The sequence below is a fragment of the Lathyrus oleraceus genome, chromosome 3 (genome assembly GCF_024323335.1).
Source record: "Lathyrus oleraceus cultivar Zhongwan6 chromosome 3, CAAS_Psat_ZW6_1.0, whole genome shotgun sequence".
Classification (NCBI taxonomy): domain Eukaryota; kingdom Viridiplantae; phylum Streptophyta; class Magnoliopsida; order Fabales; family Fabaceae; genus Lathyrus; species Lathyrus oleraceus.
Genome location: NC_066581.1, coordinates 144,421,280 through 144,565,458, shown reverse-complemented (window position 1 = coordinate 144,565,458; position 144,179 = coordinate 144,421,280). Strand labels below are relative to the sequence as shown.

At 36.1% G+C, this 144,179-nt stretch overlaps 5 protein-coding genes across 6 annotated transcripts; 1 reads left to right on the top strand and 4 right to left on the bottom strand.

Annotated features, from left to right (window-relative positions):
• Positions 1-43,931: 43,931 nt before the first annotated feature.
• Positions 43,932-44,701, bottom strand: LOC127130099 (uncharacterized). Its single transcript, XM_051059168.1, has 3 exons — positions 44,444-44,701; positions 44,245-44,302; positions 43,932-44,161 (listed from the first exon to the last, which is right to left on the bottom strand). Exons 1-3 carry the CDS (start codon positions 44,699-44,701, stop codon positions 43,932-43,934), a joined length of 546 nt encoding a protein of 181 aa, XP_050915125.1.
• Positions 44,702-72,326: 27,625 nt separating this feature from the next.
• On the top strand, positions 72,327-75,794 carry LOC127130098 (rRNA (cytosine-C(5))-methyltransferase NOP2C; the record flags this gene model as incomplete). Its single annotated transcript, XM_051059167.1, has 5 exons — positions 72,327-72,414; positions 73,346-73,543; positions 73,655-73,884; positions 73,975-74,106; positions 75,717-75,794. Coding segments are annotated over 5 exons (726 nt in total), but the record flags the coding sequence as incomplete, so codon positions are not given.
• Positions 75,795-82,798: 7,004 nt separating this feature from the next.
• Positions 82,799-83,739, bottom strand: LOC127130097 (uncharacterized). Its single transcript, XM_051059166.1, has 2 exons — positions 83,050-83,739; positions 82,799-82,810 (listed from the first exon to the last, which is right to left on the bottom strand). Exons 1-2 carry the CDS (start codon positions 83,737-83,739, stop codon positions 82,799-82,801), a joined length of 702 nt encoding a protein of 233 aa, XP_050915123.1.
• Positions 83,740-98,226: 14,487 nt separating this feature from the next.
• Positions 98,227-101,933, bottom strand: LOC127125864 (WRKY transcription factor 44). The gene is made up of 6 exons (XM_051054716.1): positions 101,768-101,933; positions 101,161-101,403; positions 100,902-101,033; positions 99,823-100,472; positions 99,568-99,726; positions 98,227-99,448 (listed from the first exon to the last, which is right to left on the bottom strand). The coding sequence occupies exons 2-6, from the start codon at positions 101,365-101,367 to the stop codon at positions 99,265-99,267; spliced, it is 1,332 nt and encodes a 443-aa protein (XP_050910673.1). The 5' UTR covers positions 101,368-101,403; positions 101,768-101,933; the 3' UTR covers positions 98,227-99,264.
• Positions 101,934-110,092: 8,159 nt separating this feature from the next.
• Positions 110,093-112,162, bottom strand: LOC127125863 (adenylate kinase 1, chloroplastic). Of its 2 annotated transcripts, XR_007804824.1 has the most exons (5): positions 111,812-112,162; positions 111,212-111,352; positions 110,855-111,127; positions 110,385-110,620; positions 110,093-110,275 (listed from the first exon to the last, which is right to left on the bottom strand). XR_007804824.1 is itself a non-coding variant. In XM_051054713.1 (4 exons), exons 1-4 carry the CDS (start codon positions 112,058-112,060, stop codon positions 110,477-110,479), a joined length of 807 nt encoding a protein of 268 aa, XP_050910670.1. In that variant the 5' UTR covers positions 112,061-112,162; the 3' UTR covers positions 110,093-110,476. The 2 variants fall into 2 exon arrangements, 1 of the variants encoding a protein (XP_050910670.1); XM_051054713.1 differs by having other exon boundaries at positions 110,093-110,620.
• Positions 112,163-144,179: the final 32,017 nt, after the last annotated feature.

Genomic DNA, 144,179 nt, shown 5'->3' with positions numbered 1-144,179 from the left:
ACATTCTGATGGATTTTGTCATTTGTTCTAGCTTAGATGTCAGCAGTGATATCTCACCATTTAGACCATCTATGACTGTCAGATGCTTCTGTTTCTCAGCTTTCAGCTCCTTGATGAGTTTCTTCTGCTTTTCTCCTTGGATACACACTTCTGCACTTTTGACACATAGCTCTTTATATGAAGCAGCAAGTTCATCAAAGGTAAGTTCATCTCCACTTGAGTCATTATCAGAGGCACAGACACTAGTTAGTGTAGTGACATGTTTAGCTGATTCTTCTTCAGATTCACTCTCAGAATCTCCTTCAGACTAGGTGACAGATAGCCCCTTCTTTTGCATCTTGAGGAAGGTAGGGCATTCATCTCTAATGTGACCAAAACCTTCACATCCATGGCACTGGATTCCCTTGCCTTGGGTGACCTTTTCTTCATAATTTGATCATCTACTGATGTCAGATGAAGAGTTCTTGACATTGGGTCTGCCCTTTTGATCAACCTTCTTTATGAACTTGTTGAACTGTCTTCCAAGCATGGCTATAGCTTCTGAAATGCTTTCATCACATCCAATATTTCCTTCTTCTGAATCCTCTTCAATATTTGATACAAAAGTTATGCTTTTGTTCTTCTTTTCAACATCCTCACATAAGCCCATTTCAAAGGTTTGGAGAGAACCAATAAGCTCATCAACCTTCATATTGCAGATATCTTGAGCCTCTTCTATAGCAGTGACCTTCATGGCAAATCTCTTTGGCAATGATCTGAGTATCTTTCTCTCCTAAACCACCAGAAGTGTTGGCAATTTCAAGAATATTCATGTGGAAGTCATGAATAGTCTCATCCTCTTTCATCCTCAGATTTTCAAACTTGGTGTTCAGCATCTGAAGTTTAGACATCCTTACCTTGGAGGTACCTTCATGAGTTGTTTTGAGGGTATACCAAACTTCTTTGGCCAGTTCACAGTGATGCACCAGTCTGAAAATGTTCTTATTTATTCCATTGAACAATGCATTCAAGGCCTTAGAATTTCCAAGGGCTAGTGTTTCTTGCTCCTTGTCCCATTCTTCTTCAGGGATTTGCAAAATGATTCCATCTTTACCTGTCTTCGTTGGACGTTCCCATCCTTTGTTGACAGCTCTCCAGACCTTGCTATCTAGAGACCTCAAGAAGGCTATCATACGAGGTTTCCAGTCATCATAGTTAGAACCATCCAGCATGGGTGGTCTATTTGAGAATCCTACATCCTTGTCCATGGTACTAGAAAGTAACGTCCCTAGATCTCACCCAGAAATTAACAGGCAGGGTGCCTGCTCTGATGCCAATTGAAATTCTAGTTAACAGACTTTCGATGTCACACGGGATGTTATGACATCCAATTCTGCGCAAACAAGAATTATACAGAACTTAAAAATAAAGTGCAGTAAATAACACAAGTAATTGTTTACCCAGTTCGGTGTCACACACACCTACGTCTGGGGGCTACCAAGCCAGGGAGGAAATCCACTATTAGCAGTATTAATTCAGGCCTTAAACCACCTGTTTAATCCTATCACTTACTACCCACCCAATGTAATTTCAATCTTAAACTAAGACCAGAGTTCCTACTCACTCCCCCTCAATCACCTCAGTGATTACAACCTTTAATTCGTTTAAAGTTAAATGGTGAAGTTTATACTTCAAACAACTCTTAATTGTGCTTAACAGCTTTAATCAAGAAACACAACACTCACGCTTAAAAGCTTAGAGTGACACAATAATTACAACTCAATGAACACCCTAGTCCAATGCAATCATCTAGGTGATAATTTCTTGGCTCACAAGTTACACCTAATACAAGACACACATAAAAATACAGCAGTGAAGAAGGATGGTACAATGAATGCTTCACGCTTAAAACCCCTGGTTTGCTGAAAGTAGGATTGCCATCCTTTTATATTGCAGCACTTGGGCCTTGTACTTGTATTCCCTACAATTAAGGTTAAGCAAGTTAACCTAATTTCCACATATTAGGGTGCTAACAAATAGGCTATTTGTTAGGTTCATTAAATGTAGCTCAGTTGTTAGTTTCCTGGATTTTAGCTCAGCTGTTGGATTCCTGAAAAATAGCCTGAGAAAAATACTGAAACAGAAAAACTAACCATCCTACAATTTAGCATATGCTGTCAGGAATGAATGTCATAACATTCAGTTTGACGTCCAGAACATAAACCATATGCTAGGTCTGTTATTCTCCTGAAAAACACACTGAACTAAATGCTGAACTGTAACAGAGAGACCAACCAGTCTATACTTTAGTATTAGCTGTCAGAGATAAATGTCATAACATTCAGTTTGACATTTACACAATAGGCCATATGCCAGGTCTGTTATCCTCCTGTAAAACAGACTGAAATAAATACTGATTATAGCAGAGAAACCAGCTGTCGCATTGCGCGAAAAACCGGCGGGAAAACGAAGAACAACAGAGCCGCCACCGTGCGTTATTTATCCCAAAAGAGGGAAAGGAAACGCTCAGAGTAAACCTGGAAAAGACGTGGTCTCGCGACCAAAGAGAATGGGATCGGGAGTCGGTTATGCGAAGGGAAGGTATTAGCACCCCTACGCATCCGTCGTACTCGACGGGATCCACGCACAAAAGAAAGGAAAATGGTTGCTAAAACACTGCTCAAACACACACTCACTGGCTGAAAGAGACACAAGAAAAAACTGACTGAAACTGACTCGGCAGGATACCGCATCCTAGGCCTACTTAGTCTATCAGGCATAGACATCAGAGTCGAAGTAGTTCGGACTGGGGAAACGACACATGCTCGCTAGGATATCGCATCCTATGCATACGTATCTCCTTGGACGAAGGAGAATCAGAGCATTCGTAGCTCGGTTGACACGCACACAAACAAACACAGGCAAAGGCAAACGTGGAGCCTGAATGCCAATCACTGGACTCACATCAGCATCCGAACCGAACAAAACCACACTGGAACCCGAATGCCACTCGATGGACTTACATCAGCTTCCAAGCACACAACAACACACACGGAGGGGTTGAAGACGAAGGGGTTGAAAAAGAAAAAGGGCGCCCGGAGAGATCAGCTCATCTCCTGCCTACGTACCTCATCTGGTATGAGGATCAGGGCGACGTAGTTCCCCTACGCAGGGAAAAAGGACTAGCCTAACCAGATAACAGAGGGAGACACAACTCTAGGGAGACTACGACTCGAGCCTAGATGTTGTCATGCAAAGTCGTCCCTAAGTTAAGGTTTCTAGCTAACTTGCACAGGAAGCAAGCCTATCCTAAACATGACTTGCACAGGAAGAAGAAGGGTCTCGATTGCAACTAGGGCAAGAGAAAGGGGAGGTCTCAATCGCAACGAGGGCGAGAGAAAAGAATTAGTGTTAGTTGTTAGTCAAACTCGACAAGACATCGCATCTCGTGCCTACGTATCTCATCTGGACATGAGAATCAGAGTTGCCGTAGTTCGGCTAAACTATTCCTGTTGGTTTGTGTTTTTTAAGTGGACAACGTCACTACGCAATCTACCTGATGCTCGACCTTTGGAGACTTACTCACCTGTAGTAGAAGGAGTTAACGTATCCTTAAGAGGGAATAATGTTTGTTTGTGTTTTAGGAAAGCTCAAGCAAGAAAGGAAGTCCTATACGAAGGAACCGTGCTACCTTAATTGACATGCAAACGAGACTACGCGGAGTCTAGCAAACCTAGGGGATACAATCACACCATACAAGCACATACAGCATGAAATAAACACACCAACAAGGGGCTCAAACATCAAGGCTAGGTTTTAGTCGAGGGGTCATATCAACCTCAACAAACAAACCTCTGGAACTGGGTAGTGTTAGCTCTTAACCTTGCCATTGAGGGGCTAAGGTGAAGCAAATGAAAGGTGAGTGAAGATAAGACTTCACAGCTCTTATCCCTGGCCTGGGAGAGCTTAAGACAAGAATGTGTGGGTTCAGAAAGTGGGAACCCTTCTACACATTTGAAACTGACTCAACTGTACAATTGTACAAGATCTTGGGTTTGTATCTGCAATGCTTCAACATAGTGGTGTGAGCAAAGCAGATGACACACAGAATAGCAGGGGATAGGTTGCATATCCCTTGGGTTCTGCCAATTGCCTCTTCACTTAGGAGGTCTTTGACTCTATACAAGGACAAATGTAAATAGTCACAAACATTGCCTCTTAAGGAGGACTTCAGACAGTTGCCTGGCCAAGTAACAGGCCAGGTCTTCCAGACTACATGAAGATAGAAAGGTATACCTCAATGCAAATTGCTTATCAAGCAAAGCAAAGCAAAAAGTTCACAAGGAACTGAGCAACTAAAAGCACCTGAAATAGTCAAGCAGACATTAGTATACAACTTCAAAATTAAAGCAAAAGGAAACAGAAGTCAACAGTCAATCATAAGCAAGTGAATGTGCAAGGCACAAGGCTCTAGGCATGTGAGCCAAGCAACCTACAAAACAAAACATGTTAATCATGATAAACAAGCAAACACAACCAATTTGTATTGGTCTCATTGGACAATTGTTGGTTAACCTGAAAAAATGAGCTCAAATGTGAGTAACAGGACCACTAGGACAAGCCTAGGGTCAAAAGAGAATGAGAAAATCAAAACAGCAAATGGCAAGTGTCCAAAATCATGTTCAAACAATCAAGAAACAAAACCAATTGGTTTCACATTCATATCAATCATCATCATCATTTCATAAGCAAAAGAAGTCAAAGCATGGTATTTAGAAGCTCATGGAAGTCAACAACATGACTTGAATCAAAACCAATCTCAAACATTTCCAAAAATCATCAAATAAATCATGATCAATCACAACCCACATCAAGGTAAGCATGTCAAATTTCATCTCATTTGGACAAGTAGAAGATAGTCAATGAAAATCAGAAAGGCAATGCAATTTTTGAACATGCTCAAAGAAGTCAACCAAACATGCATCAACTTGCAAAAATCATAAATCAGGTATGGCATATGATAAATGAATGGGACTAAAACCATGTCAAAGATTAAGATGTCTAGTAATCACATATAAAATTTCATGTCCATCTAATAAAGTATGAGAATTTCACAAATGAAATGGGAACATGTATCACACAAAGTCAACATTTTGGTCAAACAGGGGAGAAAAATCTCAATCAATTGGAAAATGCCACAAATAAATCCAAGAAAAATCATATGTAAACTAGACATACTCAAGCTCAATCATGCAAAAAAATCAATCCATTTTGAGGTCAATAGGCATGGCTATGAAAATCAACAAGTTGCACATCAATGGTGTGACACAAATTGTCACACCTTACTTCAAAAATTCATAACTCACAAACCAGATAAGATAAATTCATGATCTCTACATCAAAATCACCATGAATGTGTCTAGTTTGTGCACAAAAAATTTCAAGTCCATAGGATAAAGCATGACTATTTCAAAAATGATTTGGTGGAATGTGCAAAATGTGGATACATGTTACAAACCAATATGCCAAATAAAATCCATTCATCACAAAACTCTGGAAAAAATATGAAAATTAGGTAGAGATCATGATGAAAAGAATGCAAAAAATCCCATTCAAATTGGATTTAAATTGATGAACTTATGATTTTTCAAAGTTGGAGATCAAAAATGAAATTAAAATTTGAGAAAACAACATAATTCAATGTGTCACATGCCACGGATGGCATTTTTGTAATTCCCAGGGTCACTAATTGAAACACGGTCGTTTAGGCACGGCAAAGGGAATGTTTTCATTGGCCAGTATGGGCTACAGTGGCCATGCAACGCACGTGGGAAAGAAAAATCTGGGAAAAGCTCAAGAACAACCTAGGGTTTATGTACAGTGCAGCAACATTCATCACTTCAAATCGCAAAATTTCAAAATGCCCAGAAACACAAATTGAAGATACCAACATGACCAGCAAGCAATGTACATGCATAATCCAAGCATCATTTTCATTGAATCAAAACAACACGCAAACAATAGCCAAGAACAAGTTTGTACATGAATTTTAAAATCCAGATTTCTCTCAAAATATTCAATCATTTTTGATGGTTCAAAGCTCATAATGACCAGGGTAATGAGATCTACACATTGCATATCATGAATTAGAGAAAAAAAGAGATCGAGTTTTTACTTGATTCTGAAGAAATTCGAGAAGCAGTGGTTGTTTGGTGCTGCAAGCTTGAAACAGATGTCCTATAACCCTCCAAGTGATGAATGATGAAGATGGTTTGGCTTGAAACAACTTGAAATAGCTTTAACCAAACTTTGCCATTGATGGAGCTTAGCAAACACAGTCCACGAAATGGTCCTCCAGTTGGTATGTGATGGTTGCAATAGGCTCACAATGATGGTTATATGATGAAACAACAATGGCCAGCTCGAGTTCTCTTGAGGTTTTGGCAGAAAAGTTCAAAATACCAAGAATGGAGATTTGAGAGAGTGAGAGAATTCTGTTCTTTCTGTGGCTGCTAGGGTTCTCAAAAATGTCAGAAAATGAGTATTTGTATGTTGTTTAAGGTCTGCTCAATGAATGCGAATCACCAATTAACTTAATGAAGCATTTTGCTAAAATGAGCACTTTGGTCCAAATGGTGAGGTGTGATGGTTAGTGCACGAATTGGGCTTGCAAACATGACCAAAACATGATTTCAGAACTATTTTGAATAGCCAAAATGATTGGAAATGCATAAATCAAAAGTTCATTTTTATACCTCTCTTAAAATAATTCAAGTAAGTGAAAAAATGCCATTTTGATCCATAAGGTTTTGGTACATGAGGGTCACATTTTTGGAAAGAGGAGGTTAAATATGACTTGTTGGAAAAAACCTCACCAAATTTGGCCAAATGGTTTGAGAGATATGGCCTTTTGAAGTTCAAGAATTTTTGAAAATGAATCGATCATATCTTGCCAACCATACATGGGAATTGAGTGTTCTTGGACTTTTTGGAAATGGGAGAACAAGATCTTCAACTTTCATGTTGGGCAAAAATTCATTTGAAGCTTGTATCATGATGTAAGTTTGGGATCAAGAAGTTTCCATTTTTGGCAGTTAAAATTACAGGTCCAGTTTCTATTTTTGGAAATTTCTGATTTGGCTTCAAATTCTTCAATGATGATGTTTGCCATGATATATGAGGCCTATTTGGACATGAATAAGCTCTCTCAAACCAAATCCCTCCATCAAAACCATAAAATCAAACCCAGTTGACCAATTTTGACTTTTTAGGGTTTCTGACAAACTGTGCATTGACTGATGACTTTTGAACATCCAATCCTTGACCAAAACACTTCAAATGGATCCCCAAGTCATGTGAACATGTTGGACCAACCCTAGGGCCTTGGCTCCTTGGAAATTGTGCTTGCTTGACTGATTGACTGATCTCCTGACCAGTTTGACCTAATTCTAACTGATGATCATTCACTTGAGGCAGAGGGACAATGCAATGCTATGCAGTGGACCATGTTATGTTATGACCTAATATGAGAATGTATGTACAATGATAGGTGCAAATTTGAGGTGCTACAGCTGCCCCTATTCAATCAGCTGGGAACCCGAATGGATGAGAGCAACGGCTGTCAGACTTTCAGGGTAAACAGGGATTGAATACTAAGAACCGTAAAAATTTGCACCCTGCTGGGGAAATAATCAACAATGCCTGTCAGGATCGGCAAAGAAACAGTCTTGAAAGAAAAATCCGTCTGGAACGGAAAAAAGAAATCGGCCTAAATACCGAAACAGAAACGTCGACCTGGACACCAAAATAAATGGTAACACAGGGATAACTATGGCCTGAGCGCTGCAAGTACATCGACCTGATCGTCGGAAACTTCTTCGGTCTGAATACCGGAAAAAACATAAGTACATCGACCTGATCGTCGGAAACTTCTTCGGTCTGAATACCGGAAAATTTGGCCTGAGTGCCAAAGCGTGAATTGGTTTGGTGTTCCATCAGGAATACGAATCTTACTCGACTGGGGAGGACGTCTTCGACCCAAGAGCGCATGAGACATATTATCTATAGCCGTCAGAACGTAGATAATACACTTGCATGGAAGATTATCCATAACCGGGTTGTAGGTTGTTAAATGGATAAACGACCGAAAACATCCTGAAGAGAGCGAAAGCAAACTCGTTAAAGGATGAACATCCGATTCCACAAGGAATACGAATCTTACTCTGCTGGAGATAACAATCAAAAGATTGACCAAAGAGTGCATGAGATATATTATCTATAGCCGTCAAAACGTAGATAATAAACTCGCATGGAAGATTATCCATAACCGGGTTGTAGGTTGTTAAATGAATAAGCGACCGACATCATCCTGAAGAGAGCGAAAGCAAACTTGTTAAAGGATGGACATTCGATTCCACAAGGAATACGAATCTTACTCTGCTGGAGTTAACAATCGAAGGATTGACCAAAGAGTGCATGAGATATATTATCTATAGCCGTCAAAACGTAGATAATAACCTCGCATGGAAGATTATCCATAACCGGGTTGCAGGTTGTTAAATGAATAATCGACCGACATCATCCTGAAGAGAGCGAAAGCAAACTTGTTAAAGGATGAACATTCGATTCCACAAGGAATACGAATCTTACTCTGCTGGTGATAACAATCGAAAGATTGACCAAAGAGTGCATGAGATATATTATCTATAGCCGTCAAAACGTAGATAATAACCTCGCATGGAAGATTATCCATAACCGGGTTGCAGGTTGTTAAATGAATAATCGACCGAAAAGAAAGGCATCAGGGTACCAGGACTAGGTATGCAAAAGATGACCAATCAAAAGAGGATAAAGTTGCTAACTCGGAGCAAATATCCAAAAGGAAGGGAAAGACCCAATGGGGACAATACTGCTTGATCAAGGCAAGTATCCAGAGGGGAAAGAATATCAATATCACAAACCGGATACTAATAACTGCAAAGAGGGGATTACATCTACCGGTTAGTAGGCAGAAAACCACGGAAAAGTAACCAGTCATCGATAGGATGAGCAAAAAGGGTTAACTCCAACAAGGGGAGGAATGTGGGATTTTACAACTACCAGCTAGTAGGTAGAAAACCACAAAGATAGGACTTACAGCTATCGGTTTGTAGGTAGAAGCCAACAAACGGTCTGCTGAGAGACAAAGTGAGAAAAAGGATTTACAACTACCGGGTAGTGGGTAGAAGACCGTAAAGGAAGGACTTACAGCTACCGGTTCGTAGGTAGAGGCCACCAAATTCCGCTGAGGATAGGATGAATGAGTGTCGGTTAGTGAGCGACTATTCATTTATGCCCCAGGGAAGCACAGGAGACAACAGAAAGCCAATTTAGGATTGATCCAAAAAGGCAGACTAAAACAAGACTCATCCTAATGAGGAAAGAACTCAATAGGGAAAACCCATCCCGTGTAGGGAGGGAACGGAAACAACCGTCATCCACGAGGATGTATCTCAGTGGGGAAATGGCAAGAAAGGATAGACACTTTCTGCTTAAGGGGTTGGCTCTACATGGAGAGATCAGACACACCCATATTTGTTTAAGGAAAAATCTACTGGAGAGATCTGTATTACCAAATAGCAGAAGGCAAACATCAACGGATACACTGCAACAGCTGCAACATTAGTACCTGAATGTTATGATTATGCATGTATGCTTTATACCTAAAATGTATGATGAATGTTGACAAACGGACATGCTCATCACATAGGTCCAGGAATCAACCATCCGGAGAGAAAACCAAAGTCATCATCCTGCAGGGGAGGAAGAGCCACAAGAGGCTTCCGGAGGGATCGTCAGTCATAACCGGAGAACATAATTCAACATACAGGTGGACGCGCCACAACAACTTGTGCTGGAAATCAGAGATACCAAGGAGCAACCAGATCTCTGATGAGGATAGATAGGCATTGAGAAAGCTCATCATGCCAACAACTCCGCTCGGGGATCTATCTGAGGACATGATGGAGCACTGGGATGTCAATCCACCAAATACCGAATTTTTGCAGAAAAGCACCCATGCTGGTGGAGAGGAGAAGACTGCTCTGCTGGAGAGGCGAACGTTGAAGTCTTCAGTAAACACTCTGCTTGGGGAACTGCCCCACAAAAGTATTTCAACAGCAACCTTGTTGGGAATGCCCCACGGTAGGGCTCGAACAATCCTCTACTGGAGATGCCCCACAACAGGGCTAACAGGAACCTGGAGGAAGAATGTTGTACTGCCGGGAACATGAAGGTGAACAACTTCAACCAACACTGCACTGAGCAACTTTGCTGAGGAGAAACCAAAAGAGGTTCGACAGGAAAAATATACAGTTATGCTCGAGATACGAACAAATGTCTTACCTGTTGGTAATCATACCACCCTCGGGAGAGCACTGCGGATCTCCTAAGTATCCTTCCATCATTATGAACGTTCACTTTGTTTAAGAACAATTTTTTGAAAAATTTGTTTATTTTGAAAACAATGATACCTTATCAATTAAAACATGCAAAACATTTGTTGAGTTGAAACAAATAAGAGTGCAAATAATTGGATAAAAGCTCAAATTGATGTGATGGAATGGTAGTCTGCAAAGGGCAAGACTCCATAGATCTGTACAAGTTTGAAACCGGTGATATATATTGGAGAGGGCTACATTGAACATAATGACCTTTCCTCTACCATTCTGAATTTCGATGTATTCGGAGCTTCGGTCGACGACGCATCGAGAATTCCTGGCGGATGACAAATGTAGAACACAGTCTTGTCAAGACGCAGTTACTTGCCAAATCCCTAATTTTTGCCTAGATTGCCCCAGTGTGAGGTGTCCAATCTAGCGGGATGTAAATTCTTTTTTTTTTCAATGTCTCTAATTTTTGCCTGGATCGCCCTTTCGGGTTTTCAATCCACCGAGACGCTCCTTTTTGCCTAAGTCGCCCTTTGGGGTGTTCGACTTAGCGAGCTATTCTGTTTTTTTTCTTTTAGGCGAAGTATTTCTTGACTGCATCGGAATTCACAGGACGAGTGAACTTCTCCATCCATTGTTGTAAGTGTCAAAACATTGCCTGAAAAGGCTCTCTTGACAACATATGGACTTTCAGCTTGGGGGGTTCACTTGCCCCTGGAACCGGGCACGAAAGACAAGACTTTCTTGAGCACAAGGTCCCTCGGAACACACAAGGCTTGACCTTCTTATCGCGTGCTTTCTTCACTCTCTGCTGATATAACTGACCATGGCATCATGGCAGTTGATCTCTTCTTTTCGATTGAATTCAGCATCAGTCAACTTGGGACTTTGAGGGTGCTATTTTCTTTTGTTTTTCTTTCTTTTTCTTTCTTTTGATTTTGCTTTTGATTTCTTTTGATTTTGCACCCTCCTTTTTTCTCCTTTTTTTTTCTCTTTTTTTTTTTTTTTTTTTTTTGATTAATGCCCCAGTTGGCTGTTTTGCTGATTCTCGAGATGCAGCTGAGTGATCTTCTTTTTTGCTCAAGAAGTCGGGAAATCTCGTCAGGAATCCCTTCAACATCATCTTCTTCCGCTTCGAATACAGGGAATTCAAAATTGGGAGATGACGTCCGATCATTATGTTCAATGGGTTCGAGAATCAACCTGCATAATGATTTTGAGTATAAAAAGCACTTTGAAAATCAAACAAGACAATCGTTATGCAGATGAAAAGATTGCTTTTATTCCTGTTTCTAGGGTTTTTTGTGATCACCAATTTCATGTAAAAAGCGAAAAGGGAAAACAATTGGAAAAAACAAATGTTTAACATGCATTTATTTGAATGAAAATATCATTGCACAAAATATTGCCAACAATGTCATCACTTCTCCTTTTGGCATGGGAGAAGGGTTTTTAAACAAAGTGATTACTACTCTGACTTATGAACACTATAGGAAAGCCCACAGTGACCCAATTGTGATAGATCCCACCGGGGATGACAACTGTCAGTATTTCTTGCATCAGCAACTTCTGTTTTCTGAACAATCCTCCTGAAGAAAAGTCGGCACCAGCCCAGGGCCTGTTATCTTCAAGCTTGATTAACACGGGGACCTAAATCCTCCAAGATCAGAATACCTGACCTCACAAGGTCTTGAACCTTCATCTTCAGCTGGAAACAACTATCCACATCATGACCAGGAGCACCCAAATGATACACACAATGCTGTTCAGGCCTATACCACCACCGAGGGTTGACGGGTATGGGCGACGGGTCTCTGGGAGTAATCAAGTTCCGCTCTAACAGAGAGGGATACAATTCGGCGTAGGACATGGGGATTGGATCAAAAATGATCTTCTTCCTCTCATTACTTGTATTGGCTTGATTATCAATGGGAGGCTGGTAAGCCTGCTGTTGCGGACGATGTTGCTGATGTTGATACTGCTGAGTTGGTCATCTCTGTTGCTGTGGAGCTTGAGTTGCTGGGATAGTCACAGCAGCCACTTGACGATATGGTCCTCTGTTTGCACTCTTCCGACGGTGCACAGCATTTGTTTCACCCTCTCCCCTTCTGGGTGCCCCAGAGGATGGCTTCTTAGTACTCGAGGAACTTGAAGAGCCAGGATCTTGTATCCTTCCTGCTTTGATAAGGCTCTCAGTTCTTTCCCCACAGACAACAACATCCGAAAAGCTACTGAACGGGCAACTTCCCAAGCGATCCATGAACACACCTTGCAAGGTTCCAATGAACATGTCAGTCAGCTCTCTCTCCAACATCGGAGGTTGCACTCTTGCGGCTAGCTCACGCCATCTCTGAGCATACTCTTTGAAGCTCTCCTTATCTTTCTGATACAAGCTCTGCAATTGGGTTCGGCTCGGCGCCATGTCCATGTTGTGCTTGTACTGCCTCAGAAAGGCTTCACCCAAATCTTTCCAGCTCCTGACTGATTCTCGCTTCAGATCCATGTACCAGTCCAAAGATGCCCCAGATAGACTATCTTGGAAAAAGTACATCCACATCTTTTCATCATCAGTGTAGGCAGAGATCTTCCTGAAGTACGCCTGCACGTGGGTGCGAGGACAAGAAGTGCCATTGTACTTGTCGAAAGAGGGTGCTTTGAACTTGTAGGGGATCTTCAACCCTTCCACCAGACCCATGTCGGTCACATCAAACCCAAGGGAGTTCTGACATTCCATGACTCGGATTTTTTCAGCAAGAGCATCCATTTTTCTATCCCTCTCTTCGGTTTTCACAACGTCATCGTCCTCACTGAGGAGAGTAAACATGTCCTCTTGTCTGTCAACAATCGGAGCAGGATGACGAAACGGAGCCCGGGTAGCTCTGGCATCGACCTCTGTAGCAAGAGGCTGACCATTGATTCTAATACCCCTGAGTTCATCCCCGATGGCATAGTCGTTAGTGGGAGTAGCAACATGGATAGTCTCATGAGCCTGGGCAGGTGCAACAACAGGCGAAGCACGGTTGGATGTCTGAAGCACGGTTTCTTGTTTCTGAACCAAGGCTCTAAGCTCTTCCTGACCTTGAGCAACCCCTTGCATCATATTCATGAACTGGGCCATGTTCGTCCTCATCTCAGCTAGCTCAGCTTGAACCTGGTCCATACTCCTCTGTTGATTTAGTCTGGTTGCGGTGCGGACGATGATCAACAATCCTGTCTCAGTCAAAACCCAAAGTGAGAAGTCACTCCCAAGCATGTCTGCAATGCAAGGATGATATGTGCATGATATGTGTATGATGCGGATGCTATTTTATCATGAATGATCCTGAAAAGGATACGCGTATGCGAGTTAACTTTTTTTTTTCATTTTCATGCATTACTATTTTTTTGGAAAATAAACATGCTATGATGCAAATGATGGAGCCAAGACTGGCAGGAACTGGCATCTGAGGAACCATCTGAAACCCCAAAGTCATCTAAGGAGCTGGCATCTGAACCCAAGTCTGGAGAACTGAGTCACCATCTGAGCGAGTACCCTCAAATTCAGTCCAGGGATCCGAAATAAACGGAACCCTCTGATCAATACCAGGGTCAAACCTCCGGCGTCCAGGAATATAACTCGTAGTCACCATCAGTACCAGGAGTCACCAACTGTACCTGTTAAAATGATCAAACTCTTCCCCACTCACGGGTGTCGTCTAGGCCAGGGTAAGGTCGAGAGAAACGCAGGATAAACAACCCTTTCAAGAATATCATCCTGTGCACACCCGATGTATGCACCGATAATACCCCATCAGAGTCTGAACTGCTCGTGATATCAATGTTCCGCTAAGTGGCGTACACCACCCGCTTCCCATGAATCACTCTATTCCTAGGTTTCCTAGATTCCACTCATAGCCTGGGTATTGGGCCTTTTACCTCGAGTAACTCCCACCCCAAACAGAGAAACACAACACAGCCAGCAAATGAATATGAATGAATGCAAACATTAATGCAAACAATAAATGCAAACAGTAAATGCAAATATATACAAATGAATGCAATAAATAAAGCAGCACAAAGAAACCAAAACCCTAACCTAGAGAGCGCTAGGAGAGACTCGCTTAGGGAAGATGGACCAGCAAGAGGTCAACTTCTCTAATACTTCCCCAGCAGAGTCGCCAGCTGTCGCATTGCGCGAAAAACCGGCGGGAAAACGAAGAACAACAGAGCCGCCACCGTGCGTTATTTATCCCAAAAGAGGGAAAGGAAACGCTCAGAGTAAACCTGGAAAAGACGTGGTCTCGCGACCAAAGAGAATGGGATCGGAAGTCGGTTATGCGAAGGGAAGGTATTAGCACCCCTACGCATCCGTCGTACTCGACGGGATCCACGCACAAAAGAAAGGAAAATGGTTGCTAAAACACTGCTCAAACACACACTCACTGGCTGAAAGAGACACAAGAAAAAACTGACTGAAACTGACTCGGCAGGATACCGCATCCTGGGCCTACTTAGTCTATCAGGCATAGACATCAGAGTCGAAGTAGTTCGGACTGGGGAAACGACACATGCTCGCTAGGATATCGCATCCTATGCATACGTATCTCCTTGGACGAAGGAGAATCAGAGCATTCGTAGCTCGGTTGACACGCACACAAACAAACACAGGCAAAGGCAAACGTGGAGCCTGAATGCCAATCACTGGACTCACATCAGCATCTGAACCGAACAAAACCACACTGGAACCCGAATGCCACTCGATGGACTTACATCAGCTTCCAAGCACACAACAACACACACGGAGGGGTTGAAGACGAAAGGGTTGAAAAAGAAAAAGGGCGCCCGGAGAGATCAGCTCATCTCCTGCCTACGTACCTCATCTGGTATGAGGATCAGGGCGACGTAGTTCCCCTACGCAGGGAAAAAGGACTAGCCTAACCAGATAACAGAGGGAGACACAACTCTAGGGAGACTACGACTCGAGCCTAGATGTTGTCATGCAAAGTCGTCCCTAAGTTAAGGTTTCTAGCTAACTTGCACAGGAAGCAAGCCTATCCTAAACATGACTTGCACAGGAAGAAGAAGGGTCTCGATTGCAACTAGGGCAAGAGAAAGGGGAGGTCTCAATCGCAACGAGGGCGAGAGAAAAGAATTAGTGTTAGTTGTTAGTCAAACTCGACAAGACATCGCATCTCGTGCCTACGTATCTCATCTGGACATGAGAATCAGAGTTGCCGTAGTTCGGCTAAACTATTCCCGTTGGTTTGTGTTTTTTAAGTGGACAACGTCACTACGCAATCTACCTGATGCTCGACCTTTGGAGACTTACTCACCTGTAGTAGAAGGAGTTAACGTATCCTTAAGAGGGAATAATGTTTGTTTGTGTTTTAGGAAAGCTCAAGCAAGAAAGGAAGTCCGATACGAAGGAACCGTGCTACCTTAATTGACATGCAAACGAGACTACGCGGAGTCTAGCAAACCTAGGGGATACAATCACACCATACAAGCACATACAGCATGAAATAAACACACCAACAAGGGGCTCAAACATCAAGGCTAGGTTTTAGTCGAGGGGTCATATCAACCTCAACAAACAAACCTCTGGAACTGGGTAGTGTTAGCTCTTAACCTTGCCATTGAGGGGCTAAGGTGAAGCAGATGAAAGGTGAGTGAAGATAAGACTTCACAGCTCTTATCCCTGGCCTGGGAGAGCTTAAGACAAGAATGTGTGGGTTCAGAAAGTGGGAACCCTTCTACACATTTGAAACTGACTCAACTGTACAATTGTACAAGATCTTGGGTTTGTATCTGCAATGCTTCAACACAGTGGTGTGAGCAAAGCAGATGACACACAGAATAGCAGGGGATAGGTTGCATATCCCTTGGGTTCTGCCAATTGCCTCTTCACTTAGGAGGTCTTTGACTCTATACAAGGACAAATGTAAATAGTCACAAACATTGCCTCTTAAGGAGGACTTCAGACAGTTGCCTGGCCAAGTAACAGGCCAGGTCTTCCAGACTACATGAAGATAGAAAGGTATACCTCAATGCAAATTGCTTATCAAGCAAAGCAAAGCAAAAAGTTCACAAGGAACTGAGCAACTAAAAGCACCTGAAATAGTCAAGCAGACATTAGTATACAACTTCAAAATTAAAGCAAAAGGAAACAGAAGTCAACAGTCAATCATAAGCAAGTGAATGTGCAAGGCACAAGGCTCTAGGCATGTGAGCCAAGCAACCTACAAAACAAAACATGTTAATCATGATAAACAAGCAAACACAACCAATTTGTATTGGTCTCATTGGACAATTGTTGGTTAACCTGAAAAAATGAGCTCAAATGTGAGTAACAGGACCACTAGGACAAGCCTAGGGTCAAAAGAGAATGAGAAAATCAAAACAGCAAATGGAAAGTGTCCAAAATCATGTTCAAACAATCAAGAAACAAAACCAATTGGTTTCACATTCATATCAATCATCATCATCATTTCATAAGCAAAAGAAGTCAAAGCATGGTATTTAGAAGCTCATGGAAGTCAACAGCATGACTTGAATCAAAACCAATCTCAAACATTTCCAAAAATCATCAAATAAATCAAGATCAATCACAACCCACAGCAAGGTAAGCATGTCAAATTTCATCTCATTTGGACAAGTAGAAGATAGTCAATGAAAATCAGAAAGGCAAGGCAATTTTTGAACATGCTCAAAGAAGTCAACCAAACATGCATCAACTTGCAAAAATCATAAATCATGTATGGCATATGATAAATGAATGGGACTAAAACCATGTCAAAGATTAAGATGTCTAGTAATCACATATAAAATTTCATGTCCATCTAATAAAGTATGAGAATTTCACAAATGAAATGGGAACATGTATCACACAAAGTCAACATTTTGGTCAAACAGGGGAGAAAAATCTCAATCAATTGGAAAATGCCACAAATAAATCCAAGAAAAATCATATGTAAACTAGACATACTCAAGCTCAATCATGCAAAAAAATCAATCCATTTTGAGGTCAATAGGCATGGCTATGAAAATCAAGAAGTTGCACATCAATGGTGTGACACAAATTGTCACACCTTACTTCAAAAACTCATAACTCACAAACCAGATAAGATAAATTCATGATCTCTATATCAAAATCACCATGAATGTGTCTAGTTTGTGCACAAAAAATTTCAAGTCCATAGGATAAAGCATGACTATTTCACAAATGATTTGGTGGAATGTGCAAAATGTGGATACATGTTACAAACCAATATGCCAAATAAAATCCATTCATCACAAAAATCTGGAAAAAATATGAAAATTAGGTAGAGATCATGATGAAAAGAATGCAAAAAATCCCATTCAAATTGGACTTAAAATGATGAACTTATGATTTTTCAAAGTTGGAGATCAAAAATGAAATTAAAATTTGAGAAAACAACATAATTCAATGTGTCACATGCCACGGATGGCATTTTTGTAATTCCCAGGGTCACTAATTGAAACACGGTCGTTTAGGCACGGCAAAGGGAATGTTTTCATTGGCCAGTATGGGCTACAGTGGCCATGCAACGCACATGGGAAAGAAAAATCTGGGAAAAGCTCAAGCACAACCTAGGGTTTATGTACAGTGCAGCAACATTCATCACTTCAAATCGCAAAATTTCAAAATGCCCAGAAACACAAATTGAAGATACCAACATGACCAGCAAGCAATGTACATGCATAATCCAAGCATCATTTTCATTGAATCAAAACAACACGCAAGCAATAGCCAAGAACAAGTTTGTACATGAATTTTAAAATCCAGATTTCTCTCAAAATATTCAATCATTTTTGATGGTTCAAAGCTCATAATGACCAGGGTAATGAGATCTACACATTGCATATCATGAATTAGAGAAAAAAAGAGATCGAGTTTTTACTTGATTTTGAAGAAATTCGAGAAGCAGTGGTTGTTTGGTGCTGCAAGCTTGAAACAGATGTCCTATAACCCTCCAAGTGATGAATGATGAAGATGGTTTGGCTTGAAACAACTTGAAATAGCTTTAACCAAACTTTGCCATTGATGGAGCTTAGCAAACACAGTCCACGAAATGGTCCTCCAGTTGGTATGTGATGGTTGCAATAGGCTCACAATGATGGTTATATGATGAAACAACAATGGCCAGCTCGAGTTCTCTTGAGGTTTTGGCAGAAAAGTTCAAAATACCAAGAATGGAGATTTGAGAGAGTGAGAGAATTCTGTTCTTTCTGTGGCTGCTAGGGTTCTCAAAAATGTCAGAAAATGAGTATTTGTATGCTGTTTAAGGTCTGCTCAATGAATGCTAATCACCAATTAACTTAATGAAGCATTTTGCTAAAATGAGCACTTTGGTCCAAATGGTGAGGTGTGATGGTTAGTGCACGAATTGGGCTTGCAAACATGACCAAAACATGATTTCAGAACTATTTTGAATAGCCAAAATGATTGGAAATGCATAAATCAAAAGTTCATTTTTATACCTCTCTTAAAATAATTCAAGTAAGTGAAAAAATGCCATTTTGATCCATAAGGTTTTGGTACATGAGGGTCACATTTTTGGAAAGAGGAGGTTAAATATGACTTGTTGGAAAAAACCTCACCAAATTTGGCCAAATGGTTTGAGAGATATGGCCTTTTGAAGTTCAAGAATTTTTGAAAATGAATCGATCATATCTTGCCAACCATACATCGGAATTGAGTGTTCTTGGACTTTTTGGAAATGGGAGAACAAGATCTTCAACTTTCATGTTGGGAAAAAATTCATTTGAAGCTTGTATCATGATGTAAGTTTGGGATCAAGAAGTTTCCATTTTTGGCAGTTAAAATTACAGGTCCAGTTTCTATTTTTGGAAATTTCTGATTTGGCTTCAAATTCTTCAATGATGATGTTTGCCATGATATATGAGGCCTATTTGGACATGAATAAGCTCTCTCAAACCAAATCCATCCATCAAAACCATAAAATCAAACCCAGTTGACCAATTTTGACTTTTTAGGGTTTCTGACAAACTGTGCATTGACTGATGACTTTTGAACATCCAATCCTTGACCAAAACACTTCAAATGGATCCCCAAGTCATGTGAACATGTTGGACCAACCCTAGGGCCTTGGCTCCTTGGAAATTGTGCTTGCTTGACTGATTGACTGATCTCCTGACCAGTTTGACCTAATTCTGACTGATGATCTTGCACTTGAGGCAGAGGGACAATGCAATGCTATGCAGTGGACCATGTTATGTTATGACCTAATATGAGAATGTATGTACAATGATAGGTGCAAATTTGAGGTGCTACAGCAACATGCCTATTATTCAGTATATGTTGTCAATGATGAATGTCATAACATTCAGTTTGACATTCAGACAGTAGGCTATGTGCCAGGTCTGCTACTCTCCTGAAAAACAGACTGAACTCAATACTGAGCCATAACAGAAAACCAACTGTTCTATAGTTCAGTATCTACTGTCATGGATGAATGTTATAACATCCAGTTTGACATTCAGTAAATCGTGTATTAGCTAATCCTGCAGCATGCTACTTAAGCATGTCATGACATCAGTCAAGACATCAGAGTACAGTTAGTGTTTTAACACAAAATACAGCCAATCAAACATCTCCAAGGCATATCATGACATCAGTCAAGACATCAGAGTACAGTTATTGTTTTAACACAAAATGCAGCCAATCAAACATCTACATATTTCACGAAGATGGTGAACATGGGGATGCGTTTGGAGGAAGGAGTCAGGGAAGGGCGCCTGACTAGAGAAGAAGGCTCTTCTGCCAAACGATATGGGGCGTTTGGAAAGAAGAAAGATGGCGAGGCACATGCTGTGACCTCCCATGTTAAACCCAGAAGACCCTTAGTAAGGAGGAAGATCGTGCGTCCTGCCGGTAATCAGCATCAGGTGGCTCATATAGCACCTATTTTCAGGGAAAATCAGCATTATCAGCATAACAATAACCAGCAACAGCAACATCAACAATATCAACAACAACAGCACCGTCCTCAACAGTAGGCCTACCAGCCTCGAAACAACAATCAAACTAGTACCAGCTATGAGAGGAAGAGGGTCACCTTTGATCCTATTCCAATGACCTACGTAGAGCTCTATCCCTCTTTGATAGAGAGGAAGCTGATTACTCCACGCGACCCACCGGCTATACCTACCAACCCTCAGTGTTTGTATAAGCCCGAGCTACATTGTGTTTATCATTCTGGTGCCCCCGGACATGACGTGGAAAACCGTTACCCGCTGAATACCAAGGTTCAAGACCTTGTGAGAAGTGGTATCTTGTGTTTCGAGGACGCAGGTCCCAACGTTAAGAAGAACTCATTTCCTGAGCATGGGAAATCCTCTGTCAACATGGTCCAGGGTTGCCCTGGTAAATACAAGGTCAAATATGTCAGCCATATTCGACAATCTTTGGTCGAGATGCACAGACTGTTGTGTGAATACAATCATTACGAGCACGACCATGACAGATGCCGAGTTTGCACTATCAATCAGAGGGGATGTCGCCAAGTCCGTAAAGACATCCAAGAAATGCTGGATGAAGGTGTAATTGAAATACTTTAGAACCGCGATGCTGATGATGAAGTCAATATGATATCACCAGTATTTCGGATCCCAGAGCCTGTTGTCATCCGGTATGATGGCAGCAAACAGAAGGTTTCTCCCTCTTTGATAATTAAACCAGCTGGCCCTGTGCCATATTCTTCTAATAAAGCTATCCCTTATGGTTACAATGTTGTGGCATTGGAAGATGGGAAGGAGGTGCCCCTTCCCTCTACTTCTGTTGTTAATATTGCTGATGTTAGCGGCCTGACCCGCAGTGGTCGTGTTTTCTCGGCTCCGCCGAAACCCCGGGCTGACGTCCGAAGGGCTGATGTTGCTGATTGTGTTGTGCGCCCGGTTGGAAATGCTGTTATTGCTCCGAATCCGGCACTTGTTGCTAGTAAACCTGCCACTGTTATAAGAACTCTTGTCTCTGCTGGCCAGAATGGCACCATGAAAGAAGACTGTGATGAGATGTTGAGGCTCATCAAGAGGAGTGAATACAACGTTGTAGATCAGCTTCTACAAACGCCATCAAAGATCTCTGTGCTGTCTTTGCTTATGAATTCAGAACCACACCGTGAAGCTCTACAGAAGGTGTTGGATGTGGCGTATGTAGACCATGACGTCACAATAGAACAATTTGATAGTATTGTTGCAAACATTACCGCTTGTAACAATCTGATTTTTTGTGATGCTGATCTCCCTAAGGAGGGAAGAGACCACAATTTGGCACTTCACATATATATGAGCTGCAAGGATGATGCCATGTCTAATGTGTTGGTAGACACTGGATCATCATTGAATGTGTTGCCAAAGTCCACTCTGGCTAGACTGTCATACCAGGGGCCTCCCATGAGGCAGAGTGGAGTAGTGGTAAAAGCTTTTGATGGATCCCGCAAAACAGTGATTGGTGAGGTTGAACTCCCAGTCAAGATTGGACCATGTGATTTCCAGATCACTTTTCAGGTCATGGATATCCACCCATCATATAGTTGTCTGTTGGGCAGACCATGGATTCACGAGGTAGGCACTGTGACATCCACCCTACACCAGAAATTGAAATTTGTCAAGAACAAAAAGCTGGTGGTGGTAGGGGGAGAGAAGGCTCTCCTGGTTAGTCATTTGTCTTCCTTTTCTTACATGGATGCTGAGGATGAAGTTGGGACGCCGTTCCAAGCTTTATCTATTGCGGAGCCTACTAAGAAAGGAACTTCTTCATTTGCGTCCTACAATGATGCTAAGTTGGCCATTGAGCATGGCACAACTACTGGTTTAGGACAAATGATCAAGATGGAAGACAACAAATCCCGGGCTAGCATAGGGTATTCTTCTGGAACTTTCAACAAGCATGGGTTGTTATAGAGTGGTGGGTTCATCCACGCCGTCCAAAACGAGGAAGCTGCTGCTATTGTGGAAGAGGATGCAGAGGTAGATTCTGGCAACTTTGTCATCCCTGGAAGGGTCTGCAATAACTGGGTCGCTGTTGATGTTCTAACAGTTGTCTATAAGTCAACGTAATGTTCATTTTGTTTAAAAACCATTCTCCCATGCCAAAAGGAGGAGTGATGACATTGTTGCCTCATAAATATAATGATATTTTCATTCAATAAATTCATGTTAAATGTTTGTTTTTCCAATTATTTTCATTTTTCGCTTTTTTGCATGAAATTGGTGATCACATAAAACCTTAAAAATAGAATAAAATCAATCTTTTCATCTGCATAATGATTTGCCTTGTTTGAATTCTAAAATCTCTTTTACATCCAAAATCATTATGCAGGTTGATCAAACCCATTGAACATAATGATCTAACAACATCTCCCAACTTTGAGTTCCCTGTATTTGAGGCCGAAGAAGATGATGTTGAAGAGATTCCTGATGAGATTACCCGTCTTCTTGAGCACGAAGAGAAGGTCATTCAGCCCCATCTTGAGAATCTGGAAACAGTCAACTCGGGGTCTGAAGATTGTGTGCGAGAAGTGAAGATTGGGGCACTTCTGGTAGAATCTGTTAAGAAGGGGTTGATTGAGTTGCTACGAGAATACGTCGACGTCTTTTCCTGGTCATATGAAGACATGCCTGGTCTGGATACTGATATCATGCAACATTTCCTTCCTTTGAAGCCTGAGTGTGCGCCTGTGAAGCAGAAGCTCAGAAGAACTCATCCCGATATGGCAGTGAAGATTAAAGAAGAAGTTCAGAAGCAAATTGATGCAGGGTTTTTGGTGACTTCTACATATCCTCAATGGGTGGCCAATATTGTGTCCGTGCCTAAGAAATATGGAAAAGTCCGAATGTGTGTGGACTATAGAGACTTGAATAAAGCTAGTCCGAAAGATGATTTCCCTCTACCACATATTGATATGTTGGTAGATAATACAGCTAAATTCAATGTCTTCTCGTTTATGGACGGGTTTTCCGGATATAACTAGATTAAGATGGCACCCGAGGATATGGAGAAGACAACATTCATCACACCTTGGGGAACATTCTGTTATCGGGTGATGCCCTTCGGTTTGAAGAACGCCGTAGCCACGTATCAACGAGCTATGACTACCTTGTTTCATGATATGATGCATAAGGAGATCGAGGTGTATGTTGATGATATGATTGCAAAGTCAAGAACGGAAGTTGAACATGTAGAACACTTGTTGAAGCTTTTCCAGCGTTTGAGGAAGTATAAACTTCGTCTGAGAGAGGTATTGAGGTTGATCCTTCCAAGGTCAAAGCAATATAAGAGATGCCTGCATCCAAAACTGAGAAGCAAGTCCGAGGTTTTCTTGGCCACTTGAATTATATCTCCAGATTTATATCCCACATGACTGCCACATGTGCGCCGATATTCAAGCTCCTCCGGAAATATCAGCGTCATGATTGGACCGAGGATTGCCAAAAGGCCTTTGACAGTATTAAAGAGTATCTGTCCGAGCCTCCGATTCTGTCTCCGCCTGTGGAAGGGAGACCATTGATTATGTATCTGACTGTTCTTGAAGACTCAATGGGTTGTGTCCTTGGTCAGCAAGACGAATCAGGGAAGAAAAAGTATGTTATATACTACCTGAGTAAGAAGTTCACTGATTGTGAGTCGCGATACTCGATGCTTGAAAAGACGTGTTGTGCTTTGGCTTGGGCTGCCAAGCACTTACGCCAGTACATGTTGAATCATACGACTTGGCTGATATCCAAAATGGATCCAATCAAGTATATCTTTGAGAAGCCTGCTTTAACTGGGAGGATTTCCCGTTGGCAGATGTTGTTATCTAAGTATGATATTGAGTATCGAGCTCAGAAGGCTATTAAAGGTAGTATCTTGGCTGATCACTTGGCACATCAACGAATCGAGGATTATTAGTCAATTCAGTATGACTTCCCAGAAGAGGAGATTCTGTATTTGAAAATGAAAGATTGCGATGAGCCTACGCTCGATGAAGGGCCAGAGCCTGGTTCTCGATGGAGCATGGTGTTTGATGGCGTTGTAAATCAATATGGAAATGGTATTGGGGCAGTGATTATTACTCCTCATGGCACACATTTTCCTTTTACAACAAGGTTAACTTTCAAATGCACGAATAATATGGCGGAGTATGAGGTCTGTATTATGGGTTTAGAAGAATGTATTGATCTTAGGATCAAACATCTTGATATTTATGGTGATTCGGCCCTTGTTGTTAATCAGATTAAGGGTGAATGGGAGACGAATCAGCCTGGCCTCGTCCCATATAGAGATTATGCGAGGAGGATTTTAACATTATTTACTGAGGCTGACTTCCATCATATTCCTCGAGATGAGAATCAGATGGTAGATGCACTTGCTACACTTGCTTCAACGATCGTGGTGAGACTCTGGAATGAAGTTCCCAATATCACCGTGATGCGCTTGGACAGACCAGCTCATGTATTTGCAGTAGAAGAAGTGAAGGATGATAAGCCATGGTATTATGACATCAAGTGTTTTCTTCAAAGTCATATTTACCCGCCTGGGGCATCTGTGAAAGATAGGAAGACTTTGAGGAGATTATCAGGCAGTTTCTACCTCAAAGGCGATGTGCTTTATAAAAGGAATTTTGACATGGTTCTGCTCAGATGCGTGGATAGACACGAAGCAGACCTGTTAATGACTGAGGTCCATGAGGGTTCATTTGGTACTCATTCCAATGGACATGCCATGGCTAGGAAGATGTTGAGAGCAGGCTACTATTGGCTGACAATGGAGTCTGACTGCTACAAATACGTGAAGAAATGCCATAAGTGTCAAATTTATGCGGACAAGATTCATATTCCCCTAACACTTCTGAGTGTGATTTCATCACCATGGCCTTTCTCCATGTGGGGAATTGACATGATTGGCAGGATAGAGCCGAAAGGGTCCAACGGTCACAGATTCATTCTCGTAGCAATTGATTACTTCACCAAGTGGGTTGAAGCGGCGTCATACGCAAATGTGACCAGGCAGGTGGTTGTGAAGTTTATCAAGAATCAACTCACATGCCATTATGGTGTGCCAAATAAGATCATTACTAATAATGGATCTAACTTGAACAACAAGATGATGAAAGAGCTGTGTAGCGAGTTCAAGATTACACATCATAATTCTTCTCCTCATAGACCCAAGATGAATGGGGATGTTGAAGCTGCTAATAAGAATATCAAGAAGATTGTCTAGAAGATGGTTGTTACGTACAAAGATTGGCATGAGATGCTGCCATTTGCTTTGTATGGTTATCGTACATCTGTCCGCACTTCAACAGAGGCAACCCCTTTCTCCCTTGTATATGGCATGGAGGTTGCGCTCCAAGTAGAGGTGGAGATCCCATCAATGAGAGTCTTGATGGAAGCCAAGTTGACTGATGCTGAATGGGTTCAGAGTCGTTATGACCAGCTGAATCTGATTGAAGAGAAGAGATTGACTGCCATGTGCCATGGTCAGTTATATCAGTAGAGGATGAAGAAAGCCTTTGATAATAAGGTCAAACCTCGTGTGTTTCGAGAAGGTGACCTCGTGCTCAAGAAAGTCTTGTCTTTCGCGCCCGATTCCAGGGGCAAGTGGACTCCAAACTATGAAGGTCCCTATGTTGTTAAGAGAGCCTTTTTCAGGCGGTGCTTTGATACTTACAACTATGGATGGGGAGGATTTCACTCGTCCTGTGAATTCAGATGCAGACAAGAAATACTTCGCCTAAAATAAAAATAGAATAGCTCGCTAAGTTGAAAACCTGAAAGGGCGGCTTAGGCAAAAATGAGCGTCTCGGTGGATTGAAAACTCGAAAAGGCGATCCAAGCAAAAGTTAGAGACATAAAAAAAATGAATATGTATCCCGCTAGATTGAGTACCTCACCCTGAGGAAATCTAGGCAAAAATTATGGATTTGGCAAGTAACTGCATCCTGACAAGACTTTGTTCTACAACTGTCATCTGTCAAAGATTCTCGCTCAGTCATCGTCAACTAAAGCTTCAAATACATTGGATTCAGAGTTGGTGGAGAAGTGGTCATTATGTTCAATGTATCCCTTTTCCAATATATATCACCAATTTCAAATTTGTAAAGATCCATGGAGTCTTGCCATTTGCAGACTACCATTCCATCAAATAAATTTGAGCCTTTATCCAATTCTTTGCACTCTTATTTGTTTCTGTTTAACAAATATTTTGCATGTTTTAATTGATAAATATCATTGTTTTAAAATAAAATTTTCATAAATTATTTTTAAACAAAGTGAACATTCACAATGACAAAAAAGGACACTTGGGACGTCTTCAGTGCTCTCCCAAGAATGGTATGATCCCCAAAAGGGTAAGACATTTGTTCATATTCCCAGCATACTTGTATCCTCTTCATTATCTTTCAGGTGGTCTCCTCCGCGAGTGTAGAAGAAGATTATGCATCACCAAATCCCCAGAGAGTTTGGGAGTCTGGTCCTAATCTTCTAGCTCCCCAGTGAGGCTGAATTTAGCATTTGTGTTATCAATTATATGGTTGTCATCCCTTGTGTGGATTGACCTAAAATCCCTTATAGATTGATAAATTGAATATGCTAATCTTTCCGAAGAAGTTGGTTTTCCCTCACTTCAAGTTAGAAATCTCTCCGCTAGAGTGAGCGGGAAATCCCCAGCATAAGCGGAATTATTATCAAGTTTGGTTTGTAGCTTTTCCCTTGCGGACTTGTCTACTTTGATCTCCAGCAGATTTGCTCCTCGACCATCCTCAACAGGGTTGATCCCACTTTTACTCCCCAGTATGGTCACCAGCAGGGTATCCCCAGTAGATTACCTATAGGTAATCCCCAGTTCAGTCGTCAGCAGTGTTTCCACAGTGGAATTGTCTGATCAAAGCCTGTTTGTGGTTTCCTCCCGAGCAGAATGGGTGATCAAAAGGTCTTATCTTTCCATCCCCAGCGGAGTAATGTTCTCTTCTCCTCGGCAGGAATGATTTATCCAGCAGTGCAAGGAAATTTGTAGGTTTTGGAACTTTTGATTGGTGGTCATTCCCCACAGAGTTTCATTTCTCTCTTTGATAATTTCCCCAGTAAAGTTGCTTCTACGACGTATTTTATTAGTGGTTAGATTCCCCAGCCAAAACTTTGCCTGATTGCAGTTAGGCGTTGGAACTTCTAAGGAAGATGTGTTGATCCCTTCCCCAGCGGGAGTGACTGGTTCTCCTTTCCCTGCAAAGATCTTTGTTCCCGGTATTTGTCGCCCCCATCAGATTGGATGTTCTCCAGTGGGCCTGGCTTCCTCCTTTTGAGATGTAGTATCAGACGTTTTTCCATCGATCCTTGAACCTGGTTGTGTTAGATATGTCTGTTTGTCAGCATTCATCATACATAAACCATGCATATACATGCATATATTTTGACATTCAGATATTCATGTTGCATTTTTTGCCATATATATCTTTGATTGTTGTCTCCTGCTATTTGGTGATACATATTTCCCCAAGCAGATGTTTGTGTCTGATCTCTCCATATAGAAGTCAGCCCCATAGGCAGAAAGTGTCTATCCTTTCTTCCATATTCCCCACTGAGTTGTGTCCTCGTGGATGATTGTTATTTCTGTTTCCTCCCAAAATATGTACTGGGATGAAATTTCTCCCCTGAGTTATATCCTCATTGGGTTGAGTCTCGTTTCTTTGTGTTTCTCTAGCTTGTTCCTAGATTGACTCCTCTTGTTATTTCCCCTGCACTTCCCTGCAGTTTAGATGAATGATTGATCAGTAACCAGTAATTGTCCATCTTTTCCCCGACGGAGTCTGTGGCCTTCTACCCAGTAATCGGTAGTCGTAAGTCCTATCTTTGTGGTTTTCTACCCTCATACCGGTAGTTGTAAACCCCAGCTTTATCCCATTGCAGAGTTAACCTTATTTTGTTCATCCTAACCGATGGCGGTTACTCTTCTGTGGTTTTCTACCTAGTATCTGATAGATGTAATCCCCTCCTTGTTGATTATCTTTATCCAATATTCGGTATTGGTATTCCTTCACTTTTTGAGTATATCTCCTAGTAACCGGTGATATATCTCTTGGATAATTGCTCTAATAAAGCAATTTATCCCCGCTGATTCATCTTTCATTTACCTTTGATTGGTAACGATTGTTTCTCCCTTGGATTGGTCATCATTTTATACCTAGTATTCGGTATCCCGGTGTCCTTTCCTTTCGGTTGATTTATCCTTTATTAACCCAGTAACCAGTTGTGGATAATCTTCCATGCGACTATGTTATCTACATTTTGACGGTAATAGATAATATATCTCATGCGCTCTTTGGTCGAAGTATTTCGTTCTTCCCCAGTCGAGTAAGATTCGTATTTCCTTATGGAACCGAATGTCCATCTTGTAATCGAGTTTGCTTTTTTAGCCCTCCTTTCGGATGATGAGTGTATTGGAAATATTCCCCAATTCACGCTTTGTTGGTCACCTATTATATGCCCAGTAACCGATATCCCTGGTGTTCATTCCCTTCTGCTTCCTATTATGACTTTTTGTCCCCTATGGAGTCATATTTCCTGAGTCGAAGTATACCTTTTTAGGTCTTCCTCGGATAGTTTTGGATGTTTGATATCTCTCACACTTATACCGGTCTTAGATATTCATTCTCCCCGAGCGTGTTGTTCTCTCACCCTCATAACGGTGTTTTGACCACATGTCTCCTTGAGCTTCTTACCCAGTAACCGATAATACCTCCTTCTGTTGTTTCCTCAGCTGAGTCCTCTTTGGACATTCCCCAGCGAGGTCCCTTAGTGGATTTTCCCCATTTGAGTCCGGATTTTATCCGAAGTATCCTTTATGGATAGTTTTGGCTATATTAGCATATTCCCCAATACATGCACCTTTGCGTCAGCTCGAGTCTTTCCATTGATTTATTTTCACGGAATTCCCCTCGTGTCTCTCAGCAAGTTTTAAGTCGTGACCTGCTCACGCATTTTATTCCCTTTACTCCCCAGTGAGTTCCCAGAGTCTCTGTCCCATTGAGTGTATTACTCATATGGATTTCCAGTTTCTCCTTATTTCTTTTTCCTTTGTGGACACGTATCCCCACAAAGTATCACCCTTTTACATACATACATTTGCATCATGAGGTCTCTTAGGGACCAAAATTCGTCTCTTTGTTAATATTTAAGTCCATTATACCTCGTCGAGACGAAGATTTTAACCTTCACTTCTCCGGCTAGAATGACCTTAAATAGGGGCATCTGTAAGACCCCAATTTTGACCCTAATATCCCTCATGGCATCATAACATTGCATTTGCATCTTGCCTCAAGGATCATAGCATCTTGGCTCCTTACTTTTGGATGAGATCTCTTCAGAGTTGGCTTGAGATCACCAAGCATGCTTGAATTGTATATTATTGCTTTTCTCATTTTATTTACTAACCAAAAGCGCAAAAAAAATGTCACCAACTTTGCTTTTGTTTGTAGCTTGAGCAGTCACAAGATTCAAGGCTCCTAGAGGGCCCTATGCTCATAGATAGGGCTAGGTGAAGATGAAAGCAAGCATGACAATGGTTCCCAAAGCTCTCATTCACCAAATATTCCTCCCAAGTATCTCAATTCTTCATTTTTGATCAAATCAAACCAAAGGGTTTGAGGCTTGTTTCCCAAGGAAACCCTAATTCATATGTTCATCAATTGTGCCTTACTCATGAAGCAACCTCAACCTATGATCAAATGCAATCAAGGGAAGTTCTTTAATTCATCATTTCATGCAAATTTGAGCTTATTTTAGTGTCCTCAATCATCAATTCATCAAGATATGAGGTTTGGACTTGAGAAGTTGATTAGTCAATTCATCTGACTATTTTGAAGTACACTGAGACCTAACTTTTAATATGTTTGTCAAATGAAGATGACCCCAAGAACAAAACTGTTCTTAAAAACCTTATGAACAACTTTAATGTTCATCAAAAATTGATTTGAAGCTTGTAAGGTCATCATCCATTTCAAAACATTATAGGTCATTTTGATTGAAACCCTAATTTTAGGTCAACTTCCCAAGGACATAACTCCTTCATTTTTAGTGATTTTTAGGTGGGATAAAATGCGTTGGAAATTTTAAGATGTCTAATTAAATTGTTATGTTGAACAAATTTTCAAAATCCTAAAAGAAATACATGTGATAATGCAAAACATTATAGGTCACTTTGGACCAAAAGCATTGAAATGTGAAAAGGTACAACTTCAAGTGACCATAACTTCTTCATCCAAAATACAAATAATGCAAAATGTAAGTCCAAATTTATTCTCTTGAAAAGATCTACAACTTTTATGTTGAAGATTTTGTAATTTGGAGCTTGCATAATTGAAACAGAAGGGCTTGAAGTTTGGCCATTTTTGAAATTTTCACATGTACATGTTTTGCACCCTACACTTCATGATCAATTTTCACCAATTTCTAAATTGCAAATGAATTTTTAGTCAACATAACAATTAATCCTCATGCAAAAAGATTTCCAACCATTACCCATAAGGTTATGTTTCAGTTTTGGAAATGCCATTTTCGAAGGGATGAACATATTGGTGCATTTTTGGAAATCAATTGAAATTGCATTGCATGAGCTCAGCACACATAATCTGCACGTCCATTCTGATTCTATTTGGCATCAGCTTGCAAATCCAAGTGGAATTGGGCCTTCCATGCGCCTGTACAGGCCCATGCATGGAGGCCCTTTCCATCCATGCACATGCTTTTGATCATGCATTCAACCATCTCTTGCTATAAATAAGTGCCTCATGCTTCTCATTTACACAACCTAAGGGCGCCTTACATGTTGCACGAATCATTCCTCAACCATACTCAAAGGAACTCACCTTTTCTTTCAAATTTTTCAGATCTAAATTTCAATTTCCTTGATTGATTTTTAGATCTACAGTTCCTAAGCCTTGCTCACCTTGATCCATAGAACACACTGCAAGCATAAGCATCAAGAGATTGTGCTCTCAAGCTCTTCATTTCAGAGGTTTACTTCAGAATTCGTTTTCTGCAAATCTACTTATATATTCCATATTTCTTGTTGTTGTTGGGTTGTCTGAAGTCCTCTTCATAGAGGCAATCATTTTGTGCTTTGAATTGTTGAATTCCAACAAGTTTCAGTTGAACACCACAAAATTCAAGCTCTGATTCCTCTTTCTATGGAAGCCTAGAGTAGAATTGGTTGGTATAGGGGTGATGTACATCACCCCAACTTTCATTTGATACCAGGATCGTGTCATTTGGTGGAGTTTTAATCTCTACAACTTTTGGCCGACGCCGAAAGTTGGCCGGAGAAGACGGTGGTGTACACCACCGTCTGGTCTCCAGATTGAATCTGGACCGTGCATCCTTGTTTCCAGATTTGATCCAAGCCGTCCCACGTTATGACTTTTTAATAGGCAAGGTGTGATGCATTGACTGAAGCGCATGGTGGATGTGCGCATGTGATCCACATGATTTGCCAACTCAATTAATGAGCTTCATCCAACGCTCCATGTTTTTCCATATTTTTATTTTCTGATTTCATTTTCTTTTATTTCTTTAATTCCATTCCATTTTCAAAAAATCATATCTCCTTTATTATTGGTCCAAAAAATGTGAGACCAATTGCATTCTTCTTCTTTTAATTTCTAGTTTCTAAAAATGATTTTTAATATTTTTTATTTTATCATTTGATATTTTTTAGGAATTTTCTCTTTTCTGGTTATTTTTAATTCATTAAAAATAGTTTTTGATATTCAAAAAATACAAAAATATTTTTCCAACCTCTTTGAATGATGATAGATCTATGAAAAATATTCTCATCAATTTATTAATTGATTTGAGATTTATTTGAGATTTTAATTCAATTAGGTTATTTTTATGCATTTTTAATTGATTAAAAATAGTTTCTGACTTCTAAAAATGCTGGAATTTTTTGTCAAACTTTGTTTGATCTTGTTGAACTTAGGATAATCCACTTGGACTTTTCAAAGTTGATTTGAAGTGAATTTGAAGTTTGACCTTTCTTTATTATTTTAATTCAAGTATTATTTTACTTTTGAAAAATACCAAAAATATTTTATTTGTTTCTTGACTTCTAATCTTCATTTTGCTTCTGTTTACTATGGTTTGACCTTGATCTCATATATCTTTGGTCAATGCTTGTTGATTACCTCATTTCCTTTTCCATTAATGCACTTTATTATTCATCATCTTCTTCTTCTTCTTTTTCTTTTTTGATCAATGAGTTAAAGATTGGTGGTTAGCCTTGATGTATGGGAGGTTTAACCTTCTTTGATTCAAATCTAATTCATCTTCATCATGGATCAAGTGAATGGCTTTGCGTTAAGGATAGGTTGCTTCCTAATCAAGTAAAGAACCAAAATCAATACAAGATCATTTCTCATCTTCCTTTTGGCATGGCAAGTTGTAGGAGCTTGATTCACTAATCAAGATCTCTAACTTGTGTTGTTGCCTACATTATTATTGACCGGCCTCAGATAGTTGTGACTTCTACATAAGTCCAATTACGATTGTTTAACGTAGCACTAAATTGCCTAATGGCACAATAATACTAACACTAACCATTAACCATTAACATTTAATTCTTGCACTTTACATGCAATTTACTATTCTTGTACATATTATTCAATTGCTTTTGCTCTTTGCTCATTTGAGCACATGTTTATGTTAATGCAGTTTGCCTTTTACTCACTTGAGCACATAATTGTGTATATATTATTGTGCTTGTGCTTTTGTTTTGATTGTTGTGGACCAAAATGTAAAAAATGGACAAAAAGGACTTAGATTCTAGGACATTCCCTATGCAAAAATGGAGTAAAAAGGCCTTAATGTTGAAGATGGATTAGAAGGACCAAATCTCTAAACTCACTCTTGTCCATTCTTGATTTACTTCATGGAACTTTTTTGATGTGTGTGCTTTTGTGCTAGGGGGTTCCTATTTGAGCCAAATTGAAGAACCATTGTCATGTGCTTCTAAAGTGAGAGATACAAGAGCCATTGAAAGATTCCTAAGAGCTTTGCTTGCTTGATTGATTGCTTGAGTATACACTTATTTGCTTGCTTATTCTAAAGGATGGGAGCTACTTGGATCATCAATATGATCTCAAGAAAGGAACTCCATTTGTGGTCTTGTTTCTTATCCTTCATCTCTTGTATGATTAAGACTTTAGTCATTCTTCTTCTTCCCTCCACTCTAACCCAAGCCAAAACTTTTGTGCAAACATTAACACTTGTTTTCAAACATTAGAAACCTAAGCATTATGCTTTTGATTTTCAAACTTTCTTTTCATAACACTTATTTTGAATTAAATCTTTAAGTCAACTTTGACCATATTTTGTAAATACTTTTCATTGGTAAATATGACTCATTCAAATGCTTTTGTGGTTTCAATGGCCACTTTCTTATCAAAAACTTTTCATAACCTTTAGCTATTAGGTTTGAGTTATCCTTGAGGTAGGTGTAATACTCACCTATATCCTTAGTGATGGACAATGAGTCTTCCATGCTTATTATAGGGTTAACCCCTCACTAGCATGTTGAAGCTATCCTCACATGGTGGATTTGTGGTTTTTAGGTTGAGTTTTCTCCCTTGGATAACAAAAGACCTTAAGGCTTTTGGACCAAATCAATTCACCAACTTGTTTTGAGATTTTTACCCCGAACTACGAAGTTTGGATCCTAATCTTTTTTAAGATGGTACGTAGGCAATGGGTTTATCCATTCAAACACAAAATTGTAAATAACTTGCATATTCTCTTCTCATCTCCCCAATCATGTTTGCACAAACAAATTTTCACAAAAAATACCAACCTTACAACAAGTATGAAAAGGGCTCCCTAGGAGTACCTAGGATGTTTTGGGTGCTTAAAACCTTCCCATTGCATAACCAAACCCCTTACCCCGATCTCTGACATTTTTATTAGTTTTTGATTCGATAAAACTTCTCGATTTTTGTTCGCTTTCTAACCTTTCCTTTGGATAAATAGAAGTGCGGTGGCGACTCGACTTGTATGGTTTACTTTTGATTTAGTCAATAAATCTAAAGGTAACGAATACCTCGCTACAATATGTCATCAAAAACATTTAATCAAGTTCTAAGCATCAGAGGTTAAGATGCTTCAGAGGCTTCCACACATCAGAAGCTGCTTCAGAGCTTCTGATCATGTCAGTCTCTGATCCTCTATTCAGAAGCAAACACTAATCTTCCATAAAATGCATGTTCAGATTCTTTTTAATGAAATCAAATCTTTCTATTGTTAGATATTTGGTAAATATATCAACGCATTGATGATCTGTATCAATAAATTGTATATCTATTACATCTTTCTGAACATAGTCTATAATAAAATGATGTTTTATTTCTATGTGCTTGGTTCTAGAATGTTGAACTCGATTTTTAGTTAAACAAATGACAACAGTATTATCACAGAAGATGGAAATATTGTTTCCACAAATCTGATAATCTTCCAACTGATATTTCATCCAGAGAAGTTGTGTGCAACATTTTGCAGCTGAGATGTATTCTGCTTCTGCTATGGACAAAGAAATAGTTTCCTGTCTTTTACTAGTCAGAGATATTAGGTTTTCACCTATGAATTGACAGTTTCCACTGATGGATTGCCTTTCAATTCTATCCCTAACATAGTCAGCATCATAAAATCCAACTAGCTTGTATTCTAGAGATATTTTATAAAGCAACTCTAGATTAGTTATTCCCTTCAGATACCTAAATATTCTCTTAACATTAGTTAAGTGAGTCTCCCTAGTATCTGATTGGAATCTTGCACACATACACACACTGAACAAAATATTTGGCCTAAAAGTTGTTAAGTAGAGTAAAGAACCAATCATACCTATATATAGTTTCTGACAGACTTTGGAGCTTTCTTCTTCTTTGTTCATTGCATGTTAGATGCATAAGAGTGTTCATAACTTTGCAGTCTTCAAGCTTGAACTTCTTCAGAAGTTCTTTAGTATATTTAAACTGATGAACATAGACTTCACCTTTGCTTTGGTTAATCTAAATTCCAAGAAAGAACTTCAATTCCCCATTCATGCTATCTCCAGTTCAGTCTGCATAGTATTAGAAAATTCTTTGCAAAGAGATGCATTAGTAGAACCACAAAATATGTCATCAACGTAAACTTGGACAATCAAGATTTCCTTGTTCAGAGTCTTTCTGAATAGTGTAGTGTCAACTTGACCTTTTTGAAAGTCATTTTCTAATAGGAAATTACTTAGTCTCTCATAGCAAGCTCTTGGAGCTTGTTTGAATCCATAAAGTGATTTTTTATGTTTAAAAATAAAATATGGGTGTACCGAGTCCTCAAACCGAGGGGGTTATTTGACATACACTTCTTCAAAAGTGACTTCATTTAAGAAAGCACTATTGACATCCATTTGATATAGAACAATATCATGATTAATAGCATAAGAGAGAAGAAATCGGATCGCCTCTAACCTTGCAACTGGTGCAAAGGTTTCAAAGAAATCTATAATTTCTTGCTGACTGTAGCCTTGAGCTACCAATCTAGCATTATGTCTTACCACCTCTCCTTACTCATTCAACTTGTTTTTAAACACCCATTTTGTTCCAATGATGTTCTTCTGATGAGGTATATGAACCAAATCCCACATATCATTCCTTTAAAACTGGTTCATATCTTCTTGCATGACTACAATCCATTCATCATCTGATAAGGCTTCATCAACATAAGTTGGTTCAATCATGGAGATAAGTCTCATCATTGATTGCTCCTCTTTGAATGCAGATCTTGTTGTCAAAGGACTGTTTTTATTTCCAATGATCAACTCTTCTAGATGAGAAGACTTGTACTTGAAGGTCTTTTTAGATTGTGCAGCTTCTTGAGAATTACAGAGAGCTTCTTCAGAACTTGCTTCCTCTGGTTGTGTTTCATAAGTTGGACTTAGTTCAGCACACCAACTTCTGAACATCTGGCTTATGAACCCCTGGGGTATGTTTGTTTCATGGATTTAAATTTTATTCCCAGGAATGTGTGAGGTTGGAGATCATATTCCCATGTTTATTTCAAGTTTTATTAAATTATACTCAGGTATCTTTTATTCCTGGGAATATAATTTACTCATGAATTTGTTTTTTTTATTCCCAAGTAAAATGGTGAGAATTTTATATTTCCATAGGAATAAGAGATAACCACCCATAACCTCTTATTTTAAATTAATTTAACTCTTTTATATTTTTTTTAAATCAAATTAAATATATTTTCTATATATTCCAAGAAACTTCAATTACTTACCAAACACATAATTATGAATAAAATTTATAGTATTATTATTCCAAGGAATAACATTCCAAGGATTATAAATATAATCCTTCATACAAACACACCCCTAACTTCGAACGTCTAGCTTCTGAAAGGGTTACAACTACTTATCCACTAGTTTCAAGAGAGTCTTTTGATATGTGAAACTCTGAAAAAAAATTCATTCAAATTTTTTTGTTCAAGGATTATTGCTCTAATACCATATTGTAATGTCTCATATTTTCATCCAAGACATGACTAAGAATTTATCAAAATACGTGTTTAAATTTTTTTTGAAAATTTAATCAATCCAAAGTAAACCCAAATTCCTAAGCAGAAAATCACCGCATTTTTAATTTAATTGAAAGATACTAAATAGATAAACTCAAAATGTAATGATCGATTTATTACTACATGATACTGTTTTAAAATCCCTTATTCCCCCGGATAACACATCAAACAAAACATCAATCACTTTGAAATTCCACAGTTGTACCTAAAATATTGTTTTAAAGGGTTAATTTCCATTAACCACAATACATATCAAAATAAACTAAACGAGAATAGAAATTAAAAAAATACAATATATCATATCATGTCCATGAGAATTAAATAAAAAGTGCTCACCATATTTATTAATCATAGAATGTAAGTTAAAAAAAGAAAGAAAAACACATAAAAGTGTTAAATCAAAGTTATTAGCAATAAATCTTACTTAATTTATATGAAAGAATATGTATGCTCTTAAAGCAATATAATCCCGCCACTAAAGGACCACAATAATTCATTTCATATCAATGGAGAAAATGACTCACCATTAAGACACCACCAGAAATACATATGTCATATTATAATGATGCAAATACAAATACGTTATTGAGACAAATCCCACCATTAAGGCAACCACAAAATGAATATGTCAAGTATGATGATCAGCTAAAATATAATCCCTATCATTTAAACAACCATTAACCAAAAATTTAGTAATTTAATTTCAGAATTTGCAAATGAAATTTATATCTTATTTAATTACTTAAAAAAAAATATATATATATATATATATATATATATATATATATATATATATATATATTATATATATATATATATATATTATATATATATATATATATATATATAGTTAAAGGCTAGTTTAGTTTTTTTGTCTTTGCTTTAGGGATATAAATTCTAGTTTATTAATAACTGTTAAATGTATATTTCCATTCTTGTACGGAAGCCACAGACTACACATTCATGCATTTAAGATATTCCATTTCTTGCAATTGGGTAGCAACATGTATATATAATATATTGAAAGCTATATCACTGGCTTATATATGCACCCACATTCACATACTAAAAATTGTTACAAACTATGCATATAATTTTTTGTTTTCGGCTTTACAGTGTTTCCATAATAGCAATGTATAAATGTAGTAACCGTGTACCCCAACATTACACACAAATATATAATTTTGCATTTCACGTAAACATACATATATTTGGAAGCACACAAAATATAATCTTTATAACTTTATTATTTTCGGAGTTTGATTTTTTTTCTCTCAAAGACGTTGAAATATGAATACAATCATTTGAGAGACTCCTAACTCAAGTATAGTTTAGAATTACATATGAAAAAGTCTTTAAAAAAAATATATTTTTCTTTGAATCGAAAGAGACTCTACGATATGATTACACGGACTAAGATGAACCGTATAACTCCAAGGATCTCCTATGTTGATTCATATAACTCTTCTATCTGCTCTGAGTGTTTTCACTCTTTCCCGAATCAACTTGACCTTCTCAGTCGTATGTTGTATCAGATCAGATCCTTTAATCGAGTTTTCTCCATCCTTGTATCAACCTAAAGTCAAACAATCAACACTATTTCCATAAGTATCGATTTTAAATACCTAACATTGATGATATGTTAGATCAATTACATGACGCCAATTTATTTTATAAGGCTGATTTTCGTAGTTATTATTAGGGGTGGCAAAATGGATGGATTGGATGGATATGGATTGGATCGTTAATGGATGGATTGGATCGTTAATGGATGGATCAAAACAATCTATTAGTCCATTAACAATCCATTAAAAATTTCTTAAAAATATTCAATCCAATCCATCCATTAATAATAAAATCCATCCAATCCATCCATTATCATATTTTTAGCGGATGGATATCCATCCATCCATTTTTTTTTTGAAAAAATATTTTTTTAAAATATATTAATTTTTATATTTTTGAAAAATTCAATTTTTTTACTTTTGAAAAAAATCACTTACTTTTTTGTAAAAATTATATTCTTTAGAAAAAAAATACTTTTTTGTATTTGAATGAAAAAAGTTCAATTTTTTTCTAAAAAAATCAAATTTTTTTATATTTGTAAAAAAAAATAACTTTTTCGAAAGTAAAATCGAATTTTGGTATTTTCCAAAAACATAATTTTAAAATTTTTGGAAAAAAATCAATTTTGTATTTTTAAAAAAAATCATTTTTTTTTCGGAAAAAAATTAATTTTTTATTTTTTAAAATATTTTTTTTAATATTTGAAAAAATTCATTTTTTTAAAATTAGATAAAAAAAATCAATTGGATCATTAAAATGTGTTGGATGGATTGAGTCAATCCATGCTTATAAATGGATGGATTTAATCCAATCCATTAACTTAATTTTTATGTAGTGGATGGATTAGATGGATTTTTTGGTGGATGGATTGGATGGATTTTGTCTAAATGGATCCAATTGTCACCCCTATTTATTATCATCGAATCAAATTTTTTTTTTTTTTTTTTGAGATTAATGGAAGATAAATTTCAAAAGACATTTTGGCCTGTAAAATATTTCAAGTACATTTATACGTGTAATGAATTAAGTATTTAGACTATTTATTAGTAAGTTTGTTGTTGTGTAGTTTAATGGTATCTTGATTTATAACAAAGGTAAGCAAGAACATTTATGCCATATCCGACAAGTGCTCCAAACACTTTTTGAGAAAAAGTTTTATGGTAACCTTAGGATTTGTGAGCGATGAGGTAAACTTTCTTGAATATATCATCAATTCTGAAGCAATAAGAGTTTGCCAAATCCAAAATTTGTTCATGAATTAGCTTCACTTTAAAAAAGGTTCATTAAAATATATCGTTCCCAAACTATAAGAACTTAATTTTTTTTATAAAAACATAACAAAAATATCTAATGTAAACTAGTAATATATAACATTACTGAATAAAATAATAAAAACCAACAGAGACACGAAAAAACTTAAAATAATAGAGAAAAACTGCTATTATTAAGTACAGTGATATTGATTAAGATCAAAGTAACGAATCATCATCTTTTTCATGGGACATCTTTGCTATTGCTAGTGGTAGTGACATCCTTAGGAGAAGAAAGTGGAGGTGTTAATGGCTTGCATTCATTGGGTGATGTCCGAGGTGGTGATGAAGATGGTAGTGAGAGTGTAAGCCATGATGCTTCACATGAAAATGCAGCAGGACCATTATGATTCATCATCTTTGAATGAAAGAATGTTTCTGGGGGTGTTAATGGTGATGATGGTGGTGATGAAGATGGTGGTGAGAGTGTAAGCCATGATGCATCTATATATTGTTCTTCATCTTCATCACATGAAAGTGCAGCAGCAGCAGCACCATCATCGTTCATCATCTTTGAATGAAAGAATGTATGTGTGGTAGTAGGGAGGCGGGTTGGGGGTGTCAATGGTGTGTATTCGAATGGTAAAGGCTTAGATGGTGATGAATCCATAACATCATCATCATCATCAACATAGTTCTTCATCTCTGAGTTTCTTCTTTCTCTAACTAGGGTTTGGATAACTATCTTATATATGTATAATTTTCCTTCTGTTTAGGAGGGGGTTTATTAATTACTTTTAGATAACAGATTTAAATTCAAATAAAATATTTTAAATTTGAATCATATTATCTTCAAGAATAAAAATTAAAAAAATTAAAAAATAAAAAATAAAAAAAAAGAGAAGTCCTGAGAAAGAATAGGGATAGTGGTTAGTATTAAAGAGTAATAGTTAATAACAAATAAAAATAAGATATTAATCAAGCTTTTGTAAAGTGAAGCCAATCCGTAAAAACTCCTTATGTAATGTACTAGTACAAAGTTTGGATTTGGCAAACTTTAGTTACTGCTCTAGCAGTGATGATATATTCAAGAAAGTTTATTTATTTGGTCACTAATCATGAGGTTACCGTAAAGCTTTTTCTCACGAGGTGTTTGGAGCACTCGTTAGATACTTACACACCTTATTACAATACATAAAAGATTTTACAAAGGTTTATATCCCAAACCAAAGAGAACTTTTGATGGGAGCATGCAAACCAAACAAAAAATTTTATTAATTAATCTTAAGAACCAAACAAATATTTTATCTAGATAATTCGAAAAAACAAATAGAGATTTTATTAGAATAATCTCAATAATCAAACAAATATATTAAACAAGAGAATCACACTCTTGATGAAGAACACTTAAGCACGAACACAAGTACAACCAAACTATCACATGTATTTTTTACTCGCATTGCACTAAGGCAACAGAAGTAGAAAGTCATAAAGAAGAAATACAAAATGAATTCTAGTGTATTTTAGAATGAGGAGAAATCTTTTATTTATAGGAGAAAATATGTCTCAAAAAGGAAAATGATACATGTACATTTAATGCATCTAATCGATTATGATCTATGGTTAATTAATTAAATAGACCAAATAAGAAAGGTTTTCAAATTCACCGTCACTAATTTATTAAAAACTTATGCAAATGAATAGGATGACTTACAAAAGAGTTAATCGATTAATCATAGTACGTTAATCGAGTATCTAGTGTAAAAAAATTGGGGGAGTTTTTCAGTAGGGAGCATTGAACATTGTGAGACTTCCTTTAGAGCAACATCTTTGTGAGAGACACACCACATATTCACCCAAAACCTTAAGGTGATAGGTGAGTGGATTCTCTCACTTATAAATGCTCAAGTCTCTATATTTTCAATCAATGTGGGACTATTATCCACACTACTCACACTTGATACATTCTCAACAAAAAATACTCCTAAAGGTTTAATCAGGCCATTAATCAACTATGTACTCATATAAAATATTTCCAAGTGTTATCTTAAAAAAAAAAAAAAGAGCTTTCAAAAACATTTGAGTATGTATGTGAGAGAGTTTCTTTAGTACTTAGATGATATTCTTATACTTTTACAACACATTGATCACTAGACATAGGAAAATGCGAGTTTTTACACTTACTCTCTTTCACGTCCTTGAAGTTTCAAGATCTCTTGCTAGATTCATAATTGATTCAACACTTCATCTGGAACTTAACTTCTTCTATCGAATAAGACTTTATATAGCTTCTTTAACATACACCATCATCAAAAGTTTCTTGACTAGAGATCTTCGGGAACTCCATTGAATGCCACTTGAAATTAGGTGTTGTCATCGTCAAAACTACTAGAATTATCTCCTACCAAGTGTTGGTGTAAGCCCTAGAGGCCAATACTTTTGGTACTTGTATCGAATTATTTATTAATAATAAAAGGCTTTTTCTTTATTATGTTTGTCTAATAAAATCCCTAGAATAGATAGCCCGTTTAATGTATCAAGTGTGACTTAATCATGAGATCACGTTAAACATAAGGACAATATTCTTAAAGTATCCATAGTCGAGCTTTATTGTGAAGTGAGATAACATTAAAGCATTAAGACTATTATGTATATAGACTGATGATCACATCTCATGGATCATGGATAATGAGTTATCAAATCTTAAACATAGGTATGAATATTAAGAGTAATATTTATACTGGATTGACCCGCTATGAGAATACTATATAGAATGTTATGCAAAGTGTCATAAGTTATTCTCATGGTGATAACGGTGTATACCACCCTTCGACGTGAAACCACTATGGACCCTAGTTGTAGGGTCGAGTACCTTATTGTTGATCAAACATTGTCCGTAACTGGACGACCATAAAGACAGATGATGGGTACTCCATGAAGCATGCTAAGGGATATGAGTGACCTATAGGGAATTTTCCCATCCTGCGTAACAGGATAAATGTCTATGGTCCCAATATTGAACTGGACAAGGATGACACGGTGTATGCCTTGTGTTCAATATAGACATAAGGGCAAAAGGGTAATTTTACATATAAGTATTATCACAAAAGGATTTGTCAGATCACATCACATTTTAGTGTCTTGGGTAGCAGTGATGTGTTGCTAGATACCGCTCACTGTTTATTATGTTAAATACGTGATTTAATATAATTGTCAATGCCGCGAAAACCTACAGGGTCACACACAAAAGGACGGATTGATGAGAGATAGAGTAACTAAGGAATACCGTAATGTACGGTGCACTTAAGTGAATTGTAGAACATCGTAAGGTACGATGTACTTAAGTAGAATACGAAATATGGTAAAGTACCACGCGCTTAAGTGATTTTGGCATATTATAAGATATGGGCCAGATACACTTGAGTGGACTTTTTTAGCTTGTAGCCCACACAAGTGGTTCTATAAATAGAACCCTTGTGTAGAAGCATTTATGCAATTGCAATTTTATTTCTCTCTCTCTCTCTCACTCAAAGCCTTCATTCGTAGCAGCTAGCACTGAGATTGAAGGATTCCGTTCGTGTGGACTGAGTAGAGGCGTTGTCATCGTTCAACGTTCATGATCGCTCCGTAGATCTGCATCAAAGGTTACAATCTCCACAAGAGGTAACGATTCTATCACTGATCATGCCCATTCGTAAGGATCACTAAAGGAGAAATTTTTAATTCCGCTGCGTTTTGGATCGCTCTTCTCCTTCACCAAGATCATCTGAAGATATTTGTAGTTACTGTTGATGCACAATTATGTTACACGTTTGGTTTATATACATAAACAAAAAATATCACTTAGGCAAAATGCTAACTTACACTAGCTAGGTTAAGCTTAACAAAACTAATATTACAACTAAAAGCTAAAAACCGCTTCTGGAACTGCCACATCATAAGCTTCTACTTCTGATTAACAATATTACTTCTGAATATGGATTACTTCTAATTCCACCCCTTAATTCATATTCAGATAACTAAACTCTACAACATCAATTCCATCCCTCAGGTGGATAAAGTGTTCAGTCTTCACAGCTTTAGTCAGCACATCTGCAAGTTACTTCAGAGTGCTACAATGCACAACTTCTAGCACTCCATTCTGGACATGATTCCTTAGAAAATGAAACTTCGTGTCAATATGCTTGCTTCTTCCATGTAGTACTAGATTTTTGGCAAGGCTTATGGCTGATTTGTTGTCAATCGTCAGCTTCACAGGCTTGCTCACTATAATCTTTAGATCCTGCCACAAATTCATAAGCCAAATAGATTGACGCGCAGACAAAGCACCTACAATGTACTCAATTTCACAACTTGACAATGCAACCATTGGTTTCTTCTTGGAGAACCAAGAGATATGACCTCTTAAATACTTGAAAAAATATCCATAAGTACTTCTTCTGTCAACTCTGTCTCCACACCAATCAGGATCTGAATAGCACATCAGTTTTATTCAGACTTAACACCAGAAGGGAATAACACTCCATACTTCAGAGTCCCCTTAAAATACCTCAAAATCCTAACAACAGCTTGGTAACGTGACCATTTTGGTTTATTCATAAACCTACTTACCATTCCAACTGCATAACAAATGTTAGGTCTGGTGTTACATAAAGATCTCAATGAGCCAACCAACTGTTTAAAAGTTATAGAATCTACATCCTCACCCTCAACATCAAAATCTAACTTGTGATTCGTTTCAGCAGGTGTGATTGCAATCTTATAATTTATCAGCTCAAATATCTTTAGAAGTTCAAGTTCATACTTCAGGTGATGCAAAATGATACCCTTCTTAGAGTACATAATCTTCATCCTTAGAAAATATACCATATTTCTTAGATCAGTCATCTCAAACTCATTCATCAGCACCTTTCTGAACTTCATTATCTCATATGAACAACTTCATGTCAGCAATATGTCATCAACATAGAGACACACCAGAATCATATTACTTTCAGAAGTATGTTGAACATAAATTCCATACTCCATATCACACTTTCCAAATCCTTGAGCTTGAAAAATTAATCAATTTTTAGATTCCAAGCTCTAGGAGTTTGTTTCAGACCATACAACGCTTTATGTAACCTGTACACCATCCCTTCCCGATTCTTTTTCATAAATCCAGAATGTTTTTACATGTATACCTCTTTTTGCAATTGACCATTCAGAAATGCAGATTTCACATCCAGGTGTATCAGAGGCCAATTTCTATTAGGAACTATAACAATCACCAATCTGATTGTTTCATGTCTAGCTACAGGCGCAAACACTTTAAAGTAATCTAATCCATGTTTATGTAGAAATACTCTTGCTACTATAACCTTGTTTTGTGTTTTCCAATTGATCTATCTGGCTTTAACTTCACCTTGAAAACCCATCTAACGTTGATGGTTTTCTTCTCCTTTGGAAGCTCAGTTAACTCTCAAGTCTTGTTTCTTTCTATAGCCTCAAGTTCTTCTTCCATGGCCTTCAGCAACACTTTCTTCTTGAAAACTTCTTTAGTGCTAACTGATTCAGAGTCTACTAACAAGGCACACTAAATTACTGTTGGTGTAAGCCCTAGAGGCCGATACTTTTGGTACTTGTATCGAATTATTTATTAATATTAAAAGGCTTTTTCTTTATTATGTTTGATTAATAAAGTCCCTGGAATAGATAGTTCGTTTAATGTATTAAGTGTGACTTAATCATGAGAGCACATTAAACATAAGGACACTATTCTTAAAGTATCCGTAGTCGAGCTTTATTGTGAAGTGGGATAACATTAAAGCATTAAGACTATTATGTTTGTAGACTGATGATCACATCTCATGGATCATGGATAAAGAGTTATCAAGTCTTAAACATAGGTATGAATATTAAGAGTAATATTTATACCGGATTGACCCGCTATGAGAATACTATATAGAAAGTTATGCAAAGTGTCATAAGTTATTCTCATGGTGATAATGGTGTATACCACTCTTCGACCTGAAACCACTATGGGCCCTAGATGTAGAGTCGAGTGCTTTATTGCTGATCAAACGTTGTTCGTAACTGGATAACCATAATGATAGTTGATGGGTACTCCACGAAGCATGCTGAGGGACATGAGTGTCCTAGATGGAATTTGCCCATCCTGCGTAACAGGATAAATGTCTATGGGCCCAATATTGAACTGGACAAGGATGACACGGTCTATGCCTTGTGTTCAATATAGACATAAGGGCAAAAGGGTAATTATACATATAAGTATTATCACAGAAGGTTTTGTCAGATCACATGACATTTTCGTGTCTTGGGTAGCAGTGATGTGTTGCTAGATACCGCTCACTGTTTATTATGTTAAATGCGTGATTTAATATAATTGTCAACGTCACGAAAACCTATAGGGTCACACACAAAGGACGGATTGATGAGAGATAGAGTAACTAAGGAATACCGTAAGGTACGGTGCCCTTAAGTGAATTATAGAACATCGTAAGGTACGGTGTACTTGAGTAGAATACGAAATATGGTAAGGTACCATGGGCTTAAGTGATTTTGGGCATATTATAAGATATGGGCCAAAATACACTTAAGTGGGCTTTACACTCAAAGCCTTCATTCGTACCAGCTAGCACTGAGATTGAAGGAATCTGTTCGTGTGGACTGAGTAGAGACGTTGTCATCATTCAACGTTCGTGATTGCTCCGTGGATCTGCATCAAAGGTTTTGATCGTCACAAGAGATCTGCACGAAAGGTTTCAATCGTCACAAGAGGTAAATATTCTATCACTGATCATGACCATTCGTAAGGATCTCTAAAGGAGAAAATTTTAATTTCCGCTGCGTTTTGGATCGCAATTCTCCTTCAGTGGTATCAGAGCCACTTACGAAACCATGAATCGGATAGTTGTTTAATTTCTGTATTAATATGATTAAAAGACATAATGAATCAATTAATTAAATGGGTAATTAAATTTGGCATCATGAGTGTACGAGTTGGATGATTGATGTTGACTATGCTTCGGAATCGACATTAGTATGGTGAAGCAGCGATACATCGATCGTCCATATGTTACGCAATTGAGACCGATCAACTTATATATGATATAAGTAATCCTAATGCAAAGTACGGTGTATATGATATACTGTTTCTGTTTCGTTCATTCAAACACTAAATGGTTGTTTTCCTTTGAGCGATCAATGGTCATTTGCTTCGGAATCCGACATTAGTATGGTGAAGCAATGACCTGTTGATAAATCATACTGAATCAACAATCGAGGTGTGTTTGACGGTCTGAAATTGGCGCATTAGGGTTGGTGACAGCGCAAGGGTTGTGCCGTCAAAGAGTTGTGAATTTAGGGCTTTTTGGAACACGTCTGTTGACTGTTTCAAAGTTCTGTTATTTTGGCCGCGTGACGATCGTCATGGACTTGTGACGATCGTAACAAGCTGGACGTGACGGTCGTCACATGCTTTGTGACGGTCGTCACATTCACAGATCCAGAATTCTAGGCATTTCTGTTTTTGGCCGCGTGACGTTCGTCATGGGCCTGTGACGGTCGTAACAAGCTGGGCATGACGTTCGTCATGGGCTTGGTGACGGTCGTCACATTCACAAAGTCAGAATTCTCGGGGTTTCTGTTTTGTGACTGCGCAAGAGTTGTGTTGATGCAAAACGATGTCCATTTCAAATGAATTAATTAAAAGAATTAAAATTAATAATATGATCGGTCGCTGAAATTTAATTTTGTTTTAATTAATTAAAAGAATTAAAATTAATAATAATAATGTGTTTATTATTATTGCCTTGTGGTGATCAGTTATGGCCTTAGTTGTCCTTTATTTTGTTTTTGGTTTTTAATACGACCTGCGTGTCGTGCCTCTCCTTTTAATCTCTTAATGTAATTTCTTTTCTCATCTCACTCCCTCGTATGTAAAATGAGTTTCTTCTGTAATGTAATATTATGAAGAAAGAAAAGAATTCAATATCAAAGGAGGACAAGGTTATGAAGAAAGAGAAGAATCCAATGTCAAAGGAGGACAATGTTATGAAGAAAGAGAAGAATTCAATATCAAAGGAGGACAACCTTGATCTTGCTTGGAGAAGCTTAGATCGTTATTAGGTTAACTTAGGTTCTCTCATTGGCTTGGGAGAACAATTGCGCTAGGGGCCATAACTGTTTCATTATGTATGTTGATGCATGTGTATGTATGTTGATGCATGTGAATATATGTTGATGCATGTGAGAGACGATTTATATGATAAATAAGCCGGTGAGATCAGAACAATTGCAATTCCCTCAAATTAAATATTGAGTTTATGCTTTCCAAGTTTTAACACTCATCAAGACTAGTAATGGATAATGTAGGTTTCGCCTACGCGAGGTGCATGATCTATATATTAGTAAGGTGCGATGGGATAATTGTAATATCCAACTGTTAAAACAATGGGTCAAACTTAACTAAACAAATTATAATAAGATTATATATATGTTTAGAAGCAAGAGTTGGGAATGATCCATATGATGGATTGGAATAAGGAGTTATTCACCCAACTGAAATTTTCGAGAGTTGTATGAGATACAATTGGAAGGAGTTCTTACCTAAATAACCTAGTTTTGTGTAATCCGCCTACGCGGACTTAGAACGAAGTGAAATAAGGATCTCGACCCACTAGAAAATCTTCCAACGGGATTTTCCGAATCAAATGATGAGGGTCATTTGTTTTGAATAAAATAGTGGGAGCATATTTAATTAAAGGCCTAATTAAATATGTCAGTGATACTTATATTTTCATTAATCCTTATGTAGATTACCATGACAACAAACACCTCAAACAACATTTTGCGATCAATCCTTGACAAGGAAAAATTGTCTGGGACAAATTTTCTGGATTGACACCGAAACCTGAGGATTGTCCTCAAACATGATAAAAAGATGTATGTCTTGGAGAAACTTGTTCCTGAAGAGGAACCTCCTAGTTCTGCACCTAAGGCAGAAAGAGATGCTTATAAGAAGCATGTCGATGATGCCAATGAAACTGCTTGTCTCATGCTAGCTACCATGAACTCAGAATTGTAAAAGCAACATGAGAACATGACAGCGTTCGATATGATCGAACACCTGAAGATGCTCTATCAAGAGCAAGAAAGGCATGAGAGGTTTGAAGTTTCAAAAGCCCTTTTTCAAAGCAAGTTAGCTGAGGGAGCCCCTGTAAGTCCCCATGTGCTCAAGATGATTGGGTATGTGGAAAACCTTGAAAGGTTGGGTTTTCCCCTCGGAAACGAACTTGCGACTGATGTGATCTTGCAATCGTTGCCAGATGGATTCAGTCAATTTGTCCTAAATTTCAATATGAATGATATGGACAATTCTCTTCCTGAACTGCTAGCCATGTTAAGAACAGATGAGCAGAATCTGAAGACAAAAGGGAAGTCCATTATGATGATCGGGAATGGAAAGAGACAGAACAAAAGGCCCACCAAGCAGTGTGATAAAGGGAAAGGCAAGGAAGTTTCCAAACCCAGACCCATTGTTGCTGCTTTGAAGCCTAGTGGAGGCATAGCAAAGGCAGGCACCTGCTTCCATTGCGGTAAGACCGGATACTGGAAGAGAAACTGCCCAAAGTACCTGGAAGATACAAAGAATGGAGTAGAGACTTCAACTTCAGGTATTTTTGTTATTAAATAAATTTATCTACTTCTACATCATGGGTATTAGATACTGGATGCAGTTCTCACATTTGTACAAATGTGCAGGGGCTGAAAAGGAGTAGAGATTTGGCAAAAGGTGAAGTTGACCTACGAGTTGGCAATGGAGCAAAGGTTGCTACTTTAGCCGTAGTGTAACACCCCGATAAAATAAGATAATTATTTAATTTAAGTTAATAATATATTTATTAATTTAATTAAATAATTGGATTATTATTATTGGAATTATTATTATTGGATTATTATTTTATTGGAATAAAAGTTGGAATTAGAAAAGGTCCCATTTGGTAAAAAGGGTTATTTTCACGTGAAAAAGGAAAAGAGACAGAAAAGTGGAAAAAGAGCCAGAGAACAAGGGTTGAAGAGAGGAAGAGCTCGAAGCTAAAGGATTGCCGGATTAACTCAGGTAAGGGGGGTTTATCGTCGATTAATGGGTATTATGGGATAACATGTAGTGGGTAGTGATAAACCATTGTTTTGACTCTGATTAGAATGATGTATGCTGAAAAATTGTGAAATATTGGACGAACGAAATATGGGTTTTAATTGGAGAAATTCGTAAGAATTAGATGGAAAAATGTTAGAATTGGTGAAATTGAATAGGGTATGATTCGTGTTAGATGACATGAACGATTATTGTGTAAAATTGGACTGTGGGAGGTTGGATCTGAGGAATCTCGTGGTAGAGAAAACCATAGCAGATCTGGAAATCTGGTCTCTGGTCATACGCGTATGGCACTAGGCAATACGCGTATGAGATGGTCTGGTACGCGTATGGCACTAGGCAATACGCGTATGGATGAGGAAGATGAGGTTTTGAACGTGGTTTGGTCTCTGTTGGTACGCGTATGGGGAAGTGGTACGCGTAGCATACGCGTATGAGATAGGTGGTACGCGTATGGGATTGGCTGAGAATTGGGCCATACGCGTATGGGACTAGGCAGTACGCGTATGGGCAGGATTGTGATTTTTCTGTGCTGTTGTTGTGCAGTTTTTGGTTGTTCAGCTGAGTAATATAATTTAGCTGATGTATGATAGAGTAGGGATCATTTCCCGTTGTTTTGAGCAGTATAGGTATTAGTAGAGTGTGCTAATGCTGTGATTGATTATGTGGTATGACATGATATGATTATGTGGTGAATATGTTGATGATGTATGATGATATGCATGATGTTGTGAATGTATCTATCATGTATGAAATTATGAATGGACTGTTTATGGCTTAGAGTGTGAGCATATGTCCATTGTGGAGGATTGTTGATGTTTGCATGACTAAGTGATTTAGCTTGCATATTGTGGCCTTTATGGTGGTAGCTAATTCCCATGGTGAGGAATTAGTGAGTGAGTACCGTGAATTGTTGTTGATGTTTGCATGCTAGGTGATTAGCGTGCATATCATAGCCCTTGGGGTGGTAGCTAATTCCCATGGTGAGGAATTAGTGAGTGAGTCACTAGGTCTCAAATGAGTGGGACTAGTGAGCTTGGTAGCCGTATCTGGATTTGATCGGTGAGGTTGAACTATATGTTCACGAATAGTCGGTACCGCATGCATGGAGTCTCATTGCATAATGTATGTATGTATGGCGTATAATATGAATGGATGTATTCCAATATTATACGTGTTGTTTTGGTGATTGTGTTGAGTATGATTTTGGAGTTGATATTGCCGTTACTGATTGTGTGATCTGATTAGGGTGATTGAATGCGTTAATTACTTAACATTTCATGATATTTTATAATGCTTATTATATCGATTGAGGAACTCACCCTTACAACTATGTTTTCAGGTAACGAGCAGTGATTGAGTAGAAGCTAGTCCTTGGAGTCTAGTGTAGTTCCTTAGTGGGTCATGCTCTGGTAGATGTAACATCGGGACGGGATGTTTTACCTTATTTTCATTGTTGGTTGTTGAATGATCTTACCTGTAATGTGTTACATGGTTTGCAGGTTGTTGTTAATTCTATCCGCTGCGTATTATGCAAATGTTTTATTTTGATTAAATAAATGAGCATGACCAGATATTTTGGAATATGGTGTGAAGTGTCAAGTGTGACACCCTTAATTGCATATTTACTCTGATTTATGTTTGGTTGTTTTAAATATTTATTGGGGGTATTTTAGAAGGGTATTGTAACACCCTTCTACCCAATCGACATATTTAAATAAGTTATCAGAGTACCACATGTAGAAGAGTTTACATTTCTTACAACATACACTTATCGCATCACAACACATAACACATTATTTATTATATTTAAAACTTCGCAGCGGACGACAACATAATTATTATTTTTCATCATATAATAATTCATAAAAATGTTTCAACATTGTCTCGACAAAACATCTCGACATTTTAATCCTCATGAACAACGTAAATAAAATATAATTATCTATCGAATCCCATAACCCCGGTGTCACATGACCAGAGCATTTGACTCGACTCCGTAGAATAGCTCTACATTTATTCTTCAAACCTCAACGAAAGCTACTCCTCTTTATCTGCACATTGCTCATCATAGATGAACATAAACACATGCAGAAGGGGTGAGAATTACATTATTAAATAATAATATAACGACATAAATATAAACATAATTATTATTTCTCACATGCCAACACAGCTCATCATCATCATCATAATCAACAAACTCATGAACATCAACGAAACAACATATCAAATGCAATGCACACACCCATGCATGACTCAACACGACTCGGTATACCCATCTTGTGACCACTACAGGATCACCACTCCCAGATTCATCACCATAGAATCCGAGTTCCCCGTAAGGAACCAAGCCTCTCAACAAGCCCGGAGTCAACAACATCATTGGAACTCAGTCCGTTCATCACTAGGCATCGGCCTTTCATGAATGCATGCACACCAAACATGCACCATAATCAACATCGCAAAACATCGCAACAACAACATCATATGATCATGTTATCTTCATCATTATAGCATGACATACAACTCAACAAAACAACAACAACATTACATCTTAACACATGGATTCATCACAATCAACCACAATAGGCCAATTCACCATTTCAACATAAAAATTAGTCATTTTTCAATACTGGAACAGTGTTAACCGGTTAACGCCACAGGTTAACCGGTTAACGCAGGCAAAACTCACTTCTGGGCAAAACGCAACAGTGTTAACCGGTTAACGCTATAGGTTAACCGGTTAACGCAGGCAAAACGCAACATTTTCACAATATACAACAGCGTTAACCGGTTAACACCCTGGGTTAACCGGTTAACGCAGACAAAACAGCAGTTCCTGCGCTAACACAAGGCAGAATGCAGAGTTCTCCGCATTTTCCGCCGTCGGAGGACTTCCGGACCTCCGATTCAACTTCCGTAAAAGGCTACGCGTTCGGGAAAACGCGACTCACACAACTACGGATTCAATTTCAGCTTAATTCGACTTATTCATCATAGTACTAAACGACGGTAAACCCCAACTTCCCCAATCTTCCTAATTCCCCAAAATCCATCAACAATCCTACATAAATCATGAAAATGCTCGCATATTATCATTTAATAAGGTTCAGACCCCTTACCTGAGATAATTCGGCAACTCAACGCTTCCGCTTTTCCGCTCTTCAGCCTTTGCTCTACAGCTTCTCCCTTCTCTGCAGCTTCTCAACTTCCACGTAAAACTCTTCTGTTCCAAATGAGAAACTTTTTCTCTTATCCTAACTTATATATTTTCTAATTATTATTATTCCAAATAATAATAATAACAATAATAATAATAATAACCCAATTTATTTAATTAAATAATAAAATAATATTATCAACTTAATTAAATAATTCTTTTACTTTATTTGGGGTGTTACAACTCTCCCCCACTTTAGAAGTTTTCGTCCTCGAAAACATACCTCAAGCAAATAGAGCCGGATACGACTCCTTCATCTGATCTTCACGCTCCCAAGTCAAGCTCTCACCAGCTGGACCTCCCCAAACAACTTTCACCAGAGCAATCTTCTTACCTCTCAGGGTCTTCTCTTCTCGGCCATCTACCCGAATTGGCAACACCTCAACGGTCAAATTATCCCTCACCCGGATATCATCCAACTGAACAACATGCGAAGGATCCGCAATATATTTTCTCAACTGAGATACATGAAACACATCATGCAGATTAGAAAGCGACGGCGGTAAAGCTATCCGATACGCCACTTCCCCAACTCTCTTCAAAATCTGATACGGACCCACAAACCTCGGAGTAAGCTTTTTAGACTTTAAGGCTCTTCCCACACCTGTCGTCGGAGTAACCCTCAAGAACACATGATCTCCCTCTTGGAACTCAAGCGCCTTTCTCCTATTATCATGATAACTCTTCTGACGACTCTGAGAAATCTTCATTTTCTCCTGAATCATCCTAACCCTTTCAGTCGTCTGCTGCACAATCTCAGGTCCGAGTACAATACTCTCACCTGATTCATACCAACACAATGGAGTTCTACACCGCCTACCATACAATGCTTCATATGGAGCCATACCGATACTAGCATGAAAACTATTATTATAAGTAAACTCCACCAACGGCAAATAACTATCCCAAGGACCACTCTGCTCCAACACACAAGCTCTCAACAAATCCTCCAAGGATTGGATAGTTCTTTCAGTCTGACCATCAGTCTGAGGATGATAAGCTGAACTCAACCTCAACTTGGTCCCCAACGCTTTCTGCAAACTTTCCCAAAATCTAGAAGTAAATCTGGGATCTCTATCAGACACAATACTGGATGGAATACCATGCAGCCTCACTATCTCCTCAATATACAACTCTGCCAACTTCTCTAAAGAGTGATTAATCTTCATCGGCAAGAAATGCGCCGACTTAGTCAACCGATCCACAATCACCCAAATAGAATCATTACCTTTCACCGTCCTCGGCAATCCCGTCACAAAATCCATGGAAATGCTATCCCACTTCCATTCAGGAATCTTCAAAGGTTGCATCATACCTGCCGGTTTCTGATGTTCAATCTTTGACTTCTGAGAAGTCAAACAGGCATACACAAACTTAGCAACATCTCTTTTCATACCAGCCCACCAAAACAACTTCTTCAAATCCTGATACATTTTAGTTGCACCTGGATGGATACTCAATCCACTCCTATGGCCCTCTTCAAGAATACTCTTTCTCAATTCAGACACCTCAGGAACACAAACTCTACCTTTAAATCGCAGGATGCCACTCTCATCAATCTCAAAATTACCACCATTACCCTGGTTAACCATAGTAATATGATCAACTAGAGCGACATCAACTTGCTGACCATTCCGAATATCTTCCAGAATTCCACTAGTCAACTTCAGCATACCCAACTTTACACTATCAGCGGAAACTTCACAACCCAAACTCATATCACGGAACTGTTCAATTAACTCAAGTTCCCGAACCATCATCATAGACATATGTAGAGACTTTCTACTCAGCGCATCTGCAACTACATTAGCCTTACCGGGATGATAACTCAATTCAAAGTCAAAATCCTTCAGTAATTCTAACCACCTTCTCTGCCTCATATTTAACTCTTTCTGATCAAACAGATACTTCAGACTCTTGTGATCACTGAACACTTCGAATCTGGAACCACACAGATAATGCCTCCACATTTTCAACACAAATACAACAGCTGCAAGTTCTAGATCATGCGTAGGATAATTCCTCTCATGAACTCTCAACTGTCTAGAAGCATAAGCTACAACTTTACCATTCTGCATCAAAACACCACCAAGACCCATCAAAGAAGCATCACAATAAACAACGAAGGACTCACCAGGATTAGGCAAGATCAACACTGGAGCACTGGTCAACCGCCTCTTCAACTCAACAAAACTCGCTTCACAAGCTGCATCCCACACATACACTTGACCCTTCTTAGTCAACTGCGTCAACGGCAATGCCAACTTAGAGAAGCCTTCAATAAATCTGCGATAATAACCAGCTAACCCCAGAAAACTGCGTATCTCAGTAGCAGACTTCGGAGTCTCCCACTGTAATACAGCATCAACTTTAGCAGGATCAACAGAAATTCCACCACTCGAAATCACATGGCCAAGGAAACTCACTTCCTTCAACCAGAACTCACATTTAGATAATTTTGCATACAATTTCTTTTCTCTTAACACCTGCAAAACAACTCTCAGATGTCCTGCATGCTCTTCTTCCGTCTTAGAATATATCAATATATCATCTATGAACACCACAACAAAATCATCAAGGTACGGATGAAATATACGATTCATATATTCCATAAACACACCTGGAGCATTAGACACACCGAACGGCATCACAGTGTATTCATAATGACCATACCTCGTACGGAAAGCAGTCTTCGCAATATCATCTGACTTCACTCGGATCTGATGATAACCCGACCGCAAATCAATCTTACTGAAAACATGAGCTCCAACCAACTGGTCCATCAAATCATCAATCCTCGGTAATGGATACCGATTCTTGATAGTCACCTTATTCAACTGCCGATAATCGACACACAACCTCATCGTACCTTCTTTCTTCTTCACTAACAATACTGGTGCACCCCAAGGAGAAACACTTGGACGCACAAACTTCTTCTCAAGCAATTCTTCAAGTTGCTTCTTCAATTCAACTAATTCAGTTGCCGACATTCTATACGGAGACATCGACACTGGACTCGTACCTGGTACTAAGTCAATGGCAAATTCGACTTCACGTTCTGGAGGTAAGTCACTTACATCCTCCGGAAACACATCCTGAAATTCACAAACAACAGGCAAATCTACACTCACCACTTTCTTATTCGCTTGCAGAGACGCAAATAAAGCGAATATCTGAGCTTCATCTTTCACAAATTCCCCCACCTGCCTAGCAGATAGAAATCTTGCCTCATCATTCTCACCAACTTCAGAAAACCGCACCGTCTTACTATAGCAGTTGATAAACACGCCATAGAATTCTAGCCAATTCATTCCCAGAATAATATCAATTTGGTGCAAGGGTAAGCACACCAAATCAACTACGAACTCTCTCTCAAAGATCGTCAAACGACAACCTCGACAGACAACAGAAGTCTTCACAGAACCATTAGCAGGAGTATCTATCACCATACTTCCGCCTAGGGACGACATAATCACACCAATCCTGGTCGCACACTCATATGAAATAAACGAATGAGTAGCACCAGTGTCAACAATAGCAAGCAATTCGACATTATTAATCAAGCAAGTACCTTTAATCAGATTATCTTCTTTAGGAGCTTCAGTCCCACTCAGAGCAAACACCCTACCAGTAGTATGAGCTGCAGTAGCCGCCTTCTTCGGTTTCGAGCACTGCGAACTGATATGACCTTTCTCGCCACAATTAAAACATGTCGGACCAGCATCCTTACATTCCGTAACTCTATGACCGGTCTGACCGCATCGGAAACATCTCAGCACTTTCTTGGTACAGCTATCAGCACGGTGGCCTGGCTCGCCACACTTGAAACATTTACCAGCTATGGAAGATCCTCCCCCACTTGGCTTCTTCTCATCTACCATTTTCTGCTTACCTTTACCATTCGGAGATGCATAAGGACTACCACGATCCTTATTCTTCTTCTCACTAAGACTTTTGTAATGAGCAGTCCTAGCCTTGCTATCTTCCTCAAATATCCTGCACTTATTAACCAATGTAGGAAACCTACGAATCTCCTGGTAACCAATGCCTTGTTTGATCTCGGGACGCAACCCGTTCTCAAACTTGACACACTTGGATCCCTCAGCATCAGCATTATTATAGTGAGGACAATACTGCACCAGCTCCTCAAACTTCGAAGCGTAGTCAGCAACAGACAGGTTACCCTGCTTCAGTTCTAGAAATTCCATCTCCTTCTTACATCGCACATCAGCAGGAAAATATTTCTCCAGAAAGGCCGTCTTGAACCTTTCCCAAGTCATCTCAGCACCTGGTACTTCAATTCTCTGGCGAGTGTTATCCCACCAGTTTTCAGCCTCTTCAGATAACATATGCGTACCAAACTGCACCTTCTGTGCTTCAGTACACGTCATCACCCGGAAAATCTTCTCAATCTCCTTCAGCCAAATCTGAGCACCATCTGGATCATAGCGCCCTTTGAATGTAGGAGGGTTATTCTTCAGAAACCTTCCCAAATTCTTAAACTCGTCGACCGGCGGATTCTGCTGCGCCTGCATAGCCTGCGCCATAGCAGCCAAAGCCTCAGCAATCGCACGGTCATTTTCTCCAGCCATACTCTGCACAACACAACCACAACCGTTAAATATCGACAGTGTCATTTACACTAATCGACCAACAGGGAAAACATCACATTATGACTCGACTGGACTGACAATGCTCTGATACCACTAATGTAACACCCTTCTACCCAATCGACATATTTAAATAAGTTATCAGAGTACCACATGTAGAAGAGTTTACATTTCTTACAACATACACTTATCGCATCACAACACATAACACATTATTTATTATATTTAAAACTTCGCAGCGGACGACAACATAATTATTATTTTTCATCATATAATAATTCATAAAAATGTTTCAACATTGTCTCGACAAAACATCTCGACATTTTAATCCTCATGAACAACGTAAATAAAATATAATTATCTATCGAATCCCATAACCCCGGTGTCACATGACCAGAGCATTTGACTCGACTCCGTAGAATAGCTCTACATTTATTCTTCAAACCTCAACGAAAGCTACTCCTCTTTATCTGCACATTGCTCATCATAGATGAACATAAACACATGCAGAAGGGGTGAGAATTACATTATTAAATAATAATATAACGACATAAATATAAACATAATTATTATTTCTCACATGCCAACACAGCTCATCATCATCATCATAATCAACAAACTCATGAACATCAACGAAACAACATATCAAATGCAATGCACACACCCATGCATGACTCAACACGACTCGGTATACCCATCTTGTGACCACTACAGGATCACCACTCCCAGATTCATCACCATAGAATCCGAGTTCCCCGTAAGGAACCAAGCCTCTCAACAAGCCCGGAGTCAACAACATCATTGGAACTCAGTCCGTTCATCACTAGGCATCGGCCTTTCATGAATGCATGCACACCAAACATGCACCATAATCAACATCGCAAAACATCGCAACAACAACATCATATGATCATGTTATCTTCATCATTAATAGCATGACATACAACTCAACAAAACAACAACAACATTACATCTTAACACATGGATTCATCACAATCAACCACAATAGGCCAATTCACCATTTCAACATAAAAATTAGTCATTTTTCAATACTGGAACAGTGTTAACCGGTTAACGCCACAGGTTAACTGGTTAACGCAGGCAAAACTCACTTCTGGGCAAAACGCAACAGTGTTAACCGGTTAACGCTATAGGTTAACCGGTTAACGCAGGCAAAACGCAACATTTTCACAATATACAACAGCGTTAACCGGTTAACACCCTGGGTTAACCGGTTAACGCAGACAAAACAGCAGTTCCTGCGCTAACACAAGGCAGAATGCAGAGTTCTCCGCATTTTCCGCCGTCGGAGGACTTCCGGACCTCCGATTCAACTTCCGTAAAAGGCTACGCGTTCGGGAAAACGCGACTCACACAACTACGGATTCAATTTCAGCTTAATTCGACTTATTCATCATAGTACTAAACGACGGTAAACCCCAACTTCCCCAATCTTCCTAATTCCCCAAAATCCATCAACAATCCTACATAAATCATGAAAATGCTCGCATATTATCATTTAATAAGGTTCAGACCCCTTACCTGAGATAATTCGGCAACTCAACGCTTCCGCTTTTCCGCTCTTCAGCCTTTGCTCTACAGCTTCTCCCTTCTCTGCAGCTTCTCAACTTCCACGTAAAACTCTTCTGTTCCAAATGAGAAACTTTTTCTCTTATCCCAACTTATATATTTTCTAATTATTATTATTCCAAATAATAATAATAACAATAATAATAATAATAATAATAACCCAATTTATTTAATTAAATTAATAAAATAATATTATCAACTTAATTAAATAATTCTTTTACTTTATTTGGGGTGTTACAGGTATTACATTAGTGGTATCAGAGCCTGGTTGGTCGAGTCGAGTCGTAATTATTCTGCTCCCCTGTACGGGATAGGTGTTGTGTAACCCTATCAGTACTTATTGTTTTAGCTTGTTGGGTTTTCAGAATAGAGATGGCTGGAAGAGGTAGAGACGATGCTGCGATTGCTGAGGCCCTGGGTATGCTAGCTGGAGTACTTGGAGGAAATCCGAATGTTGTGGGAATGGGAGCTGCTCGTCAACTGAGTGAGTTCCAGAAGAATAATCCTCCAATGTTCAAGGGAGCATACGATCCAGAGGGTGCTCAGAAGTGGTTGAAGGAGATTGAGAGGATCTTCCGAGTGACTGAGTGTGCCGATAACCAGAAGGTCAGGTTCGGTACGCATATGCTGTCAGAGGAAGCAGATGATTGGTGGGTTGCTACCCGCACTGAGTTGGAAACTGCTGGGAATACTGAGATCACTTGGGCGGTGTTTAGGGAGAGATTCCTGAGGAAGTACTTTCCAGAAGATGTCAGAGGAAAGAAAGAGATAGAGTTCTTGGAATTGAAGCAGGGCAACCGGTCTGTTACTGAGTATGCTGCTAAGTTCACAGAGCTGTCGAAGTATTACACTCCCTATAATGAGGCTACTGGGGAATTTTCAAAGTGTGTGAAGTTTGAGAACGGGTTACGTCCCGAGATCAAGCAGGCTATTGGGTACCAGCGGATTAGAGTGTTTTCTGACTTGGTGGACTGTTGCAGGATTTTTGAACAGGATACCAAGGCCAGAGCAGAGAGCTATCAGCTAAGGGTTGATAGAAAAGGCAAGAATCAGAATGATCGTGGGAAACCGTATGCAATTGGCAAAGGTTTCCAGAGACAGAGTGGGATAAGGAGACCTAGTGGGGGAGACTCCAGTGCCCCTGCTAAGTGTTTCAGATGTGGTCAAGCTGGACATCGTATCCATGAGTGTACCAGTAATGAGAAGAAGTGTTTCAAGTGTGGAAAAGGTGGTCACTTGGCCGCAGATTGCCGGTTGAAGACTGTGACTTGTTTCAACTGTGGAGAGGTGGGTCATATCAGTCCACAGTGTCCTAAGCCGAAGAGAGAGAACCAGTCGGGAGGCAAGGTTTTTGCTTTATCGGGTTCTGAGACTTTTGCAGATGATCGTTTGATCCGAGGTACGTGTTATATTAATGGCTTTCCTCTTGTAGCTATTATTGACACAGGTGCGACTCATTCCTTTATATCTTTGGATTGTGCTGTGAAACTTAAATTAGAGATATCTGAGATGCATGGGGGTATGGTGATTGATACTCCTGCGAAGGGTTCAGTGACTACTACTTCCGTTTGTTTAAATTGTCCTTTGAGTATTTTTGGTAGAGACTTTGGGATGGACCTCGTGTGTCTTCCACTAGTGCAGATTGATGTTATCCTGGGTATGAACTGGTTGGTGTTTAACCGAGTTTATATCAACTGTTTTGATAAGACTGTGATTTTTCCTGAGATTGAGGAAGGAAAGAGTTTGTTTCTATCAGCAAGGCAGGTGAATGAGGCAGTAGCAGATGGGGCGGAGTTGTTTATGCTGTTAGCGACTTTGGAGGCTAAAGATAAACTGGTGATTTGCGATCTAGCCGTGGTGTGTGATTTTCCTGATGTGTTTCCCGAAGAAGTGAATGAATTGCCGCCAGAGCGTGAAGTTGAGTTCTCGATTGATTTAGTACCTGGTACTAGGCCGATATCGATGGCTCCGTACCGTATGTCTGCTGTTGAGTTAACTGAATTGAAGACTCAGTTGGAAGATCTGTTGGATAAGAAATTTATTCGTCCGAGTGTGTCCCCGTGGGGTGCACCAATGTTGTTGGTTAAGAAGAAAGAAGGTACTATGAGGTTGTGTGTGGACTACAGGCAACTGAATAAAGTGACGATCAAGAATCGGTATCCTTTGCCGAGTATTGATGATTTGATGGATCAGTTGGTTGGTGCGAGTGTGTTCAGCAAAATAGATTTGAGATCTGGGTATCATCAGATACGTGTGAAAACTGAGGATATTCAGAAGACTGCTTTCAGGACAAGGTATGAACATTATGAGTACTCTGTAATGCCTTTTGGTGTGACTAATGCGCCTGGAGTATTTATGGAGTATATGAATAGGATTTTCCATCCGTACCTAGACAAGTTTGTTGTGGTGTTTATTGACGATATTTTGGTGTATTCGAAATCTGAAGAAGAGCATGCTGAGCATTTGAGAGTGGTTTTAGGAGTTCTACGAGAAAAGAAGTTATTTGCTAAACTGTCTAAGTGTGAATTTTGGTTAGAAGAGGTTAGTTTCCTTGGTCATGTGATTTCAAAAGGTGGTGTTGCTGTTGATCCTTCTAAGATAGAAGCGGTATCTAAGTGGGAAGCTCCGAAGTCAGTTTCTGAGATAAGGAGTTTTCTTGGACTTGCAGGTTATTATCGGAAATTCATTGAGGGATTTTCTAAGTTGGCGTTACCGTTGACGATGTTGACTAGAAAGGGGCAAGCGTTTGTTTGGGACTCAAAATGTGAAGAAGGTTTCCAAGACTTAAAGAGAAGGTTAACTACTGCTCCTATTCTGATATTACCAAGTCCATCGGAACCATTTGAGGTTTACTGTGATGCTTCATTGTTGGGTTTGGGTGGTGTTTTGATGCAGAATAAGCAGGTTGTAGCTTATGCTTCGAGACAACTGAAGGTTCATGAGAGGAACTATCCGACATACGATTTAGAGTTGGCAGCTGTGGTGTTCGTTCTGAAGTTATGGAGGCATTACTTGTACGGGTCAAGATTTGAGGTTTTCAGTGACCATAAAAGTTTAAAGTATTTGTTTGACCAGAAAGAGCTGAATATGAGACAGAGGAGAGGGTTAGAGTTTCTGAAGGATTATGACTTTGGTTTGAATTACCATCCGGGTAAAGCAAACGTAGTGGCTGATGCATTGAGTCGGAAATCATTGCATATGTCTATGTTAATGATTAAGGAATTGGATTTAATTGAACAGTTTAGAGACTTGAGTTTGGTGTGTGAGAGTACTCACAATAGTGTTAAATTGGGAATGTTGAAGTTAACGAGTGGTATTCTGGATGAGATTAGAGAGGGTCAGAAATCCGATGTGCTTTTGGTGGATAAGTTGACTTTAGTGAATCAAGGTCAAGGTGGTGAATTCAGAGTTGATGAGAATGGTGTTTTGAAATTTGGTAATCGGGTGTGTATTCCGGATGTTACCGAACTTAAGAAGAGTATTCTTGAAGAGGGACATCGTAGTGGCCTGAGTATTCATCCTGGAGCTACGAAGATGTATCATGATTTGAAAAAGTTATTTTGGTGGCCGGGAATGAAAAGAGAAATTGCAGTTTTGTTTATTCTTGTTTGACTTGTCAGAAGTCAAAGATTGAGCATCAGAAGCCGTCTGGGCTAATGCAACCGTTGGCTATTCCAGAGTGGAAGTGGGATAGTATCAGTATGGATTTTGTTTCTGGTTTACCGAGGACAATTAAGAATTTTGAAGTTATTTGGGTGATTGTTGACAGATTGACAAAATCGGCTCATTTCATTCCGATCAGAATGGATTATCCGTTAGAGAGATTAGTTGAGTTGTATATTGAGAAAATTGTAAGTTTGCATGGTATTCCGTCGAGTATTGTTTCGGACAGAGATCCTAGATTTACATCGAAGTTCTGGGAAGGTTTGCAGAGGGCTTTGGGAACTAAGCTGAGATTGAGTTTTGCATATCATCCGCAGACTGATGGTCAGACTGAGAGGACGATTCAGTCACTGGAGGATCTTTTGAGGGCTTGTGTTTTGGAAAAGGGAGGTGCTTGGGATTGTTATTTACCTTTGATTGAGTTTACCTACAACAATAGTTTTCATTCGAGCATTGGTATGGCACCGTTTGAAGCTTTGTATGGTAGGAGATGTCGGACACCTTTATGTTGGTATGAGTCCGGTGAGAGTGCTGTGGTTGGACCGGAGATTGTGCAACAAACTACGGAAAAGATTAAGATGATTCAGGAGAAGATGAGGATTGCTCAGAGTCGTCAGAAGAGTTATCACGATAAGAGGAGGAAGTCACTTGAGTTTCAAGAGGGAGATCATGTGTTTCTTCGTGTTACTCCGATAACTGGGGTTGGTCGAGCTTTGAAGTCGAAGAAGTTGACACCTCGATTTATTGGTCCTTATCAGATTTTAGAGAGGATAGGGGAGGTAGCCTATCGTGTCGCTTTACCGCCGTCACTTGCGAATTTGCATGAGGTTTTTCATGTGTCTCAGTTGAGGAGGTACATTCATGATCCGTCGCATGTGGTCCAAGTAGATGATGTACAGGTGAGAGATAACCTGACTGTTGAAACATCACCTATGAGGATCGAGGATCGAGAGTTAAAGCAGTTGCGGGGTAAAGAGATTGCTTTGGTAAAGGTAGCTTGGGGAGGACCAGCAGGTGGCAATGTGACTTGGGAACTTGAGAGTCAGATGAAGGAGTCTTATCCAGAGTTATTCGCTTGAGGTATGTTTTCGAGGACGAAAACTCTTTTAGTGGGGGAGAGTTGTAACACCCCGATAAAATAAGATAATTATTTAATTTAAGTTAATAATACATTTATTAATTTAATTAAATAATTGGATTATTATTATTGGAATTATTATTATTGGATTATTATTTTATTGGAATAAAAGTTGGAATTAGAAAAGGTCCCATTTGGTAAAAAGGGTTATTTTCACGTGAAAAAGGAAAAGAGACAGAAAAGTGGAAAAAGAGCCAGAGAACAAGGGTTGAAGAGAGGAAGAGCTCGAAGCTAAAGGATTGCCGGATTAACTCAGGTAAGGGGGGTTTATCGTCGATTAATGGGTATTATGGGATAACATGTAGTGGGTAGTGATAAACCATTATTTTGACTCTGATTAGAATGATGTATGCTGAAAAATTGTGAAATATTGGACGAACGAAATATGGGTTTTAATTGGAGAAATTTGTAAGAATTAGATGGAAAAATGTTAGAATTGGTGAAATTGAATAGGGTATGATTCGTGTTAGATGACATGAACGATTATTGTGTAAAATTGGACTGTGGGAGGTTGGATCTGAGGAATCTCGTGGTAGAGAAAACCATAGCAGATCTGGAAATCTGGTCTCTGGTCATACGCGTATGGCACTAGGCAATACGCGTATGAGATGGTCTGGTACGCGTATGGCACTAGGCAATACGCGTATGGATGAGGAAGATGATGTTTTGAACGTGGTTTGGTCTCTGTTGGTATGCGTATGGGGAAGTGGTACGCGTAGCATACGCGTATGAGATAGGTGGTACGCGTATGGGATTGGCTGAGAATTGGGCCATACGCGTATGGGACTAGGCAGTACGCGTATGGGCAGGATTGTGATTTTTCTGTGCTGTTGTTGTGCAGTTTTTGGTTGTTCAGCTGAGTAATGTAATTTAGCTGATGTATGATAGAGTAGGGATCATTTCCCGTTGTTTTGAGCAGTATAGGTATTAGTAGAGTGTGCTAATGCTGTGATTGATTATGTGGTATGACATGATATGATTATGTGGTGAATATGTTGATGATGTATGATGATATGCATGATGTTGTGAATGTATCTATCATGTATGAAATTATGAATGGACTGTTTATGGCTTAGAGTGTGAGCATATGTCCATTGTGGAGGATTGTTGATGTTTGCATGACTAAGTGATTTAGCTTGCATATTGTGGCCTTTATGGTGGTAGCTAATTCCCATGATGAGGAATTAGTGAGTGAGTACCGTGAATTGTTGTTGATGTTTGCATGCTAGGTGATTAGCGTGCATATCATAGCCCTTGGGGTGGTAGCTAATTCCCATGGTGAGGAATTAGTGAGTGAGTCACTAGGTCTCAAATGAGTGGGACTAGTGAGCTTGGTAGCCGTATCTGGATTTGATCGGTGGGGTTGAACTATATGTTCACGAATAGTCGGTACCGCATGCATGGAGTCTCATTGCATAATGTATGTATGTATGGCGTATAATATGAATGGATGTATTCCAATATTATACGTGTTGTTTTGGTGATTGTGTTGAGTATGATTTTGGAGTTGATATTGTCGTTACTGATTGTGTGATCTGATTAGGGTGATTGAATGCGTTAATTACTTAACATTTCATGATATTTTATAATGCTTATTATATCGATTGAGGAACTCACCCTTACAACTATGTTTTCAGGTAACGAGCAGTGATTGAGTAGAAGCTAGTCCTTGGAGTCTAGTGTAGTTCCTTAGTGGGTCATGCTCTGGTAGATGTAACAACGGGACGGGATGTTTTACCTTATTTTCATTGTTGGTTGTTGAATGATCTTACCTGTAATGTGTTACATGGTTTGCAGGTTGTTGTTAATTCTATCCGCTGCGTATTATGCAAATGTTTTATTTTGATTAAATAAATGAGCATGACCAGATATTTTGGAATATGGTGTGAAGTGTCAAGTGTGACACCCTTAATTGCATATTTACTCTGATTTATGTTTGGTTGTTTTAAATATTTATTGAGGGTATTTTAGAAGGGTGTTACACGTAGGATCTTCTGTATTGACTTTACCTAGTGGTTTTATGATTCAGTTAGAGAACTATTATTATGTACCTGCAATTAGCAGGAATATTATTTCCATTTCTTGTTTGGACAAGTTTGGTTTTTCATTTATAATAAAGAACAATTGTTGCTCAATTTATTTGAATGATATATTATATGCTACTGCACAAATGAGCAATGGACTATATGTCCTTGATCTCGAAATGCCTATTAATAACATTAATACTAAAAGGGTGAAACCTAACGAGTTAAAACCAACTAGGTAAGAATATTAAAACTCTTCGATCAGATCAAGGTGGTGAGTATTTAAGCCTAGAGTTTGATGACCATCTGAGGCAAAATGTTTGTCGCTCTAACTGGAGTTTTCCTAGAAAAGGATTTTATTTCCAAAGGAACCAGTGGGAGGAAAGTAGAGCTTGAAGAAATTCAAGAATCACAAAGCATTGATACACCTATGGAGGAATTAGAGCAGGAAACACAAGTAGTTGTGTAAGAGCAACCTGCTCAAGTAGAACAAGACCAGCGTAGGTCAGGCAGGATACGTCACCTACCTGAGAGATATGGATATCTCATAACTAATCAAGGTGATGTATCACTCATGGATCAAGAACCAATATGAGCCTTGTGTCTACAAGAAGGTTAGTGGGAGCATGATCATTTTCCTGGTATTATATGTAGATGACATATTACTCATTGGAAACGATGTCCCTATCCTGCAACAAGTAAAGTCTTGGTTGGGGAAATGCTTTTCTATGAAGGACCTAGGTGAAACAGCCTATATATTAGGAATCAGAATCTATAGAGATAGATCACAAAACTGCTTGACCTAAGTCAAAGTACATACATAGACAAAGTGCTGAGACACTTTAATATGCATGATTCCAATGGTTATGTGTTTTGCTTAAATGGTGGCGCTGTGAGCTAGAAAAGTTCAAAGCAAGATACAGTTGCTGATTTCACAATCGAGGCCGAGTTTATTGCTACCTCAAGTGCAGCAAAGGAAGCTGTTTGGATCAAAAAGTTCATTAGTGAACTTGGCGTGGTTCCTAGCATTGTGGATCCCATTGGTCTCTATTATGATAACAATGGTGCTATCGCACAAGCTAAGGAGCCTATATATCACCAACGATCCACTACGCCAAATAAGGGAAAAGAGGACGCTTATTTTGGCCTATAACAGCGCTTTTAAGCGCCCTCTAATCTGGCGCTGGCATAGGTAAAGACAGCGCTTTGTTTTCCTGGAGAAAGCGCTGTCTAAAGTGGCCACATTATAGTGCGCTTTAAGAAAAAAGCGCCCTCTGGAGTGGTCCATAAAGGGATACCTTAGAGGGCGCTTTCTGGAAAAAGCGCCCTCTAAAGTTGTCAATGTAAAGTGTTTAGAGGGCGCTTTCAGGAAAAAGCGCCCTCTAAAATTGTCAATGTAAAGTGTTTAGAGGGCGCTTTCAGGAAAAAGCGCCCTCTAAAGTTGTCAATGTAAAGTGTTTAGAGGGCGCTTTCAGGAAAAAGCGCCCTCTAAAGTTGTCAATGTAAAGTGTTTAGAGGGCGCTTTCTAGACAAAGCGCCCTCTAAAGTGTTAGTTATTTTAAAAAAAATTGTTTGAAAAACAGTGGATATATATTTAATTGGTAACCTGTTCGCATGCTGCAAAAGTGTAAAATTCATATTGATTTCATCCTTTAATCCAATGTTATACACCATTAATCCATTGATATATACAACATGAATCCATTTATATACAACATTAATCCTCCATATATACAACATTAATATATGATTCTTTGATCAACAATATACAACAACATATTCTCAAAGTACTACAATTAAGAGAATAAAACATAGCAACCAACACCCAGTGACCACTGTATCCAAAAGCTGTCTAGTAGTTCTAACCAATACTAAACATAAACGCCCATCCACCCATGGTGGCAAACATGTTCTGTATATCCAAAAGCTGTCTAGTAGTTCTATCGCACATCCATACAAAATAAGGCTCAACCAAAACAACAGATGGCAGCATAAGTAGTCCCCTGCAAAAAGAACACGTCCAAATGCAAATAACACAGAACTGTCAAAAGGCGATTGAGCAACAAATAGTAAACAATGGCATAAAGTTAAATGACATAGCTAATATTACCTGAATTCCTGCATTGCTGTTAAGGTAAAAATCAAATTCCCTAGGGTGACAAATGTTGGTGTCTACCACGGTTCCTTTGACAATTTAGAACAACAAAATCAGCAAAAAGTGATAAATTCAAATGATAATATATACCAGCTGCGTTGAGAAATATATTGAAAAAACCTGGCATAATATTTCCACTTCTATCGGTCTCTTTGGGGTTGACAGGAAAGAGACGGGTGTGATGTCTCTTTTGGACCACTACAAAAGTAACTTTAGGTAGATACCCATCCTCTATTGAGACACAAGCCTGATGAAAAAAAATTAAAAATTAAACGCAGACAATTTAGTGGTGTATTTTATGAACGACAAAGTAACAAGAAATGAACAACTAGATGTACAACTGTGTCTCTTTCACAAGATGAACAACTAGATGTACCATTATGTCAAAAAATGATGGAGGAAAAAACATTTCAAGCTCACACAAAGTAATAACGATTTCTTTTTGCAACATTGGTAAGATCGCAGGATTGATCACCTTACTGCAAATTGACTTGAAGAAAGAACACAACTTAGTTATAGAGCTTCTTACTTTTTCTGGAAGAATAGAACGTATACCTATTGGGAGAAAATGTTCCATTATAACATGGCAATCATGGGTCTTTAAACTCTTTAACTTGAGGTCTTTCATAGACACAAGTCTTCTAATATCTGAAGAGTACCCTTCTGGAACTTTAACTTCACTTAGAAACTTACACAATGTTTTTTTCTCCTTTCTAGATAGAGTATAAGCAGCAGGCGGTAGATATGTTCGTTTTCCTTTCTTCAAGGGTCCTAATTCAGTTCTTATTCCCATCGCTATCAAGTCCTTTCTTGCCTTAAGGCCATCCTTAGACTTTCCTTGTATATTGAGTAACGTGCCAATAACACTTTCAAATACATTTTTTTCAATATGCATAACATCAAGAAAATGTCTCACATACAAGGACTTCCAATACGGCAATTCAAAAAAAACTGACCTCTTCTTCCACCCACTTTTGACAAGTGTGTGGGCAAAAGGCTTGCCAAACTGAGTATCCAAATCTTTCACCTTTTCAAAAATTTGATCACCCGTCAATATAGGTGGAGCTCTGCCTTGTTCTGTCTCTCCATTGAACGCCTTTCTCCATCCACGGTAGTGATGATTTGAATTTAAGAATCTCCGATGACCGAGAAAGACATTCTTCTGACCAAACTCCAAGCGCTTCCAATCTGTTTTATCTTCACAAATAGGACACGCACATTGACCTTTTATGCTATACCCTGATAGATTTCCGTATGCTGGAAAATCATTAATTGTGCCAAACAACATCGCCCTCAAGTTGAAACTTTCTTTCCTATATCCATCATAAACCTCCACACCGGTCTCCCACAAAATCTTTAAATCTTCGATTAAGGGCTTCAAGTACACGTCTATGTCATTCCCTGGTTGTTTAGGTCCAGAAATCAACATAGACAACATCATGTACTTACGCTTCATACATAGCCATGGAGGTAGGTTATAAATCATAATAATCACAGGCCATGTACTGTGTGAGATACTCTGGATACCGTGTGGGTTCATTCCATCAGTAGATAATGCCAAGCGAAGGTTTCTTGATTCTTCTCCAAATTCAGGATAATCATTATCAATTTTCAACCACTGTGGTGAATCTGCCGGATGTCGATACTTTCCATCTATAATTCTTTCATCTGCATGCCAGGTCAAGTGTCTTGAATCGGTTTCACTACGAAACATGCGTCTAAATCTCGGAATAACAGCGCATCTTAGACAGCGCTTTTAAAAGAAAGCGCTGTCTAAGGTTAAAATTAAAATAAAACACGGAAAATGTTCCAAAAAAATAATGAAAGCGCTGTCTAAGGGGGGGTCTTAGACAGCGCTTTCTAAAAGCGCTGTCTAAGACCCCCCCTTAGACAGCGCTTTTAGAAAGCGCTTTTAAATATAGACCTTAGTCAGCGCTTTTGATAAAGCGCTGTCTAAAGTCTTTAAATTAAAAAAAAAATTAAAACCAAAAGCGCTGTCTAAAGTCTTTATTCCCTCCATGTCACGAAAAAAAAGTTATTCCCTCCCAAATTCTAAAAATCCTACATTCTTCTCCCAAACCCTCAATCAGAGCTTGCTTCTCTTTCTCCCAAATCCACTCCCCCTTCTTCCAACCCTCAATCAGAGCTTGTTTATCCTGTGTGAAAGATTCTTCCCCTAAACCCTAACCCTTTCCCCCATTATATGTATGATTCTTATCCTGTGTGGTTTTTCACTACTGATTGGATCCGTGCAGGCTCGCTTCATAAACATGCTTCCTTCTATTACGAGCTCTCCTTCCCCTGACGAGCTTCCTTCAACTTGTAAAAACTCTCCTTCAACTTTATTTGTTCTCTCTGTATGAATCTAACCCTTTCTTTTTCGCAGGTCTTAAACCCTAACTATTAAAGACTTTGTTTGTTCAAAATTTCTCAAACCTCAAAGAATTTTTGAACCTTTCATTACTAGTAAGTTATTTTTTTCCATTCGGTAATGTTATTCCTAACAAAAAATGGTTATTTCTACTCTAGTTTCTTATTTAATAAATTTTTCTTCTTCTATTTTAAATTTTGCTCTACCTTGCTAATTGGTATTACTTTCCCTATTCTTTCCATGATATTTTCGTTTTGAATGCAGGGGATGAAACATAAAATGAGTGTTAAATTGGTTTTAAATTTGGGTGGTTAGAGGTTTTCATTATATAGAATGCCAAGATGAGAAGCTTTTGGTATTTCTTATGACATGATACTAATCTGTGTGTTCGACAAGGATCAAAATGGTTTCATCACTGCAGCTGAGCTCTGTCATGTTATGACAAATCTCAGCTAAAAGCTGAAATATGAAGAGGTTGACGAGATGATTCGCGAAGTTGATGTTGACGGTGATGGTCAGATCAACTATGAGGAGTTCGTTAGAGTCATGATGGCTTATTTGTTTTTAAAATAATGTGTTTCAAATATTGTGTATAATTAAATTTTGATTTTTAATGTCAATAACGGCTGAATGCTTGCCCTTGGTCTTATAGGAATAAATAAATTTGGGACTGCTCTAGTTTTATTGTGTAAGTGTCATGCTACTATCACTTCCCTCAGCGTGGTTGATACCCATAAGAGGTCTTTGGTACTAAGTACATGGTAGTGCATTTTTTAGATTCTATTTATTGATCACATGTTCTTGGGTTTACTATTCTATTCTAATTATGTGTATTTTTATTGTGTTAGTCGGAAGAGTTTAATTTTGAGTACATGGCAGTGCATGTCCCCAAGAGCAACACTGCAACTTTTCATTTCTTCACAAAGAAATTACGGTACAACAATGATGCTGAGGAGGAGAATGCTTATGTCATAAGGAAGCAACTTAAGGTATATGATCCTATAATCCAATTCACTATTTACTTGATGGTTGGTCACTAGTCTGTAGGGAATGATAATTTGCTTTTCAACTAGCTAAATTCCTTTTGATGCAATGTGTTACTCTTATATGGATGAATGTTCTTAGTATGTATTTGGTAACCGTTATGCCTGTTGTATTGGAAGACATATTCAACTTCAACTCTAGTATATTATTCTATTAGAAAGCTCAAAAGAACTAAGTAAGAAATATCCTATGGTGCTAGTTCTCATATAGATATGTTATAATTTCGTAGGACTTTGTCAAAAAGACACTTTCATACCTATTAACTTGGTCCACAATTACGTAAGCAGAACTTGAAAAATAATGTTATAATTTCGTAGCAAAAAAGCAGAACTTTGTCAGTATTGTTTTTCTTCCGGGTTAATGGAAAGTGCCCACTAATGCATACCGAGAAGGAAAGGTTAGTGAGTTTCTTTGCATTGGAATTTGAATTCTTTTTATATTTCCGTTATTTTTTGCTTTGATATTTTTGATTTTTTTGTGTTATTGATTATGGTTGATTGTTTTGTATCAGATATATGGTATTGATGCATCTTCTGGAGCTGCTGTTATGGCTTTAGGCATATCACCGGGGGATCATGTGTTGGACCTATGTGCCGCACCTGGTAGATATTTCTTTGCTTAATCATGTTTATAGTATCTGTCCTCTAAGAAGCTTGGATACATAGCACGCAGATGATAGTATGATTCAAATACATGAATTCTAGTAATTTTAAGAAATTAAGATTCGATATGGCCAAGATAGGTTAACAAGTCTGTGAAGAGACGTTCACATTGTTAATTCTTTATAAGTACATAAATAAACATATCATTAGTCAACATATGATGATCATAATCTACAAAAAGGTATTTGTGAGCATACAAGTTGGGATAGTTTGTATTTGTTTTCAAGTTTGCGACCTTTTCAATTTCACTACATGTTGTTAACATGATGCTTCAAATAGTACTTTCACAATGGCTGCGTGTTCAAAGTCCTATTGGATACGGTTCCAAACATACTTATAGCTACCTCGCCTATATAAACGTTATTCTTTCTACTATGAATGTGACATAAAAAACACAATTTTGTGTTTGTAGTTAATATGATGTAACCAAGATATACATATTGCAAAGATGTATCGTATCAACACAACATGTGTATATTGTTGGGAGGAATTATCGATGTCGTATCTTAGACGTATTGGTGGAATTTTTTAAAAGTGAATTAATAAAATTATTGGATACTTTTTGGGTACGTATCGGGAAAGTATCAAACACATTAGTTTTGGATACATGTTGGACACTGATACTTTGACATATTTGAAGTATACATGCTTCATAGTCTGTCCTGTTATTGTTTATAATGATGTTATAAAAATTGTTTTTGAGATTAAGACTTGATTTATTTCAGGGAAAACATATAGAAAACTTTTTATTCTAAATAAGAACATTTTTCAGGGATGCTTTTAGTTCAAAGAGCAGCTTTCTATATAATTATTTCAGTTTGCTAAACAAATCACATGATTATAATGGTTTTCTTTCAAATGTAATGTTTAGGTGATAAACTTTGTATGATATTAGACCTTCTTGGTGATTCGGGCTCTGTAACTGGAGTTGATGCTGCAAGGCATCGGTTGGCAGCGTGTAGAACAATGCTGCAGAAGTATAAACTGGGTGATAGATGCCGGCTTTTTGTTGCTGATGGAACAACATTTTCAGTTATTCCTGAGGGGTTTCGTTCTGATTCTGAATCATGTTAGTGATGTTTAATCTTGGAATGTAATATTGAAATTTTAATATCATGCTTATTCATTAATCATTATTACCCAATTTTGAAATGTTTTCATTCTATCAAGTATTAAACAGACGAGTCTAGATCGGAAGAAAGAATGGACGTGTTCAAGGAGTGGACATCTAGAAGACCATGGAAAGAAAGGAAAAAAGCAAAGAAGTGTGCCACTCCACAAGTGGTGTCTAAGTCTCACCCTCCTGAACTCATATATTATGGACAGCATTCTGGAGTTATTGGTCTTACTAAAGGAGAATTATATAAGACTGTAGCTGAAAATGAGATTGCAGGCTATGGCTATGACAAAGTAACTACTGTATTACTTTGAATTCATTTTGCATAGTTCTTCATTGTCATTTACCCTTAAAAAGTTATCATTTGTTGGGATTTGATTCAGGTCCTTGTGGATGCAGAATGTACTCATGATGGTTCAGTTAAACATATTCAAAAGTTTGAACATTGGGGCTGGGTAACTCTTCAACGTCGTGTGCTGGATGCTGAGAGGACGGATAATTTACATGCTCTTCAGGCAAAGACTTATATAATTACACATATCTCATATAATTAAATAGTTGGAATTAATTCAAAATATGTTATATTATTATGTAGTACTTTGATGAATTCAAGTGTGCATTTTATACAAAGGATCAAGTGGACGAAATCAAAGAGGAGTGGTGTCAATTCATGATAAAGCTCAATGTTTGTTCATAAATTTGTGTAATTAATGTGTACATTTGTAGTATATGTTATGACTTATAAATGTGTACATAAATTTGTATATATTTTGATACATTTAAGGCAAAATTGGTTTGAATTGGTATATATATATATTTGTTAGCCAAAAATTGGTAGAAAAAAGGCCAAAATGGCATATATAAAATGTGATAATTGTCTGTCAAAATCTGGTTGAAAACAGGTAGAAATTCTGGTTTATAAACCTGGAAAAAATGTGGTTTAAAACAAAAGCTTCAAAAATTTTCGTATACCTTAGACAACGCTTTTGTAAAAAGCGTTGTCTAAGGGGGGGATTAGAAAGCGCTTTAGGCAAAAGCGCTGTCTAAGGGGGGGCTTAGACAGCGCCTTTTGAAAAGCGTTGTCTAAGGTATACCTAAAAAAATTAAAATAGGAGGGTCTTAGAAAGCGCTTTTGGCCAAAGCGCTGTCTAAGGGGTGGGGCTTAGATAGCGCTTTTCAAAAGCGCTGTCTAAGGTATACCTAAAAAATTTAAAATAAGAGGGTCTTATAAAGCGCTTTTGGCCAAAGCGCTGTCTAAGGGGGGGGGGGGGCTTAGACAGCGCTTTTAAGATTTAAAAAAGCGCTGTCTAAACCTATAGCAGCGGAGGTTTAGACAGCGCTTTAAAGCGCTGTCTAAGGCTAAAAAAAGCGCTGTCTAAGGTCTTGTTTGTTGTAGTGCCTATAAGATTTAGTGGTATGCATATTTGTTCTTCAAGTAGTATTACTTAAAATCGTAGTTCTTCATTGGTGGCTACATTAGTATAAAAGAAGGTGGTACTTGCAAATCAAACATAACAGGTATATCAATTAGTTAATTATTATTTCTTGAATATTTAGTTTTAGATTTCTAGTTCATAATCAATGCAATTAATTATTTTTGTTGAATGTTTAGTGCCTAATGTTAGCTATAATGCGTAAACATGTGCGCTACTTTGGAAGTTTATTATTTCTTGTGTTTTAGTTGAATTGAAATCATTATGTGGTAAATTATCCTGTCAGTGTGAGGTAATGTATCTCGTATCATTGTGACGGCAAGGTTTTGTATTGTACGTTTGATGAGTTTTGTTGTTTTATTATTGTTTGTCTAATATTTAATTTTGCAGATATCTTATGATCATTTGATCTAAGACCTGCTTCGTTTGCTTATTAACTCTATGAATATATTGATTTATAAATTTTAAATATTCTCATTGAAGAACATACAAATACATACATTTTTTAATTTTAATGATTGTAACACTACAAGAAAATTGACAAGTTGCGACGATTTTGGAAAATTACGGCAGTTTAAACCGCCACGAATTTCTAGTTGCGATGGATTTGTTTTTGTGGTGAAAAAATTGCAAATTACTATGGTTTCAACCATGGTGATTTTAATTACTAATTATTAATATAGTTTATGCAGGTTGCGACGGTTTCAACATTCCTATTTACTAATTCTAAATATAATTTATGCTGGTTTCAATGGTTTGAATCGTCATAATTTTTTTATAGGGTTTTCTTATAATATTTTTTTTTATATTTAAATTATTATCATTTCAATTTTTTTTAATAATAATTTTTTATTTAAATTATTTTTATTTTTTGGTAATATTTCTTTAATTTTTTTATTGAATTTTCTATCTCTTTTTAACAATAAAATTTTAATCAGAAACATCTAAAATCAAATAAGCATCATAATGTCAAAAATATGCGAATTTCATAATCATGTCATGTAGTAAAGTAACTGAAAACATATTAAATCTCAATTTTATAATAATAATCATCATAATGCCAAAATACATAGGAAAATTCATAATCTAATTAATTCATAGTAAAATCTAATTTGTCTTTCTAGATGATCCATTATCGGCAATTCGATAATCATGTCCTGTTGTACAGCAAATCGAAAACATATCAAATCCTAATCTTATAATAATAAGCATCATAATGCCAAAAATACATAAAAAATTCATAGAAAAATTAATAATAAGCATCTTATAATTCATGCCATCTGTTTTCTATTTTGAAGTGTTGCAGGTTTTGCAAGTCTCCCTCTCTTCATCTTCTCCCCAATAAAGGATACAATCGTTTGGATATGCGGGTATCTTTACATACTTCAAACCAAATTTTGTGATTGATTTCTTGACTTCATAGAACGAATTTGAAATATTTGCATACTCAAATGCATCTTTTATTAACTCTAGAATCATTGTCATTGCTTTCTTACTCAATCCACATAAACACTTTATATGGTACAACTTTACCAAAAAAAGATAGTCTTGAATATTGTCTACACCCTTCATATAAAGGTTGTTCCCCTTCTCTAGCCAATTCATAGTACTCCCTGGCTTCGTTTCTTTCCTGAGTTGCATTTGGCGTCACATAATCTTCTTCGTCAATCTCCAAATTTGATGCAGATAGTATTTCATTAGCATGATTCCTATTAACTCCAAATGCATCGTTGTTCATATTTTGAATAGGATCTTCGATAATGAGAGTATCTTCAACTATATTTGGAGTAGTACTAGGGGAAATAGTACTAGGTAGTACAAAGGACTCTCCATGATGAATCCATATGGTGTATCCATTCGGAAATGGTGACCATATTAAGTGGTCAAACATGTCACTCATACTCTTTAATTTTCTGAAACCACAGTATTTACAAGGGCATATTACTACGTCGTTTTCTTTTGCATCTTTAAATATAAACTTAATAAATTCTTTTATCCCTTGCTGATACTCAATCGATGATTGTGGCTTCATAATCCATGACTTATCCATTACTTTAATAACCCTTTGCTAACTACAAAGCATATTGACAAAGAAAAGGCGTGGTATCATTAATAATATGAGAAAATGCAAGTAAATGTGAATGTGATCACATGTTTCAGTGCTCTATTGTGTCTCTCACACGCTTTCGATCTGAATTGTTCGTGTTGTGTATATTCTCATGGATCCACAAGAGGAGTTGGGATTTGCTTTAACTAATGACCCACTTGAGAATTAATCTCATGTAATGCAAATTGATACTATGAATAATACTAAGCGAAACTAACATTACATAAAATATAAGAAAAATGAAACTTAACAACCTAGTAATAATTATATGAATATAGCATAAAAAATCTAATCACTAATACATCAAAATCTTATAATTTAGCTCAATTTTTTTTCCAAAAAATTACCCATTATAAATAATAATTTAATACATTCTTTACAAAATGATAATTTAATATAAATAACATTACTATTCACTGGTTCAATAAATAACTTTTTTATTTATTTTATTTTATTTTATTTTATTTCTATATCTTTTATGATATATGAATCTTGATATCGGGTTCCTGAAGTAAAACTATACGTAGAAAATTTCTATCAAATTATCTTAGTAATATATAAAATTAAGACTCTAAATTTTCTAAAATTTAAAAAGTAAGGATTGAGGAATGCTATTAATATATTTATACTAGCTTGGCCTTCAATATTTTTTTAATGGATTAATCAAATCCCAACACCATAAAAAGGATAAGTATTTCCTATCAAAAGGGCATCAAGTATAGTCATTAAGAGTCTAACCATATTTCAGAGTAAAACATAATGGATCATGTTCATGCGTGTATGCATAGTACTAACAGAGATTATAAAAAATAATAATTTTGAAATTGTGACCATTTTTTTAGTTAAACTAAGAAAGGCTCCAACTGAAACCATTAATTCAAGGCAGACTAAGAAATACTCCAACTGAAACCATTGCAAATAGTTTAGATCAAAATAGCTTCTTTGAAGATTTGTTATTTGACAATACACATAAAGAAGCTCTAGTGGTGATAGGAAGTTTACACTAAAATAGAACATATGCTTCAATTTGGGAGGGAAGTGAGAATTGACAACAAATCTCAAACTATAAAAAAGAAATTCATAAGTATCTTAATTCCAATAAACACTAGGAACCCTAAATTTTATAAATTTTAAAAAATAAGGATTGAGGAATGCCATTAATATATGTATACTAGCTTGGCCATTCAATCTCTTTCAAATAAACACTAGGAACCCTAAATTTCATAGATTTTAAGAATACTAACCTGGCAATATTAGTTTGGGACCGGTGGTGTGGGATTTTTGCAACGACATTCAGACAGAGATAGATACCTAAAGCGTTAGGGTTTTTACAGTGGTGTGATGATGGTTGTTTCAAGCTTTTCAATTATGAAAAGAAGAAGCTGAAAAAAAGACGTAGTGAAGAATTTTTCCTTTCGCCTAATTCAATTTTGGCAGCGCGAATTCTTTTAATTTTTGGGTGACGGTCGTTCTATAACCGTCGTAGCCCTAATTATTTTTAACTGTTTTCCCCTAAATTTGCCCAAGAAGTACGTGTTTTTTGAATTTATTTGGGGACGAGGATTGTTGAATCGTCAAGGACGTCTTTTTAGGGCGGTTAGGCCTACAACCATTGTAAGATGTTAAAATTTTTAAACATTTAATGGCGGTTGTCCAAAACCTTCGTAATATGTTTAATTTTTTTTTAAAATTTAATGGAGGTTGTCCAAAACCGTCGTGGCAACCGTCGTAACTTAAAAAGGAGGACGTTTTTTATGGAACCGTCACAACCTATGTGACGCAAAACACTATTTTTCTTGTAGTGTAATATTATACCAACATGTTTGGATATGTGGTTTGATATCGCTTAATCATGGACTCAAATATATTAGGACATCTCTGGAATGAATTTTAAGATATGCATTTGGTTATTGAACTTTTTTTGCTCGTGTTCTTTGAACTATTAAGATTATCAAAATCTATCGATGAATTTACTAGTTTGAAAGTGTGATAAGAAAATTGGAACCATATATGTAGTTATGAGAGCATGATATGAAAACTCGAAGCATATATGTTTCTTTGTTTGATACCTTAACCATCAATTCACTGTACGATGTGAATGTATATAAAAATGTGATATGAAAACTAGTGTAATATGAAGGGAAAAAATGTGAATCATTAGTTTGTGTAATGTTATTGCTTTTATTTTTCTTTGTGTGACCTTAATTTAGTGTATGTGTTTATGTGCTTAATTTGACATTATATGTGTATTACATATTTCCAGGTGCTACTAGAAAGAAGCTGGATAATAGAAGAAAAGTAATGTTGCTGATTGGGTACCACAATACATGTGTGTATAAATTTTATTGTCCAATCACTAATAAGGTTGAAGTCAACAGAGACGTCATTGTGAAGGAATTAGAAGCATGGGATTGAAGTAAGTCTCAATCCAACTCTGGTGTAGTATCAACACCTGAGTTAACTTTTGAAGATACTTAGGAATCCAAAGGTTCTGAAGATGAGTTAGAATCAGAAGATGATTCTGAATGTGACTCTGAAGGTGAGTCTGACTCTGAAGGTGAATCTGATTCTAATCCAGATTCTAATGATGATCAGACTCTGGTGGTCAAGACTCTGGAGGAGGTCAAACTTCTGAAGGTGGTCCAACTTCTGGAGGTGGTTAAGCATATAATATTGTTCTAGCATCTGAAGAAGATTCTGAAAAAGTTCAGAGTCCACAAAGAACTAGACAAATACCAATGATATTTGTAGAGTTTGACATGTTATAAGAAACTGAAGTAGACTCTGAAAGCGAAGTAATTGAAGGAGAATTGCGATCCAAAACGCAGCGGAAATTAAAATTTCTCCTTTAGAGATCCTTACGAATGGTCATGATCAGTGATAGAATATTTACCTCTTGTGACGATTGAAACCTTTCGTGCAGATCTCTTGTGACGATCAAAACCTTTGATGCAGATCCACGGAGCGATCACGAACGTTGAACGATGACAACGTCTCTACTCAGTCCACATGAACGGATTCCTTCAATCTCAGTGCTAGCTGGTACGAATGAAGGCTTTGAGAGAAAACGAAAATAATGCAACCGCAATTAATGCTTCTGCAAAAGGGTTCTATTTATAGAACCACTTGTGTGGGCTTCAAGCTAAAAAGCCCACTTAAGTGTATTTTGGCCCATATCTTATAATATGCCCAAAATCACTTAAGCCCATGGTACCTTACCATATTTCGTATTCTACTCAAGTACACCCTACCTTACGATGTTCTATAATTCACTTAAGGGCACCGTACCTTACGGTATTCCTTAGTTACTATATCTCTCATCAATCCGTCCTTTGTGTGTGACCCTGTAGGTTTTCGTGACATTGGCAATTATATTAAATCACGCATTTAACATAATAAACAGTGAGCGGTATCTAGCAACACATCACCTGCTACCCAAGACACGAAAATGTCATGTGATCTGACAAAACCTTCTGTGATAATACTTATGTGTATAATTACCCTTTTGCCCTTATGTCTATATTGAACACAAGGCATAGACCGTGTCATCCTTGTCCAGTTCAATATTGGGCCCATAGACATTTATCCTGTTACGCAGGATGGGCAAATTCCATCTAGGACACTCATGTCCCTCAGCATGCTTCGTGGAGTACCCATTAACTATCTTTATGGTTATCCAATTACGGACAACGTTTGATCAACAATAAAGCACTCGACTCTACATATAGGGTCCATAGTGGTTTCAGGTCGAAGAGTGGTATACACCATTATCACCATGAGAATAACTTATGACACTTTGCATAACTTTCTATATAGTATTCTCATAGCGGGTCAATCCGGTATAAATATTACTCTTAATATTCATACCTATGTTTAAGACTTGATAACTCTTTATCCATGATCCATGAGATATGATCATCAGTCTACAAACATAATAGTCTTAATGCTTTAATGTTATCCCACTTCACAATAAAGCTCGACTATGGATACTTTAAGAATAGTGTCCTTATGTTTAATGTGCTCTCATGATTAAGTCACACTTAATACATTAAACGGACTATCTATTCCAGGGACTTTATTCCAGGGACTTCACAATAAAAATTAGATTAGAAGTAGAAGGCTTTGGAGCTAAATCACTTATAAGAGCTGTTTCTAGAGTTTCAACATGTCCATATTGATAAGCAATACCATAATGGCAGAACTCAGGGCTACTTTATAGAAAAGATACAGGCACATACAAAAACGAAAAAAATGAAAGAAAAAAAAAGAAAATGGAATATACATAAAAGATTTAAAATATTTTTATACTATTAACCAATAAAAAATATATATTCTGTCAAATTACGTTTCTTATTTTTAAAATATTAATATAATATGAAAATTACGTTTTTGATTAATTGTATTTGTAATATTGTTTTAGATTGCTACGTACTATTTAACCATAAAAAATAGTAACCTATCATTTTAAAATAGTTAAATGATATAGAATTTATGTGTACAACTAAATAACTTTTGGTTGGGATTGTAGCCAGATATTTCTCTTACCTTAATTAAAAACGAGTCAATTTTATGAATTCTTTAAAAATTATTTCATGGTGAATATTTACTATTTTCAATAAAAAAAATACCTTTATAATAATAAATAATTAAAACAATATAATATTTATTAAAATTTATCAAAAATAATAACATTTAACTTAAAATCATATTAGACATCCATTAAAAATAGTCATCTGCATTTAGTTCTTTTTTCTTATTTTGATTTAAATAGAAATATTTAGATATGACTGCAAATTCGATCTCATCTATCAAAAATCGATATTGATAAGTTGAACATCAATATTAAAGTTTAAACTCCATATCTCAGGATTAGGGATGGCAATTTGACCTATCCCCAATAGGCACCCGCAAATTTATCCCTAATGGATAGGGTAAAAACCTGCAAAAATGGGTACGGGCATGAACTCGGATAATTACCCATAAAAAAAGCGGGTATGGACATCTTGGTACCCAGCCGGTCTCATATTCGCACACTATATATTTATGTACTTTTATTTTTATTTATATATTTTAATTTATAGTGTTATATAAAAATGCATATCTATCAATTATAAAACGTATATCAATGTTAAGCGATTACATATTTAATATAAATGTTCGTTTATTTCAACAATAAATTATTTGAATTTTTTTTAATATTTTAAAAAATTTAAAATTATATGATATTTTATTTTTGATCCATTTATTTTTAATAGGAATGCGGGTCACGGGTATGGATACTTACATACCTATAGATCACGGATACGGGTACTAACTTTGACACCCAAGCGGATATGGACTCGGACACGGGAATTTTTTTAAATTGCGGATATAAGAATGTGTATTATTACTTCTTCATCTATCAATAAAAGAAATCTCGAAATGTCACTTCCATGTCCATCCACATCTGGTAATGATGGTACAGGACACCGCTGCGGTTCATGCTGTTACTTGTATGCTTGGAGCGATACTTTTAGACATTAGTCTCTCAAATGTTAAAACCTTTCAATATATGACTGTTATATTTGTATTTCATTAAAAAAAACTCCATTAATTACAGTATCATTTTTTACAAGTTTTAACTAGATTTTACAGAATCATAAGTTAAGGATTAAACTAAATATTAAACTAAGTTTTACTCTGAATTCATAATAACAAATATTCAGTCAAAAAAACAAAAACAAATAGTCTTCATTTTCAAAATACCATGATCATCAAAATAAAAAGAGGACACAGCACAACCAATGTAAAAATTGGCCACTCGATAAGAATAACCTCAACGGCACACAAAAAACCTTAAAATAATAAAGAGAAAAAAATACTTAAAACGGTCCTTATGGTTGGAGTTGTTTGCATAAACCCAAATATGTTTGATATACCAATCTATTTTTGGCACCTGTTCTATGAATATTAGCATGTTTGCAAAAATACTTCAAATGCTCAAGATTGCAACAACCTATCATCTCACCCAAAAACAAAAACAGCCAATTGATCTCTTCTTCCTTTCCAATCAATGGATGCATTGTGCTTTTTTTTCGGCAACTCTCGCAGTTTGGCAACACGGGTTTCATCCATGCATCCGGTGCACGTTCAAACATCCCAGACTTGTTCTCCTTGATGAAGTTTGACACCTTCTCAAACTTTTCATGCAAATCAAAACGAAAGTCAGTTTGTTGAAACTTACATGATTTGCATTCAAGAGTACCTGAAATAGTGTTTATATTCAAATGATATAACAAGTGATTGATAGTGTGAACGGTGGCGGGCTTTAAAGTTGCCCATGGGAATGGTGGTTGAATAGTTGGAGGAGTTTCGAGCACCTTGGTAGCATTAGGAGGAGAAAGTGAAGGTGTTAATGGTCTGTTTTCAAACGGTAAAGGCTGAGGTGGTGGTTGTGGTGGTGGTGAAAGTGTAAGCCATGACGATGCATTCACCATATCTTGTTCTTGATATGAAAGTGCAGTAGTAGGAGGAGGAAGACCATGGTATAAAATGTCTGAATGAAAGAATGTTGGTGGGTTAAAAGGTCTAAGGGATGATGAAGATGCTTCATCATCATGGTTCATCATCTTTCTTCTTCAGACAGAGTGACGGCAACAAAAGACACAAAATAAGAGGGAGGTTGTGGTTGCCGTTAATGTTTGAATACAACTAGGGCTTTGGTTTGAAAGAAAAGTAGGGCTTTATTTTAATATACGTATAAAATTATGTTTTCATTTAAATTATTTTAGATCTCTTTCCAAAACCGATTCTCTCTCTTCTCAAATGCTTCCTTCATTGACTAGGTCTACATTCTACTTTAATTTAAGATATAAAAGGAATATTCTCTACAATTAAATATGGAAGAATAGGCTCAGGCTCTTTTTTGTAAAAATTAATGTGTTTTTTTTTTATGAAAATACATCTTTATAAAAAATTAAAAAAAAAGTAGCATTAATTTTTTTTTAAATTCCACTTTTTTTGTGTACATAATAAAAAATATAAACAATATTTTTTATTTAATTTTGATTTTAATATACATTATTTGTGTGATAAATAAATTGATATGTAATTAACATATTGAATTTTTTTAATTTATGTTATGTCTTGTTTTATCTGTTCTTTTTATTGAATTAAGTATATAAATTTATAAATAATATTTTGTTGTATGCCGTTGATTTTTCATGCAATAAAAAATTGATATGTTCTAGACCAATTCTAATTGAGATAATCCTTTTAGGTATGCAATGCATCTCACATACTCATTCCAAGGGCATAATTCATAAATAAAAATAATAATAATAAGTATATTAATAATAATTCATAAGAGTCAATTTGTATTTACATGTTTAATCATTGTATAGTTTTAAAATGAGATTAAATGTAACAGTGGAAAATAATAATGGTGTAAAATAGTTTTATGATGTTATTCAATAAAAAAAATTATTCAACCAAGTCATATAACTAATTTAAAAATAACAATATGATTTGACTAAATATAAGAGGGTGATTGATTAACAATCTAAAATTATTTTATACTATTATTTCTTATCTAAAATAAATATAAAGAAACTACGACTAAAATTTAAATATGTACAATTTATCAATGTCAAATAAAGTCATATTTAGTTTTTATCAAATATTTGAATAGGAATATTATTCCAGATAATAATGATGGAATATGATTGAATGATATTTTTTAATTTAAAACAAACAAGGCCTCTATTACATGTCCCATAACCATTTAATATCAATCATTTTAAATGATAAAGTTTAAAGTTTAAAATTTAGTCAAACTTAAAATCAAATTTAAAAAAGATCATGTTTAAATTTAAACAACAAAAGTATGGAATCTAAATTCTGAAAAATTCTAAAGGATTAGAGTGAAATTTTGAATTTGTTTTGTGAAATACCTGGAAAGTGCAAAGAGAAACAATAAAAAGAAAATTGAGACATTGAAAGAAGAGAAAAGAAAAACCTCATTATATTGGATTTGTAATTGTAAAGGAGATAAGTAAGCAATTTTCAATTTCTCTGACATCTTATCAATGTTCCATCTATTTGTTTCTTTCTAAAGTGTATCTCATCATTCTTCCATTTCATACTGTTATTTATAAGCAATGGTGGTAAATTAATGTATTATAGGAAGTTACAATTTAAAAAATAAATTTGGAATTGAGTCCAAAAATAAAGAACAATTTTGAAAATAATAAAGGGTCAGACCAAAATAGATTATCCTCTTTATTCATATATAGATTATATAATAGTATTATAGAGAATACAAGAGATTTAGGACTTCTTTGGAAGACTTTTAATTCTTAGTTCTTAAAATTTGTTTTGTATATTTGTTTTAAAAAATTGTTTTAAAAATGAGAATGAGAAAAAAGTTGTTTGATAATCATTTTCTTGAAATTTGTTTGTAGGAGTGAGAAAATGTATTTGATTATTTAATTTTTTAAAACTGTTTTAAAAATAATAAGATGATAAAATTCTTTGATAATTTAATTTTTAAATTTGACTATATTAAATAACAAAAAATCAGAAATAATTTTATGACCATTTAATTCCTAACGAATAATTTTTTATTTATAGAGTATAGAGTTAAAAAAAATTATATCTAATCAAACATGTTTATTATATAATTAAATATTTTTAATAATGTAGATTGATTGATAATATAAAAAATATTTACATTAAATTTATTTATAAATTTAATCAATTAATATTTAACATAACGAGTTAATTTATAATATGTTATATAACACAAAAAAAGTTAAGAAAAGTACACTCTAATAAACTATAAATAATTAAAACTAATTTATAATATATCATATATTTTATTATATATGTATATAAAGTATAAACTGATAGTTGGTAGTAAAAGAAAAAGTAAAATAGATTTTATCAATCTAATTATATACAAAATTTATATAATTACATTTGTGTCAGTGGCATATTTTTTTGTGTTTTTTTATTCATTCTGAAAACAAAATTGGAAAATGAAAAACAAAAATATATTTATATTGTTTTGGTTTTTTAGTTTTGAAAACTGAAAATTAAAAATAATTTTACAAAAGTATTTTTTAAAACAAATCATTCAAACAGGTTTTTTATTTTTAAATTTTTAAAAATTATAAAAAAAAAACTAATTCAAACAAGCCCTTAAAACCCTTAATCCATTAATGTCCACTTTCTAATTGATATGTATTTAAAGGATAATAAAGATATTTTAAACATCAGTTCATCCAAATCATTAATTTGTTTGAGATGTTTTACTTTTGCATTAACTTCATTTGAAATAACACATAGTGATTACGATACATTTAAAGTGTTACAATGATCGTGTTTGGCAATTAAACTCTTTCTTAAAAAAATTTAAAATATATATTATGTTTTAAAAATAGATGAGTTAGTTTTTATTTTTTTTATAAAAAATTCTTTTTTATTCCTTTTTTTGTAAATACTACTTTTGGATGGTAAAGTTTTAAAATCATTTAAAATAAGAATATGTTTTGAATAATTTCTCATACAAATATTTTTTTAAATATATCTTTTTAAATAAATATATTATTATGTTAAAATCTCTTAACAATAAATATCTAAATGAAAAGTTCGAAATGCATTGCTTTTTCCTTAAAACAAGCCCATAACATTTTTCACTAGCCAAACCAGATAAATCTAAGGTTGTTAAATCATTTGTGGAATCAGTTAACAATGATTGTAACTTCCCTTTGAGTTAATTTCCTAAACAATGTGAAGGGTGATAGACAAACTATTTCAATATCAAAGGATGAATATCACTTACCCTTTAATGGTTAGCTTGCACCTCAAGATATCTTCTCTTCAGAAATCTATTAGAAAATAGGGTATTATCTTCTTGGAAAAAGTTTGTTTTAAGTTATCTATTTCCACATTAGAAGATGTTCGATATGTAAGGTTGGTTAGCTCTTGGAATTTCAACTCTTTTTTTAATAATCAAAAAATGGAATTAATTAAAGCATTAGGGATGCTCTAACCCATTCAATCAAAGAACCTTACAAAAGAAAGAAAAAAATTACCTAAGACAATCAAGAGGGACAACAAAATATATTGAAAGTTACAATGAGATAATGGGAATTTACCATTAACACTCCACTTCCAAGCTATTAGTTTAATAGCTAAAACTATCTCATTAACATTACAAACATCAACTTAAAAGATGATTATATTCCTTTAGTATAAATACTCCAAGTATTAGTCCACCAAATAATGACTTCATTGCCTTCTTTAACAATCTTTGACAGCTCTTTCTTGAAGTAAATGAAGTTTTACCAACAAGATTGATTCACCACTATAGGAATTTCAATCAACTTTCCACCCCTTTCCAAATTTACCTAGAGACTTGATATTGAAAAAATAGATGATCAATATTTTCTTCCTCCATAAAACAAAAAACACAAGGAAAATCATGATAATTAACAAGGACTTCTCTTCTCTTGAGTTGATCTCTACTTTATAATCTATTGAAGAACAACCTCCAACCAAATATCATGATTTTTGGTGGAATTTTGTTCCTCCAAACATCACTCAAAACCAAGAGAAGAGGTTCCTCCAAACCTGCATAATTATAAGAAGCCTAGTGTAAAATACCGTAGCAATTGTGAACAGAGAAAGAATTGGATGGAGTTCCCTTCCAAATTATTTGGTCGACAGCTTCTGTTGTATGAGAGAAGTCTGTCAAAAAAGACTCCAAGTCTGCAATATAGCTACTTAAATCAGAGAAATCATCGGGGATCATATCATTTAACTTCCACCTCCACCTGCCATTAAACCACTCTCCCATTTTTTCAATGAAATAATCCTTCTTGGTTGAGGCTTTAAAGACTTCAGGAAATATGTTTTGGACGCTTTGCTCTCATGTCCAATTAGCTTACCAAAAAGGAATTTTATTTCCCTTACCACTATAACAAATAATGTTTTCTGCAAAACAAGAGATAATGTTATGTTGGAACAAGATTGTTCATATCCATTGGATTTTGATTATAGCAAAGTACTTAAAGAACAAATGAGTATAGTGACATATGTTCAAGTATGCAAGATCACAAGCTTAGTATTCAAATATGAATAGATCTTGTTAAAAGAATATGTGGAAAAGAAAACCATCTCAAATTCTGGAATATCAGAATCTGATGATTCTGAAGGATCGGACTATGAACGAGTTGGTTTTGCCTCTGAAGGTTCAGACTCTAATCATATTGTTCCAGCCTCTCGTGACAGCTCAGACTCTGAAGGTTAAAGATGTCTCTGATTTTTACTATGTACCAAAAGTAGACCAGTATTGTCAAAGTGCCAGATTTCTAAAGCGATTCAATTAGGGTTTTGTTTTGCAAGGCTCAAGGAATGGTGATGTGACCTCTTAAGTTTGTTCTACCTTTTGGTAGATACCTAGTACTCAGAAAGGTGTTTTGGACAATGCTTTTATTCAGTGGACAGTGTTTCTAACCAGTTACATCCTACAACGTCTCTTTTGGCATGCTTCTTCATTAAGTTAACTCTTATGCCCAACCCTCCAACGGCTCTTTTATCTTCCTATATAAAAGAAAGATGAAGATTTGAAAGAAGGTTACACTACTACAACATAACAACTTGAGAATAACTTTGAGTTATTGTTTATAACTATTATTGCATAGAGTCTTAAGATTTCTTATCTTTGTAGAAGAGTTAAGAGTTAAAAACCTTTATGGTTATTGTACAACTATTATACTGTTGATTGTGTTAACAAAGTATAGTTGTTATCTATTCTACTAAACTTCTTGTTTAAAGTAGAGAAAGTATCTTGCTAGTTTGCTTAAGCAAAGGAAGTCTCTTGCTAGTTTTCTTGAGCAAAGGAAGTCTCTTGCCTGTGTTCTTGAGTAGTGAAGTCTCTTTCAGGTATTATTGAGAAAAGGAAGTCTCTTGCAGGATTTCTTGAGCGAAAGTCTCTTTCTGGACTAATTGGGAAGTTGTAATCAGGATTGATTATAGTGGAAATGTCTTGTTGGGGCGAGGGGGCTGGACTACTCTCAGTTGAGGAGAGGAACCCTGATAAATCATTGTGTGTCTCTTTACTTGTTGTTTATAATACATAATCTTTCCACTTTCATTATCAACTCTGACATGAATCATTATGTGTCGTTTTACTTATTGAAGCAAGTAGACTCTAGTGCAAAGGATTAATTTTGCATCTTCTGAACAAGCGTCATCAGCAGTTCTGAAGATTCTGCTTCAAAGGATTATTTGTCTACATCAAGTCATCAACTCTGCAAGTGAACATCAGACTAGTTATGATCAAGACGCTGATGAAGACAACCTCAGAACCTGTGAATTCTAGACTCCGAAGTCTCACTCCAACCAGGTTCTGAAGACATACTTCAACTTCTGATCAAGCTTTAACTAATTCTATAAAAAGCCTTTGGATCAAGAAGTTAAGTATAAGGATAACAGCGACTCTGAACAAGCCTCAACAAACGTTTACAAGAAGATTTCAAGTCTGAAGTTATACAAAGAAGATCACGTGACAACGGTACACTACTTTATGTCTAATCAGCATAAAGCTATGTTGTTAGGATCTTATCTCTTCGATTGCTCTGAACTCTACTCATGTAAGACCCCAATTTTGATCCTAAGATCCCTCATGCCATCTTATCATATGCATTTGCATTGGGATCACACCTTGGCATCCTTCTTACCTTCATTCATTGGGTTTGCATCAGGAGAGGTCACCAAGCATATTTGATTGTATCATACTTTTTTTTCATTATTTACTAACCAAAATACCAAAAATATGTCAATGTATAGTTTAACTCTTTTGTAGGTAGTGTGTATGCTCACCTATACTTTATCAAGCTCATATCTAGGGTTTGAGACCCTCAATGCAAGGAGCTCAATCAAGAAATGGTTCAAATTGTCTCTAAGCATCATATATGGATCCCCGTGATCTTCACATATCATTTTTATCAAGAATTCATCAAGAGTTTGGGATGTGTTTTCCTTGGAAACCCTAGTTCATCTGGGTATCTTATGTGACTTCTCCAACAAGTTTGTTCAACACTTGATCAAATATTTCAAGGGATACTTCATATTACATCATCCTATACATATATGATCCTCCATGAGTCCCAAAAGTCAATAGATTGTCAAGCTAGCAAGTTGGTTCATGGTGGTTGACCAGAGAAAGTCAACTGGTCAAAACTGGAGTTCCCTAGACCCTATCTCCTACAAATTTTGTCATATGAAAATTATTACAAGAGAAACGTTACTCTAAATGACATTACAAACAACTTTAATTTTTAAGTCAAGAGCTAGTTTTGCTTGGAAAGTCATTTTTTATGGTGAAACATTATAGGTCATTTTGTCTGAACCCTAGTTTGGAGGTCAACTTCCCAAGACCATAACTTGCACAATTTTTATGATATGAAAGCCATTAAAATTCCATTATCAAATTCAATATGTCTATGTCAAGTTTTATGTTTGTAGGAAGTTCAAATTCAACTTGCAAATGCATGTGCCAAGAGAAAATATTATAGGTCATTTGGGACCAATACCATTGAATAAGTGATTTTCCTTAACTTCTAAAATGCATAACTCCTTTATGAAAAATCCAAATGAGGTCCAATTTGTGACCAAATTGAATAGGTTTGAAAGATATACAACTTTTATGAAGGAACTTTTCTCATTTGAAGTCCATAGAAAAAGTTATTAAAGGTGGAAGAAGTGAACATATGACTTAGTACTTAGAAAATTTTCAAATATGTTTGATTTCCCAAACTTCCACCTCAAAACTCATCATGATCCAAGCTTCAAATGAAAAAGTGTTCAACATGAAAGTTGTTCCCCTTGATCTCACCTTTCCAAAAATTCTAAGATATCTCATTTGGCCAAAGGATGAGGGACTTGCGCATGGTTGCAATATGAAAAACCATTTGGATGATTTCCACTTCCACTTTTCATACACGATTGCATGGCTTACCAACATGAATTCAGTATGAATCTCACTCATTTTTAGATCAGATTACATCACTTGATGGGCCTAGCACACGCCCATGCAAGCATGCAAAGAGAATTTCACAAAATTGCCAAATTTGGAAGTGTGTAGAAATCAATCTCATGGCCTATAAATAAGACCCTCGTTGCTCAGAATTAAGGACCTCATGCCCAAGCTTTGAATCTGCAATCCTAAACCCTCACCCTTGAAGGATAAGCTTAAAGGTTTTCTTTGAAAATCGAGTTTCAAATCTTCATATGTTTTGAGATTGAAACTCCAAGAGTCCATGCCTTTCATTGATCCTAATCACTTCCAACAAGCATCTGAAGCAAGGCCAAGCATAATTGAAAGCAAGATCGTGTCAATCTGAAGCTCCATTGAAGGTGAATTTTCAGAACTTTCATCTCTTCGATTCTCCCTCAATTCTTCACCATTCTTGTTGATTTTTGGTTGTCTGAAGTCCTATCAATATAGGCAAGAAGATTGAGTTACTTTGAGGTCGAATCGAAGCAACCCAGTTCATAATTCTCAAAATTCAAATCCTTGTATCTTTTTATATACTTGGAATTGGAGAAAATTGAGGCCAGATTCGTGCTCCTGAGCATTTTTCCATTCAAAATAGTGTACTCACTTTCCATTTTTCATGAGGTTTTGATTGGACCAGTCTGGTGGCTCTCACCGGAGAAGAAGACCGGAGCTAGGGCTCCGGTGATGTGTTGGTGTGTCCAAAACCATTGGATCATGATCTCACGTTATAATCTTAGTCATTGCTTTTGCATACCACGCGTACATTAAGTTGACTTGAGCGCATGGTGGAATGCGCGTGTGTGGCCATCAGATCTGCCACCTCAATTAATGAGGGAGATCTGATGGCCCTTGTTTTTTTATTTATATTTTATTTTCTGATTTTTATTTAATCCATTTATTTTAATTAATTAATATTAATTTTATTTTGAATCCAAAAAATATGGGACTTTCACCAAAAATCTTTAAATTTTTTCCTCTTTTATTTTATGAATTAAAATTATTTTTTGGATTAATTTTGGTATTTTTTATGAATTAATTGTTTTTGTGCATATTTTTAATTGTTTAAAAATACTTCTGACTTTTCAAAAATCATGAAATTTTTTGTCCAAGGTCCTTTGACCTTCATCGACCTAGGATAAATCTCTTGGTCATTTATTTGGTGTTTTGAAGAGGTTTTAGGTTTTGGCCAATTTAAATTGAAATTTAATTCACTTTTAATTTGATTTTTTATTGATTAATTGTATAGAAATTGTGTTGAGCCATTTTTATTGACTTGTGATGTTTGACTATGTGTTTGGGCATGGTCAAGGTTGATTTGACTTTTGTTAAGTTAAAATCATTGGATTTAGGGAATTGATGAAATGTACATTTTATCTTCCAAAATGAATGGATGATTTTAATTTGATAAAGTTCCTCCCATGACCAATTTGTGTTTATCTCATCTCCCCTCCCTCTTCATCTTCAATCTCATTCTTTCTCATCCCTTCCATTGACTAATGACATCTCAACATCCTAAGGCTAATTGGTTCATCAATAAGTTTATGTTAGATGAACCAATACAAGTATGGATGAGATAGGTCCATCCCTTTGATTTTTTTATTTTAGTGTGTGGTATGTTTTAGGAGTTTGGTTCATTATACCAAATCTCTAACATGCATTAGCACCTAAATTTCTATTGCCCGACCTCAGATAGTTGTGACTTCTATATAAGTCTGATTACGATTGATTAACATAGAGCTAAATTTTGACCCTAAAGGCATAACATTCTAGTAAGTGGGATTGTAAGTCTCCTCCCTTTCATGGTATTGTGTGAAAACTTGGCATTTTTTCCTTCCTTTGGAAGATGTCTTGGTTCAAGGATCCATGCTTGTGAATATAGGGTTGAGTGTTCTCCAAAGAATGACTTAATCAATTAAAAAGCAAAACACCACTAACATCTCATCAACTAACATTTGGCTAACTTTTATTATATTGCTTTTATCTTTCAAGTCATTTACTTTATGCAATTTAATTCCAAGTCATTTACCATTCCATTTGTCATTTACATATCATTTAACTTGTTAATGTTAATGTTATTTTCACTTTGCTCATTTGAGCCATATATTGTGATTGTATATATTTATTAGCATACTTTGTTTGTGTTTGTGGTCTTAGGACCTTAAAATACTTAATAAACAACAAAAACCCTAAAAAAATATTTGTGTGGACTGTTGGATTTGATCTGAGCTTTTGGACTTAGAATTAGACAATATTCCCCATGCAAAAGGATTTGGCCAATGCCAACATTATCAAGTTATTATGATTTGAGCTTTCATCTGATGCAAGTATTTAGATCCACTTGAGTTCATCTGCTACATGGTCTTGATACAACTGTTACTTTGAACCTGTGCCTATTGTTTTGTTCTGAGCAAAGTCAAGGAAGATGTCATTTGATGCATGAAGAAGTACAGAAGAATGTTAGCTATGAAGTTTGCTTACTTAGATGTGGCCATCTTTATTTGATGCCTTGCTCTTCATATTGCTAATTGATTGTTGATTATTGCTTGATTCAAAGTCCAAAGGGAAAGTGGGTTTTCTATATGACATTCTTGTCTGCTGGATTGCATCCCATTGATCAGATCTTTTCAACTCTTAACTCTTAATTTTATGCTTAGGATAGCCTCTTCATCTCCTCTCACTTCTTAAATTTCAAAATCTCTCCCCCCTTTCAAAAACTTTCTTTGCTTGTTAATTCAAACTTAGAAATGTTTTAAATTAGAAACTTAGGCTTTATGCCATTGCATTTTTTTAAACTCTTTTCTTAAATCAAACTTGTAAACAAATCTAATCATATTGACTTAAAATTTCAAAAGACAAAAAGAACTGACACTCATTCAAACTCTTTTGGGCCTTTTGTGCCTCTTTTTAAATTTAACTTTTGATTAAAAGCAACCCACTCATTTTGAAATTGTTACCACGAACTACGAGGTTTTTATCCCTTATTTTTATGTTTGTACGTAGGCACAAGTCTGAAGGTCTTGTCAAATACAAAAATATAATTAATAAATTCTTTTCTCATCCCCACACTCTATTTTTCTCAAACATCTTTTATACCAAAAACACATACACACATGAAAAAGGGCTCCCTAGGAGTACCTAGGACACTTTGGGTGCTCACACCTTCCCTCTGTGTAACCAACCCCCTTACCTGTAATCTCTGGCATTTTATTAGTTTTGATTTGAAAACTTCTTATCTTTGAGTTTTGTTCGTACTTTTCCCTTTTCCTTTGGAAAAAATAAAAGTGCGGTGGCGGCTCTTGTTTTATCGACGTTAAGTTTATCCATAGCTTAATGGTCATGAATTTACCGCTACAACTCTGTCTCTCTCAACGTCTTTATACTAGCTGATTTTTTAGCTCACTCTATTGTAGAACGGATAAAGACCTTCAACGGCTACATGTACCTTTGAATGTTTCAATCTTCAACGTTTCTATTCTTATCATTTATTTATAGATGAAGATTGAAAACATTCAAATTGTTTGTTCTGACCAAGATGAATGTGAGTTGAAGAATACGTGGTTGTGTTCACAAAGATGTGATACTAGTTCATAGTATTGGCTGAGAGAGATACTGTATTTATTCAGAAAACAGATCTAAGAAACACACATTAAATAAAAAATATAACCACAAGGGTTAAGTGTGTGAGAGCATAGTGAAATGATCAAGGAAGATCATCAGAATAGAAAGGCACAAGAAGAATAAAATTTATGCAAGGAGAGAAGAAGAATGAACATTTTATTCTTTCACACTCAGGAGCTAACAACTCATATTCTGCTCAAGAGTGTAAACCTTTGTGTATCTGCTTAACTAAGAAGCACGCACATGAACACAAGGTTAATGTCATATTCTTTTGTTAAGAGAATCTAAAGACTCTAGCTGATATACTCAGAGTAAGTCTCTTTTTGATTAGATTGAGCAAAAATTTCTCAATAAGGGTGATTGAGCATTGAAGTCTCATGCTTGCACAGAGCAGGAAGTCTCAATTTGGGTGATTAAGCAAGTGAAGTCTCATACTTGTGGGCAGAGCAAGGAAGTCTCGGTATAGTGTGATTAAGCAGGAAGTCTTGAGTTGTTGGCTTAAGCAATTGTAATCAGTCTGATTATAGTTAAAAGCTCTTATGTTGTAGGGGAACTGGAGTACTCTCGATTTGAGAGGAATCAGTATATATATTGTGTGTCTATTTATTTACTTCTGCATTTACATTTTGCTATACAGCCAAACTCTGAAGTCAGACTCTAATTTGATTCAGCCTCTTACTTATATCAGAATCTGAGCTTTACACCTTAGGTTCTTAAACAGAGTGAAGAAAAGGAAATAAAATTCTCATTGTTGATACTCACTCTGGTATCAAGCTCTGAACGTGGTTCAGAATCTGACGTTCCAGAATCATAAGTGAAAAGAGAATTTTAGGCATACACAATTCAACCTCATCCCCCCTCCCTCTTCTTGTGTATTTTTATCACCTACACTCATGTATGATGAGAATCCTGAGTCCAAGTATCATTGGTCCGAGAATTTTTATTCATCTCTTATTGTGACCATCAACAACATTTCTTCTTCTTAATGCTTTACAAACTTTGCATCATTTTCTTGATTATTTTGTTTTTCAGGATAATCACTAGACTAGTTACCATATTTCTGACAACTGAAACACTAAATGTGACTTTTGTCAGGTTTTCTACCACCTCCTTTTCCTCTACCAACAGCATCACCTCTTTGGTTACTTTGGTATGAGGGTCTTCTCTGATTCGACGAATTTCCTTCTTTCTCGTTTCCTCTACCAGTCGAATTGTTGTAGCCTCATATACCTTTGTAGTCAATCCACTTACCTTTGCCTTTCTTTTCTCTTGTTGATTGTGTCTGCAAAGTCACATCATTTTTCGACTTGCTTGCAGTTGTTTCAGCCATTCTTTGTTCATGAGATTCAAGCGTCCCTCGAAGCTCTTCTTTTGTCAATATTGACAAATCTTTCGACTCTTTTATGGTTACTACCACGTGGTCAAACTTTATAGTCAATAACCTCAATATCTTTGCAAAAACCGATATTGATGTCAACGCCTCTCCACATACCTTGATTTGATCCACCAGTTTCGTAACCCTAGTGAAAAAGTCTGTTATGCTTTCATTATCATCCATCTGAAGCAATTCATACGTTCTTTTGTGAGTCTGTAACCTTACTTCTTTCACCTTCTCATCGCCATCAAATGATTTTTCCAAGATTTCTCATGCTTCTTTCGCTTAATCAACATCACTCAACTTTTCAAAATTGTCTGAATCAACACATTGATGAATTATAATAGAGCTTTATAATCTTTCTTCATCAATTCTTTGTGTGCAGCCTTTTCTTCATCCGTCGTGTTTTCTGGAAGCGGCGTCACTCCCTCCTTCACAAGATCTCAAAGATCTTGCCAACAGAAAATAACCTTCATCTGTTTACACCAATTCTCATAATTCTAACCCTTCAGAATTGAGAGACTCGCCGGAAAATATCCATTTGGATGATTCATCGTCATCGTATTTTTCTTTCACAAATCACTCAGTCAATGTTCTAGATACCAAATGTTGGAAATTTACCAAAACCTATGGAGAATTTCACTGCACAATTGATAATGAACGAAGAATAGAAAAGATAAAAAATTGGGGAAGAAATGGAATTAGGATTTTGATGAGTGAAAGAAGAAGAAGAAATTGTTTCTACAGAGTTTCTCTCTACTCTCAAACAAATTTTATTCAACTATGCAACTGCATTCTTTCTTGTGTTTCAACAATAGGGGTTACTCCCTATTTATAGGTTGAATTTGCTTGCTCCCTAAGCAAAACTCTAACTAACCTAATTCGGCTAAAATTACAAAATAAGCCTAAGTCAAAATCTCTAACGAACAACATGCTTCGACATTACGACATTAGCGTTTCAACATTTCCTTGTCTTTGTCGATCAACCTGCTTCGACACAAGAAATTACAATTCAACAAGATTTGAGCTGAATCAGTTATTAATAAGTCGAGTTGAGGCGAATTCGAACCGATTTAACTCATTTCCAACCCTATTCAAGAAATATAACCACGAGGTTGAACAAAAAAATTACTTATTAAGTTAGTTAGTAATGAACAAATTTAACAAAATACGTATAAAATACATATTAAGTCATCAGTAAATGAGTATGGATGACAATTGTACCCATCCTCAATGGATACCCATAAATATTATTCATAATGGATAGGGTAAAAACCCGCAAAATGGGTACGGACCCGGACAATTATCCATTAAAATAAGAGGGTATGGGTGCGGGTATGGGCATGGGTATCTTAGTACCCAATCCGTCCCATACCCACATTGTATACATTTTTATTTGTTTTTATTTTCATTATTATGTACACATATTAATCTATTAAATTTATTAAATACATCACTATTAAATTTCAATACATTATATATATATATATATATATATATATATATATATATATATATATATATATATATATATATATATATATATATATATATATATTTGTTTATTTATTATCTCAATAATAACATCCTCAAATTTTAGTAAATATTGTTAAAAAGTAAAATTAGAAGATAAATTATAATTGATGGATAATTTTTTATTATAAATACGGGTAAACGGATATGAGTACTTAGGCATCCATAAAACACGGGTACGGATATAAATATTGGTGTTCATACTCAAATATAAATATTTGTTTTAACTGCGGATTTGGGGACGGACCCTATAAATGAAATTAGATGTTGATGTTAGTAATATTAAGAGACCTTATAATTTAGTTATTTGTTAAATCAGGTCAAAAAAATTTACCTTAACTAGCCTTACAACGCCTACTTATAAGTCAGGTACGAAATCTACCTAAAAACTCTTTTTCTAACGGACTTAAAAATTATCTTTTGTACTAGTACTCAATTTTTTAGTAAAAGTATAGATAACATTATTTGGAACGGTGTCCCGCCAATGATACATGTCAAATAAATTCTAGTTTTGCTAATATGTGAGCACAATAGTTTCCTTTATTATAGATATGAAACATAATGCAAGTCATCTAAAATGAAACCAAAGTCATACAATTCTCAGTTGTTAACGATGATATGAGACAATTACAGCGCTTTTTTCCAGTCCAGTAACGATGTTTTTGTGATCAATTCGAGGTCTCTATAAGGGCTGCAAGTCGTTTGGAAGACGAAGATGCCGAGCAAGTGCCAGATTTTTTGTTAGAGATTATTGCTGAATAGGCTTCCACCCAAAGCGAATTTGGCTAGTCGTGGAATCGTTTCAGGCGCGCATAACACAGTATGCCCTAGTCGTGGAATCGTTTCAGGCGCGCATAACACAGTATGCCCGCTGTGTTTGTTAGAGGAGGATGTTGCTATTGCTGTTTGGAAGAGCTTGATTAGGTCCCGAACCAATGGCAGGAAATTAGTCCCTTGAGGAGAATAAAGCAACGTGTTGAAGCATTATAGTTAAAAACTCAATAACTCCACTAAGCAGAAAACTATTAATACTTGAATCCGAAAACATTGAAGAACAATCTTAAAAGCATCATTCACTCACGAAATAAAAACTATCTTATGATCAATTCATAAAGAAGAGCCTAAAGTTCTAGGCATTGAAACTGAAGGATCCATTTGGTTGTAGCTGTTTGCACAAACCAATATAAGTTAGATATACCAAACAATCTTTCAGACCTTCTATGTCTACATCATTGTGTTTAAGGAAACACTTCAAATGCTTGGTACAATGAAATTGATTACCATATGAATTATGCTCCAAATACATATATTGTTCTCATCAAAAGTTAAAACATAAAGTAAATACCCTAGTCTTAGTCTCATAGTTGTTGCATTTCAAATTGTCGCTATCTTCTGATGAACTTCAATTATTCTGAGCATACTTTAGCATAACTGGAATAAATCACTTCAAATGAGTTGGGTTTAGCCAATCAAACTTTGTGAAAATCTATCATAAGAGGATCCAAACCATTTAGTCATAATAACTATAATGTTACTGTCAACTAATGATAAATTAAACTGTCAATATGGTTTATCTTTACTAAGAGAATCCTTTTCGGATGATGCCACAGTTGTTGTGTTCTTGAGTGGTATCTCATGGTTGTGCTTTCCTTCATATGTAGTCACAAATGATTTTGGATCATCGATTGCTCTCTCGACGTGCTTGCGAACATTGCACTTTATATGAGTACATCTATAGTAACTTCTACAAGATTAAAAAAAATGAATACTGTCAGAAAGAGTAATCTCCAAGGAACCTTGCTTTACAAGTAATCTTGAAGCAACTCATATATTATAGTTACTTTGAAGAAGAAAAGTATGAACCTGGGATATGGATTTCCCTTCACCACCTTCTGTCCGTATTTCCTCCAGCGAAAGCCGTCTCCAAGGATTTCAGAATCCGCAGAATTTTGCATCACGATCCGTGGCTCTACTAGACCTTCTTCTGATACTGCCGCTTCGTTCGATTGATTCTCATTTTTCCTGCACAAACTTAATTACTTAGTACTGAAAAAATTATGTTACCAATAACATATCTACATTGCATGAAGTTGCGTACGTGTTAAAACTATTTTTCACCTTCTTTTACTTCTAGGATCATCTTCATCTGCCTCAAATCCTTTGCTTCCTTCCTCACAATCCCCACTTAAACCAAAAGAATTTTCATAAGTAGGATCATTAGGATGTGAAGCTTTGACATGATTCTCTATTCTTCCTTCATTCTGATTATTATTATTATTACTCCACAATGTATCTTGAACCATTCCGTCAGAAACCATTCCCGGTCCTTGTGTCGCTCCCGCATTGCGCTTTAGAAGTTGCGGCTTTCCATGGCAGTGTTCGCCTTTGTAAACAATTTCAGCAATCTCGCCATCAAATGATCTTTCAACTTTCTTCTTAACTGGACAGTTAGGATGTGTGCACTTGTAATAACTTCGAGGATACTCGCTTCCTTTTACTTGCTTCTGTCCGTATTTTCTCCAGTTATATCCATCATATGAAGGTTTATCCGTATTCGCTGTGGATGATGTTAAAGCTTTTTGGTCTTCCTCCATGTTCTGTTGCGCCGTCTTACAAGGTTCAGTGGCCTGGTGTGTTTCTGTAGGTAGGGTAGTAATGTTCTGATGAAAATTTGAGCTTTTGTTAGATCTAAATTTGTCATGGTTTAGATTCTGTAGATTGGCCTCCATTGATTGCTGTGGTTGTAGCTGGCTAGTGCTACAGATTCCCTACTCCAAAAGAAGAGAAAAAGATATAAGTGTTCGAAAAAAATCTATTGCACTCAAATTCGTCCAGAACATGTTTAGGCCATATATCCAACGTGGAATTCTTAGTGAGTGACCCGATAGCAGGTAGTCCAACGGATCTAAAACCAAACTCTTGATACCATGTTAAGAAATGTGGTTAGGCCTAACTCAACCATACATTGTTCAGGATTATAAGAAAATGTTCAGACCATATATTATTCGATGCGAGACTCTTAACATGCAGCACTAGAAAGATGGCTCCAACAAATCTAAGATAGATTGTGATAACATATTAGAGTCCGGTTCATGCTTATTATGACTCTCAACTTAAACCTTAAATCCTAAACATCTAAGACTCATGCATAAGAGAAAGAAGTGTATTATGTGTGTGTAGAATCTATAGATACTGACCATGTTTGCCAAGAGAGAGACAGTAGTCTGTGACACAAATTTCGCCATTGGCTTGTATATGAGAGACTGATTGGTGTCAGGTTTAGGATCCATGTCAGAAGAATTGCTAAGTTCACCTCTAAAAACATCAGCCTGTGATTGTAAAAAACACAACAGATGTTAGACATCAACAAATGTTTTAAAACCGAACTAGACCATTCGGTTTTTGAAATACTAACATCGATTTATCTATTGTATCGTGCACAGAATGCTCGCTCACCTGAGAAGGGGGGAGATTCAATGTTGGCTTGAACCTGACTGTCTTTGGTCTAATTGCAGAAGTTGTAGTTTGAGAAGAAGATGCAATTGGAGGAGCGGCATTGATAGCACCTGCTAGAAGCTCTGAGAAAGATTTGAAAGTAGAACAATTTGGCCTTGAAGCAACTGGTTTTGCAACAACTACTCTTTCTACTTCGTCAACATCCATCCTCAAATGCTATCTATCTCTTGCAAGATTTTTCACCTTCAATTGAACCAAGATAAAGATCACTTGGTAGGTAAGTAGGTATAATTACCTAACATTAATAAAAGTTGTAAATTACAGACAAAGGTTTAATAATAGTTAGATGTTGCTATAATTAGTATTAGTAACCTACAAAATAGCACTGTTTAAATCATATACAATAATACTGCAACCATAATCATAGACTGAAAATCCTAGCTATAATTTAGTTTAATCTTTTTTAATGTCATCTCACAAAACAACAAATGGTGTCTCTTCCAAAATAATGTTTGGTCTGAACAAAACCATTTAACAAATACAGCAAAAGTGATTGATTATCCATTCTTAAAATTACTAGTGAGAAGAAAAGGATGAAGAAACAGACCTGCATAAAAGCAAGAAGAAGCTGTAACATGCTAAATAGATGCACCTTGGCTTATGTGACTTGTCAAAAGGTTTATGAATACTTGAATAAATACTAAGTACTATGTAAAAACGAGAGAATGAGTGAGAGTGAAAATGAAAAAGTGGATGAAGCGTTGTTTGTTTGTTAGTTATTGGGATTTGTGAATATTAAGGATTGGTTGTTCCAACCTCCACGAGTGTACGGACAACTAACAGTCAATATTTGTGTAGTTTTGACCATCTGTTGAAGTTCACAGTCATGGAGATGGTTATTTTCAACGGCATTAATGCTATCTTTGAAAAATGTTATGAAAGTAAATAAAATAGAAGAAAAAAAAGTGAGATGTTGTTTGATTTGGGGGAAAATCTGTATATATATAAAATAGCGATATGTAAAGCACATACACGAATGAATTTAGGAATGTTGATGTGTGTCACACATCACATGTCTAATATTCATTCATTCATGTGACATTTGTAGGACGTCATTGCACATTCAAACAAGTTTAAAATAAATAAATAAATAAATAAAAAATGATTAATTATTATGTATTGTCAGTGTAAAAAAAAATTATATTGTCGATTCATCATCATCATCCGTTTGTATTACTTTATAAGTTTTTAAAATAAAAATCAAACTTATTTCAATATCAAACGTCTAGGATTAACTGAGAAATTTTTACAAAAATAACCCACTTTTTCAAGGAAATTCCCAAAATACCCTTGGTTTCAAAAAAAATCTCAAACTACCCCACTTTTAGGAGGAGGAGTCAATTGAATTGGAGACTCCTCTTAAAAATTAAATGGAGGCGCCAATTGGATTGGCGCCCCTGTGTAGGACTTAAGAGGAGGCGCCAATTCAATTGAAGCCTCAGTGTAAAATGCTATTTTTTTTGTAAATGGTATACGTGATAGATAAATTTGATATAGGACCAATTGATATTAATAAAATTTATCGTTTACACAAAGAAACCTAATGGTGATGACTGGGATCACCTAACCGACCTCCGGTCCCACATCCTCTAGCTACCCTAACCCACGTTGATGATTCGGTACCGGTGTTTGAGCATCTTAGGGGCCAGGAGCGTCACTTCCAACTACAGGAGAAGGCCTGTTGAGGTAGTCAGACAAGTCGGCATAGTCTTCAGTATGCATCGATGGTGTACCGCCGTAGCTGAGCTCATGACCCATGCCAGAGAAATTGGGTTGTGGATGACTCATTAATGGGCGACCGGGACGGTTGAAGGGAGACATGGGTGTGAACGATGCGTCGAGGAAAGGTTGAAAAGGTTGTTGGGGTGTTTGGTAGAGATAGGGTTGTTGGATGTTTTGGTTTTGTAAGGTTTGGGCTTCTTGGCTATGGTAGGAGGAGGAGCGGTTAGTGTTGAATGATCGTTGGGTGTTCTGGCTTAGGCGACTTTGGTATGGTGATGGGGTGGGTACGTAGCGATGTTGAGTCTCAGGTTGATGGTCAATTTGTTGGTGGTGGTATGGGGTATGCTCTTGGTATTTGGGGTTGGATGTATGGTATGTTTTGGTTGTATGTTTGTGTGTTGGTTGAACGGAACGTTTGACGGACAGGGGGTTGTGTCTATCTGGTCTGACACTGTTGTTGGGGGTTTGATGTTGAGGTGTCAGGTGTGTAAGTCATATGGCGTGGGTCGTACAAGTACATATCCTCGGCGATGAACTGAAAACCAACCGATCTGTACCAAGCCATATAAGTACGACTTGGTTTTTCTTCAGTTGGCATGACTGCGTCAGTTAACACATGGTCATGACGGTGCTTCCATTTGGGACACTCCGATCTTGCGAAGCTTTGTCATGGATTGAAGTTCCATTGGTCGTTAACTTTGCGCAGATGCCATTCTCCTAGGCTAGTTGGGGGATCTGGGATGTTTTGGGGCATACCGAACTGCAGCTTCACACGATCACTGTTGTGCATCTCCACAGTTGTGAACCGTATTATCGGTGTGCAAGCAGTCCATACGGCCGCATCTTCAGCGTTGACCTGATGGTCATGATCCAAATTAAGGTATGGACGCCAAATGAACTAAAGTGTGAAAGAAGATAGGATTATAATCTAGGTAGAAGAAGTTAACAAAATATAACGAAATTATTAAGTTATTTTCCTTACATTTGTTGGTCGAAGGTGATCCAACAGGTTGCGATACTGAGTAATACAGTGTCTTGGACATCTGTTGTAACTCATACCACGTGCAGACCATCTACACGAAAAAGTCAAAAAATATTAGTTAGAGATAATAGTCTTTAAAGAAGTAACTAAAGATATAGCAATTTAAACAACTTGCTTTTATGCATACGGAAATGTGAAAGGGTTGTTGTTGACTGGTGCTATGGACGGTAGTCTTGACCAACCACATGCTTGTAGCAAAACAGCACATCCAGAAAATGTAGATGTGTCTTTGTGTGAGTTTTTGCACAAGGAGCTATAGAGATAGGCTAGACAAGCAGATCCCCAACTGTAACTTCCTATTCTATCTACATGTCTAAGTAAAGGTAAATACATAATATGCATGCTAGAACCACTACCTTCGGGAAATAAAAACGAGCCAATTAACAGCATAATGCAACACCTAGTTTTTATTATTCGAGCATCTTCGGTAGAATGCTCAGCTAAGTATAAACTATTATAGTACGACTTAAGGCGTGAAAGTAGTATACCTTGACCTCTTGTGTTATCATCTAACAAATCAGTCTCCAAGAGATCCATGCAAATTGAATTTGCATAGTTGGTTTTACCATTAACAGCCTTACCTTCAATGGGCAGTCCCAAAAGCATGTAGACGTCTTCTAACGTCACGGTACACTCACCGGTTGGGAATCAAAAAGCGTGTGTCTCTGGTCTCCATCTTTCGCATAAAGCTAGAATGAATTTGTTATCTACGAACCAAGACAAAATCTTGCTTATATAACCAAAACCGGCGAGTTCAACATAAGGTTGAATCATCGGGTTCATATGGACATATTCGTGGACCCGAGTCCGGAACCTTGATACATCCTATAAAATAAAGAACAAAAAACTTGACTAAGTTGGTATGTTAAAATAAAAAGGGGTTGGTGAAGATGAAAGATAAAAAGTTAACAAAAGAAAAAACTTACATATGTTGCGATGTTTGCAACCGTTCCTCTATGTGATTCGCCCATTGTGAGGATAGACATTTTGTCGTGGGGTTGGTGTAGATGAAACTACAAGAAGTTGCTGCAGATGAAATTGTAGAAGAAGTATTGTAGAAGTAGTGAGAGTGATTGTGTGGAAGAAGTGTTGATGGAGTGGATGTATTTATAGGCAAATGGATGGGAGCATGAAAAGTTGTGCTTGCATGGTGTCTCCACTTGAATTGGCGACCATGTACAACCTTTAAGAGGGGTCGCCATTCAAATTTGCGCCTCCAAAGGGACATGCATGCAAGACCTAGGTCTGATTGCTTGGTTTCGAGGTCTGAATGCATGCTTTGACAAGGTGTCGCCAAATGGATTGACGCCCATGTGCAAGGAATGAATGGGGGCACCAATTCATTTGGAGTGTGTGTCTGCATGTCTGACACGTGGCTGTCATCTCTCTTGCATGCTGAACATGTCACTTCTTAGTAGCTTGCATGATTGACACATCATTTCGGAGTAGCTTGCATGTGTGACACGTTACTTCGGAGTAGCTTGCATGTGCGACACGTCACTCCGAACTAGCTAGCATGTGAGACACTTCACTCCTCTATTTAAGTGTCTTACTATCAATATCCAAGACATTTCACTCACATTCGTCTGCAGCAAGAAAATAGTTTTCATCTGCACAATGTCATCTTCACCAAAATACATTGCCAATGTTCACTGCAACGGTGAAACATACGAGTCTGAGTTGTATGGTTTTTGTTTTCGAAACACTGATACCATTAGACTCACGATCAAGAGAAATGCAACCTTCTTGCATTTGAAAAAAAGAATACAATCATGTATAGGATCGGGTATTGTGTCAAAGATCACATATCAAAATCCAATATGTTTTTAGAATAGTCAATGCAAGTTTGTTCCCCTAAAGGTACGAGACGATGAAGATGTTGAATACATGTTTGTTAGTCATGAACATTCAGGTTGCAACTGTATTGAGTTGTACATTACTCTTCAACCATGTATACCATCTCAGCAGTCACAAATAACCAGTCAGGATGAATCGGGTGAATTTGATCCACAATGGTCAAATGACGTCAACCCAGAAGCAGAAGCAGAAGTGGATGTCGTTGATGAAGAAGAAGAGGAGACCGAGATACAGGTTGATCACATGCTGAACAACGACATTGAAGATAATGATCAACCACCACCAATACCTCCTAGTCATGTCTACAATCCGCCTCAACATATGACAAATATGGATCTGCACGACGATGAAACATCCAACAGTGTTTTCTATAATCCGTATCCGAGATCAGAAGGCGAATTACAGGTGGGAGACATGTTTCGTACCAAAGAAGAATGTGTTCTAGCTATCAAAAAATTCCACATGAACAATTCTGCTGATTTTACAATGAAACGCACTGATTCTAAAAGGTATGTTATCGAATGTCGTAACAGGCTCTGTAAGTTTCGTTTGGTTGCGTCTTACAAAAATAAAAACAACTCTTGGAAGATCGCTTCAATAGACCCACCTCACAGTTGCATTGCAACTAACGTTGAACAAGATCACCGCAAACTAAGCGCAGCGTTGATATGTCAAGACATTCTGCCATTGGTTAATAAAGACTCATCCGTGAAGGTGAGTATAATTATATCCCATATCAGAACAACATATAATTATACTCCATCTTACAAGAAAGTCTGGATTGCGAGGACAAAGGTTGTTGAACAAGTTTTCGGCAACTGGGAGGATTCATACAAGGAATTGCCACGGTTTTTATGGGCACTAAAAACATATGTCCCAGGAACTGTGGCAATTATGGAGACATTGCCAGCGATGATGCCAGACGGAACCTGTGCTACAGGTAATAGAATCTTTCACCGTCTCTTTTGGCATTTGACTCGTGCATCAAAGGTTTCGCATTCTGCAAACCTATTATTCAAATTGATGGCACTTGGTTATACGGAAAATACAAGGGTACTTTGCTCATGGCGGTTGCACAAGACGGCAACAACAATGTCTTTCCCATTGTCTTTGCTCTTGTTGAAGGTGAAATGGCTGGTGGATGGGGTTTCTTTCTTCGACATCTCAGAACGCATGTGGCTCCACAAGTCAATCTCTGTTTGATTTCTGATAGACATGCTACCATTGAGAGTGCCTACAACAACCATGACAACGGATGGCATGATCCTCCTTCTCCCCATGTCTATTGCATCAGACACATTACACAAAACTTTATGTGTACTATAAAAGATAAGAATCTTCGCAAGAAGGTGGTGAATGTTGGGTATGCTCTAACTCAGTCGTCATTTCAATATTATCCTGATGAAATTAGACTGTCTAATGAAGACGCAAAGAGATAGCTAAATAACATACCAGTAGAGCAGTGGACAAGGGCATTTGACGGAGGTTGTCGATGGGGCCACATGACAACAAACCTTGTGGAATGCATGAACGGGGTATTCAGAGGAACTCGAAATCTGCTAATAACCGCCTTGGTAAGATCGACCTATTATAGGTTGGCTTCTACGTTCGTAACCAGAGGTGAAAGATTGAGTACGGTGCTAATGTCCGGGCTAGTATTCAGTGAGTGTTGCATGAAGGTCATGAAAGAGGAGAGCATCAAAGCTAGCACACACGTTGTAACAGTCTTTGACCGTCATAGGCAAAACTTCATCGTCCAGGAAACAATGGATCACAACGAGTGGAGACCAAATTTAGCCTATGTTGTTAGACTAAACAGAAGTTGGTGCGATTGTGGAAAATTTCAGGCCTTCCGCATTCCTTGCTCCCATGTCATTGCAGCATGCGCTTATACTCGTCAAGATGCTTACAGTCATTTATTTGACGTGTACAAGACCGTCACTGTCATGAATGTATATAATCAAAGCTTCTCGGTACTACCAATGGAGGAATACTGACATCCATATGAAGGTGATATATTTTGGCACAACGACGAGATGCGTAGAAAGAAAAAAGGAAGGCCAAACAACACACGTATCAGGACAGAGATGGATTCCACAGATAAAATGATAAGATTATGTAGTATCTGTCGTCAACCAGGACACAACAAGAACAATTGTCACAATCGAGGAGCATCATCTGGGTCTTAAGCTTTTTGTAACATTGTATTTCTGTAACCTTCAATCATTATATATCATTAACTTTTTGCTACAACGAGGTTCACAACAAACATCAGTACAAAATAAGCTATCTGAAAACATAAATATTTCTAACTGATTACAATAATCAAATTGATGTCATTTCGACCGAACATCATTTCCCTAGCATCCTTATCAGTCTTCATTCGCACTCAACCAAAGATACTATCGAGTCTCTCAATACTTCTAATTTTTCCCCTTCTGATATTTTCCCATCTAACCAACGAACCAGCTCCCTCTTCAGTTGATCGAACGTAGTGATATTCCAGAACAACATTAGCATCTGAGGTTTGTCTCTCACATAAATCACTTTTCCGTATCAGCAACGAACACCAAACATGATTGTCAAATGATTAATTGAGATATGGAACAATGACTCACACAACGCATCTATTTATAACACAAAAATTGCATTTTACACTGAGATTCCAATTGAATTGGCACCTCTTCTTAAGTCCTACACAGGGGCACCAATACAATTGGCTAGGGCACCTGCCCTAGCCAATCCAATTGCGCCTCCATTCAATTTTTAAGAGGAGTCTCCAATTCAATTGATGACTTCTCCTAAAAGTGGGGTAATTTGAGAATTTTTTTGAAACCAGAGGTATTTTAGAAATTTTGTTGAAAAAGTAGATTATTTTTGTAAAAGTTTAATTAACTGACGGTGTAAAATCCTTTTACACTGTCAATGAATTTCAATTAAATACTAAAAAGATACATTTTGTTTTATTTCAATACTCATTAATAAATATAAATTGATATTTGTTTCATATTCATGAGTATCTATTAATCGGCTTTCGCTGATACACCCACAAATATTAGTGGATATCTATTGTAATTTATTAATTTTCAATTAAAACATTAATTAATTCATTTATGATTATTATAAAACTTTATTTCAATTAAAAGTTAAATTTTATTATGATTATAATAAATGATCGTCAATTTGCATTTAAGATACTAATAAATATTTAAAAAATTAACTAAATGTACATACCACAGGTTGAATTTTTTAACGAAGAAAAATGATTTGAAGTTTTAATTAAGAAAATTTTAGTTTTAAACAAATCATAAATTCTCAATTAAAATAAATTTAAAAAAAAGTTCATGACTTCAATTAAAATACAAAAGTGTATATAATATAATTAAAATAACTAAATTATCATTTTTTTTCTTTGATTGAAGCAAAGAGAAAAGAATATATGGGAAAATAGATTATTGAACCAAACACATAAAAACTATATATCATCTTTCCGTTAGTTAAACGTTATACTAATGTAGTATGTTACAAATTGAAATGTATACAAATAAAACAATAATGAATTAAAAAATATACATAAGAGAAAATATATATCTACAAACAAAATTTGAGAAAAATATATCTACAAACAAACGAGCGGAACATACAAGAAACCTGTGCGCCCGCACGGATTATTTATTAGTTGGTTAAAAAACAGAGGCAGCTAAAAACAAAAAGGAAAGAGGGAGATTCAGACTAAAAAACTTTTTTAATCAAATGTGTATTCTATATTTCATACATTGTCTGTATCAATGTATAAATGTTTATGCAAGATGTTTGTGCATCTTTGACAGCAATGACAACAAAGTGAGTATTCGAGCCGGTCAATTAAGACCATCTTTTTCAATTGGACAACACAAGTCAAGGAGAAGAGAAAGGGACTCAAAGGAACACATGGAACACTTTAACATGTATGGCGCAATCTATCTTGCACCAAGAAAACTTATGCAGTCAAGAGCTGGTATTGAGCCATGTCTTATTTTAGCAGCAGTTTTAACTTCCCGGCTGGCAAATACTAAAGCCAGCCAGCTCGGCCAGCTGCAACGCAAAGAGGAGGAACATTGAATTTTTTTTAAACATATTTATCAAATAACATGGCATCAACTAACTTCAAAAAATAAAAAGAGAATTTCTGAAATTTGTACTCACATCGAACCTACAAAAAATATGGCATTCAAAACAAAGTATAGTCAAAGAAAAATAGTCTTTTGCAAATATTGTGTAATCAGGACTTCCATAAATATCTGAAGCAATAATACAAAACATTAGTTCAATATATTTAAATACAAGTTATAACACTAAACACGGAAATCATGTGCCAATCCCGATGAAACTTATTGCCAAACAGGAAACATCTATGCAACAACTATGTCAGAATTTTTCTTCAGACAGATATAACTGAAATCAAAGTATGGAAATACAAATAGGGTATAAGTGTAATCAGATTATGAAACTTCCTGATATCATCATTATTATTCAAATAATACGAATTCGAGAGGAAGCCAACCTTCATTGGTTCTATTTCCTGCAAAATTGCATAGCATGCAGAATCCACATGCAAAGAATGAAATACTTAGTTATATTAAACGCGTTTATATCTTATGCTGCCACAGACTGCTTCTCTTCATAATCATCTAGATTAAGCGCTTGCAGCAACTTTGGCCAAGATTCCGGGATCCCTCCTGGAAGCTCAAACTCTAATAGTTTTCCTCTGCTACGGTAAAACCCCTCCACAGGTTGACTCTGCAAACAAGATGGAGATCATATCATAAACCAATAAGAAATGAAAGAAAGAGAAGAAAATGAAAAGAGGTTGTAAGAAACAGAAAATTAAACAAACGTTTACTTGAGTTCACACAGTAGAACTATCAATGCCCCGTAATTAAGATGACATATATATACAACTTCAAATTAAGTAAATAAAATTGCTTATTAACATCCCTTGATAGTAGTAATAATTATAAGAGAGAAAAGTACCAATTCATTGTATACACGAAGCCTTTCTTTGACTATGGGTTCAGTATCATCAGAACGAGTAATGAGCTTAGACATACAATGCTCAGGAGGAAGAAGTGGAGCCATACTCATTCCAGGACAACCATTCTCACCCTTGATATTAATGGAAGCAACGTTAAAATTTCCTCCACACTGACTGCAAGTTCTCCTACCAAGGCATTTTGCAAGCAGTACTTCTTCTCGGATCTTCAGATTGACCACCAAGTCAATGTCAGTCACCCCTTCCAATATTTCCTGAGAAAATGAAAACGTAATACAAAAATTAGTCATATTTTAAATAACTTGGAAAATTTGTAACTGCAATCCGAAGATACTCACTGCTTGGTTTATTGTTCGAGGAAAACCGTCAAGAATGAAACCTGATTCGCCTTTAGCTTGCCCATCAGCCAGTCTCTTTGACAACAAGTTTATAATGATTTCATCCGACACTAATTGACCCTGATTTACAATTTCTGATAGCTGCAAATAAGATAATTAAAAAATTGAAAATCAGAGAGCAAAGACAGTATCCACTTATAATTGCTTCCAATTCCAAAAACCATGTTACCTGTAACTTTTGATCTCTAATTACAGCTTATTAAGGTGCAACAAAGTTCAAAAATTTAAGATCACCATGATTTCCTCCATCGCCAGATTTAACAAAAGAGTTCAAAGTATTGAATCCACATGAGTCTATCTATGTCTATAGTCCAAAAAAGCATGAATTTTTAACATTCTCTAACAAGAATACACAGCGAATCATGCAGATGGGTTTGTGATATTGAAATTTTGAATACATTAAAAGACAAATCACAAGCCAGAGATTAGATTAACCCTTTTATGATATCAATCTACAGCTTGATTTGAGTTCTACAGATCACATAAAGGTAACATTTTTTTAACTTTGAATAAAAAAAAACAAAAAGTAAAAAATGGAACCTTTGAAGAAAGGGGGCCCTTGGAGGAAAGCTCATGACGAACGAGATCACCGGTGGCGATGTGCGGGACGCCGAGGAGGTTACAGAGACGGCTGGCGTAGGTGCCTTTACCGACGCCGGGACAACCCAAGAAAACCCATTGAATATTCCTATTTTCACGCGGAGGCGCGTGAGAATTAGTGGAAGAGAATCCACGCGCTAAGGAATAAAAGGGTGTTGTGCGTTTCACGAAGCGGGTTATGGCTGCCATCGGAATCGCAGCTGTAAGGTCAGGAGGGAAGGAGTGGAGAGGAGATGTAGGCAGACAGGCAGTATTGCTATGTCTATACCTAATTGCCCGTTGTTATTTTACTTAGTATATAAAAAGAAAAAATCACGGGTTTTCTTTTCATTTTTATTTTTTCTTTTACAAAGTTTACTTTTCAATTTTTCAATTTTAGTAAAGGTTTGATTCTTTTTTGGATTAATAATTTTTTTAAGTTCGACACATTTTTTACACATTTGCATCAGCTAAATTTCGATATTTTAAAACAACTCTTAACTCTTAGAGTGAGATAGAGTGTAAAGGATGTTATTTTATTATTTAGAGATTTTGTTATAAAATACAACTAAATTGTTATTATGTTAAAATTGTAAAAGTTGTCATCAACATTGTTATTAATATCACTTGATCATATTATTATACAATATGAGATATGTTTTCAAATATAAGTGATATTTATTATTCATAATTATGTTTGATGATTTAGACTATTGCATTAGAATTAAATGATATTTTTTTTTTAAAAATTGCATGGGACATCGATTATGGCTAAAGGGTCTAAAATATGTGGGGTGTATATTTTAGATGATCCCACTATTATTGATCATGCATCATTAGCTAATCAAGACTTTCATGACAAAATCAAATTATGATACTTGAGATTAAGTCATGTTAGTGAAAGGGGTTTGGTTGAACTAGCTAAGAAAGATTTGGTAGGTAGTAAGAAATTAGACAAACTAGAATTTTGTGATTATTGCATATTAGGCATACAACATATGGTGATGTTTATGAGTGGTTTGCATAATTCTAGCAATTTGTTTAAGCATATTAACTCGGATCTTTAAGATCTAGCAAGGGTGGAAACAAGTGGTTTATTTTTCTCACTATAATTGATTATTTCTCTAGAGAGCATGACTTCACATTTTGAAAAATAAAAGTGAGACCTTTAAAAAGCTTAAGGAATATAGTTTTATAGGAAACCAATTGAGAATTAAACTAGAAGTGTTAAGAATTGACAAAGACTTAGAGTTTGTTTTGAAACAGATTAATGCATTTTGTGGAAAACAATGTATAAATAGGAAAGATTGTTGTTAACACGCCTAAATAAAATGACTTAGTTGAACACATGAATATGACCATTTTAGAGAGGGTAAAGTGCGTGTTATGGGAGCTAGGTTCCAAAAAGAGTTTTGAGGTGAAATTTACTCTCTTGATTAATATATGTTTATCCACAAGAATAAATTTCAATACAACTTAGGAGGTTTGAAATGGGAGACGAGCAAATTGCTCCAATTTTAAGGTTTTCAGAGCTTTGAGGTTTGCACATATCAAGCAAGAAAAGTTTAATGTTAGGGTTGTTAAGTGTATCTTTATTGGTTATCTTGAAGGTGTGAATGGAGAAGACGGAACCTGGATGAATAAGATTCATCATAAGCAGAGATGTTACTTCTGAGAGACCAGTATAAAGATGAAATGCAAAGATATGGAGGTGAAAAAATCATAAATAATGGTTGAGAATAATTGGCTTGAGGTGGACGTTCTTACTAGTGAAACTACAAATGAAGATAAAGTTGACGCTTCTGCTTAGTTCTGCATAGGGACAACTTATAGTGGCTCCAAAATTTCCGTTGGCTCATGATAGAGTGAGGAGGGGGATTATACATGTTAAGGGCCAAATTGTGTTAATTAATAGTATAATTTAATGGCTCTTATTAGCTTAATTCATTGGATTTGTATATCGATCCCTCAACATTCGTGTAAATTTAACTTTTTAGCTTTTTATTTTAATCATGTAAATATTATGAAAATTATTTATTTTTGCATCTAGTTATATAATTTTCTTGTATTGGAGAAGTTTTGGATGCTAAAAGGCAAGACAAGGGCTTCTACAAGCACTTTTGGATCAAAGACATGCCAGGAGATGGGGCTTAGCGCGGTCATAGCGCCAACCAAATTTTCTGGGAAAAAGCTTTCGCGCGACTTATAACGGTTTGATGGGTTTTGTCATCGAGCCCGCGCTTAGCACCTTCTGTGGGGCTTAGCACGGTCTGTTTTTTCTGATTTTTATAAACACCCTCTCACTTCATTTAGAGAGGGTTATACGCCAACGTTTGGCACCAAATACACCAAAAACTCAGAGAACTTCAGAAATTGGAAAATTGGAGTTGGATACGCATCAATATTCGGGAAATCAATGTTGATGTTCATTCATCTTTTCACTTTTCTTATAAAGCAAGCTACCATAATGATGTGTAACTAAATCATCTGTGTCCATATTAGATTTTATTAGATAAACTTGCATGTATTTCTTTTTATCATTGTTTTGTGAACATATTGTGAATCAATATTGATATTATCTTTGTTTACATGTTAAATTTATGAATTTGAATTAATATTGAGAAATATATTCCATGTCTTGACCTAATATTTTCATATATCAAAAACAAAGTCTAGAGATGGATTTGGGATTTGATATTCACATGTATCAAATCTTAAACATTATTGTATTGTTTAATAGGCAGATAGATCATCGATTAAACAATACAGTCTGATTTTGCATCATTTTTTAGACATAAACAATATCGATGAGTGACACATGATAATAGTGATTGATAATGGTGTTCACATACTATATCAATATAATACATATGAAAATGATTAATGAAATCTAATCCTGACATATTATTTTAAACGTTTATTTTCAAATCATTTACTGTTGTTACACTTTTTAGTGAATGTTTCTTAACACAATCGAAAACCCTTTTAAACCCCTCCTTAAAACATTATTAATTGTGGAACGACAATGATATTACACTAATCCATGTGGATACGATAAAATAAATACTTTCCCTAGCAAAAGTGTTTCAACAAAATGGCATCGTTGTCGAGGATTAACGTTTAGATATTGCAAGCATATCAACAATTTGTATTGTTTTAAGTTATTTTTTATTGTTATAAACTATTCTATTTATTATCCCTCGTGTTTGTTAATTTGTGTGGTTAGTGTTTCAGAACTCTGTTTATGTGAGGAAAGTTACAGAAAGATCAACTTCTTTTTGATCCTGGGATTGAAAGAACAACTCGGAAACTCAAAAGCAAAACCATAAAGAGAAAGCAGATAGCCAAACAGAGAAACCAACATGAAGGAACTTTAACTTCTACTTCTTCAACAACTCCTATTGGTGAAGAATCTATGGCGGAACAAGTAGTCATAAGACGGCCTTGTGTCAACAGCCTAAGAAGAAATGCTCATATTGTCAGACCCGCACAAAATGCGAGAAACCCAAAAATAAAGACCGGATTGCTACAAATCTTGTATGCGAATCCTTTTACCGGGCTTTACCATGAAGATCCATATACTCACCTTACCAAGTTCTATGAGATTGTCGATACACTTGGAGCTCCAAAAGTAGAAGAAGAACAAGTGTTCATGAGATTGTTTCCTCATTCATTGATTGGGAAAGCAAAAGCGTGGTATCTTGATCAACCAACTCAAACTATGACAAATTGGAATGTGCTTGAGGAAAATTTCTTGATAGGGTCTTTCCACACAACAAATTTATGAAGGCCAAAACCACAAATGTTGTATTTTCTCAAGGTTCAAGTGAATCCCTTTGTGAAGCATGATAGCGATACAAGTCAATGTTCAGAAGATGTCTTAACCTTGAATTTGATGATCTAACTCAAATTCATAACTTCCGCAATGGACTTCAACCGCAACCAAAACTTCTTTTGGATGCAATTGCAGGTGGTTCTTTAATGTCAAAGTGTAGAAGATGCAGTAGCTATTATTGATCGAATGACACTCAATGATCACCAAGTTTAACACAATAAAGGGCCTTTACAAAAGAAAGTTAGAATCATGGAATTGGGAACAAATGATACAATCTTGGCACAAAATAAATTGTTGTCTTAACAAGTGGAGGAACTTACAAGCAAATGTTAAAGCTTCAGCAACAACTCAAGGAGACGCATGAAATCCGAACAAACATCAACAGGTATCATGTTGTGAACTTTGCAATGGAGATCATCCCACAGGTTATTATCCTCCAGCACATGAAGAGGTGAATCATATGGGAAATCAAAATCAAAATCAATATCAACATAGGCAAACACCGTATCAAAATAATGATAGTTATCAACAAAGAGGAAATGATGCACAATATGGTCAAGGTTGGATACAAGAATCAGGACTTTCCAATAGACAAAATTCTTATTAGAATCCTCAGCCACAAGGTAACAACTCAAAGATGGAGGATACTATGAACCGATTTACGCAAATGTCCATGGCAAATCAAAAGAGCATTGATGCGACCATCAAAAATCTTGAAACTCAAGTTGGTCAAATAGTTAAGTATTTAGCTGATCAACAAAAAGGAACATTTTTTGAAAATACTCAAGATGATCTGAAAGAGAATTTGTAAGTCCATTTTAACCCCGTAGTGGTAGAGAAATTGACAAAGGCATTGGTGATTATATTATGGAAGAGGAAGTTGTGATAGAAAAATATGAGGTTGAAGTAGAAAAAAATATAGAGGGAGAATTAGTTGAAAATGAAAAAATTGAAAAAGATGAGTTAGAAAAGAAAAAGAGTGAGGAAAAGGAAAAACTCAAAAATCTCAAGAGGAGAAGGGGAAAATGAAGAGCAATCCAATATAACACATACCTTATCCGCATGCTCCTTCCAAGAAATACAATACAAGGCATTATGCAAGGTTTCTAGATTTATTTAGTCGTTTGCAGCAATAAGGTTAGAACGGAAGGTATGGAGAGGAGATGGGGGCAGACATATAGTATTGTTATGTCTATACCTAATTGCCTGTTGTTTTTCTCGTTAGTATGAAAAATAAAAAAATTACGGGTTTTCTTTTCATTTTTATTTCTTTACTAAGTTTACTGTTCAATTTTAGTAAAGGTTTGATTTTTTTGATTAATAATAGTTTAATATTTAGATGTTTTAAAATAATTAAGAGATTAATTGTTATGCACTGTCAATGTAAAAAGTTTTACACCGTTGATACATCATAATTATCCGTTTGTATTACTTTTCAATTAGTTAAAATAAAAGTCAAACTTTTTAAATAAATTAGTGATTGTAATTAACTAACCGTGTAAAAAATATTTACACTATCGGTGCATATCAATTAAATTCTTCAATTAAAGCTTAATGTATTATTTGGTCATTTAATTTAATTTAATGTTTCATTTTGATTATTTAACTAAAAACTACATAACAGTCTTTTAAAAATTGTTTTATTACTTAAAATGGTTCTTGCCGTTAAATTTTTTGGAAAAAAATGTTAATTTTGACTACATGGCAATGTTGATGGATTTTTAAAATCTGATTTAGCTTTTTAAATTCAATATATGTCTTTGGTTCTTTCTCTTTCATCCTCGTTCAGAGTTTGATATTTAGAACCCTAGTGCAATCTAGTCGTCATCCCTCTTTCACTCTTTTCCCCCTCTCTTTCTTTTTTCTCCTTCTTCCACCACCACAACCTTTCATCTCCTTCTTTCTTTTATGTCACAATTTATGTTGGTGAGAAAAATGTGTTCATCTTTGATTTGGGTGGTGGTACTTTTGATGCATCTCTTCTCACCATTGAAAAGAGTATTTTTGAAGTTAAAACCAATGCTGGTGATACCCATCTTGGTGGTGAAGATTTTGATAACATAATGGTTAACCATTTTCTTTAAGGGTTTAAAAGGAAGAATAAGAAGGATATTAGTGGGTGGCTTGATCCATGTATTCGAGGGTGAAAGAGCAAGACCCAAAGACAACAACTTGTTGGGTAAATTCGAGATTTCTCTTTGTAATTTGGAGTGTTTGTTTTTGTTTTGTTTTGCTCTATCTTGATAATGATTTTGTACTTTTAAATAAAGCGCGTTAATCCATCTAGTAGGATGTAATTATATTGAGATTGTTCAAATTATCAAGTAATCAATGAATAATGTAATATCTTATTGTGGCATGAAACATAAATTTATTGATGCAATATTTTTCCTTTTTTCTTTAACATACAAACACATCATAATATGAAATTTTATTTCATTCAATAGTGGTTAATACTACTAGCTGAATGAACCTTGAGTTGTTTTTCTTAATTTAAACAAAGAATCATAAGTATTAGGGCATTAACAATTATCTCAATAATTTAAATTTTTTTGTAATAATGAATTCATAAGCTTTATACCAGTGTATCCTAAAACTGCAGAGTGCAAGCTAATCAGCAGGCATGCATAGTTGGACGAACACGACTAGGGAAATGACATCACATATATACTTCCCAACTTTACCATGATGAGTTTTGGGATGTTATAGTTTCTAAAATTCAAATATCTTCTCTTGTCGGTAGTGTTCTTTCCTTGAAGTCGTTGGACCTCCCTGATATTGACATTCTCAAATTTGATTTTCTTGATTCTCCTTCATGTAAGATATTTTTTATAGATTAAATGTAATTTGACACCTTTGCTCCTTGTATTATAGTATTAAGTGACAAAACTTGTTTCTCGTTGATCATGTGAAGTTGCTTTTATGTTATCTTAGAAGTTTTAATTTTTTGGCTCTTTTTTCCCTCCATCTTTTCATTCATCCTTTCATTATTCGTATGTTTATTGTATTTATTTATGTGATTTATTATTGTGTTTGTAATGTTCTTCGCTTTTGACATCCTTCATGTATTCATTCTTGTGATTTTTTGGGCTCTTTCTCCCCTATAATTGATGTTAGTAGGAGAACTATGGATTGTTTTCTTGTTTGTCATAAGGAGTTTAAAGTCATCCTTCATACACATAAGGCTTTTGTTTTTTATGTTATGTTGTGTGAGTGATTACTCTACTTTGGGAGGACTTGTTGATTATTGTGGTAGCGATGTGGTGTTATATTTATTTTACACATTATTAACAATTTGCAGAGGGTTTTAACCTCCGAAAACAAAACTTCTTCAGTTTAAACAAAATACCAATTTTTTAATAGATATGTCGACTCGGCTTATTAACAAAAGCCTTGTTATCATGCTACATAGACGAAGTTAAAGTTTTTTCAGAAAATTTAATGGCAATGATCAATTTGACTAACGAAACAGTTTTTAAGGGACTATTATGTAACCTTTTATTGTTAAAGGATTAAAGTGAAATATTAAATTAAGTTAAGAGACTTTGTGACTAATTATACTAACAATTAAATAGGAACAAAGTGAAATAAAGTGAAACTCGATAAAGATTTCATTTTATTATTTGGATATTTTATTACTGAATATAACTAAATTGTTGAAAAAGTTGTCAACAACATCACTAGACAATAGTCATCAACATTGCTTGACAATTTTCATTATTAAAACCATTTGGCGATATTTTCCGCACAACGCATAGAACCACACATGGTATTAAGATATTTAAACTTAATATGTTTGATAACTGTGAGTTCCTTTTACACAATGTGATGAACATTCTCAAACTTAAGTGAAATGTGTTGTCCATAAACATGTTTGATGATTTAGGTTATTGCATTGAAATTGAACATGATATTTGAAAATTTTGCATAGGACATCAATTATGATTAAAGGGTCTAAAATGCAAGGGTTGTATATTTTAGATGATTCCACTTTTATTGGTCATGCATCATTGGATAGTCAAGACTTACATGACAAAACCAAACTATAACACTTGAGATTAAGTCATGTTTGTGCAACGAGTTTGGTTGAACTATCTAAGAAATGCTTGCTAGGTAGTAAGAAATTAAACAAACTATAATTTTGTGATCATTTCATACTTTGGACATACAACATATGGTCATGTTTAATAGTGATATGCATAATTATAGTAGATCGTATAAGTATACTGGGTTTTTGGGATTTAACAAGGGTGGAAACACATGGGGTGGTTTATTTTTTCTCACTACGATTGATTATTTCTCTAGAAGAGCACAAGTTCATATTTTTAAAAATAAAAGTGACATCTTTGAAAAGTTTAAAAAATATATTCTTATAGGAAATCAATTGAGAACTAAACTAGAAGTGTTAAAAACTGACAAAGATTTGAAGTTTATTTCAGAATAGTTTAATGAGTTTTATATAAAAAGAAGGTATAAAGAGGATAATAAAGGATAATAAAGTGACTTAGTTTAACGCATGAATATGGCCATTTTAGAGAGGATAAAGTGCATGTTCTAGAAGCTAGGTTACAAAAGAGTTTTGGGGGTGAAATTTTTCTACTACAAGAATAAATTTCAAAATAATTTAAGAGGTTTGGAGTGGGAAACTAGTATATTACTCCAAGTTTAAGGTTTTCGGAGCTTTGATGTCTGCAAATATCAAGCAAGACAAATTTGATGTTATGGTTGTCAAGTATGTCTTCATTAATCATCTTGAAGGTGTGAGAATTAGTGGAAGAGAATCCACGCACCAAGGAATAAAAAGGTGTTGTACGTTTAACGAAACATGTTATGACCACCATCAAAATTGCAACGATAAGGTCAGGAGAGAAGGAACTACGAGATGATGGAGGCAGACAAAACATTATGGATGTGTCTATACCTAATTGTCGTTGTTTTTCTACTTAGTTTACAAAAAGAAAAAAATTAAGGCTTTTCTTTTTACTTTTTATTTTTTTATAAAGTTTACTTTTCAATTTTAGTAAAGGTTTATTTTCTTTTGGATTAATAATAGTTTAATGTTAGACTTTTTTTACATATTTGTATTAACTATGTTTAGATGCTTTGAAACAACTACATAGGAATGGAATGAAATAAAGTGAAACGGAATAAATATGTCATTTTATTAATTTGATATTTTATTATAGAATATGACTAAATTGTTATTCAACTTAAATTGAAAAAGTTGTCAACAACATCACTAGACATATGTAATCTATACCACTTGATAGTTATCATTATCAAAATTGTTTGTCGATATTGTATGCACAACACATAGAGACACACATGGTATTAAGATAGTTAGACTGAATATGTTTGGTAACTGTAAGTTTCTTTTACACAATGTAATGTATGTTCTTAAACTTAAGCGAAACTTGTTGATCGTAAACATGTTTGATAATTTAGACTATTGCATTAAAATTGAACATGGAGTTTTAAAAAAATTCACAAGACATTGATTATGGCTAAATGGTCTAAAATACATGAGTTGTATATTTTTAGATGGTTCCACTATTATTTGTCATGAGTCATTAGCTAGTCAAGACTTTTATGACAAAACCAAACTATGACACTTGAGATTAAGTCACTTTAGTGAAAGGGATTTGGTTGAACTAGCTAATAAAGGCTTCATAGGTAGTAAAAAGTTAAACAAACTATAATTTTGTGATCATTTCATATTTTAAGCATACAACACATGGTCATGTTTTATAGTGATGTGCATAATTCTAGTAGATCGTTTAAGTATATTAACTTGGACCTTTGGGATCTAACAAAGGTGGCAAAACATGGAGGTGGTTTATTTGTTCTCGCTATAATTGATTATTTATATAAAAGAGTATGAGTTCACATTTTTAAAATAAAAGTGACATCTTTGGAAAGTTTACAGAATATACTCTTATAGAAAATCAATTGAGAACTAAACTAGAAGTGTTAAGAACTAACAAAAATTGAAGTTTGTTTCTTAATAGTTTGATGAGTTTTATAGGAAACAAGGTATAAAGAAGAATAATAAAATGACTTAGTTAAATGCATGAATATGACCATTTTAGGGAGGATAAAAGTGCATGTTGTTGGGAGCTAGGTTACAAAAGAATTTTCGGGTGAAATTTTTCTACTACAACTCGTTTTAACAATAAATATCCATCAACAAGAATAAATTTCAAAAAAAAACTTATAGCACATTTTATTTGGATTTTGGAATAGTGAAAAGCAGTTCTAGAGGTGCAAAATTGATTATGGAGTGACTTTGAGGTGTTTGGCTCTTCTAAAGTAGAATTGATTCTGTCTTCAGAATTGATTCTACTTGAAGCTAGAATTTGTAACTTATGAGTTTAAATGTGATTGTTACATTGAAATTTGTTGTTCAACTCACTTTTACATAAATGTATCCAAACATATATCAATTTTATTAAACTCAATTATGTTAAAATCAATTCTACCAAAACCAACTATGTCAAAATCAATTTTGTCCACCGTCAATTCAAACACACACTTAGTATATTTGGAGTTAGAAACGCATATATTACTCAATTTTTAAAGTTTTTAGAGCTTTTCACATCTGCAGGTATTAAGCAAGACAAGTTTGATGTTAGGGTTGTCAAGTGTATCTTTATTGATTATCTTGAAGGTGTGAAGGGATACTAATTAGGACAATGGAAGTTGAACGATTAAAATTCATCATAAGAAAATATGTTATTTTTTATGAGATCCGTATAGGGGTGAAATGCAAATATATGAAAGTGAAAAAATCATAAATAACATTTGAGAATAATCAGTTTGTGGTGGAGGTTCCTAGTCAGATTAAAAATTATGAGGAAGCTAAGTGTTCCGCTCAATTCTACATAGGGGCAACCTATAGTGGCTCCAATTTTTTTTTTTGGCTCGTGATAGAGTGAGGAATGGGATTATACCACCTCAAAGATACATTGATATTAATCTTATTTGTTATGATTTAAACGTGGATGAAAAGTTACAATACTTAAAACCAAAGACCTTCAAGAAATCATTTGAAAGTAAATATATGTTGGGTAGAAATATGGAGAAGAGAAATGGTCTAGAGGGGTGAATATACCCTTTTATAAAATTGATCGATTTTCAAAAATTAATATCTGAGTTGTTCAAACGCGTGGATTTCTTAAAGCAGAAATAAAGAGTTTATGCTTATATTAGAAATCAATCATCGTTACAAATACACAATTTACAAACATCATAGATTGTCCAAAGACAACACGTAGAAAGTTACACATTATGTTAATTAAAATTTATAAATTACACGAGATGTGTTCTTTACAAAAATTCAATTATCGTAGAATTTTAACACCATTAGTCCGCAGATTTTAATCAGAACTAAAACTCAATTAGGTTCTGATTCTAACAAGATATACATTTTCATAATAAATTGCTACCACTCTCCACTCTCTGGGATGTATAGTGGTTCGGTTGTATCGTCATCGCAGGAGGCTACTCCACTCTCCAATTATTTCCCATTAAAAGTTTTTCTTCCACTTTCTTTTGAAAAATATTACGTGATTTCATACAATCATCAATTCACAATAATTATGATAAAAATAAATCTCATATCTGGATCTTGACTTGTGCACAACTTTTATGCTGAACTCTCTACAAAATCTTTACTCAATTCTTGCTTCTTGAATATTCCAACTTCACCAATATACTCACAATATTTATGTGTGACAATCACCATTGATCTCACTGATTTCTTAAGTGATAAACTATCTAAATATTGAGAAGGAGCCCTACCTTGTCTATAGGCTTCCACACAGCAGTACCAATGTCAACTTGGAGAGAATTACCTTCTTCTTTTCACTGAAATTTTTCACTACCAGTCACAATAACCACACCCACACAAGCTTCCTGAAAAACTTTACCAAACCTTTAAGAAATGTTAGTTTCAAGACACGTCTCCCTCAATAATTACAAATCTCAAATCATCAATATCTGAAATCAAACTAGAGGTTGAGGATGAAAGAAATTATGTTTGCAAGAGATTTTGAGATTTAAAAAACGAGAGGTTATTGATTCCATACAATCACAATGTTAATTATGAGAGTTCTTAATGAAAATAAAGTGACAAAATGAATTTATATATGTTGGAGGTTATGCACAAAAATAGGTGAAATGGTTTTAGATTGAAGTTAAGAGCATTTGTTATTTGAGTCTGTAGCAGTAAATTCATGATCATCAAGCTATGGATAAGCTAAACATCAAATAACAAGAGTCATCACAGTGCTTTTATTGTTTCCAAGGGAAAAGGGAAAAGTAAGAACAAAACCCAAAAGTAAGAAGTTTTCAAATCAAAACTAATAAAATGCCAGAGATTACAAGTAAGGGGGTTGGTTACACAGATGGAAGGTGTTAACACCCAAAGTGTCATAGGTTATCCTAGGGAGCCCTTTCTTGTGTGCATATTTATTTTGTACAAAGTGATGTTTACAAACAAATAGAATGGGTGGATGAGAAAAGAATTCATTAATTATATTTTTGTGTTTGACAAGACCTTCGGACTTGTGCCTATCTACCAACATAAAAATGAGGAATCAAGACCCCGTAGTTCGTGATACAAATTTAAAAATGGATGCATTGCTTTTAATCAAAAATTAAGTTTGAAAGGCACAAGGGCCTACAAAATGGTTTGAATGAGTTAGTTCTTTTTGGCTTTTGAAATTTTTAAGTCAAGTATAATTAAGCTTATTTACAAGTTTGATTTAAGAAAAGAAGTTTGAAAATGCAACGGCATAAGGCCAAAGTTTCTAATTTGCAAAGGGTCTAAGTTTAGAAAATAACAAGTTCAAACAAAGAAGTTTTTTTTAAAAGGACAGAGAGATTTTGAAATTAAAGAGATGGGGAGGAGATGAAGAGAATAATCCTAAGCATAAATTTAAAAGTTAAGAGTTGAAAAGATCTGACCAATGGGATACAATTCAATAGGCAAGAATGCCATATATAAACCACAAATTCCCTTGGATATTTGAATCAAGCAACAAACAATACATACAATATTAACTTGAAGAGCAAGACATCAAATAAAGATAGCCACATCCAAGCTTTAGCCACTCCATAATCTTCTTCAAATTTGCCCATGTAACAGATGAATTCCACAGGTCACAGGTTCAAAATAACAGCTTCACAATGATCATGTTGCAGATGAACTCAGATGGATCTTCAATGATGTATCAGATGAAGTTTTAAATTGCAAGCAATTGGTTACATGAAAGTTGACATTGGCCAAGTCCTTTTGCATAGGGATTTTGTCTAAATTATAAGTCCAATTGTTCAAGATCAAACCAACAGTCCACACAATAGTTTTTTAGGGTTTTTGTTTCTCATTATGTACATTAATGGTCAAAGACCACACAAACAAACAAAATATACACAAACAAGATGTATCACACAATATGGTCCAAGTGGACAAAGTGAAAATACATTAATATAAACAATTAGAATGATATGAATAATGACGACTGAATAGAGCTTAAAAATTAAAGTGCATTAAAAGTAAATGGCTTGAAATTAAATGTTAGTAGTTAATGAATTAGAAGTTAGTATTGTTTTTGCTTTTGCTTTTCATTTTAAGTCATTCTTTGGAGAACACTCAACCCACTTATCACAAGCATGGATCCTTGAACCAATACATCTTCCAATGGAAGGAAAAAAGGCCAAGTTTCCACACAACACCATGAAAGAGGGGAGACTTACAATCTCACTAACTAGAATGCTATGCCTTTTTGTGTCAAAAATTTAGCGCTATGTTAAGCAATCGTAATTGGACTTATGTAGAAGTCACAACTATTTGAGGTCGGGCAATAGAATTTTGGTGTTAATGCATGTTAGAGACATAGTATAATGGACTATGCTCATGAAACATACCACACACAAAAAGAATATGCAAAAGAGGTGGTTTAATCTCATCCATACTTATGTTGATTTTTCAATCAACTAGCCTTAGGATTTTGAGATATCATAGGCCAAATGAAATGGATGCATAAAGAAGGGGAATTAGATGAAGAGGGAGGGGAATAGATCAAAACTCAAATTGGTAAAAGAAGGACTTTTACCAAATTAAGATCATCCATTCATTTTGGGAGATGGAATGTATATTCCATCATTCCCCTAAATCCAATGATCTTACCCTAGCAAAGTCAAATCGACATTGACCAAGGCCCAACAACACAAGTCAAACTTATACAAATCATAAAGATAGCTCAACACAATTATTTGACATTTATTCAATTTAAAAATACTAAAAATAATGCATTAAATTAAATATGGTTTGTCAAATTTCTAAAATCCCATCAAAACACCAAAGAAATGACCATGAGATTTATCATAAGTCAAACAAGGTCAAAGGACCTTGGAGAAAAAAATTCAGAATTTTTGGAGACTTAAAAGTATTTTTAAACAATTAAAAATATTCAAAAAATCAATTAAATCATGAAAAATATTAATAATGATCCAAAAAATATTTTTAATTTAAAATATGAAAAAGGAATTTATTTAAATTTTTTTGGTGAAACTCTCATATTTTTTGGATCAATATTAAAATTAATATGAATTAATGAAAATCAAATGAAATAAAATGAAAATCAAAAATCAAAAAAACGTGGTCCACTTGATCTCCCTCATTAATTGAGGTGGCAGATCAAGTGGTCTAAAATGCGTGTTCCACCAAACACACGAGTCAGCGCGCCACACCAATGGTATTCAAAAGCAACGCTCAAGATTAAAACAATTTAAATAAGATCAATGGCTCAGAACCTGTCCAGTACACCACCGGCGTTGGACCTCCGGTCGCCTTCTCAGGCGAGGTCCACCAGACTGGTTCACTCATCACCATCAAGAAAATGAAAAAAAAGGACATGATCTGAAAGAAAAAATGGCGTAGAGCACAAATCTGGCCTCAATTTCAACTAACTCCAAATATATAGAAAGATATGAGGAGTTGAATTTTTAGTGTGTCAATTGAGTTACTTCGATTTGACCTCAAAGCAACTCAATCTTTTTTCCTACATTGGTAGGACTTCATACAACCAAAGATCCAAGAGAATTGATGAGAATTGAGTGAGAATCAAAGAGAAGAAGATTTCTGAAAATTACCTTCAATGTTGTGCATAAATGGATCTTGCTTGCTTCAAACTTGACTTGATCACACTTGAGGAGCTTGTAGAAGTGGTTTGGCAATGGTACAAAGCTTTGGATCCTGGAGTTTTTGAATCTCCAAACAGTAAGATTCAAACTCAATTTTCAAGTTGAAAATTCTCAGGTTTTCCTTTGAATGGTGAGGGTTTCAATTGGGGGCAAAGCTGGTGTGCAAGGTGTGTTTGAAATGAGCTCAGAGGCCTTGTATTTATAGCATTTGGGATTGATAATTGCACACTTGAAAAATTATGAAAAATGGCAATGCACAAGCTTGCATGGGCATGTACAGGCCCATGAAGCAATCCATTATGATCTAATTGCAACTGTACTAAAGTTCAAATCATGCTTGAATGGCAAGGCAAAGTGAAATGGAGTTTTGGACATTTGATTTTTCCACTTGATGCAGACCTGTTAAGACCATGCGCATCCCTAACAAACCTCATCCAAAATGCATGAGATAGGGTTCTTTGGAAAGCTTAAATCTGGGGAACAACTTTGATGTTGGACACTTTTCCAATTGGAACTTGGATCATGGTGAATTTTGAGGTGGAAGTTTGGAAATTTCAACATGTTGAAAAGTTTTCTAAGTGTTAAGTCATATATCTTAATATTCCACCTTGCTTAACGTTTTATATGAACTTCAAATGAGAAAAGTGTATTCATCAAGGTTGTATCTCTTTCAAAGACCTTAAAAATGGTCACCAATTTAATGTCATTTGGATTTAGAATGATAGAGTTATGCATTTTTGAAGTTGAGGAAAATCACTTGTTTAATGGTATAGGGCAAAAATGACCTATAATGTATCCTCATATCACATGCTCATAAAAGTTGATTTATCTCTCACTCCAAACATAAAAGTTTAAGTAGACATATTTAATTTGATTGTGAAACTTGGAAAAATTTCATCTCATAAAAATTGAGCAAGTTGTGGCCTTGGGAAGTTGACTTTCAAATTAGGGTTTAGACAAAATGACCTATAATGTTTCAACATAGAAAATGATTTTCCAAGAAAAACTAGCTCTAGACTTCTACATGAAAGTTGTTTGGAATGTCATTTAGAGTAAATTTTATCTTGGAATCATTTTCATATAGTGAAAATTGTAGGAGATAGGGTCTAGGGAGACCCAGTTTTGATCAGATGAATTCATCTAGCCAACCACCATCAACCAACTTGCTAACCTTCAATTCTCTTGACTTTCTAGGCTCATGGTAGATCATATATGCATAAGATGATGAATTTTTAAGTGTCCCTTGAGAAATTTGATCAATTAGTGAGATAGCTTGTTGGAGAAGTTACTTAAGATACCCAGTCAAACTAGGGTTTCCAAGGCAAATCACTTCCAAACTCTTGAAGAATACTTGATCAATATGACATGTAGAGATCATTGGGACTCATATATGATTATTTGAGACATTGTGGCTCAATCCTTGATTGTACTTTTAGCCATGAGGGTCTTAAAACCTAGATATGAACTTGATAGATCAATGATGATCATGCCCTACCTACAAAAGAGTTAGGCAAATACAAAGACATATTTTTGGTATTTTGGTTAGTTAAATGATAATATACAAGTATGATACAATCACATATTGCTTGGTGATATCTCCCAAAACAAACCCAATGAATAAGGGGTAAGGAGGATGTCAAGGTATGATCCCAATGCTAATGCATATGATGAAATTGCATGAGGGATCTTAGGGTCAAAATTGGGGTCTTACAGAGTCAAACGAGCAAGTAGAGTGGAACAAGATCAACATAAAGAAAAGTGACCAATTTCATGTGATTTGTGTTAGGTTAAAGTTGTTATCTGGGTCATGAAGGTTTATTATTCGAGACTTGTATAAACCTTGATTAGAATTAAATTGATCAAAATTAAACAGGAAAAGGTGAAACAACTTGTGATTCGAGTCATGTAGGTTGTGTGATTCGAATCAAATGAGGTAGTGGCTAACATGAGATTTATAATTTGAATCATGTATAACTTGTGATTCGAGTCATGGAGTTGCATGATTTAAATCATGTGTAAACTCTGATTCGAGTCACAGACTCCAAAATCATCATATTCTCCTCTGTTTGATTTGATATTAGTCATGGAATGTGAGTGACTCTAGTCATACACACCAAATCTCAAAATTTCAAGTTTTTCAAAATAGTTTGATATTTCACTTCCCATATAACTTGAACCAACCTCAAATATAGTTCATGTTCTATTCACTCAAGCAGATGACTAAAACCATAGTGATTATACTCAAATACAAACAATCCAATTATATAGTGCTAAAACGAATCGATTCAAAACTTTGTTCAAAGATGTGCAATTATGAAGGAGACTCGATAAGAATTAATAAGCGAACCAAAAGAGTAAAAGAAAACCAACAAACCTATATTAGGGTTCTCCCCTGAATATATTAGAGACATGCAACTTTAATCTCCCCCTTTCCGATGTTTGGCAAGCTTTCACTTTGAATTGAGTCGACTTTGAGCCAAAAGCAAATAAATGCTTGTGCTTCCCCTGAAGTATTGCACACACAACAACATAAAACGCATAACACAATTCTAGACTCACATTTCAACTTCTCCCCTTTTAATAAGATCAAAAAGAGATAAATGGTAATGACTAATGAGCCTAAAATACCTAAAAACCAGCAGCAAAGAAAAATAATTCCAGATGAACTTATGAGCTAAAAAACTAAGAATATACAACATCATAATTCGGATATAAAACACGAAGATAGACATGTTACATGAAACAAACATGTAAATAGACATGCAACAACATTTCAACAAAACAAAATTAAGTGATGAAAACTACTATAAATGGAAGATAAAATAATGCATGAACAAGTATATGAATGCTAAAAAGCACATAATGAACAACACACATTTAAAAAGAATTTAAATGCAAAGATGAACAATCATAAGCATGTTATAGATGAATGAATGAAATAAATAATGTAATAAGAAAATCAACGAACATATGTAGAACAAGCATAGATGCAATTATATTAGAGTTATAGAGACATACCAATAGAGTTGGTGAAGTTATGATTTGCTTCAAGATAGTGTTTATGAAAAATAAAAATAGTAAAAAAACTGAACATAAACCCCAATATATTTAAAGCATGAGGAATCTAATATTCCTAATTCCCTACAAGTCTTGTGAAAAGGTTTCGATTTGTAAATATGTGAGCAAGCTGATTTTTCATATCAACATATTAAAAACTAACGTCCTCTTTTCCACACAATCTATAAGAAAATGGTGTCAAATTCCTATATGTTTAGTTCATGAGTGAAGTACCGAATTCTTTGTGAGGCTTATCGCACTAGTTCTACCGCACTTGATCTGAATGTAGCTAAGTTTTAAATCATCTAAAAATTGTTGCTTTAGTCATAAGACTTGTGTATTACAACTACCAGCGAATACATATTCAGTCACGACGGTAGAAAAAGCAACGTTATGTTACTTCTTACTGTGTCAAGAAACCAAATAGTTTCCAAACAAGTGAAAGGTATAGTCGTACCCCAAGATTTACCTCCCCTTTTCACTTTTCATCTGACTTATGACTTGAGACTCATCTGCACTCATATGTATCATGCATTCATATTAACACATTCTCACAAACATTACATATTCAAAGCTTGTGAACAACGGGATTTGGTTTACTTAACCTTATGTGATTACATCTTGACCTTCCATTCATGCTTAAACTCTAGCTTGCTTGGCTCTTGTCCTTGATGGCCATTTGACCCTTCAAACCCTAATTGTGGGTATCATTGGTGATCCATTTGTTGATCTTGCTTTGAGCTTAAAACCCTAATCAAAGGGAGGTGTGATCTTAATGTGCCTTATGGCTTGATTTGTCATCTTTTGATCGTAGAAACCCTAATTCATTGGGGAAAGATGTTTGACTATCATATCATGCCTCACCCATTATCCACATGCCTACATGGTTGGTATTTCATCTGGTTCAAACATTGCCTAGCCCATTAACTTAGGTCTCTTATGCATTGGTCTATATGTCTTGATTCATTTCATTTACGTGGTACAAGTGGTCAAGGGTAACTAATTCATTCAGATATTGATTCTATTAATTCATGCATTATGGCTTAATTACGTTATATATGAAAACCCCATATCTTGCCTCACAGTTGACTTTTTGGTCAACTAGTTGACCAAAGTCAACCTTTCATTCCATAGGCATATAACATTGATCATTTACAATTGATTATATTATACCTTGGACCTTTTAACTTTGTTTCTTAGTTGATGCATCTTCGATTTATTTTCATTTAAAATCATGTGCCATAACATTTTCAAATCACATTCATAACTTTTCATACTATTCATTCAACCATTCATTCAAGTTAATGCACGTTTAAAATTTTCATACCAATTCTATGTACGATCCATTTAATACATTCAAATCATTTAGTTAAACATTCAAACTTCCATTCTTAAACCTCTACTAATGTTTAAATTCGTTCCTAATCATCATAACAACATTCAATTAACAATTTTTTAAGCAGTTAATTAACTAACTTTCAAGTAATGATTTTCACACATTGGATAATCTATATTCAATGCATATTCCATTCAAAACACTTTACATTCATTTTTTCCATAATCCATTCTAATTTAAAATTCTACTAATTAGATGTTATTATAAACCATTTTAAAATGTTCTAAAGCAAATTACAACCATTCCATATTTTCCAATTTACAATTCACAAATGTTACAAAAAAAAACTACAAATTCAAGCCATTTCCAATTGCCAAGCCAAGTCACTTCCATTTGCCAAGATAAAACCATTCCACATGCAAACATGAGTTTCCATTTCCAATCCAATTCTCATGCAACAACATGGTATAATCCAAGTAGCTCACGGTTCCACCTGCAAATGCATCACATAATCAGTCCATTTGTTTTCCATCGATGCATATCACAAGCAAGGCTTTTGGTAACATGATCAATGAACTCATATAATAAAAAATAACAATAATAACCACCACACTTCATAGCAATCAAACCACATTTCCTAAACTGTTAGCACTACTTTCATGCTAGCAGTTTAGGAAATTAGAAAGAGTTGAATCCAACTTGGTTGAAATTAGTATGGAAGCAGTGCTAGCAGTTTAGGAAATGTGGTTTGTTTGCTATGAAGTGTGGTGGTTATTGTTGTTGTTTTTTATTATATGAGTTCATTGATCATTTTACCAAAAGCCTTGCTTGTGATATGCATTGATGGAAAACAAATGGACTGATTATGTGATGCATTTGCAGTGGAACCGTGAGCTACTTGGATTATACCATGTTGTTGCATGAGAATTGGATTGGAAACGAAAACTCATGTTTGCATGTGGAATGGTTTTAGATTGGCAAATGGAAGTGACTTGGCTTGGCAATTGGAAATGGCTTGAATTTGTAGTTTTTTTTTATAATTTTTGTGAATTGTAAATTGGAAAATATGGAATGGTTATAATTTGCTTTGGAACATTTTGAAATGGTTTGTAATAACATATAATTAGTAGAATTTTAAATTAGAATGGATGTAAATTACATGGATTATGGAAAAAATGAATGTAAAGTGTTTTGAATGGAATATGCATTGAATATAGATTATCCAATGTGTGAAAATCATTACCTGAAAGTTAATTAATTAAGTGCTTGAAGAATTGTTAATTGAATGTTGTTATGGTATGATTAGAAATGGATTTAAACATTAGTAAAGGTTTAAGAATGGAAGTTTGAATGTTTAACTAAATGGTTTGAATGTATTAAATGGATCGTACATAGAATTGGTATGAAAATTTTAAATGTGCATTAACTTGAATGAATGGTTGAATGAATAGTATGAAAAGTTATGAATGTGATTTAAAAATGTTATGACACATGATTTAAAATGGCAATAAATCGAAGATGCATCAACTAAGAACCAAAGTTAAAAGATCCAAGGTATAATATAATCAAATGTAAATGATCAATGTTATGTGCATATGGAATGAAAGGTTGACTTTGGTTAACTAGTTGACCAAAAAGTCAATAGTTGACCAAAGTCAATTGTGAGGCAAGAGATGAGGTTTTCATATATAATACAATCAAGGCACGATCCATATGAGACAAGCCTAATGTTTAAGCCATAATGCATGGATTAATAGAACTAATATCTGAATGAATTAGTTACCCTTAACCATTTGTACCACATGAATGAAATGAATCAAGACATATAGATCCATGCATAAGAGACCTAATTCAATGGCCTAGGAAATGTTTGAACCATATGAAATACCAACCATGTAGGCATGTGGATGATGGGTGAGGCATGATATGATAGTCAGACATCTTTCCCCAATGAATTAGGGTTTCTATCGAGCAAAGGGTGACAAATCAAGCCATAAGGCACATTAAGATCACACCTCCCTTTGATTAGGGTTTTAAGATCAAAGCAAGATCAACAGATGAATCACCCATGATACCCACAATTAGGATTTTAAGGGTCAAATAGCCATCAAGGACAATAGCCAAGCAAACTAAGGTTTAGGCATGAATGAAAGGTCAAGATGTAATCCCACAAGGTTAAGTAAACCAAATTTTGTTATTCACAAGCTTTGAATCTGTGATGTTTGTGAGAATGTGTTAATATGAATGTATGATGCATATGAGTGCAGATGAATCTCAAGTCACAGGTCATATGAAAAGTGAAAAGGGAAGGGAAAATTTTGGGGTACGACATATGCTACATTGGTTTTTCTATCCGACTTATACCCCGCAAAATCATAATAAGAAAAACCTACTAAGCTACATGCGTTACCTTCAGGAAACCAAAGATTGTGTTACGAGGTTTTATTAAGATACCTCAAAAAAATTACGATCTTAAAGTTGGATTCCCTACATGACGCTTGATATTTAGCACATATACACACACTAAACATAATATTTGGCTTACTCGCTGTTAAATAAAGTAAGGATACTATAATACCTAGATATTTGGTGATGTCCATTTCAACTTCATTCTTATCTTTGTCAATCAACACATTTGAAGCCATATGTGTTGACATGCTCCACGAATTTTGCATATCGAACTTCTAAAGAAGCTCTAAGCAATACCTCATTTGACTTATAAAAGTACCTTCTTCGGTTTTCTTAATTTGAAATCCCAAGAAATATGTGAGCTCTCCCATAAGAGACGTCTCAAATTCTCCCTACATCAAACTTGCAAACTCTTAACAAAGAGATTCATTAGTAAAATTGAAAATAATATCATTAACATATATTTGAACAAAAAGAATATGATATTACGTCTAATAAACAAAGAGGTGTCTACTTTACCACGATTGAATCCTTGTTTAATAAAAAATTCACTAAGGCATTCATACCAAGCTCCTAGAGTATGTTTGAGACCATATATGGCTCTTTTGAGTTTAAAAATATAGTCAAGATTACTGTGATCCTCAAAACTAGGAGGTTGAGAGACATGGACTTCTTAGTTTATGTAGCCATAAAGAAAACTAGATTTAACACCCATTTGATAAATCTTAAAATCCAGACAACAAGCGAATTCCAAAAGGGGTCTAATACCTTCTAGATGAGTAAAAGGAGCATAAGTATCCTCGTAGTCTATTCCTTCCACTTGACTATACCCTTTTGCCACTTGAATTGCTTTATTTATAGTAATTACACAATTTTTATTCATTTTGTTCCTAAATACCCATCTAGTGCCAATAATAGTTTTATCAACCGGATGTGGAACAAAGTCTCAAACATCATTACGTTTAAATTCAATAAGTTCTTCTTGCATATCAAGTAACCATCCATATTCAAGTAAAGCATAATATATTAATTTAGGTTTAATATGAGAAATAAATGCAGAGTAATTACATAAATTAATAACCTAAGATCTAGTACTTACACCTCTTTTTGATATTTCTTAGTATTTTTTCCAATAAATGATCTTTTGTAATAGTCCAATCTTGAGGTAGATGATTTGAGGTCTCTTGTTTGTCTTCCTCGTGTGAGCTTTCCTCTTTATCTTAATTAATGTTCTCGTCCTTTGGTGGAGGGGGTCTTATTTGGGACTTTTGTCCTTGATCAAATTCTTCGTTATCACACCTAAAATATCAGAACAAATACCTTTCCTCGTCTTTTGGGTTGAGGATTCATCAAGCTTACCAAGATTGTCCTTTCCTATTTAAAATACTTATCAATGATGTTCTATGATCGTAAACCATATATGTTTTACTCAAAGATGAGTGCCTTATGAATATCCCTTTATTAGGATTAACATCAAACTTACCAAGATTGTCCTTTCCTATTTAAAATGAAACATTTGAAACCAAAAACACAAAAGTAATAAATGTTTGGTTTCCTACCTCTAAGCATCTCATATGGTGTCTTTTCTAGGATTGATCAAATGACCATCCTGGTTAAGACATGACATGCAATATTTATTGCATCCGTCCAAAAGTACTTAGGCAAGCTCATTTCATGTATCATGGTCCGATTCAATTCTTCTAAAACTCGATTTTTTCGCTCAGTAACACTATTTTGTTGTGGAGTTCTCGGACATGAAAAGTTATGAGAAATCCTATTTTCGTTACAAAAGTTTTGAAATTGATGGTTTACAAATTCACCACCATGATTGTAACACTATAAACCTCAGTACTTATATATTAAGCTTTACACGACAATTTAAGGTGTCACCAATGACAAAACCTTTAACAAATCAAACATTTAATGAACATGCAACAAAAAGTATCAACGTCATACAACACTTGTCACCGCACACTCACCTTCACTTAGGGCATCATTGTGGCGGTATTCGATATTATTTCAATTAAATAAAACAACATAACGTAGACTTTTAGTCTTAATCTTCAAATTGTGATAAATGGTTTTCAAATTAAAGAGTTTTCATATTCCACTCTTTAACAACTTCAACATAAACCAAATTAAAATGATTTAACTCTAACAAAACATAATATGCAAAAAAAAGTTCCCAACCCCGATGTTACAGGATCATAGCAAGACTTATAAACAACGATGAAACTAACGAAGTAACTCCAGGAGCTAAGTTCCACTTACTGTAGAAAACTCTACTCCTAAGTATCTGCTAGATGTCCATGGTGGCCAACATGAAAGCAAAGGATGTGAGAAACAACAAACCAATATAAATAGTGTAAAGAATGCTAAGGTAGAGAACACATAATAAGCACACATTCATTACACAATCAACAACAACATATTCTCACACCCAATCATGACAACATGTACATATTCTCAATCAATTCACAACATTATGAAAGATCAACTACATATACAATACTCCACAACTGACTAATTATGCATGCAGTACCATTCATGAACACTTTGGTTCATCTCGCTCCCGATCCCCATCTTAGGACCAAAGCACACCAAATTATTACCATCACCATAGGTAACACTTCACTGATCCTCACCTGAGACTAGCTACTCTCTGCCGATCCCCACCATAGGACAAGAGCACGCTAAAAATGGACTGAAGCTCATACACTATGATGCATGACTCTCAACAACATACATTTTCACCTAAAAGTTCACCAAAAGAATCACCAAATAGATCTCATCATTATGAATGATATTATTCATCATGCGTAGCAATTAATAAATGTTACACCATCAATAAATAACAACAAACAATATCAACTTAACAAATGTAACTTCATAAGCATTTATTCATGTTACTTCACCAAAACAACAACACATCATCGTACAACCATAACGATCCGTTAACCGATCATATAAGTCAGCATAAATATTGCCACAATAGGTACATAATTATAATTCAAACAGTTCACCAAGCATCATCATGAGATAGATTTGTATGTTAGCTTCCCAACACTTTAAACTGCACCTCAATATGAGTTACAAAACTCAAGTTACGACGAAAATAGTTGGAAACAAGAAATTAGCATTTCTGGAAAACACAGTAGTTGTAACCGGTTAACAAACACCCGTAACCAGTTATAGTCACAAAATTTTCAAAAAAAACTTACAGTTCGGTTATAACCGGTTACCAAAATGCGTTAACCGGTTACCACTGTATAAAAAAACGTGATTTTCACCATTGGGGCACTTCCAAGACTCCGATTTTGATTCCGTAAAACCCCTTATCTCAGAATTCGACATACTACGGTTATTCAATGATTAAAATAGAAAATTTACAATATATCACATATTGGCATCCATAAAATTATCACTTTTTAAGGTTTTCAGGTTATGTTTTCAAAGCTTTTTCAACACAACAATAGAGGAGTTCCAAAGCAAACATAAATAGAATTTTCACACATAATAGTACATAAATTTCATCATAAACAATTCATCAAAGGAAAAACTAGGAACTCTAATGAGAATAAATACTTCTCATCACTACCCAATCATGTAATACACTTAATCGGTAGCACTCCCCCCCCCCCCCCCCCCCCCCCCCCCATACACACACACACACCACCACCACCACCCCTCTTACCTTGAATTTTCCAGCAAGATGCAACTTCAAGCTCTAAAAATGGAGTCTTCCTTTAACCCTAGCCTTTGCCTCTTCTCACCATAAAATTTTGTTTTACGTAAAACTCTTTAAACTCTCTTACTTCAAATATAACTTAGGTTTTTATACATATTTCTTTTCAATTATCTCATTAACCCTCAATTTTCTTAATTCACATTATTGCCCCAAACTCCTTGCTCCCCTCTATTTCTCCAAATTCTCCATATTGTCCTAATTCTAATATTTTACTATTTTTGTTGGTTCTATGTGTTGACAACAATTTTGGTAAAACCTAGAGTGTTCACAAGTTGTCACATGTGTTGTCTTGACATAAGATAACTTGTACCTGCAGGATGTTTAAAATGTGATTATGCAGGATTTTACTATGATGTCAGACCCGATGTCATGACATCTGTATACAGAACATTCAGTCTAAATGTTATGTATTGTGTGATTGCATTTTTAATGCAAATCTAAGTATGATTGATGAAATGATTTAAACGCGCATTCAATCATTAATTACAACCAGATTTACTTATTTTCCAACAAGATATAATCAGCTGTCATGAGAAGATTTGGATGGAAAATAGTTTTAGGGTTTTATGATGTCCAAGACCAGCCAATTGCTTATATATAAAGGACATGGAAAACCTGGTTTTATACACAAGAAATAATGAACGAAATATTGAGAGAGAATAAAGGTTTTAGTCTTGTGTGGTCGTGTGTATTGTAAGTCATTCAATTCATCCATAGATGATTGAATTGGTCTGATTTTTGAGTTGTAATTTGTCCACTCTAAGCTTTTAAGCATGAGTGTGTGTTTACTTGATTGAAGCTTTTAAGCAAGATCAAGTATGTGTCTTTGAAGAGTGTCTTCTTTTCATTGTAATTCTTGTTTTATATCACTGATGTGATTGAGGGGGGGGGGGGGGGTGAGTAGGTGTTGATTGTAATTTTAAGTGTCGGGTTTTTATTATCGTCTCCACAGGGATTGTGAGATATCACCGCCTTTCGACAGTTGTTTTAACTCTTAGCTTAAGGTAACAATGGTTTTTGGTTTTAGTCACGGTATCTTGCATAAAAGTGTAAGAAAATGCGGTAAAAGATTTGGTTTTAATATTTGAGAAATATTGCCAAAGTTAGGGTTCGACAATCACTTTGCATGTATATGTTCGATCAACAAAACTTATAAACTCCTTTAGATGAGAAACTATTTCACAAAGTCCTCCCAATGTGTTTATCTCTAACACACATTGTGAGTTTTCCCATTTTGATCCATTGTTTATCTCTAACACAATCTATCAAAATGATAACTTTTTGGTTCAACCTTATGGTGAACAAAATCATTCATTACTATCTCCAGCTAACAAACAAGATTGGATGAAAACCTAGGTAAAGAGTTGGTAAACATCTCTCGATCATAAACCAACACAAAGAGTTTTCAATAAAACAAAGTTTTCACCATACATTCACCATTAAAGAGTTTACAAATGAAGATCATCCCATTTACACACAAATCTAATGATCATCTACATCTAACCTTGACAAAATGAAGAACTTAGCTACTCATTTTCATGGTAGCTTGGTCAACAAGTTTCAGAAGAAGGTTGATCAACATCCGAGTCGAATAATCGAGATTGGATGGGAATCCACCTTCTTTTTGTGAAAGATTGTTAAGAGATGAAGAGAAATGATTTCTAGGTCACAAAAGATCTCTAGAGCAATGCTGGAAAATATCTTAAAAAGTACAAAAGTATGGAGGTGTAAAGTATGGCTCCAAAAAGTAGCCCTTGCTACTTATAGAGCTGCTACTGAGCTGTCATGCTCGCTAGGCGAGCAGAATGGCTCGCCTAGCGAGCCCCAAAATGAGGCACCTGTGGCACCTGCGCCCAAAGAAATGACCTTTGCCAGATTGGCATGTTCGCTAGGCGAAGCACACGCTTCAACCTTCGCTCCAGCGAGCTTGAGAGATTTTGCTACTGGAATGCTCGCTGGGAGCTCGCTAATGGCTCGCCTAGCGAGTGAGTACTGGTTGCGCTTTTGGCCAAGTCTGGACGTGTTCGCTACACCCTTCGCTGGAAGCTCGCCTAGCGAGTTTGTTGATGTTTGCTACTGTAAAATACTGGAGCTCTTCGCTGGGGACTCGCTGGGCGCTCGCCTAGCGAGCTCTTCGCCACAGCCCTCGCCTAGCGAGCAAGCTGATGAATGCATCCCTTTTTGGTCCCTTTGCCAACTTTCTTGTGGCTTCAGTTTCTATTATTTCATGCCTAATTCCTGCACAATAACACACAAATCAAAGGTACCAAGATCGTTTATCATTGTATTGCAATTCATCTAAAATAAAGGTGTTTTCGAACACTTTATCAAGGAAATGGAGTGAAAGATACCCATATTTGATAGCTCAAATAAGCACTTTTGGGTATCTAACAACTCTCCCCAACTAGATTCTTGCTTGTCCTCAAGCAAAGTATGCCTCTTGAAGGACAGGAGGATTTGCATTAAGAAAAAGGTTTCTCCGAAATCGGATAAAATGGCTCAAACACAAGCGAATCAGCAGATACAAATTTCCAACGGTTAGAATAAAATAATACACAAGAATTAAAACTTAGTAGCAATGTGAAATATGTATCTATCTACAACAATATTATCTTGAATGAATCACCTTATCTCTCCTCTTCGAATAAGGATTGAAGAAATTACGCGTTTGCAACCGCGGGAATAATCTCACTCTCCAATAAATAATGAAGAAATCAATTCAATTCATACAATGTCTAACAATTATAAATGGTAATGTGGAAGCATGAAGATCACTAAGGACTTTTCGGTTGAAGCTTGGTTAGGTTAACAAACAAGGGTCATTTCTAAGGCCATTGAAAACAAAATTGCCGATGCAAAAGAGACTTTCATTGTACATTATTCACACATCTCAACTTCGTTCCATTTATTTCTCATTTGAAACCTTCACAACTCTTATTTCGCCACTCAATTTTTTTTTCACTATTTTTCTTCCAAGCAAGCATTCATTTTCATTTTCTCTATTTTTTTCTTTTCTTTCACATCATACTTACAAAACAGATGTTTCTCTTTTCTATATTATATATATATATATATATATATATATATATATATATATATATATATATACATATATATATATATATATATATATATATATATATATATATATATATATATATATATATATATATATATATATATATATATATATATATATATATATATATATTTTATGCTTGCTCGGTTTTTCAAGAGTTGTGGCACTTACCGATTCTTATTTTCGTTCTCCCCAACTTATTTCTTACTCACCCTAAGTGAATGCTCTTGACTTTTTACGGCAAAAGAACAATTATCAAAATTTTCCGGGTTGTAAAAAAAAAGATTTTTGAAATCTCGCTTTTTGTTTCAAGCTGAGATTCAACTGTTTAAGCTCAAAGGGGTTAACGAATACTCTCTCTGCTCACAGGTAAGTTGTATTTGGAACTGGTTGTGCTCGAAAGAAAACAAGTGCCTTGATCATTTCTAATTGCTTCCACATATTCACAATAATAAAAGACAAAGCATGAATCAAATGAATCAACAAAGCTTATTAGAATCCAGCATTTAAGTGTACAATGGAGGTTTCCTCACAATTTGTGGTTTTAAGTCCTAGATGAAACATTCATTCAATTGTGTTGCAAAAAGACAATATTCAATTACAAAAAAGAGTAAAGTTCTTAATGCATTCTAAAATTCTAGCCGGAGGTAACCATGTACCTTAGCATTATTCACCTGTTTATTTTTATCATTGCCATCCAAGCTCGGATGCATCTTCATTGGATACTTCTTTGAGGAGCAACCAATCTAGAAGGTTTGACACTCAACCAACCAAAGATTTATTAAAACAGAAGAAATTTAAAACATAAATAATAACATTACTTCAAAATTTAAATTTGTTCATGGGGGACAAAACACCCCAAAAGTACATAACCAACATCAAAATACACAAGTCTGAAAATACAATAGAAATAAAACATAATATGAAAAATAAAATAACTTAGCCCTCCACGGACTCATAACCCTCATCAATACCGGAAACCTCATCATCATCATCATCTCCATCAGCAGCACCAGAAGACGCACCAGCACCCGCCCCCTCTCCAAACACAGGCCTGTCCACAGGCCAACTAGCGTTCTGCAGAAACTGCTCACGCGTCATCAATGAGTGATCACCGGAGGGGTCACGTGCCTGCAGCTGTAACAGCTGCATAGAATCGTGCATATCGAGCATGGCGCGCTGAGTTGCCGCCATCCAATCCCAGTTGTAGTTGCAGACAACCTGCTGGAAAGGATCGGATCCTAGAGTAGAAGTACCAGGACCATCAGAAGCCCTGGTAACCTCAGCAGCTGAACTACCTCTTACATTCTTCGTTTTGCAATACTTGGCCACGTATCGGTCATCAATGGGCGGCGGGATCCTTACTTGACCCCTAGAGGGTAGCCTCACCCTCGCTTGCAGGCACAAACCCATGATTAGGCAAGGGAAAGCCAGGGGACAATTCACTCGTGCCTCCGACTTTAGCCCGCTTTCAATCACGGACTTCAACTCATAAGCAATAATCCTCGCCACATCAATCTGGACGTTAGTGAGGATGCTGTGTACCAAGTGTGCCACTGGGATCGACACTGTAGAAGTATGATATTTGGGTGCGATGTTTGTAAGAACCAACAAAAGGATCAGTTGAGCCAAGGGAGTCATGTCCTCCCTATGGTATCTCATGGGAACCCCAGATGGGTTCAGCTCAACTGATTTCCCTCTCAAAAGCAGGGCAGCAGAAATTGCATCAGTATCCCGGTGAAGCCTTAATTCTTGGTGGTAGGTGTCTCTCTCCTTGGCTCCTAGTTGGAGCGGTTCACCCAGGACACGGTTAATTGCATCCCGATCGAACGCAACAGGACGGCCGGACACTCTAGACGTCCATGTGAATGGCTCGTCATTATTCGGCAGTGCGTTTGCATAGAACTCACGCACTGTTGCGATATCGTAATGCTCCAGGGGGGATATTAACCGATCCCACTTTTTGCTGTTAATCAACCCGGTGAATGTTCGGTTCATGCCTTCAGGGTTGATTAAAAATCTCTTTTCCGGAAAAATCTTTCGCTTTTCCAAAGCAATATATCTTGCGGCTTGCTTTGGCCCGACAAATTTGTCGGTGTCGAATTGTATTGGTACGGAACGGGAAGTGTTCCCGCCCTTTCTCTTTTTCGAAGCTCCGGATCTGGATTCCATCTGCAAAACATAGAGAGGAAGCAACACAAACACAAAACAGATTAGAAAGCAAAACCAGAATTCCAACTACTGTCATGCTCGCTGCTGCTTCGCCTAGCGAAGTGGCAGCGAATGCTCGCCACTGGTTCGCCTAGCGAGTTGCTAGCGAATCTTACGGGTTTTTGGGTTCTGCAATGTTTACAGTGAAATTTTGGCAAAACCCAAGTTCTCATGGTATCTATTTCAGAACACAATGATCTATCAAGAAAAGAATCGTTCTAGGATACATGTAATTCTAAACCCACATGCAAAACCTAAAGTTTCCCAAATGCAAAACCTAAAGATTCCCACACCACCAACTTCACCCTAAATGTCTCATGTTCAGATATTTCAAGCAATTGAAAAGAGAAAGTAATGAAGAAGGGGCAAACCTGATTTGAGATCTGTTGAATTTGAAATGCACAGGAGGTTAGGGATGCAATGTTAGGGTTTGGAGTTTGAGTGAGATGAAAAGTGAGAGAGTGCTTGTGAGTGTTTGTGAGAGTGCTTCAGCAGAGTTATAAAAAGAAAAGTGCATTTGGGCCCAAAAGAGTGGCCTGCTGATAATCAAATGAGTGCTGCCACGCAGCGCTCGCTGCTGCTTCGCCTAGCGAGCAGCTAGCGAATCCGCTCGCTACTGCCTCGCCTAGCGAGTATCTCGCGAGCATGACAGCATTTGCTTTTTCAAAAACAGCATTCTTGGTACATTCAGTAAGGTTTTAACAATTGAAATCCCAATACGATACCACAGAAAAACTATAAATACTTACAATGTTGGGGTGCCTCCCAACAAGCGTTTGTTTAACATCGGATAAGCTCGACGGTGCGATGCTCACAGAGGAGCATCCAAAGGAATAGCACAGCTCTCGCGATCCACATGACCGCCAAGATAAACCTTCAAACGTTGGCCATTAACGGTCCAACTGTCCTTCTTTTCCATGTCCTCAATGACAATAGCTCCGTACTCCTTAACTTCTTTGACCCGAAATGGCCCGGACCATTTTGATTTCAACTTTCCGGGGAATAACTTCAACCTGGAATTGAACAGTAGGACCAACTGTCCGGGCATAAATTCTTTCTTTCGAAGCTTTTTGTCATGATATTTTTTTACCTTTTCTTTGTACAACCAACTTGAGTGATATGCGGCATTGCGCATTTCTTCCAACTCAAGCAGTTACACCTTCCTTTTCTCACCGGCCAAATCCTTTTCAAAATTTAAAAATTTCAGAGCCCACAAGGCTTTGTGCTCCAATTCGACCGGCAAATGGCAAGTTTTACCAAACACCAATTGAAAAGGAGTGAGCCCAATTGGAGCTTTAAAGGCGGTACGGTATGCCCATAACGCTTCATCCAATTTTTGTGACCACTCTTTTTTCGAATTTGACACAGTTTTTTCGAGAATTCTCTTAATCTCACGATTAGAGACCTCGGCTTGCCCATTAGCCTGTGGGTGATACGGAGTTGCCACTC

What these genes read in the sequence shown, in the direction of transcription:
- LOC127130099 (XM_051059168.1), bottom strand. Translation starts at nt 44,701, where the DNA reads ATGGTATATTTTCTAAGGATGAAGATTATGTACTCTAAGAAGGGTATC. An exon ending in TTTGTTATGCAGTTGGAATG is followed by an intron (nt 44,303 to 44,443) that starts GTAAGTAGGTTT and finishes TGTGCTATTCAG; the next exon opens with ATCCTGATTGGTGTGGAGAC. An exon ending in ACTTATGGATATTTTTTCAA is followed by an intron (nt 44,162 to 44,244) that starts GTATTTAAGAGG and finishes AGTACATTGTAG; the next exon opens with GTGCTTTGTCTGCGCGTCAA.
- LOC127130097 (XM_051059166.1), bottom strand. Translation starts at nt 83,739, where the DNA reads ATGATGAACCATGATGATGAAGCATCTTCATCATCCCTTAGACCTTTT.
- LOC127125864 (XM_051054716.1), bottom strand. Translation starts at nt 101,367, where the DNA reads ATGGATGTTGACGAAGTAGAAAGAGTAGTTGTTGCAAAACCAGTTGCT. An exon ending in TCTCTCTCTTGGCAAACATG is followed by an intron (nt 100,473 to 100,901) that starts GTCAGTATCTAT and finishes CTTTTGGAGTAG; the next exon opens with GGAATCTGTAGCACTAGCCA. An exon ending in GATCCTAGAAGTAAAAGAAG is followed by an intron (nt 99,727 to 99,822) that starts GTGAAAAATAGT and finishes AAGTTTGTGCAG; the next exon opens with GAAAAATGAGAATCAATCGA.
- LOC127125863 (XM_051054713.1), bottom strand. Translation starts at nt 112,060, where the DNA reads ATGGCAGCCATAACCCGCTTCGTGAAACGCACAACACCCTTTTATTCC. An exon ending in CTCGAACAATAAACCAAGCA is followed by an intron (nt 111,128 to 111,211) that starts GTGAGTATCTTC and finishes TCATTTTCTCAG; the next exon opens with GAAATATTGGAAGGGGTGAC. An exon ending in TTCGTGTATACAATGAATTG is followed by an intron (nt 110,621 to 110,854) that starts GTACTTTTCTCT and finishes TCTTGTTTGCAG; the next exon opens with AGTCAACCTGTGGAGGGGTT.